This window comes from Emys orbicularis, chromosome 25 (genome assembly GCF_028017835.1).
Source record: "Emys orbicularis isolate rEmyOrb1 chromosome 25, rEmyOrb1.hap1, whole genome shotgun sequence".
Taxonomy (NCBI): domain Eukaryota; kingdom Metazoa; phylum Chordata; order Testudines; family Emydidae; genus Emys; species Emys orbicularis.
In genome coordinates, this window is record NC_088707.1 from 858105 (window position 1) to 995291 (window position 137187).

The 137187-nt window shown below is 54.8% G+C and overlaps 8 protein-coding genes across 13 annotated transcripts; 2 read left to right on the plus strand and 6 right to left on the minus strand.

Moving 5' to 3' along the window:
- The first annotated feature begins 8902 nt into the window (after window positions 1-8902).
- On the plus strand, window positions 8903-29965 carry VAT1 (vesicle amine transport 1). The gene is made up of 6 exons (XM_065422727.1): window positions 8903-9256; window positions 21323-21530; window positions 22032-22202; window positions 22322-22411; window positions 23532-23773; window positions 29864-29965. Exons 1-6 carry the CDS (start codon window positions 8903-8905, stop codon window positions 29963-29965), a joined length of 1167 nt encoding a protein of 388 aa, XP_065278799.1.
- A 19753-nt stretch (window positions 29966-49718) lies between these two features.
- IFI35 (interferon induced protein 35) lies at window positions 49719-57626 on the minus strand. Of its 3 annotated transcripts, none has more exons than XM_065422600.1 (10): window positions 57566-57626; window positions 56730-56761; window positions 56042-56137; window positions 55662-55820; window positions 54647-54760; window positions 53879-54023; window positions 53367-53488; window positions 51820-52009; window positions 51408-51514; window positions 49719-50044 (listed from the first exon to the last, which is right to left on the minus strand). In XM_065422600.1, the coding sequence occupies exons 2-10, from the start codon at window positions 56745-56747 to the stop codon at window positions 49853-49855; spliced, it is 1143 nt and encodes a 380-aa protein (XP_065278672.1). In that variant the 5' UTR covers window positions 56748-56761; window positions 57566-57626; the 3' UTR covers window positions 49719-49852. The 3 variants fall into 3 exon arrangements, with proteins under 3 accessions (XP_065278672.1, XP_065278671.1, XP_065278673.1); XM_065422599.1 differs by having other exon boundaries at window positions 57536-57614; XM_065422601.1 differs by lacking the exon at window positions 55662-55820 and having other exon boundaries at window positions 57536-57613.
- A 1330-nt stretch (window positions 57627-58956) lies between these two features.
- Window positions 58957-63466, minus strand: RPL27 (ribosomal protein L27). The gene is made up of 5 exons (XM_065422572.1): window positions 63400-63466; window positions 63062-63144; window positions 61536-61705; window positions 60610-60720; window positions 58957-59047 (listed from the first exon to the last, which is right to left on the minus strand). Exons 2-5 carry the CDS (start codon window positions 63140-63142, stop codon window positions 58999-59001), a joined length of 411 nt encoding a protein of 136 aa, XP_065278644.1. The 5' UTR covers window positions 63143-63144; window positions 63400-63466; the 3' UTR covers window positions 58957-58998.
- A 1131-nt stretch (window positions 63467-64597) lies between these two features.
- On the minus strand, window positions 64598-73225 carry RUNDC1 (RUN domain containing 1). Its single transcript, XM_065422618.1, has 5 exons — window positions 72902-73225; window positions 69862-70020; window positions 69372-69570; window positions 68918-69031; window positions 64598-67958 (listed from the first exon to the last, which is right to left on the minus strand). The coding sequence occupies exons 1-5, from the start codon at window positions 73223-73225 to the stop codon at window positions 67093-67095; spliced, it is 1662 nt and encodes a 553-aa protein (XP_065278690.1). The 3' UTR covers window positions 64598-67092.
- Window positions 73226-77242: 4017 nt separating this feature from the next.
- Window positions 77243-90732, plus strand: LOC135894670 (alanyl-tRNA editing protein Aarsd1-like). The gene is made up of 17 exons (XM_065422808.1): window positions 77243-77250; window positions 79211-79327; window positions 79491-79557; window positions 80230-80328; window positions 81052-81141; window positions 82624-82677; window positions 85290-85415; window positions 85512-85671; window positions 86278-86335; window positions 86741-86897; window positions 87030-87146; window positions 87790-87920; window positions 88105-88171; window positions 88415-88506; window positions 89235-89289; window positions 89840-89934; window positions 90502-90732. Exons 1-17 carry the CDS (start codon window positions 77243-77245, stop codon window positions 90635-90637), a joined length of 1629 nt encoding a protein of 542 aa, XP_065278880.1. The 3' UTR covers window positions 90638-90732.
- A 6547-nt stretch (window positions 90733-97279) lies between these two features.
- On the minus strand, window positions 97280-101676 carry LOC135894543 (glucose-6-phosphatase catalytic subunit 1-like). Of its 2 annotated transcripts, XM_065422658.1 has the most exons (6): window positions 101459-101676; window positions 100549-100658; window positions 100349-100454; window positions 99716-99883; window positions 98599-98714; window positions 97280-97791 (listed from the first exon to the last, which is right to left on the minus strand). In XM_065422658.1, exons 1-6 carry the CDS (start codon window positions 101674-101676, stop codon window positions 97280-97282), a joined length of 1230 nt encoding a protein of 409 aa, XP_065278730.1. The 2 variants fall into 2 exon arrangements, with proteins under 2 accessions (XP_065278730.1, XP_065278731.1); XM_065422659.1 differs by lacking the exon at window positions 99716-99883.
- Window positions 101677-104532: 2856 nt separating this feature from the next.
- Window positions 104533-110920, minus strand: LOC135894552 (glucose-6-phosphatase catalytic subunit 1-like). 3 transcript variants are annotated; one of them, XM_065422670.1, is made up of 5 exons: window positions 110691-110920; window positions 108214-108323; window positions 106891-106969; window positions 106264-106379; window positions 104533-105044 (listed from the first exon to the last, which is right to left on the minus strand). In XM_065422670.1, exons 1-5 carry the CDS (start codon window positions 110918-110920, stop codon window positions 104533-104535), a joined length of 1047 nt encoding a protein of 348 aa, XP_065278742.1. The 3 variants fall into 3 exon arrangements, with proteins under 3 accessions (XP_065278742.1, XP_065278741.1, XP_065278739.1); XM_065422669.1 differs by having other exon boundaries at window positions 106867-106969; XM_065422667.1 differs by having other exon boundaries at window positions 106864-106969.
- Window positions 110921-119270: 8350 nt separating this feature from the next.
- Window positions 119271-127042, minus strand: LOC135894544 (glucose-6-phosphatase catalytic subunit 1-like). Its single transcript, XM_065422660.1, has 5 exons — window positions 126813-127042; window positions 125741-125850; window positions 122065-122170; window positions 121144-121259; window positions 119271-119782 (listed from the first exon to the last, which is right to left on the minus strand). The coding sequence occupies exons 1-5, from the start codon at window positions 127040-127042 to the stop codon at window positions 119271-119273; spliced, it is 1074 nt and encodes a 357-aa protein (XP_065278732.1).
- Between the last annotated feature and the right edge of the window lie 10145 nt (window positions 127043-137187).

Here is a 137187-nt window from a genome sequence, read left to right on the forward strand (position 1 = left end):
GGGGTTTGTATGGGAATTATATAGTGGAGTTGCAGATTTTTTTCAGTGTCTTGTCACTATAAAGAGTGAATTGCCATTCACTAAACATCAGTTAGCGTCAGACAATTGCCTCTATTGTCTGTGTGATCAAAACAACTGGCAGGAAAACTACAGCGCTGAATGGCAGCTCTCTCTGAATGGTTGTGTCAGATGTGCTCCGTGTGCTGTTGCATATGTCAGAAATAAATGTCATTGACTGTGATACACGTACAGACGTAATCCAGTAGCTTTAGTGTTCCCATCGTGTACGACACAGAACAGACGTCACCGAATGTCTGCTTCTCCGCTCCTCCCAGCCCCGCGCCGGAGAAAGGGAGTGCAGCATTAGGAAGGATTCATTCTCTCTCATTCCCTACAACTTCCGATAAGTAAATGGGGGCTGCACTGGCTCTAGACCAGCAACGCCAAAAGTCTGCAGCCTTGAGGGAACCATATGGACGCACAGCACACCAGGTGCCCAGGCCTGCCAGCCCGGAATTTGCTGTAACACTGCTCCCAACCCTGACATTTATTGTCTCTCCCATGAACGCTGGACAGAGAGGGAGGGGGCCTGGCAGCCCCCTCTTGTGGCTGCTGCACAGAGAGGGTAACAGCCTACGCCAGGGGGGCTGGAACAATTTATACAGTGGTGGGGGCTGAGAGCCGTTGAACCAAACTGTAAATCCTGTATGTGATGGAAACCACTTCAAGCCAGGGGGTGCAGCAGGCTCCCTTCCCCCCCCCCTCCTCCCCCTACGTGGCTGCCAGCTAATGGTGTTACTCCTTTGGCTCAAGTGGTGGAGGTCTGCACGTTAGTGAAGGCCCCAGTGACATCTGTGTTCCCCAGCAATGAAAAGCGACGGTTGCTCTCCCTCAGCTCGAGCAGAAAGTGGCTTTGGGTTGATATCTCAGGCTGCCAAGGCTGCGTTTGGCCTGTGAGCTGCATGTTGAGATCCTAGCCCTAGTGTTCCCTCCCTCCCTCCCGCATCGTTTACTCGCACACTAAATGGGCCCTGAACAAGCTGCCCCCTTTGGTGACCATCTGCCCCACCCAGCATGGCCAACTTGGTTCTGCCAGGCCAGGCAACACCAGGCCTCAGAGGAGCCCAACCCCACGCAACCCCACCTCCTGCACATGGGATAACTGGGGTTTCTGTCATGCACGAAGCAGAGGGGAGGATCCAAGTCTTTCTTGGCAGGACATCTCCTCTCATGTGACTCTGGCCCATCTGCAGCCCTGTGTGAGCGATCACCCGGCCATGACCTGCAGCTCCTGAATTAGCTCCCCCCAACTCTGGCCATTTACAGGCTCCCCAGTGGCTGATGCTGGCCAGGGATGGCAGGTGTTTTGCTACTCCAGGGAACTGGGAATTCTTCCAGAACTGGTTTTAATTCCACTCAGGCCCAGAGGGAAACTCTGCCTCTCCCCCAGTCAGCACAGAGATTGTCCAGGCCTCAGACCAGGCCACGCCAGAAGGTTCGGAGACAGGAATGAGTATTGGGCATGAGAAATGCGGTGTGAGGGGAATGGCGGAATCCCCCCCAAAAAACGTCAGGACAAAGACGCTGGTCAGGACTCCTCCAGCCCCGGACTTGGGGAAGGTGCAGCAGGGTTGTGCCGTGGTCCCCCCACCCAGATCCTGCCTCTATACGTGTAAGGAGAGTCCCTCAGAGTCAGACCCAGTGCTGGGTCCGTGACGAGAACTACCGCCTGCTGGCCTCTGCCCCTCCAGGTGAAGGGAATGGGAAACTCGGGCACCTGCCGCTGTGACAGGCTGCTCCAGAGCTCACCAAATCCCTGGCCTGCCCTCCGTGCCCCCATCAGAACAGCCACCCTCCTTCCCTCCCACAAACACCCAGGGCCAGGCCCTGCGCTCAGGCCTGAGGAGCGTCCAGTTCTGCCACCCTGTCTGCGTGAATGAGAATGACTGAGATGGGTTTGTGGTGTGACAGGAGGGGTGTGAGAGAGCTAGAGAGGGACAGGAGGATGGGACTGTCTGTCTCTCTCTTTACGTAACACCCATCATTGTGGCGCTGAGGTGCTGATGGTCTGTGCATGTGGCATCTTTAAGCTCGGCAGGTGCTGCAGGCGGCACGCTCTCCTGGAGGCCTGCACTGGAGGGGTCCCCACAGGCCACAGTCAGTCCGGCCGCAGCCGCTGACCCACTGTGCGTTTTTCTTATAATCAAACAAAACGTCCTCTGTAGGGACATGGCTGCTCTTCACCGCACTGGCGGAGCAGAGACAGGGTTGGAGGGAGCCTGGAGAGAAGATAGCCCTGCACCGGACACGAGGGCTCCAATCAGGCCCCAGCATAAGACGTCTGCACCTGGGAATCGCTCACTGGCTGCTCCGGGTCGCAGCGAAGTGAGAAGTGGGAGCAGGATGATGGAGGGGGTGGGGGCTGGAGGATACAATGACCCCCCAGGGCTCACCAGCTGCTGGGGAAGGGGCACTGCGGCAGCTCTGATACCTGGGAGCTGTGTCAGGAATCCCTGCAGGGTAACATAGCCTCAAAACCTCCATGAGGCCGGAAAGGACGTGGGTGCAGCACGTGGCCAAGCAGCGACTGAACTGTAATCCAGGGATATGGAGCTAAGAAAGGGTCCCTCCCTGGAAGCTCTTTGCTCCCCTAGGAGCCCTCTTGGGTCTGACCTGGGCCGGAGTCTGGCCTTCCTCCCGCTGCCCTTAGCTCTCCCCTTTGCCAATGCCTCAGTTTCTCCTCCTGGCATCTACAAAGCTCTCCCTGATGTTCCAGCAGCCGGCAGCCAGCTCTGCGGCAGCGGGAGCACAGTGCAGTGGGGGGGTGTTTGGGGAGAAGGTGGAGGGAGCTGTTACCTCACAGACTCGTGACCTGAATGGGCTGTGGAGACTGGCAAAGCACATTGGTGAGGGAGGGGGGAGTCTGCCCCTGGGCTGAGGCTGCACAAGGCTGTGGGAGAAGCGCAGAGATGGGCCCAGGGGCAGCTCGGCTCCTCTGCACCCTCCCAGCTCCCAGACCTGTTGGTTTAATTAAACCCCTCGGCTGGGGCCCACCTCAAGAATTCCTCGTGCCTGGGTGGGGAGCGGAGACCTGCCGCCGGCTGAGTTTCCTCAGGACCCCTCCTGTTTCTCAGAAGGCCAGGAACCCCGGGGAACCAGATGGCACCAGCTCCTTGCCCCCTCTGCAAGGCGGGGGTGCTCTGGCAGGGGCACTGGTGAAGCAGAGGCTGCCCCACGCTTTTCCTTATCCTCTCGCTTGCTCAATGCTCTTTGTTCCGGTGTCCTTGAGAGCAAGGAAGAGGGATTGTTAAAGCTCTGCGTGAAAATAAACGGAGCTGAACCAACGAGCCAGGCGTTGGCTCTGCCTGTGCTGCAGGCACGTCCCTCTCCCTCCTCCAGGCTCTGGACCAGCAGCTGGAGGATATTCAAAACCAGGGGGGTCAGGCTCAGTTCTACTGAGACAGCTTCACAACAACGTCACACAGGGTCTGTGCGACTCTGCTTGTAAACCACAGTAACTGCAAAGGAAATGAATAGCTAGGGCTGGTCCAGCGGCTGAACTGCATCCTCCTCCAACGTGTAAAACAGGGTGGAGAAGAGAAAACTGTCTCCACCAAGAAAACTGTTTTCTCTGGCGAATGCGTCCAGTGACTCACCAGCTACACTATCACATCTCCAGTGATAAGCGGCCAACCAATCCTCTGCTGAGAAATCAGAGATCTTGCTAACTCAGAGCATTCCAGAAGGAGAGAGTCAGGCCAGGACATACAGAGCCGATACCTCCCAAGCTCGACTCTCCACAACTGCAAAGGCAGGGGTTCCTCTCTCTCTCTCTCACACACACACACTTCTGCAGAGGGTTCGAATCCCCAGAAATGTCCCCATTAAATTGATGGAGTTAAGAATCCAGCAAGGAAAAAACACAAATCCAAAGAACCTGGAAGGCGAGACGTATCGAGCAAATGTTATTGAACATAACTGGATAAAGGAGGGTCGATGTAGCAACCGTAAAGGCCAGTGGGGAGATTCAAGGAGCAAAAGAAGTCTGTCTGATCTAATCTCTCTGCCACACCATAGGACCCCAATCACCCTACACGTCTCCTCTCTAGCTAGGGGGATTTTCCAAAGCAGCGATGGGAGTTTTACACCCAAGCCCCAGAGACTTTCACCCTTGTTTCCTTTGAAAATCTCCCCCTAATCTTAGGTAATAGGTTCTCTGAATAGACCCATTTTTCCCCAGCTGTGTGACCCACTGCTGCCCACCTGGCTCCCATTCCGTTTGCACCCGCATGGATCCTTCCTCCCAACAAGGAGTAATTCTTTGGGACACTTGGGGGAAACACACGTTGAACTCTAGCAGACTAGGAGAGTTCCTAGGAAGAACAGTGGGAAACAGGAGAGAGATTTTGCTTTAACGCTCCCTTCCTAAACCAACACATCCAATACGCAGCAGCCCAGCCCCCCTGTACTTCTTGGGCCAGAACATTGGCGCTGGGGCCAGCAGAGGCAGTAGGGACTGATGCAGCGTCCCAGGAACTGCTCAGTGTTCTGTAGTACTAGCAGCCTTGGGACCCCTCCTCTCCTGTTCTTAGCGCAAGCACGTAAATGCCCCTTAAATGTGCCACACAGCAGAACCTCTGAGCTGTCTCCTGCACAGACCCTTTGCAGTGCTGGCTGCTTTCCTGCCTTTGTCTTCCACTTCCTTCACGATCCCACTGCCCACCCCCTCCCCCATAGCTCCTGTGGCTTTCTGAACAATCCTGCATGGTGCCAAGTGACTCCTCGAAGGTCCTGAGCACCCTCAGCCCCTACTGAAGTCAATGGGAGTCGAGGGCACTGAGCCCCTTGCAAAACAAGGCCATGTTCATGCAAAGCTCCCACTGAACCCAAGCTGCAAACTTCCCAGGCCTTGGGATCTGAGGCTGTGGTCACATACATGCTGTCTGCTGAAGCAGGGTGAGACCCAGTCAATGTTTTATACAGACCACCTTCAGCAAGTGCTCTGAGAGCAACTCTTTCAAACTGGGGGGATGCATTCCCTGCAACATGTAACCCAGCATGCAATCCCAGCATGCCCCTCCTCGGAGCAGTCGCCAGCCACAGGCATCGAGAACTAGGACAGGATTTTCCTACTCCCCACTGGCCATTCCCCTTTTGCTCAAAGCAACAAACATATAAATGTAACCGCTTTGAATGTAACATTTATCATTCAGAAACCAGTGTCGCTGAGACAAAGAGGTTCGCAAGGTTCAAGGAGGGATTGGCGTATCCAGAGTTGGAGCAGCTAATGGTAACAAAATGAGTATTGGAAGGGAAGGGAGAAAACCCCTCATGTGTCAAAGTTGAAACCAATCTCTAACTATTGGGCATTAGAATGAGATCTTCATGGGGGCAGATTATCTCCCATCTGCCTACTGAGGGGTTTCTTGCATCTTCCTCTGAAGCCGGCCACAGCTGGAGAAAACAGCATGGGCTAGATGGACCATGGGTCTGATCCCGTCCAGCCATTCCTGTGGTCCTGTGAACAAGAGGGATGTGTTATGTTCTGGTTTTCATTAAACCACTTGCTTTACTCTCTGGCGGACGGCTCAGCCCTGCACACTCTCCTGGGCTCTCTGACGCGTTCTCTCCACGCACAACCCCATTGTAATTCAAATGAAGTCTGTGTAGTTACACCAGGGATGAATTTGTCCTGCTGAGTTATTGCCGGTGCAAGAGAGAGAGCTGCACACTCCCTTGTCTCTTTAAAAGGTTTGTAAATGATCTTAAAATTCCCTGCTTCATCACTGTCTGGAGCTTTCGAAACACACAAAGCTGCAGCTCAGGGAATTCTCTGGATTTTGCTGAGTTGTCTCTTTCTCTCTCCTGTTTCAAAAGACAAAACTAAAAACTAATACAGAGAAATTACTAAGGAACATTTACAGGAAGGCAGCATCGCTGGAGCAAGGGACATGCACTGGTCATATGTCACATCCCCATTTGTCTGGAGCTGAGAGAATGTGTACTATGGATGTTTCTTCTGAACTGCCCCGCAGGAATAAATATTCTGCATTTCCTATTCTTTCTTTTCCATTGTGGTTTCCTTTCCCCACAGGAATTGGGATGATGGCAATATGCACCTAGGGGCTTTGCAAAGGACTATGTGTATCTTGGATATAGTTTTAGATTTGGTGCAAGCTAATACGCTTTCTGAGAGCTGGAGTTTGTATCTTCTTCTCAGTGCCCCTACTCCACTCTCACGGACACGACTCCCTCCCAGAGCTGGAGCTAGAACCCAGGAATCCTAACTCCCCACAACAGCACCCCCCGTCCCAGAGCTGGGAATAGAACCCAGGAGTCTATTCTATGCTATATAAACTCTTATACTACCCTTATTACCATAGTATCTGAAGCCCAGATCCACAAAGGTGTTTAGGCTCTTAACTCTTGACGTTCGGAACCTAAATACCTTTGTGGATCTAGGCCCGAGCACCTTCCAGTTGTGTATTAAGCATTGTGACTAACATTGTCACATGTGGGTCATTCTCTCCCCAGTGAAGTGTTTTGCTTTGGTTGGTTTTGTTTGGAAGTTTGTTTGTTTTTCCAAATGTACCTGCTGTTCTTCATTTATATTGGAGATGGCAGGTGTGGAAGGTGGTGACGTGAGGTTTGTGATGGCTCTTAGTTCCTGGGGGAGTTCATTCCACAGTCTCAGACAGGCCCAGACGAGCACACAGATGAGCTTTACCCTTTGTTGTTCGTTTGTTTGTTTGTGAATGCAACAGCTTTATTGGAATAAGGTGCAGTGAAATTTGTATTCAGATGTAGAAAGTTCCATTGTGCCTGGGGATTGGAGTTGTTGACTACCATCTTCATCATAGAGCTGTAGGGTCTTTTGGATATCCCGGGACCAGGCCATGGAGCTCCTGGAAGGACCGAGACCTTGCACTTGACTTGCTGCTCTATGAAAAGCCAGCACAGGAAGCAGAGGAGGAGGTGTGATGTGTTCACAGGAGCCAGCATTGCTGAAGGGACACAGTGCCGTGTTCTGTACTATATGGAGTTTCCTTGGCGCTGAAGACATCATGTCTAGGTATAGTACACTGCTGTAGTCCCAATGGGAGGTGATAAAGGCATGACTAACTGAGGCCAGGTCATTGTTTGCCAGGACGGGACAGCGTCTCCTAGCCAACCAGAGACAGTAGAGAGCAGTACTGATGGATGCTGCAATATGAGAGCTTAGGCAGCACAGGATTAAAACTAACATAAGGAAGCACTTCTTCACACAACACACAGTCAACCTGTGGAACTTGCTGCCAGGGAGGTTGTGAAGGCCAAAAGTATAACTGGGTTCAGAAAAGCTAAGATTAGCCAAGATGGTCAGGGATGATTGAAACCCCATGATCCAGGTGTCTCTAAACCTCTGACTGCAAGCCTGGATGACAGGGGTGGATCATGTGATAATTTCCCTGTTTGGTTAATTCCCTCTGAAGCATCTGGCACTGGCCTCTGTTGAAAGACAGGATACAAGTCTCTGTGAACCATTGGTTTGACCCAGTCTGGCTGTTCTTATGTTAATCAGGAATCTACAAGTCTCCTCAACGTGGGGGGGAGGGATAGCTCAGTGGTTTGAGCGTTGGCCTGCTAAACCCAGGGTTGTAAATTCAATCCTTGAGGGGGCCATTTGGGGATTTAGTTGGGGATTGATCCTGCTTTGAGCAGGGGATTGGACTAGATGATCTCCTGAGGTCCCTTCCAACCCTAATAATCTATGATTCTATGAACTATGGTCTGAATCAACCATTTGTGGGTGTGAACCTTCAACCAAATGAGACTGCACCATGGCTGCAAACTCCTCAAAATACTTTCCTCTGCCAACCAGCATCATCTCTGTCTTGCTTGGGTTTAGCTTCAACCTGCTGTCCTTCATCATCCATGAGCTGATCTCATCTGAGCACTGGGCACCATGGGCACGCACGTGTGGGGAAGAGGTGTCCTCCATCAGCAAGTTCATCTGACCAGTGGGTCTATGGTCGACATTGAACAGAACTAGAGAGACAATTTATCCTTGTGGTACCCAATAAATATGGGGTGTAATGGCAGAGATGCATTCCCCTGGGCCCCCTGCCACCTCTCTGACGTGGGACAGCACTATCTCAAGGTGGACAGTGATGAATGTTGCTGGAGAGGCCCAGGAGGACCAGAATGGATGTCTCCCCACCATCCCTTGAAAGCTGATTAACACCAGTGTTGCTAAAGTTGTTTCTGTCCCATGATTTGGTCTGAATCCAGATTATTTGAACTAGAGCATCTCTTTTAGAAAACCATCCAATGGTTTGATGTAACATTTGCAGGGATGGGGAATGCAGCAGGACCCTGGCTACTGTTTCATCCTTAAAGACTTTCACTGTTCAAATTTGCATTTTATGAGACCACCTTGTTACTGGCCTTTGGCTACCGTCTCTGGGAGCTTGGGTTTGACACTGGGGTCCTTACTTGTGGGTTAAGTTCTGACTCCCCGTCCTCTAACCCGCTAGACCCCACTCCACTCCCAGTGTGGGGAAGAGAACCCAGGAGTCCTGGCTCCAGCCCCTGCCTCTCTGCGTGAGACGCCGCGCCCGGCGGAGGGAGCTGCTGGCTCCGCTCCGTGCGCCGCCTTCCACGTTTTCCCTCATTCCAGCCACGCCCCGGACTCCGGCTCCGGGTTTCCCGCAGACCCGAGCTCAGCCCAGCTGTTCGCAGCTGTCCAGTCGCCGCTGCCCGGTGTCCTGCGCCCGCCCGCCCCGTCCGCTGCCCCCGGGCCCCGCCGCTCCGAGCTCGCCCCGTCCGCCGCCCCCGGGCCCCGCCGCTCCGAGCTCGCCCCGCACCCCGATCGCTCCGAGCCCGCCCCGCACCCCGGCCCAGCCCCCACCCGAGCCCGGCCATGTCCGGGGAAGAGGCAGCGGCGGCCCCGGCCCCGGCCCCCGCCGAGCAGGCGCCCCCGGCGGAGCAGCAGGCGGCGGGCGGCGGGGACGCGCCCCCGGCGGAGTCCCAGTACCGGGCCCTGGTGCTCTCGGGCTTCGGCGGCTACGAGAAGGTGAAGGTGCAGGTGCGGCGGGGCGAGCCCAGCCCGCGGCCCGGGGAGCTCGCCGTGCGGGTCCGAGCCTGCGGCCTCAACTTCGCCGACCTGCTGGCCCGGCAGGGGCTGTACGAGCGACTGCCGCCGCCGCCCGTCTCCCCCGGCATGGAGTGCGCGGGCACCGTGCTGGCGCTGGGCGAGGGGGTCACCGGCCGCCAGGTGAGATGGGGGCCGGGGGCGGGGCAGGCGAGCCCGGGGCCGTGGGGGCTTGGGGGGCGGGGGAGACGAGCCCGAGGGTGTGGGGGGCGGGGCAGGCGAGTCCGGGGCCAAGAAAGGGGGAGGCGAGCCTGGGGCCGGGGGTGTGAGGGGCGGGGCAGGCGAGCCCGGGGCCAAGAAAGGGGGAGGCGAGCCTGGGGGTGTGGGAGGCGAGTCCGGGCGTGGGGGTGTGGGAGGCGGGGCAGGCGAGCCTGGGGCCAGGAACGGGGGAGGCGAGCCCGGGGCCGGGGGTGTGAGGGGTGGGGCAGGCGAGCCGGGGGCGGGGGAGGCGAGCCCAGGGCTGGTGGCCGCCTGATGGTCTCGGGGCGCTCCGCCCTTCCCGCTCCCAGGCGGGGGCGGCAGCCGGGCCGTGCCCTCCGAGGCCGGGAAACAATGGGGGCTGCGGTGCGCATGCGGCCGGGGGGCTCGGGAGCGGCCGCCCCGGCTCGTCCCGGGCCCGCCGCTGGGTTCCGCCCGCGTCTGCAGCGAGGGGCGGCTGGTGTTAGGGGCCGCTGCCACCGTCCATGTGGGGCTGGGGGTGTTTGGGGCAATTGCCCCCTTGCTTTGGGGCTCTGTATGGGGGAATTGTGGGCACCCCCACTTTGTGGCATGTCAGGATCCATCTAAATGTCTGCAGACAGCTCAGGTGCTGGATCTAGGGGATGGGGGGGCTGCGGCAGGCACCCCTGGCTTGAAGTGGTGTCCAGTATATCCAGGGTTTACAGTTTGGTTCAGTGGTTCTCAACCCCCCCCCCCCCCCCTTGGAGGACAGTGGGACAAGGGAGATGCTGATAAATCAGCTAATAACCCCATAGCCTGGGTGAGGGGGGCACTTCCTAGCCAGGTGCCTTCAGAAAGTGAGGTCCCTTGATTGTGTGATGCAACATAGGGATAAAACAAGTCCTGGCAGTTCTGTCACCAGGTAAAACTGCATCCTTTCAGGCCCCTGATACTGGCCATAAAAGTAATGCCCTTTAACCCTTGAACACTGTGTAGTAGCCCTGTCGTAGCCTCTCCTCGTGCATGTGGTCACATTAACTAGCGGAAGCTAGACCTGTCTGTGATTGTACAATATCTGTTCCCTGAGCTGAATAAAGAAACATGGTTGTCGTTCAGCACAAGGCAGGAAAACAGGTCTCTGGTCTGTGCACAACATATAGTGGGAGGATAATCTTGTGAAGGGCAACAAAAATTACTATGGAACAGAACAGCTTGCATATGAGGAGAGAGTAAATAGACGGGGACTGTTCAGCTTGGAAGAGAGACGACTGAGGAGGGATATGGGTGAGGTCTATAAAATCATGACTGGTGGAGAAAGTGATTAGGGAAGTGTTATTTACCCCTTCGCATATCACAAGAACCAGGGGGCACCCAATGAAATTAATAGGCAGCAGTTTTAAGACATAAGAAAGTATTTCTTCGTGCAACGCACAGTCAACCTGTGGAACTCATTGCTAAGGGATATTGTGAAAGTCAAAAGTATATCTGAGTTCAAAAAAGAACTAGTTAAGTTCACAAAGGATAGATCCAACAATGGCGGTTAGTCAAGATGGTGAGAGACACATCCATGTGCTCCGGGTGTCCCTAAGGCTCTGACTGCTAGAACCTGGGACTGGACGGTAGGAAATGGGTCTCTTAATAAATTGCCCTGTTCTGTTCATTCTTTCTGAAGCATCTGGCACTGGCCAATGTCAGAAGACAGGATATTGGGCTAGGTGGACCATTGGTCTGACCCGGTCTGGCCATTCTTATGTTCTTCTATATTACACTGTCCCAGTATTACTTTTCTCAGCAGGTGTTAGGCAAAGATGGTTTCTCTTTATCGTCACTGTTACAAAAAGAAAAAACTGTTCCCAGCCAGCCTCTATTACCTGTGCTGGACTGAATGTCTGTGACTGCTTCTCTACAAATATAAAGTGTATCCGCTCACTCAGGGTGGGGCAGTTCCCATGAAGCTGGATTTAAATTAAACTGCTTTGAGGTCTCATTTTGTAGAAATCGGTTTAGTGAATTGCTATTTAAATTGCAAAGAATTTCAATCTCATTAGGAGTTGTAAATCCAGCACTTGGCATATGTGCTGAGACATCACACTTTCATGCGACAAAATTGTCTTCAAAATAAAAGCTGTATACTCTGATTTGGGAGCTTCCATTAAAAGCATATTTATGTGCTATTAAATGCAGCATATGTGCAACAAAGGCAGTCTATGGAGATGATCATATTAACACATCAATCTTGGAGGCTAGTTTCTCTATGTCATTGTCTTTATGGGCAGAGCTCACTGATGAATGTTACTTAAGAGCTCTTCAATAGTAGAACAAAGATTTTGTGTTAATTAGCTTTTTCTAAATATATGTGATCCTTGTATTGAATGGTTGCCTGCTCCACTCCCACTGTAACTAGCACATTGAGGATGAGTCACTAGAGATGGTTGGCTGCTATAATAACACAGGTGTGCTATAGAGGTGACTTGTTCAGGTGCAGGCGTGAAGCTTTCAAATTAGGGTTGGCAGAACTGTTGATTACAAATTGGTTGTTTTTTATTTTGACTGGGATGTTTTGTCTCAACACTCTGTAGCTGCCGTCAGGTGCACCGTTCTACAATAAGGAGGACGTTATCTTGAATGAATGATGTTTCAGAACTGGATGTGCTGCAGGGGACAATATATCTGCCTCTTTCTGATAATTATGAGATGTATAATAAACAGCTGTGCAGTTTGACGATGCATCTAATACGGCTTAATCCAGGGAAAAGGAGAAGCGCCTTAGCTAAGCTGTTTGAGCATTAGAATACTTGGCAGTACTGTAATGATCTCCACCACAGATCTTCATCTGCTTTTAAGCTACCTAAATGAGTCTTTTGCTGGGAAAATGCAGATGTCTCTCAGACCACATTTTATGGGTTCTTTCCTCATTTCTGGGTCTTTAAGTTTTAGTGCAGGTGATTACAGTGCAGATTAGTCATCTGCTTGTTGTCCTGCTCTCATTTTGAGGAATTAAGCTGCTATATTGTATTCCTTTCCTCCCTGCCCTCAAGAGTTTACAATCTAGACAGACCAAGGTTGGGACTGTTGTACAACGTGTTTGTACAGTCCTTAGCATGAAGGGACCCTGATTTCTGGAGCCTCTAAGCACTACTGCAATAAAAATAGCTTACTATTAACGTACTAGATCCGCTCTGGAACAATATACAGTATATATTTCATTTAAAGATCAGTTTGGTGTTTTTTAAAACACTTCCACCCCTCGCCAACTAATAGCAGGTTTATTTAATAGATTGCTGTTCTCATAGTTTCTCCCAAAGAGTTTAAATGGATGTTAATCTGTCTGGCAGATGACCTGAGTGTGCTATAACGTATTAGTCCTGAGTTCTGGGAGTCTCGTCTCACTTTAACTAAATGGAGAACATTTCCAAGATGGTCTTGAAATTCTCCACTGGTTATAGGACCCTAGAATTACCACCATTCCTGTGGCTGACACCCATCCAGAAGTAGTACTGGGGGGAGGGATAGCTCAGTGGTTTGAGCATTGGCCTGCTAAACCCAGGGTTGTGAGTTCAATCCTTGAGGGGGCCACTTGGGGATCTGGGGCAAAATCAGTATTTGGTCCTGCTAGTGAAGGCAGGGGGCTGGACTCGATGACCTTTCAAGGTCCCTTCCAGTTCTAGGAGATGGGATATCTCCATTAATTATTATTATTAATTATTTTATTATTATTTTTAGTTAGTACCCTCCTGGCTTTCTTCCTAGCATGTACTGCTGTGCAACCACTAGCGTAGGGCGTGTGAAACATGTTGCTCATACCCACTTGCTGATGAAAGGCTCTCAGCAGAGCAGATTGCAGTAGCAGAACGCATCTGTTTGACATCAGCAGTTTGTGGAATGAGTAAAATTTAAAATAAACAAAAGTGTCCCGGTTTAGTAAACTTGAGGCTGGCTGCGTGACTGTTTTGAACAGGGGTCATTCTTGCTGTCCCCAGGAATGGAGGGAACACGCGGTGATCCCATAGTGAGCTGTAGGCAGTGTGCTCAACCCTCGTGTGTGTGCATGATGTATGTGGAAAATGCTTGTGCGTGATGTAGAAGGGTTCATGTAAAAGGTGAAGGATGCAGAGCATCAATAACACTTTTTTCCTGACACTGCTGCCAAATAAATACAGGATTTCCTGCCAGCAAAGGAAGATTGTGTTTTCTTTTAGCATGAAAGATGCATGGCTCAGGAGTAGTGGAGGCTTCAGGGATAAGCAGTTCCAGTGATGCTGATTTTTACATTGTCTCCAGAACCAGTTTCAGGCATCCACCAGCATGTTGGGGGGAGGCTATTTATTGGCAGGAAGAAATGTCTAGCTATAACTTAATTTAAAAGGAGAATCTTCTTGGGAGTCTGGCAAGTATGAGATCAGCTGCTGAGGCCCTTTGTCTAAGGGTGACATGGCTGTTGGCCTGCATAGACGGGACATCACAGGAAAAAAATAACTCTGTGCATTGGCTGCTACCCGAACCAGTTTCCAAGATCTGAAATTCTGTAAGAGCTAGATGAGGGCAGTTTTGCAGGGCAGACAGCCTTTGAGAGATGGGAGATTATGGAGTTCTTATTTCTGTTTTTTTTTATGAGGTTTTGCATGAGCAAAATTGCGTGTTCACTGGAGTTAGCGAGAACCCCCGTGATGCTCTCCCCCACCACCCCAGGCCTGGAGCCTGCGTGCTGTTTCTGAACACAGCTAAAACACAATTTGTAACCGGTTTCAGCGTGGAAGGAGATTGCTACAACCATTGCAAATGCTGACGAGGCCTCAAGGGCATTAGCAGGTTAGCTGCGGTGAGGTCTTGCTGAGGCTAATGCAGCATGATTCTGGCGTTACTCTCTAGATCACGGTTATCTTTGGAAGTTTCGTAGGACTGAAACGCCCTCTTTGTTCTGTTTCTCTCGTTAAAGCTTTGGTAGGTCATTGACAGGCGTGCCAAGTTTTTTCCCTTCACCTGTTATCATTGGGCTAACAGAGTCATGACCGTTTCAGCCGCGTCTAGGGAATGTATTCCCAAAGCCTCAAACAAACCTTGATTATTAAATATGATTCCGTTACACTCTCCCCTCCCCCCAGCGAAAACATTTCAGTTTGCTCAAGTGTAAATGCCAAACCCACACAGCTATGAGCCTTTCCGCTGCCTCGGCTGTGCCTCTCTGCTGTCCAATATGCTGCTATCTGGTTTTGCTGGCCCCCCTCCCGACACACTATGAACAGATGCTCCCTGTCTGGGGGGATGAGAGCAGCTCACTGGAGAGGCTTTGGGTTTGGTGCATCTGGAAGCAAAACTAAATGTGAAAGATGAATAGATTTACACCCACACTGAAATGGGTGCAAGTAAACACCTGTGGTTGGCCCATGTTAGCTGACACTGCGAGGGAGGAGGGTCCCAAAGCCTGGGCCTACACTGCAGTTTTATAGCTCCACAGATCAGCTGACACAGGCCAGCCATGGGTGGTGAACTGCAGTGTAGACACATCTTGTCTTGTGTCACAGTGCTCTTAAAGTGACGAGAGGTCCAAGGTGGGGGAGGTAACATCTTTTATTGGATCAACTTCTGTTGGTGAGAGACGCGCTTTCTAGCTTACACAGAGGTCCAGTAAGCTCGGCATGAGGTGAGAGGACTGCGTTGTCCTCTGTACTTCCTGACTATAGAGCAAAGTGAAATCTGAGGGTCTCCTTAGGTGTCTGGCAGGACAGACTTAAGCTCTTAGATTATCCCAGGCACTTGGGTTTACTGAGTGGCAGCTGAATGTAATGGCTGCACAGTTTGAGAATTCGGTCCATCGAGTTGCCATGTGTAATATATGGAGCTATACTTATCTCATAGAGCTGGAAGGGACCCTGCAAGGTCATCGAGTCCAGCCCCCTGCCTTCACTAGCAGGACCAAGTACTGATTTTTGCCCCAGATCCCTAAGTGGCCCCCTCAAGGATTGAGCTCACAAACCTGGGTTTAGCAGGCCAATGCTCAAACCACTGAGCTATCCCTCCCCCCACACGTGCATACCCGTAAGCCACCTTTGAAGAACGTCAGATTCTTGTATCGGCAGGGGCGGCTCCAGGCACCAGCGCACCAAGCGCGTGCCTGGGGCGGCAAGCCGCGGGGGGCGGCCTGCCGGTCGCCATGAGGGCAGCATTCAGGCAGCCTTCGGCGGCATGCCTGCGGGAAGTCCGCCGGTCCCGCAGCTTCGGCGGCAATTTGGCAGCAGGGGCGCCGAAGGCGCAGGATCGGCGGACCTCCCCCAGGCATGCCGCCGAATCCGCGTTACCAGCGGACCTCCCGCAGGCATGCCACCGAAGGCTGCCTGACTGCTGTGCTTGGGGCGGCAAAATACATAGAGCCACCCCTGTGTATCGGATAGAAGTGTACGTAGTTTGTGGAGATTTGGTTGGTTCATACAGTGGTTATTCCACATGTCTGCCCACCCCCCTTCCAGTGCCATCAGAGAGTAGAGCTGATTCTATTGATATCCTTCAGCCTTGATGTAAACTCCATTTTGATGTTGAGTTCACCTGCAGCCCCGTTGTTTTCTGCTGTGATTCCCTCGGGATTTGCAGGGTCAGGCCATTTAACAAACTGTCCTGGAAACTGCTCTTATGTTGAAATATTTCTTATCATTATCTGAGATTTCTTTTAAGAGCAGAAGCTTAAAGCAAAGGCCTGTACGATGGAAGGAAATCTCTTCTACACGGGCTTCCCTGCTGACATCCTAGCAGGGAGGTTTTGGTGCAACTGTTGGACTCTGTGGCGAAATCACTTCCAAAAGAGGAGAAATATACGGAAATTGCCTTCGTGACTTATCAGCTGACTCGTATAACAAACGTCACATGCCTCTTTTAGTGCAGAGTTCAGAGGGGCTCAGTTACTTCCCCAAAATCCTTCTTCAGAAAACATCTGAGGCATCAAGAATCTAGAACTGCTCATTGCACATGCTGTTCAAATATAAAAAGTCTGGTAAAAAATGCAATGCTCTCTTAGTCTCTCCCTCCCTGGACTGATGCTCCTAGAGCAGTGGTTCTTAACCTGAGGTGCAAGATGCCCTTTCTGGGGGTGCGAGACATGCCAGATTTTTTTAGAAGGTAAATCGTTGAAAACACAAATTAAGCACAGGCACGTAAGTACAACTACTTTGTTTCATCAAACCTATGTATTTATTAACATTATACATTTTTTAACGATTACTGTAATATACAAACAAAAATATATCTAGGTTTAAAGAACTGATCTACTTCAACGATTTTTGATAAGGGGTGCGAGAACATATTTTGAGAACCAAAGGGGTGCAGGCTGCAGTAAAGGTTAAGAACCACTGTCCTAGAGTATCCCCTTCACAGCCTCATTTGGGACTCCGATAGCAGCCAGCATTTGGGATGGTTTTGGGGTTCTGGTGATTGGTAACTCCACATTCCCAAAGTGTATTATTGTGTCACAGCTAGAGCAGCTGCTTGAGCAGTTAGTATTGGCACTCCATAAATAACACCCTGAAGCACATCTCGGAGCTCCAAGCCTTTGCCAGGTAATACTGACACCATGCCAGTTTTCTGCACCTCGTTCTGTAGTCGAAAGGCACCAGGCATGAATTGTCTGGCACGTTTAACCTTCTCTCAGTCATTCAGAATGAACAGTGATGCAATCAGCGCATGAAGCAGATGACTGTGCTGGACTGAACAGCGCTTTAAAGTTGGGCATGCTGTATCCAAAGACAGATCTTACTAACCCAGTGCAACCATCTGCCTAGGAGTCTCTGTCCACGCACGAACAAATTCAGCCATGAACATAAGAACGGCCAGACTGGGTCAGACCAATGGTCCATCTAGCCCAGTGCCCTGTCTCCCAACAGTGGCCAATGCCAGATGCTTCCAAGGGAATAGAATAGGGCTGCTATTAGTTATCCATCCCCTGTCATCCAGTCCCAGCATCTGGCAATCAGAGGCTTAGGGACACCCAGCATGGGTTGAATCCCTGACCATCTTGGCTAATAGCTAGAGCCCTGCGCAATTACGAAATTTGTATCCACATCCAATCCACGATCCCAAACATGGTCTGTGGATATAAAACAGATATTGATAGGCCTATGCTCCATGAACTTATCTAATTCTTTTTTGAAACCAGTTATAGTTTTGGCCTTCACAACGTCCCTTGGCAACGAGTTCCACAGGTTGACTGTGCGTTGTATGAAGAAGTACTTCCTTTTGTTTGCTTTAAACCTGTTGCCTATTAATTTCATTGGGTGGCCCCTCGTTCTTGTGTTATGTGAAGGGGTAAATAACACTTCCTTATTCACTTTCTCCACAACATTCATGATTTTGTAGACCTCTAGCGCATCCCCCACTTACTCGTCTCTTTTCCAAGCTGAACAGTCCCACTCTTTTTAATCTCTCCTTATATGGAAGCTATTCCACACTCTTAGGCCTGGTCTACACTAACCCCCCAATTTGAACTAAGGTACACGTAGCTGAAGTCGACGTACCTTAGTTCGAACTTACCGCGGTCCAGACGCGGCAGGCAGGTCCCCCCGTCGACTCCGCGTACTCCTCGCGCCGAGCAGGATTACCGGAGTCGACGGGGAGCACTTCTGGGTTCGATTTATCGCGTCCAGACAAGACGCGATAAATCGAACCCAGAAGTTCGATTGCCTGCCGCCGAACCAGCGCGGTAAGTATAGACAAACCCTTAATTATTTTTGTTGCCCTTCTCTGTACTTTTCCCATTTTTAATATCTCTGTTTTGAGATGGGCAACCAGAACTCCATGCAGTATTCAAGGTGTGGGCTTACCATGGATTTATATAGAGGCATGATATTTACTGTCTTATCTGTCCCTTTCCTAATGGTTCCTAACATTCTGTTCGCTTTTTTGACTGCTGCTGCATATTGAGTGGCCGTTTTCAAAGAACGGAGCACAAAGACTCCAAGATCTTCCTTGAGTGGTAACAGCTAATTTAGACCCCATCATTTTATATGTATAGTTGGGATGATGTTTTCCAGTGTGCATTACTTTGCATTTATCCACATTGAATTTCATCTGCCATTTTGTTGCCCAGTCTAGTGAGCTCCCTTTGTAACTCTTCACAGTCTGCTTTGGACTTTACCCTGAGTAATTTAGTATTGTCTGCAAATTTTGCCACCTCACTGTTTACCCCTTTTTCCAGATCATTTATGAACATGTTGACCCATAGGTGACTCATAAATGACGATAGGGGGGAGCACAATTGAAAGGATGGGGGGGCCATGTGACCGCCCCACACGTTGCTTCTGCTGCCCATCCATTGACCCTTTACATGCTTCCCTCCTCGCTGTCCTCTCCCCACTTTGCCCCTTCACCCACCACCATCCCCACTGCTCCTCCATAAACCCCCGGTGGAGCGCGTCCTGCTCCCAGCCCTGTGCGGAGTCCCTGGCGGGAGCACTCGGCTCACCTGCAGCCTGCCCAGCGAGCGCCTTCCTCCCCAGCCGCCTCTGGCCAGGCCAGCACCCCGGGAAAGCCCAAGACTCTCCCACATGGGGTGCTGCCCAGGAGGAACCAAGCCCTGCATGTGCCAAAGCCGCCTGGAGCCCCTGCCGGTGCCAGGTGGACGCTACACTGGCACATAGGCACCGACTTCTGCGTGCGCCGGTGGGTGCTCAACTCCCCTCTGCCCCTGGCCCCGCCCTGACTCCACCCCAGCCCCACTCCCTCCCACCCCCATTCCAACCCCTTCCCCAAATCCCCGCGCCGTCCCTCCCCTCCTGGAGCTTGCTTCAGCTCTTTGGCGGTGGCAGGCGCTGGGAGGTAGGTGGAGGAGCGGGGACGCGGCACGCTCAGGGGAGGAGGTGAGGTAGGGTGGGGCGGGGGAGGCGGAGAGGGGAGCTTGGCTGCCAGTGGGTGCAGAGCACCCACTAATTTTTCCCCGTGGGTGCTCCAGCCCCGGCGCACCCACGGAGTCGGTGCCTACGCACTGGCATGGGGGAGCCGCTCCACCCCTCCGATAAACACTGGAGTAGGGAGGGGAAGCAATTTCTAGCCGAACCTGCAGGGCTCCCCAGCAGCCCCCTGGGCGGGGGCTTAGCTTCCACTTCCCCCGCTGCCCCGGGTCCTGGCCCCAGTGCGCATGGGGCTGCTCCATCCCCTAGGCGCCCACAGTCAGGTCTCCTGGTGCACAATGCCTCTTCCCTCAACAAATCGTGTTCATCAACGTCTGATCATCCTGTTCTTTACTACAGTCTCCACCAGTTTGCCAGGTACTGAAGTCAGGCTGACCGGCCTGTAATTGCCGGGGTCGCCTCTGGAGTCACATTAGTATCTGTACAGAGGCTGATTTAAATGACAGGTTACATACCACAGTTAGTAGTTCTGCAATGTCATCTTTGAGTCCTTCAGAACTCTTGGGAGAATATCATCTGGGCCTAGTGACGTATTACTGTTTAATTTATCAGTTTGTTCTAAACCCACCTCTATTGACACCTCAGGCTGGGACGGTTCCTCAGATTTGTCACCTAAAAAGAATGGTTCATGTGTGGGAATCGCCCTCACATCCTCTACCAGGGGTGGCCAAAGTTCCTGACCCTTCGAGCCGCATACGACAGTCTTCAGAAGTTTGAGAGCCAGGGTGCACCTGCTGGGGCTTGGGGTTTCAGCCCCATGGGAGATGCCTGTTGGGAATTGGGGCTGAAGCCCTGCTCCTGCTGAAGCCCCGAGACCCGCCCCCTCTGCTGAGCAGAAGCCTCTACCCCACCACCCTGCTGCAAGGCAGCGGTCCCGAGCTCCACCTCCAGTCTGGTAGGTGGAGAATGGGGGGAGTGCGAGAGGGCCCCTTGAGCTGCACTTTAATGGTAAAAGAGCCGCATGAGGCTCATGAGCCACAGTTTGGCCACCCCTGACCTATGCAAAGAATTCATTGAGCTTCTCTGCATTGGCTCTGTCTTCCGTGAGTGCTCCTGTACCACCTCAATCCTCCAGTGGCCCCACTGATTGTTTGCAGGCTTCCTGCTTCTCATGTACTTCAAAAAACATTTTGCTGATAGTTTTTGAGTCTTTTGCTAATTGCTCTTCACATTCTTTTTTGGCCTGCCTCATGGGAAAATTCTGTGCTGCTTAGAGCAGTGATGTTGCTGCAATGCCTGCAGGAGTCAGAACTGCCACGTGTATAAACCAGTGCAGGAATCTCTGCAGAAGTGGTAGAACCAGAGTGGAATTTGCAACTGTCTGCAGAGAAATGCATGGTACAGCTTCAGCTACATTGCTGGGCTCTTCCGCACAGTGCCTGTATCCATTTCAACATCCTTAAAATGCTGAATATCCTGTTATTGTTTGAGAGCTAGCAATCAGGCTGGTCCCTGCCCTAGGGAGTTTTACACCAACCACCGTGCCACTAGGAGCCAACAGAAAACCTGAACAGAGTCCATGCGCCAGTCTTCTGAGCTGTCTGGCAAAGTAGAAAGTGCATATTATCTCCACTGGGGTGCTCTTCTGTAATCACAACTATTGGAGCGCTCTTACTTTTGGTTTCATGCTTACGTCACTAGATCGCAAAGTCCCGAGACGTTGCTGCCTTCAAGTGGACAAGGCGCTTGTTAGAGAGGTAACTCTCAAAGGGAAGCAGATGTCACAGAATGGCTCTAAGCCTTGGACTGCTCCTTGGTCCCTGTTTGGGAATTCTCCCCAACCCTCTCCCTGCCTTGCCTCAAGTTTCAGCCCAAGCTTCATGTTCTAAGTGAAACTAAATTCCAGAAGTTTGCTGCTCCCTTTTCCCATCTCGTGTGTCGCACAAAGCCGGACCTCGTGCCAGGGAACCTGGCTAGGGGACGGCAAACACGTATTGAGTCTGTGGAGAAGAGTCTCGGCATTCCCAGCCAGAGACCAGGAGCAGTCCAGGCACTGGACACCTGTGCATTGTGTCTGTAAAGAAACTGGTGCTGTGGGCTAAGTGCAGACTGGGATGCCCAGGATGCTGTGTGCGACCTCCCCACCGACCCAGTGCATGCCACCATTGGCCCTCCCACTCCACTCTCTCTCTGGCCTTAGGTTGGTGATAAGGTGATGGTGCTGGCCAGAGCAGGGCTCTGGCAGGAAGTCGTGACTGTCCCAGCCAATCAGACTTACCTGATGCCTGACGGAATGAGCTTCGAGGAAGCGGCCGCCTTTCTGGTCAACTACATCACGGCGTACATGATCCTCTTTGACTTTGGGAACCTGAGACCCAACCAGAGCGTCCTCATCCACATGGCTGCCGGTAACGTACGCTCCGACGGGGCTCAGCCCATGGGCAGTTGGCTTCAGAACGGCCAGTCCAACTGCTGGGAGGGGAGATGACTTGGATAAAGGGGTGACAAACCTGATATAAAGGCTTAGACAGATCAGCTACACAGGTGCTGGGTTGGCAAAATATCCCACTGTGCTATTGGCGGATTCTGTCCACACCCTGGCCTGTTGGATGCCACACTGTAAAATCAGATGGGTCTGATTGTATTAAAGCCCTGAGCACTGTAGTGAGGTGGCAGATCCCAGGGCCATGTTAGTTAGCCTGAGGCCATCAAGCTCTCTTAGGCTCAAAGCATGAGTTTTTCTGAACCGCAGACACATCCTTCACTCTGAGATTGAGCTATGGTGTGGAGTCGGGGTGTGTGTGTGGGGGGGGGGAGGGGGGGGCGCAGCAGCACATCCAGGGACTGGTTCGTCTCCTATGCCCCTTTCCTGTCCGCTCCTCTAATTCCCCTATTGCCGCCTGTTTCAGGGGGGGTAGGAACGGCCGCCATTCAGCTCTGCAAGACGGTGGAGAACGTCACCATCTTTGGCACTGCCTCTGCCTCCAAGCACGACTCCCTCAGGGAAAGCGGGGTCACTCACCCAATTGACTACAGGAGCATGGATTACGTGGAGGAAGTCCGGAAAATCTCCCCAAAAGGTACTGTGAGCGACTGTGGGGAGGACGGGGTGGGATGGGGCTCCCCTACCCCGCTACAGGTCTGTCCCTCAGGAAATGGAAGGAAACGGCCTGTTACTCTTTGTGCAAACTTTCTCTAGGAGTCGATATTGTTTTGGATCCACTGGGAGGATCGGACACTTCCAAAGCATTCAACCTCCTGAAGCCAATGGGCAAACTCATAACCTATGGTGAGTATGAGGGAATGATGCATCTACTGAACAGCTGATGTGAACAGGCCAGATTCCCTGCAGGGTGGAGTCATGCATTGGGGCGGGGGAGGGTGGCTCTGCATGAGAGCACTCGTCCTGGTTTCCTCCAGCCAGGTTCTGAGGGAGAGCAGCCCACCGTGGCTGGTTACCACATTAGCCTGAGCTCTAGTATCTGCTCTGTCTGGAGTGTCACGTGCATTAGAAAGCCGGATTCCTGCTGGGGGTTTGGTTTGCTCACGTCTCAGTTTGAGAGTTAGGTTCCTGTCCCCTCTCCCTGCCCGAGAGATGCAATTCACCCCACTCCATACGCTGACCTATCACATCTCCCCTGCAAAGAGAGTTGCTTCCCAGTCTGAATACACACACGCAGGGAGAAGTGGGATCTGTGTCCCACACACGGGATCAGTTGCAGTGAGTTGATCCTGGTTCAGGCTGACTTAATGTGTAGCACTCCTAGAAGCTCACTTTTCTTCTGTGGGGTGTGTGGGTGACGCGGTTTGAAGCTACAGAATACTTCTCTCTCCATTCTCCAGCTGCAAAACACTGTGATTCTGTCCCCACAGACAAAGCCCTCACACAGCCCCTGACCGGCTATGCAGGAATCTCAGGCGGACTGCATTCCGTCCCTGCATTGGCCTCCTCACTGTGTGGACTGCAGAGTGTTCTGGCAGGATTAACCATTACAGTGGGCCAGGCTCCGAAACCCTGGCTTGGGTGGATTCGGCCAACACGGCTGGCTGCATTTTAGCCTCAGCAGTGCTCTGCCGTTGTACCAGTCTCACTGGCTTGGCACCTACATCTAGCTGTGTTCGTTCGCTGCCTGTCCTAAGATACGAAACGGTCAGGTTTTGAATACTTACTCTAGCAATGACCCTGCACGTCTACTGGCCAAAAGGGGTCTGTGTTCCGTCACTCAAAGGCGATTTGCCTCTGCCTTTCTTTGGTAGATCCTGGCCCTACCTGACCCTGAGTATGCAGGTGGAGTGAGGACTCCGTGCTCTCTGAGCTGTCTTAGATCTGGTGCACTAGGTGCTCTTCACCAGGCATTATTAGCCTTTTGTGAGCTCTGAGCATGACTGTGGCCTTGACTTCCTCCTAGGGGTGGCCAACCTGCTCACTGGGCAGAAGAAGAACCTGATGGCCATGGCGAAGACATGGTGGAACCAGTTCAGTATCAACGCGCTGCAGCTCCTGCACCTCAACAAAGCCGTGTGCGGCTACCACCTGGGTTACATGGATGAAGAGTTTGAGCTCATTGGGGGTGTTGTGGCCAAGCTGGTTAGCCTGTACAACCAGGGCAAAATCAAACCCAAAATAGACTCCGTATGGCCCTTTGAGCAGGTGAGTCCGAGTCGCGGTGCAGGCTGGCAGCCTCCGTAAGAGAGAACGCTGCTGCTCCTGTTCCTAGCTGGGTTCTGCAGAGTTCCGGGTCGTGTTCTCTGGGATTTGTGGTTGGTTTTGTTTTGCAGTCAAGGTCCCAACCAAGATGGGCTGTGTTGTGCCGTGTACACATTGAGACAGTCCCTGAGCCAGGGAGCTTATAATCTAAATAGACAAGCCAGACAAAGGGCGGGAGAAGGGAATATTATTATTTCCATTTCACAGGCGGGGAACTGGTCCAGAGAGATTAAGTGTCTGGCCTGGGGTCACACTGGGAGCATCAGAGCTGGGAAATGAACCCAGTTCAGTCTCTTGGCCACAAGACCACCACTCTCCCCCCGGCAGTGCGCTCATGCAGAGAAGAGCGGTGCAGCATATACCGGAACTGGCTGGGTACTGGCATCTGAACTACATGGCTGAAGCCTTCAGCACTCTCTGCCCAGTGTCCTTTTGGTTTCCACTGGATTTGGAGCGGCCGGCTCTCTGGGGCAGGAACTGTGTGTACTGTGCCTAGCGCAGTGGGGCCCTTATCCTCGGCTGGGCACTAGCACAATGCAAATAATAATTGCTCTGCCCTGGGAGACCTGGAAGCTAGGCCAGAGGTGAAGGCATCCAGCCCTTTTGCTCCCCAAAAGCTCCGGCTGGTTAAGGAGCATCGTCCCTTTCTCTTGCAGGGAGTCTCCTAGTGCGTTAGCCTCTACTTGCCTCCCCCCCCAGTCCACACTGGAAGGATGGAGACTGGAGCTTGGAGCCTCTCGGATGGGTTTAAATTGGGGCACTGAGGATTACAGGAGACGCTGACTTGTTTAGGGAACTTGTACTCAGCAGGTAAACCAGGGCTGCTGGAACAATCTTTATAGTGAGGGTGCTGAGGGCCATTGAACCAAATTATAAACCCTGCATATGATGGAAACCACTTCAAGCAGCACCCCTTGTTCCAGCACCTGGGGTGTAAAGCTGGCTGCTGTTCACAGGATGAATCAATCTCCTCTGCCAGGCAGAGAGCTGCCAGCAGGAACTCCGCTTGGATTGCTAGTGTCAGAGCCAGGTGTGGCTGTGAGTGATAATGGAGCCCTTGGGACACAAGGAGCACAGAGTGCCAAGCGCTAAGTGATATCTCAGCAGAGATCCTGGGGGAATCTGGAGTAAGATACGGGAGGCCTCTAGGGGCTCGGTAATGTGCTCGGTGTCTGCATGACTGATTTGCTGTTGGTCCATGCGTGGTGAGCCTGGAACTGCAGCTCATTGGAGATGTGTGAGAGAGGGAGAATTGGGGGGTGAACGTACACATCAGAGAGCTTAACCCCAAAGTCCCCTTGGGGCCGCGGAATCCCTGGGGTGGGAGCAGGGGAACCCCGCTGCAGCGGTGGACGGCAGAGTCCTGGGGAAGAGGCCAATGTACTGACTTCACTGGACAGCTGTTGGCTCCTACATGCTCCTCACTGGGTTTGGGCTGGCACAGGCTGTGGTTTCTCTCTGGGGGGAGGGTGGGGAGAAGGGGGCGTATCCTGCTGAGTATGTGTCATGCAGATTCCTCGCTCTGAGTGGGAGCACCCATGCTGGTTCTCTTCCCCTTAGCAGAGTAACTCTCTCTCTGTGCCCGGGGCTGCTGTGTTCCTTTTCTTCAGACCTGCTGAAGCAGCCAGCCCGGGTAAAGGAGGAGCTTTGTTCCCAGCCGCGGCAGCGCAGGCTGCCCTGCAGAAAACAAAGGGGGAGCTGGGAGTGGCCGTGGGATGAGTGTGCCCAGGCTTGTATTTACCGTCGGGAGTTGTGGGTGTATTGGATGCTCTTATCCTTGGTGTGGGGAGCGTTGGAGCCGGCTCTGGACCTGCCCCAGTCCCTGGCTGCGCATTGTGGGTGCAGCCTGTGCACTCGAAGGCCCAGCCTGTGTCCCAGATGCGCGGCCAGCAGTTCCCCTGGGCTGTTACTTGCGTAACTTCCTGAGACCTCCCTCGCTTACATTCGCTCCACTTCACCAGCAAATGTGTCCTCCCTCCAGAGAGGGGCTGGTACCTGACACGCTCATTTCAGCGGGAAAGGGGAACACTGAACGTACAAGGAGCAAGAGAATTAAGTCGCTTTCTTCTTTTTTAAATGCCTTTCAGACTGAGAGTTTCAAGGCGTTCCCAAGCTGTGAACGGAGAAAGGGCCAAAGGGCTGAGTTACATTGATTAATTACAGACAGCAGCGCTGCACACTGAGTGTGGGACATGTGCTGTGCCTGTTACACTAGAGACTGCACTGAGTCTCTGCTCAGTAATTAGAGAGGAAACTGTATGTGGGTGGGTGGGTCATTTTGTTGCTTCACCCTCCGATTTTTCTGCTGATTGGAAACTGAGGCAGCAGAACAAAGTGGAGATGCTGCAAAGTGAGACTATGGCTTCCTAAACGGCTGCTACACATTTCTGCATTTGGTGCATCCTTATGTCTAGTCAAATTCTGCTGTAGACTCTGGGCTCTCCACCCTGATCTGTCTCTGAGGTGGGGGGAGTTCTTCCGAAACTAGATCGTTCTACTAAATCCCGCGTGTTGTAATAGATGGATTCAAACCAGTATTGCTAACGAGAGAATTCTCCTGACGCAGACCCTGCCCTGCCCTGCTCAGTCACGTAGCACAGCGATAGTTTGCTAGGACGGCTCTGCAGAGTGGCTTTTAATAGCACGATAGAAAAATTCCAAAACCCAAGTATTGTAAAGGGCCCTAAAAGACCTGAGGATCAGAAAACAATGCCTGGCTGGAGGATGGCGGAGAATTACTGCACTGGTTTCCTGTCCCCATTTGTGACCTAGTCCAGAGTTAAACAATGAATTCTGAGACAAGAGCTGACATCTTTACCGCTTCCCAGCGAGAGACCAGGACCAGGATAGCAGGGGTCCTGTGGGTCGGGATTGAGGGGCATCTGCAGAGCTGGGCATGGGGTGCACACGACTGATAACGAATGGGACTCTGGGTTTGAAGCTGAGCTGGGATGGGGGCACAGTGCCTGCCACAACATGTCTTGGTTTCACAACACAACTGCAAAGACTTTAGAGTCACTCTGACACTGAACTGGAAATCTATCTGCAACTGAAGCAACATTTAAAAAAAAAAATTGACTCCTTTCCAAGCCTGGGACAAGTGCTGTGGTGCTGTTAAAAGTCCTTTCATCAAGTCTGCCTTCAAAGGAGATGCATAAGGTCTCTGGAATGTAGTCGAATGACCACTTGGCTGCTGACTCTCCCTAAGCTCCTTGTGTCAGCCCAGAGCAGGGGATTGTCTGGCTAAACTGGAGTCACATGGTGTTTTCTCTGGAGATACTGGTGGCTCTGTTAATCCTATTGCCCATTGTGCTTTTCCGAGATTGTCAGCTTCTGGCATACAGGTCTGTCTCCTCTTACGCTGGGGTTACGTACCGCAGTCAGCGCCGAAAGCGAAAATCGCGTATAGTCAAAATTACATTGAGTGTAATGGCGGGCGGAATCGCCCACACTACAGAAACAGTATTTAAATTGTTATTTTTCTCTTTTGGGGGTTTTGTTTTTGTTTTTGCCGACCGCGTAAAGCTGAAATCGCACATGTTCAATGCGCCTAAGATGCAACAGACCTGTACACTAGAATTGCATAATCCTCCTCTACCTTGAGGAGGTGTGGAGCAGTAAAGGAGGGAGCTGGAGGGAGCTGTGCGCCCCTCCAGCAGAATGGGCCAGAATCTACACTGGGAGACAGGCAGCCGGGAGTGGCTTTCCTACCCGAAAGCTGCTGGCCAATAGCATCGTGGGGGCCAGGGGTTAAGTCTCAGGAGTTTTCTGGACTCTACCAAGCAGCTTCTGGAGCCTGCCGATACAGCTCTGATTTCTGTCTAAGCACATCAGGCTGCCCGAGCTCAGAGGGGCCCAGAAAATCTGTGCTTCTCCGAGCGTAACTGTCCAGGCTGCCTCAGAGGTGTTGGGCAGAGGCCAACCGAGTCATCTCAGCTGTCAGTGAATGGACAGTAATGCCTGGAGGTGTGTTAGCCCTTCAGGCCCAGCCAGGGGCAGAACTCCTCCAGTGGGGAGCAGAGCTGGGTGACTTACTCCCCTTCACCCAGAAAGAACAGCTGCTTCTGAGGTCTCTACAGCAGAAGCCAAAAGAGAGGGGGGGAGTTTCCTGTAAAGGGTCTCAAGTAACCTAGGCCCAAACTACAGAGGTGCAAAGGGCTTAAAGAAGAGAGATGGGACTCTGTCTCCCGTAGCCGAGTCTCACCAAAGGGCCAGCGTAGTGCTCGCTACACTGGAGCAGCCAGTCTCCGGGGTGTGGTGACTGGGATTTGGCAGGGGCCTCGCTGGAGGAAGGAGCAGATTTCTCTTTCCGATGCTAATTTGTAGCCCTTTTGCTGCCAGCAAAGCATGTGCATTAGCTCGTAGCCGCTGGTGTCAGATTGGCTTCTGGCCCCAAGCACTGATTGGAGCAGTACATGCTTCAGGCCTGTGCCTGGTCTCACTGAAGCATTCAGGTTGAGCTCCGTAGATGGAGACACCACGCCACAGAGCGGAGGCAGGGCTGGGTTGTTTACCCAATTTAGAACCCAGCATGGTGGCCCTGAACATGCACCAGTAGCATTTTCCTGTCAAGTCCTGGGACTTCCCCAGCCTGCCCTGACTCGACAGCAGGTGAGGGAGACGTTTGCCCAACCGAAGTGCCTGCTAGATGTTAAGACCGTGCTGCCGGCTTTGTGTTGGGAAGTGCTGTGGAGTGGGCCCTTCTTTGAGGGCAGTTCTGTGAGGTCTGGGGACGCAGCTGGGAGACCCTTCCAGAGCCGGAGAGACACTCAGGTGCTTACCAGGTAGTTAGTTACCTGGTAAAACATCTTAATCGCCCTCCCCTGCTCTTGACTCTGACCCAGACCCTGGAGCGTCTCTTTGGAGGAACTGGCCTCGGTTGTTAATGGAGAAAGGAGAGAATTCCAAAAGACAAACTGGAGTAAGTCTAAGGAGCGCTGGCCATTTCCAGCCAGCACAGTGACCAATCTGGCTGTTCAGACCCTGCTCTCCCTTTCTCCCCATTCACCTGCAGTCTGTTTAAATTAACTCTGGCAGGAGGCGTGTGCTGCCTGGGCATCATTGTGCTGATCTCCTCCTGCCGGAAAGAGCAGCTCCTAATGGGACTCTGATTGCATTACCAGCCAACAGCTTCTGCTCTGCCTGCATTGATCTGGGCATGCACTTTGTAATGAGCTGGCACGTCCCAGTGGGTTTGTGCATGAGGGAGCACTGTGCTCCAGCCAGACGCAGGCGAACACGAGCGTCTCGTCAGCATGTCTGCTTGGCATGGTGACGAGGACAGAGCCTTCCAGGGAGCTGAAGGCGAACTGCCTCTTCTGGGCTTTCCAAACTGACTAGAGCTGGAACAGTCCGAGCCTGATGCTCTGGGAGCCTTCACCATAGGGCGGCTGGACTCGGCAGTACTGCCGGTTACTCCAGCTGGGGCTCAAAGCAGCAGGATCCTTGTGGCTAGCATGAGATGTCCCTGCAAGGTGTGCCGATGGCCCTGTCCGCTCTCCTCTCCAGACATGGCTCACCCCTGACACAGCGTGGCTGGCGCTGGGGGCTAGAATGTGCTGTACGTTTTTAGCAGATCTCCCCGCTGATTTCAGACTGATGGTACTGTATGGCCTTTGCCCACTGCCTGTGGCAGCTAAATGCTTTTCTCCCTTCCTGACACCAGGCTGTCTCTCAGTAGCTGTTTTGGCAGTTTGTTTGTGTCGCAAGAAGCCCTAGCGGTGCCAGTGTAACCGATTGGACCTATTCCTCCTTCCTCCCGGCTCTCTGTTCAGTGGGACGCCCTGGAGTGCACTGCCCGTGTGCTCTGAGCGCGCTCTCCCCTGCTGAGGCAGGATGGGACAGCTGCCCAGAATTACCCAGCATTCTCTGTTGTGCGGGAGCTGTGACTGCACAGTGATTGCTGACCCGTGGTTATGCGGTAGATGAAAACGTTACTGTGCGGACACCACTGAGCTGGCGTCTCCTCCCGAGCAGTACAGCGAGGCAGGTGTGGTGTGGATCTCTTCTCATGGGACTTTTCTTTCTTTCTAGGTGGCAGATGCCATGAGGCAGATGCAAGAGAAGAAGAATGTTGGGAAAGTCATCCTAGTTCCTGAACTGCCGAAGGAAGAACCCAAAAAAGAGGAAAACTAAAACAAGGAGACCTGTCTGCAGGTTGTGAATTTGTGGTTTAACCCCTAACCCTTTTGGGACCTGGGAATGGACGGCTCAGTCCCTGCCATCATCCCCATTAAGGGAATGATACATTTTTAAAGCCAGTTCTAGGACTGTGAGCACCTTGGGTTGTGAATCATATGCACCTGCCATAGCCAGCCTCTCCCAGGTGTGACTGTGTAACCTTAAACGTGCTGCCTCCAATCTTAGCCCTGCTTTTCTCACCTGGTTGTTATATTTCCTTTCCCAAATTCCAAATCAAGTTCTTTTTCTCTGGCAACGCCTCTCTGGCCTCCGAGCAGTCAGTGACTAATGGCTGCGTAGTATGTTGCTGCAAAGTGTAAACGCAAATTGTTATAGCAACCATTGACTGTCTCCATAGAAACTGAGCCCTTTTCGCAGTCTTAAGATGCACGTTCAACAGACGGATGTGCCAAGCCAGAGATGCTTGTCAATGAAATTGCTGTAGGAAAATAACATCAGACCTTGCTTTATTCTAGTGCTGGCTATTTCTTTGCCATTATTCCTGCTGTCACGACACTTCCCTTCCTCCTCCCCCTCCTCTTCCCCACACCCCCAGTCCTAGGCCTTTAATGCCAATCAGCTGGCAAAAGGGCAGTTTTTCTAAGCCCAGCTTAGGAGCTTAGATGCTGGTCACACTGTAGCTTTTGACTTTGCTGTTCCTTCTCTGTGCACTGCATGTAACCTGAGGAGCACTTAGGTTGGTGCTATATGAATACTAAAGAGAAATTTCAATTCAACAATTTGCTCTCGTCCATTTTCTGCTCCCAAACCGTTAGGGAAAAGTCTAAACCAATTCTGTGGTCAAAGCTGGGTCTGGAGACCGAAAGGACTCGGCTGTGTCTCTGAAATGACTGACCCGTGTGTGTTGGCTCTATGTGCTTTGTTAACGTTGGGCTCTGAATGTCCGTCAGGCTAAACTTCACCCTCGTGTTTGTTACCAAGGGCTGCAAATGTGAAAACGTGTCTGCAAGACTGGGACAAAACCAGCCTCGTGCTCGGCCTTTGCTTCTGCGGTTGTGTGTGCTGGGAAGGGGACGCTGCAGCTCTAGAAGTGAGCAGGCCCAGTAAAGTCGGCGCTGGCATCCACCCCCCGGAGAGCCAGCGTGTGGTTCTGAGTGAGATCAAACGTCTGGGCTCAGACCCGTCGAACCCGCTGGTGTGAGGCTTTTGCCTGGTTAGATCCTGGCTTTTGTTTGGCACTTTCCACTCCAGTTTTAATTGGCTTTTCAGATTCTCCACTAGTCCCAGGCTGGTCCCTATGGCTAGCTAGCGCCGAAGGGGGGCTTGCAGCTTGTCTGCTCGAATCGTGAAGTGCCAGTGTTTTCAGGATACTTCCTAGTGCTGCTGAGATGCTGGGAACTGCCCAGGGGGCTCCTCTCCCCAGGAAGAAAACTGGGCTTGCCCATGCCAGGCATGCGATACAGCTGTGGGTGGGAACCTGAACGATTCAGTCTGTGAGCATCTAAACTTGTCCTTGTCTAATGTTCTGACTGGTGCTGCCCCTTCCAGCTGTGCTCGGTCTCCTGCTGCAGTCCCAGGACTTGGCGCTTTGTTGCTATTTGCACTTGCTCTAGCAGTCCAGGTTTGGTCCTGCTGGGGGTGGATGGTGCAGTAGCTCAGGTTTTGTTTGTATTTTGGATCTGGTAACTGAAGGGACCAAGCCCCCACCCCACCCCACCCCCTTTTTGTAAAGTGCCATAGCAGAAGCAAAATGCTGCTCTTAAATAAGAGCAAACATGGATCTCCTGGGCTGTGAACATCCCCTCCTGCTGGGTCCCTCCCCGCATTAAAAAAAACCCTGGTCCAGCATCAGCACGAGAATTTTATTGTGCAAGGAAAAAGGAAGGCGACAGCCTCCATTAGCTGCCCCCGCCCCAGGAGGTGTAAGTGGTGCTTCACTAAGGCTTGGGCTACACTAGCAACTAACGTCGGTGTAACTACGTCGCTCAGCTGTGCAGTTTTACCGACCTAGCTCCCGGTGTCGACAAGGCTGTGTCGACGGGAGGGCGTCTCCCAGCGACACGGCCACCGCCTCTCGGGGGGCGCGGTACGTACACCAACAGGAACAGCCTCCTCTTGGCACAGGCAGCTTCTTCACTGACGCGCTACAGTGGTGCAGCTGCATTATCTCCTCAGTGCAACCTGGGTTTCAGTTCCTGCTCTCTCACCCTGTCGGGCTGCATTAGGCCTGGAATCTGGAGGATTCACTTCAGGTATAAAATGGTGCCCCCCGTTTAGGCCTTCAGAAAGGGAACCACGATTGGGTTCAGACCCTCTTCTGTCTTCGTTCCTTCCATTCGTGACACGGGGGTTGACTCCCCAGATGTGATGCAGCAGAACTCACAAGCACAACTTTTTTCTAACCTTTTTCTAAATACAAACTCTCCCTGCTGGGTTTTTCCCCTCTCAGAACCGCTCCTGCCCAGTGAATTAGCTTTGATTTTCCATTGTTTCATGCCGTTTCACCGCAGGTTCGAAAAAGCAGTTCAGACACTTGTTTGCTATAAAAGGAAAAGCCCAAGACCTGCTCTTGTCCAAATTTTGGCTTCACCTTGAGACAGGAGGAGTCTGGCCAAACTGCACCGCAAAGCTTCAGGTTCTCTAGAGTCTTTGAAAGGGGGAAAATGATCGCCCTTTCCTTGGCTCTACTCCGCCAGCTGAGAGCACCTGGTGCCTTACTCCGGATGGCCTTATCCTGGGCACCATCGCACGGCTTCTGTAGTCTAGTCCCCCTTTTGATACAGTGTGAAGGAAGCAAATGGGAATATCTTGTATCTTCCTGTAGGACAACTCTGACGTATGCTGCATTGCAACGCACCATAGAAAACAGTATCTCAGTGCCTTTTCTAGACCGCTTGTAAGACTAGCAAGTCACTGAAGCCTTTGCCATACTGGCCTCTTAAAATACTGCCAAAAATCTAGTGTGCTGCAAAAGAGATATGGCATGTGATACACAAGCGACCTAGCCCTGCTTGCCCTCCGCCTCGATATACTCCTCGTACACGTGTGTTTTATGGACTCTCCAGACTGATCCCTGGAAGCTCCTGCTCCAGAGCGTACCGCAAGGCAATGCCTCGCCCAAGTTGGCTGTATTTGGATGTGACCAAAGGTGATGTCAGCCTGCCCGTGTATGTCAGTATCTCTAGGCTTGTCCTCTTGCAAAGCTTTGCTGGTAGTGGCCTCTCCTGGGGCTGAGGACATTGAGGGTTTGTCACCATTGCAGAGTCTCTCTGGAATTTCTTTTCGCTTCGTTTGCGATGTGTAGCTGATAGTGAATTTTCTACCTATAAACTTCTGATGCCCTTTTCAGTCTGACTTCTGAATCCTTCCGAGCAGTTAGGTAGTTGTGATAGCGATTAGCACTGACTCTGCACCATGGTAGCTACGTTTTCTACGGAAGATTAAGTGTAACCTTGCGCTTTACTGCCTCAGACTAATGCTCTGTTCTAGATTTTATAGTAGCCTTTATTTACCCTGGCGTTTTATGGGCCAGTAAGTATTAAATCTACTGATTGTCAGTCTTAATACAACTTTATTACCAGTGTCTCAAACAACTTGTTAAACAGCAGGTTGTTCTAGCAAGGACCAAAGCACAATGTCATTCCACTCCAGAAGGTGTCTGATTAGAGGGAAACATGCTGAACAGTTGAGGGCACAACTAGTGTCATCCAGGGAACAGAGTGCGCCACGTTGCCTCTTAAATTGTGTATCGTTCCAAAATAACTGAAGTGCAGCTTAATGTTCATTTTGCTAATTGATCATTTTGACTCAAATCTTGTGCCATGGGGGCAAAATGGCTGAAGGGCAAAAGTTTGTGTTGTGATGCTATGAGCACTAGCTAAAGGTTTCTGTTTTCCCTGCACTCTCTCCTGCTGCAGTTTGCAGGGCGTTCTGCCTTCGGTATGTTCGTGTAGATTGCGAAATCCAGTGGTACCTGTCTAAGTGTGACCTGAGTATCATTGCTGTATCTGTAACCAAAACTGCCAGTCCAGGAAGGGGCCCTTAAACACAACTGTACGTACTTTGCCATCCCCAGGCGGCTTTAGAACTAAAAAGCTTGTTTAGTTTAATAAGAAATGCATTAGTTACAAATGTTTCTTGCACCTGGGAGATGGGAGTGGAAAGGAGCTCAGCTTGCACAAACATAAGCCCTGTTGAGATCCGTAGCTACACCAAGACAGTATTTGAGAGATGAGGAAAGGTCCTACAGACACCAGGGAATGGAGTTTAGCTGCATGTTTAGTTACAAACCAGCTGTGTGAAGTAGAGTTGAGTGACCAGTGATGGGCAAAAAGTGTTGTGGGCATCAGACTTTAACCAATGCAGGAATCTGACCCATCTGCAGCTGCTGTCAGAGGTGTAAAACCACTCCTGTTGCCAAATGAAGTCTTTGATGCCCAAAGCACTGGTGATGGCAAAGGGTGATGGGCATGTAGCGTATGAGCACGGTGTGAGAATGTGTTACTCTTGGAGCCTCTTACGACACATGGCAGTGTCTGTGCCGTCCAGTTGATTTGCGGAGATGTGATCCGAGTGGCTGTTGTCCTACAGCACGGCGTTTTTAAAAATAATTATATTCCGCTTTGTGCGTGTAACCAAGTTGAACAGAAAGCGATTGTGCCAATGCTGTTTACATGACTACAACGTGTAATGCTCTTCTGCCTAACGTTACCGTATGCCTTATGTGTTTCAAATGTTAATTAAAAGCATAACAAAACCCTCGCTGGCATGTTTCTCTGCTTGTGACGACGTTGGGGTTAAGCATAAAGCAAAGGTTCATGGGTTTGTCAGCGGCCCAGCAATCCATCTGTGGTTCCCTTTGTCAGACCCGGGCAGGTCCCTGTCCCATCCATCTCGTGCTCGTTCGTGTGACCGAAGAAATCTGAGAACAATAAATGCTCGCCAGTCTGTCAATAATTCAGATCAGTACCATTGGGAGGGGAGCCAAGGCGGGAAGGTTCAAGACCTACCCTACGTGTTTCAAATAGCCACTGGGTCATGCATGCAGTGGGGGTTAGTGGATTTAGCAGCAGTGCGGCTAGCTGAAAGGTGAATGGGATAACCCCGCACCATGAGCAGGGCGAGCTCTTGTCAGGCCCTGCGGTGACCCGCACAGCAGAACCTGGATGGGTACAATTGTCACCCCTTGTTAAAAGAAACTTCTCGTGGGAGCATAAATCGATGTTAGAGAAACACGTAAAACTACTGGGCTGCTTCTCTGCTGGCATGAATGCTAAGCAGCCCCGGAAGCATGCTCTAGGCAGGCTTGAGCCTCTCTCCCCCACCCCCACCCCGACTTTCAAACCCACCCTCCCACTTCCCTTTTGTGGGGCTGAGGATAAAGCAGGCGCCTCCCCTCCTCTGGAAGAATGTGCTGGGTCTGAAAGAGGAGCCGGCTGAAGAGGATCTTGGTGCCTGACTAAATATTCGTAAGGACGCTTTTCACCCCCAACTCTTCACCTTAGAGCTCTTAACTATTGGTCCAAGCTTCGTCACAGTGCGGTAACGAGCGAGCGAGAACGAGGGTGCTTGTCTCTGATGTGACAGGCTCTCTCCCCTCCCAGCTGCCACCCCACTGCAGCAGCAGGGAGCTGTTCTCTGACACCGGTTCCAGGGCTAGGTTATAGGCTGTAGTGCTCGGGCCCAATCATGCTTGTCACTTTCCCAGCGGGCTCAAGAACTGAATGGCGTGTGGAGTCCCCTCTTGGCCCAATGGCAGCCTCTCCGCTTCAGAGGGGAGGCTTGTTGGCCAGGGGTGTGGGGAGCTGGTGCTGTGGCTAAAAGGAGACCTTCACCCCAAGCTCTGGCCACGGGCGCACTCCTATCACTGAAATTACAGGGAGCAGATTTTGCATGTGGCTTTTGAGCAGCAGCACTGGATGCCTGCTGTGACATGTAACAAGGATCTCAGCTGCTTTGTAAGGGTTCAGGTCAGCCCTGCCCGCCTTGGTATCAGCACCAAGTGTTTAGTTGGAGCCTTAAATGCACCATCACATTCTCATAAAATGCTACTCGAGAAAGCCCAGCCGTGGCAGAGGGGCTGCAGACGCTTCAATCTGCAATGGCCCTTCTGCTCTGGAAGCAGCAGCCGCTGCTATGCGGCCTAGAGCCGGTTGTTGCTACACTGCCTGTGCCCACAATGGGGGGCATTTTGAGGCTCCCAGCGCAAGACATGGCCAAGCACCACCGAACAGGGTGGGGAATGAGACTTGTTTATTTGGAATTCTCCACCAACTACATGGAATGCAAAGTAACAGTGACTGTGTAACGCCGTGCTCCCTTGAGCACTGCAGGTTTGGGCTCTGGTCCCACAGGGCTAGGGGGGCACTAGAAGCAGAAAGGTTATTGATGCTCCTCCAGAGAGCTCCCTGCCCTCCCTGGAACAGGTGCTGGGGACGGGACGGGAGCTCCGGACTGTCTGTCCAAGGAATGAAATGCTCAGGTTAACAAGTGCCATTACCGAAGCACTGAACACTAAAAAGACGAGCAGCTCCCAGCCTCCCAAAGGCAGAACTGGGATGTCCCAGGTTGACCCTTCCTGCAACCAGACATGTGCCTCCACTGGAGACTAGCATCGGGCTGGAAGCTGGTGATGGCTCAGCCTGTAATGCTCGACGTTCACTGATGCCGAAACAAGCTGTGCTAGGAGCTGCGGCTGGTTAACAAGCTAAATCCAAGTGGGAGCTGGAGCTGGCGGCAGCTTTTACTTCCACTCAGCAAGAGCGAGGGCGGGTGCTGGTGAGACGCTGCCGCTGGACAGCTCGGTTCTCAGTGCATTTTACACTCGGCACAGGAATTCCTGGCTAGCAAAGGGCGCAGTGGAGGTGAAGCCCAAGCAGTGAAAAACCGGCACTGTCCTGAGCGGCTCAGTACTGTGAACGTGGCTTGTGCCAGCTGGGCTGAGCCTGGCTGGGACTGGAGGACGGCAGAGAGGGAGCGGCTTTTGGCAGCTCAGCACTGGAAGTTTCACTCGATGCCCAAGTTTCTCAGCAGAGCCCTGACCTCGCGGAGGTACTGGGAATCCGGGTAGCCGTTCCTGCCAGGGGAGAGGAAGAGGCGTGAGGCAGCGGCCCCGCTGGTAACGCTCAGAGCACGTTCCAAACACTACCCCTCCCAACGACCGCGGGAAGTGGGGGGCATCTTTCCCTATTCCCCCCCACACCCCATTTCCCAGATGGGGAGGGAGCCAGTGGACCTTCTCAGAGCTTGGCCACCCCACGCTCCCAGCCCCAGAGCAAGAGGCAGCCTAGGTCTGGCGCAGGAATTGCTCTTCGCTAGTGTCTCACTGGGTCCTGCCTTGCAGAGGTGGAAAACAGGCGGTGGGGATGGAGTAGCAAGAAACATTTAAAATGGCGTTTGGATGCTGCTCTTGCTCATTCATTTCTTATCCGACAAAGCGGCTGCTGCAGCCCCGCCAGCCAGGGTAAGAGGGGCTCTGACCTCCCGAGCCAGGGCACGGAAGCAGCTGGGGGGCTCAGACGATTCCTGGGCATGGTGCTGTGTTGCACCACTGGTGGGCTCGCTCCAAGGCTGGCTGCAGCGTTGGGTTGCTGTGCTCTGGCAGGTGCCTGCACGCCAAGCGTGGATCCAGCACAGCACCCAGGCATCTAGGGCCAGGCCCTGTTCCTCTCCCTCCTAGGCCAAGAGCTACCAGGCCAATGGCAGCCTGGGCCCCAGACCCCGTTCAAACACCAGCACCGCTCCATACCTGGCCTTGCCCTTGTCGAAAGAGGTTTTGTGGGGGATGAGGTGCCACATCACTCTCTCCTCCCCGTCACAGGATTGGATCTGGAAGGTCAGGCCCTGCTCAAACGCTTTCTGCAGCAGCTGAGACGTCGTCTTCCCCTCTCTGTTGTCAGGCAGGAAGGCCTGGAAGCGGCCACCCTTGTACGGTCTCCCGGGTCGGGGGTCTCCAGCCTTTAAATGGTGGTGTGGAGGAGGGGAGAAGGAAGAAAGTCGTAAAATCAGCCCTGAGCAGGAGTTTGTGCTACTGGGACGGGGCTGCTCTCCGGTTTGCCTGTTGGGAGGCGAGGCGGGTTTCGTCGCCTGCCATGGTAACGCTCCCCTGGCTGTGAAGACAGGGTCAGTTTGTGGGACCCAGCCCTTGCCCTGCCCAAGGAGCGAGCCGGGAGTGCTGCTGGCTAGTTAGCAGGAAGATGGCAACGAGAGGAGGAGGCTGCTGGTAGGAGCCGTTTGTGGCGTTTCCTACCTTGGGTCACGCTCACAACCCCCCTTCTCAGCACTTCTACACAAAAACCCGACTCCGCTGTGGCTCCCTTCTTGGTCACTTCTCTCTGCAGTACCTCAGCCCTGGGGTGCATTGGGGGAGGAGACTGCTCTGGGCTATTGCTGGGTTGGAAGGGAACGTGGGAAAAGGCTGTTCCACCTACTGCTGGTAACTCTCACCACTGGCCTGGGCTTAAAATAATAAATAATGAAGGTGAGTGACTGGGGAAAAGCCATTGCCAGGGAGCAGGCTGCAGACCTGGCACCTGCTGGAAGCCAGAGCCCCCTTCAGCCAGAGATGAACGGTGTATCCACCTCATTCAACTCCCCTCTGCTGCTGTGCCCGCAACAAGTGCGACAACCTCAGAACGGCCAGGCTGGGTCAGACCAATGGTCCATCTAGCCCAGTATCCCTGTCCCTGACAGTGACCGGTGCCAGGTTCCCCAGAGGGAACGACGACATCATTGAGTGATCCATCCCATCGCCCAGTCCCAGCTTCTGGCAGTGAGAGGGTTAGGGACACCTAGAGCATGGGGTTGCGTACCTGCCCATCTTGGCTAATAGCCATTGATGGACCTGTCCTCAGTGAACTTATCTCATTCTTTTTTGAACCCGGTTATAGTTTTGACCTTCACAACATCCTCTGGCAATGAGTTCCACAGGTTGACTGTGTGCTGTGTAAAGAAAGTACTTCCTTATGTTTCTTTTAAACCCATTGCCTAGTAAGTTTATTGGGTGACCCCTGGTTCTTGTGTTATGTGAAGGGGAAAATAACACTTTTTCTCCACACCAGTCATGATTTTATGGCTCGCTATCGTATCCCCCCGAGTTGTCTCTTTTCCAAGCTGAACAGTATTAATCTTTTTAATTTCTCCTCATATAGAAGCTGTTCCACAGACTTCATCATTTTTGTTGCCCTTCTCTGTGCCTTTTCCAATTCTAATAGATCTGTTCAGAGATTTGGCAGCCAGATCTGCACGCAGTATTCAAGGTGTGGGCGTACCATGGATTTATATAGTTGCATTATGATATTTACTGTCTTATTATCTATCCCTTTCCTAATGGTTCCCAACACGCTATTAGCTTTTTTGACTGCCGCTGCAGTCATTGAGCAGATGTTCTCAGAGACGCATTATCTATGATGACTCTAAGATCTCTTTCTTAGTGGTAACAGCAAATTTAGACCGCATCATTTTGTAAGTATAGCTGGGATTATGTTTTCCAATGTGCATTACTTTGCACTTATCAACACTGAATTTCACCTGCCAGTTCGTTGCCCAGTCAGCCAGTTTAGTGAGATCCCTTTGTAACTCTTGGCAGGCAGCTTTGAACTTAACTATCTTGAGTAATTTTATATCCTCTGCAAACTTTGGCACCTTCCTGTTTACCTGCTTTTCCAGCTCATTTATGAATATGTTGAACAGCACTGCTCCCAGTACAGATCCCTGGGGGACCCCACTATTTACCACTGTCCACTGTGAAAACTGGCCATTTGTTCCTCCCCTTTGTTTCCTGTCTTTTAAGCAGTTACCAACCCATGAAAGGACCTTCCCTCTTCTCCCGGGACTTCTTACATTGCTTAAGAGCCTTTGCTGAGGGCCTTTGTGAAAAGCTTTCTGAAAGTCCATGTACACTCTAGCCCCTGGATCCCCCTTGTCCACATGCTTGTTGACCCCTCAGAGAATTCTAACAGATCGGTGAGGCCTGCCATGTTTTCAAATGCCATGTTGATGCTTCCTCAACAAATCGTGTTCATCTGTGTCCTAATTCTGTTCTTTATGGGTGTGCTCTGACTACTGCTCATTCCCAGCTGGCATCCGTGCTCCCCTTCTGCCCGTGTTATCCACCCACCTCTTCTCTTGTGAGCTCTTTGGGACAGGGACTCTGTTCTGTGTGGGCTCTGCCCAGCACAACGGGGCCCTGGCTTCTGACCAGGATGCCTAGGCATTACCCCAAGTCCCATAGCTAGGGGGCTGGGAAGGGCCTGGTGGCAGACTCTGTGTGGCCTGGCTACCTACCTCCTGCACACCGTCAGGGATGTCATAGACGATCTTGAGCGTTGGGTCTCGAAAGTAGCCGGGCAGGCTCTGGGACAAGGTCACGACCTTGAATGTCCCTTTAATAGCCCTGGTGCCCTTGGGGGAGCTGCAGCAGGCTGGGTGCGTGTCTTCTGCTGCAAAACAAGTCCGGCACAGAGCGTGGCCACACTGGGCGCGGCAGGTCGCTGTGCACGAGCTCTGGCACGCATCACACTTCCCAAGCTTGTGCTCATGGGCTTCCTGCCCAGGGCTGGGACCTCTTAGCTCCAGCTCTGAAATCCCAGGCTCCTGTGAGTCCCCATCTCCTGCTGGGAGCAAGTGGCCTTCCTGGCTCACTGGGTCCCCCTGGCCTGGCTTGGGGCCTCGTCCTGCTGCAGCCCTAGCGGGCAGTGCAGTCCCAGAGCTAGAGAGCCAGATGGGCAAGGACTGCGGGGCGCCATCTGCTGCGGGGGGCCTCGGGCTTCCCCCTGCCTCACTGGGGCCTCCTCGGTTCTTGTCTCTTGCGAACTGGAATCTGTCAGGCAGGACCCGCTTTATCCTGGCGGTCTCGGGCTCTCCAGCTGGCCTCTCCCCCTTCTGCGGCTCCTGGGGGTCCCTTGGGCTGAGGCTCTGCCGGCCTGCCAAGCTGGCATCAAGGAGGCCACTGCCACTCACGTCCTGTGAGTCACTGTGGTAACTTGGGTCCTCCTGCCCCACCGCCTGCTGGTAGCTGCTGGTTTTCGTGGCATTCCACCCGGGCCCATACAGTCTCATGGTGTCGGCACCATTCAGCTGGGGGGCGCTCTCCGAAAGGTCCGACAGGCCGGCTGTGCTGCTAACCTCCAGCTGCTGCAGACCCTCCCGGCTATGGCGATATTCTGCAGTCAGCGCTGGGTCCTGGGTTTTCACCTGCTGCGTGGGGCTTGGATATTCCTCGGCCGGAGATCCCTCCAGCCCCGGAGCCGGGGAAGAAAGCGTCAGAGCACTTCGCCTCCTGGCAGAGAATCTCTGGAAGGCCTCATTGACTCTCAGCAGTGTTTCCTTGGGGCACGTGAGATGCAGTTTGTACCTGTCTTTGCTGACTCTGACCTGGGCAGAGCATCCTTTCAAGAGGCTGCACAGCTCATTCAAGGCCTCGTCGCTGGGCCCCTCCACGTCGAGTTCGGAGTAGCTCAGGCTCTGGAATACGAGAGCAGGACACACCGTCTGGCACAGAGCCTCCATCTTCCACCTCGCTTGGAGGAGCTTTGTCCTGTCCTCAGCTGCGAGCGTCAGCACGGTGCAGCCTTTGCCGCTGCGCTCTGCGAGCAGGACGCCTCCCTCCCTGCACAGCCCGTCGATAGCAGAGCCATGAATCTCTTTCAGATAAGCCCACTGCACAGGATCCATGCTGATCTCCTCGCTGACCCCGTGGGCCCCGCTGGCTGCCCTGCTGGGGTCTCTGGGCGTGTCGCTTGCCTTAGACTTTGGAATGGAGAAACTATTGGAGCGTCTCAGCGGGGTGCTAGACTCGGGCGGTTTGGAATCTAGAGCTGAACAGGTCCCTGTGGTATCGAAAAGGCTCAAGGATTTGAAGGTACTAGACACGCTGCTAATGGGCTGAGACTTTACGGGACCGGGGCTTTTCCAGCTCCCGAGACTCTGCAAAGTGCTGCTTTCTTTGCCTCCAGCAAACAGAGACAGCGTCTTGGGTCTCAAGAGCAGGGGGGCACCCTTCCTTCGGTCCCAATCCTTCAGCTCCCTCTGCTGAACCTCTGCCGCTGGCCCAGTGATGGCCGCAGAGACGGGCAGGTGGTGCTGACCGCTCGGTGGTGCTGGATCGCTCTGGACCGGGGCGCCAGCTTCCTTTAACCAGCTGCCAGAAAGCTGCATCTGCTCCATGAACAGGGAGCTGCGATGCAGCGAGGGCCAGGCACTGGAAAGAGACGCGTCCTGCTTTAGGAAGCTGAAGTTGGCGGCTAGCTTGTGTTCACCTTTAAACTCAAACTTGCCAGGACTCGGTCTTGGGGGTGAAGGATCCACCGTGGGTTCAGGCTTGCCCAGTCTGGCATCCCCTCCATGAAGGGCGGCTGTGTAGGTGGCCAGGGAGGCGTCGGACATCCTGAGGCCGGCTGTGGCTGTTCTCCCGGTGCTTTGATCTTGGATGTATTGTTTGGCCTGGGAGACATCGACCAGATTCCCGATGAGATAGAGATGCCGCTCATCTTCGTGACAAAGGAGCAGGGGGCACAGCTTCTGCAGGTCCCCTAGCAAGGCCCTCTGAGACCTCATGTCACTGCTCAGCTCCCCCTTGCTGATCTTCTCCTTGCGCAGACTGGCTTCCAGCCGCTGATAGAGGCGCAGCAGCGCCAGGCGGGCTTGCACCACGGAGCTGATGTTTCCCGTGTTCTTGGAGGAGGCCTGGAGGTAGAGAATGGCGATGCCGTCGCTGCTGACGTCCACCACGTCGACTTGGTGCTGCTGCAGCACCCGCTGGTACTTGTCGCTGCAGAACTTCTGCATGTACAGGTAGATATCCGCGTCCATCACCAGGGAGAAGTCCTCCAGCTGCTCCACAGCTTCTCCGTCCACAGGGTCCCTGTGCAACGGGGGCTCAGACGCCTCCTCGTGCACCTGACCCGGACTCGGCTGCTTCTCCACCCTGGGCTCTGGCAAGGGGGAGCGGGGCCTCTGCTGGGAAGCCAACATCCCTGTGACTGTGGCTGGGTGGCTGACTCCCTCCGGGGGGGCCTCTCCAGCTTGCTGGCTCCTCAGCAGCTCCTTGCTGAAGGCCTGCAGCTCCGTGAACGGCCCCTTGACCGTGCACAGCGTCTCCTTAGGGTCGAAGCTGAACTGCACGGCGCCGTAACGTTTGCGCAGGCTTCTCAGGAGCGTTTTGCCATCCAGGAGCCTTCCGTAGTCGATGATCATAGAAACGCGCACGAAGATCTGGAGGGACAGGACCAGAGGAGTCAGAGGGCAGCGACTGACGGCAAACAGCCCCGCTGCAGGAAGGAGATGACCCCCCGGCAGGCCCCGCTCCACCACCCCGGCATCATCAGGACAACGGCAGCTGCACACACTATCTCACCACGGCTCCCAGGGTCACTTCAAGGCCAAGTGCCAAGCGCCCCCACCTTCCCTTCCACCCTGTGTTTGCTCTCCCCAAGGGCAGGCAGGCAAACAAACCCGCTGTAGCTTCGTGCTGCAACCGCTGCCCATGGAGACGGAGAGGGCGTGCCCAGGCAGGAGGGCATGGAGACAGGCAGATGCAGGCTGTAGGGCCGGGCAGCGATTAATGTGGGAGGGCCGTGCGGCCAGGCCTGACAGAGCCAGCAGCCTGGAGCAGAACTTTCCCCTCCACACTTGGCACACAGGGCTTGGTGCACAGAGTGTTGCCTGCTGGGAGCAGGGAGTGGAGCCGAGTGAGACTTTAATACAGCTACAGCATCTCCCATGTGTGCAGAGAGCTCTGCAACCGGCCCAGGGATCCCCACTTCCTGTTTCTATTACTCTAAGGCCCTTGCGCATGGAGCCAGGATCTCAGCCGCTTCCCACTCCCTCTGCTCGGGCTGCAGTGTCCCTAGCAGGCCTTAGGCTGCCTGTCTCTGACATCATACGTAGTTGCCATGGAGATGATTGTGATGTCACAGACAGCAGGCTCTGACTGCTGAGCTTCTGTTTTCACAGAATACAACACCAAAGCCCAGAGCCGGCAGCTGGCCACTGAAATCAGAGGAAGGGCAGAATTACCTCAAGGTCTCTGACACCAGCGCGTCCCCTAAATGCCCCCGAGGAAAATCGCCTGCTTTCCTGCCTCATGACGTGGCAGAGAAATTAACAGATGTCCCTGCTTGGCCATGTGTGAGCAGATAGCTGGGCCACAGACACAGACACACACCTTTCCCTCTGCGCTTGGCCAGGTACAAATGCAGACTGACCAACTGTCAAATTGAGCCCTGCCTCGGGCGCGTTATCAGCAAAGACCCTTTTAAATCCTCATTTGAATACAAATCAAACGAGTTTGCTTTAACTCTAATTAAGATTAACAGGATTAGCGGAGTCCCCTTCCTCCGTATCTACGGCAGGTGCAAAGCCTGTTCCGGGCGCCGGCGGGGGCTCTGGGAGGAGCGTACACAGCTGGTGGGGGCCCTGCCTGCCTGATCCCGCTCGTTACCTCGTCAGCGCTCAGCTCAGCCGCGTGCGCTGTCACTGTCAGCGGGTATGTCTTTCCACCGACCAACAAAACGTGGTTCTCCACCTCCAGGACCCTCCGAGCCACTAAACCGAGCAAAGCAATAGATACCGGTCAGCCGTCTGCACCCTGCCCTGGGCTGTGCCGCTGGGCTCCCCAGCCAGACATGCCCAGAGCGGGATCCTTATTCCTCCCTCTCTCCCACCGCTTTCTTGGGGCATCCCCCTGTTGGAGGCTGGGGAAGGACAGGACACTGGGAATTCCACCAGTTACCCTCCAGGATGGGGGGCCCAATGCCGCAGGAGGTGCCCTGGCCCCTGTGCGGAGCTTCTTGGGCTGCCCCCGTGACCCCAGGACACGACTTAGCCTGCCAAGTGCTGCCTGGCACAAGCCCCCTGCATTACCTCCCGCTTCCTCAAAGGTGACGAGGGCGCAGGCGGGGGAGCCAGCGACGAGCGTGATGTCTGCGATTTCTCCACCGCCGTTGCGGGCGCGCAGGAAGTGGATGGTGAGCTTGTCGGCGACTCTCTCTGGGGGGATGTCTGTTGGGATCCCCCCCACGCGCACCGTGCGCCCAGCCATGCTGCCGGACCCTCCTGCAGGGAAGGAGCGCAGACGTGAGCCAACGAGCAAAGCTCCCAGCCCACCCGCCAGGGCTCACGGGCTGCCCCCTCCGCTCTGGAGCTTGGGCTCTGGGCTCGCAGGCAGGAGACCTGGGTTCTATTCTGGTGCGTGTGCCCTGCCTAGCAAATATTTAAAGCCATACTCCTCACTGTGGGTAGGTCACCTTCCCTCGCTGTGACTCAGTTTCTTCATCTGTACAAGGAATTGCCGCCTGAGGGCTTGTGCAGCTGAATTCAGGAGCATTTGCAAAGCACGTTTGGATCTACAGCTAAAGCCTGTTGTTATCCAGGGGAAACCTGGGCAGCCCTAGCACAGCTAGAGCGAAGCCCGTCCCTTCACCGCATGGCACTCACTGGGAGCAGACCCCACTGGGAATCAGGAGGAAACCACCATCCCCCCGTCACTGGAGCACAGCTCCGCGTGGCCTTATATCTCCCCCCCGCCTGTGCCGGACAACAGCCTCTGCCCAAGGCACTTGCTGAAGACGGTGGGTCAGACAGGGGAGCTCTCATGCCCGGAGAAAGGATGTTCCTCCCCAGCCCCTGTCCTCACCCAAGGCCCCATTTGCCCCAAGGGAAACTGAGGTCTCCGTTGGATTTGTATCTCAGCAGCTCTTTTCTCCAGGGAGCCTGAATGTTCCAGCCTGTTTTTGCTGGCTTCGAAGCTCCTGCCAAGGTGGCTAAACCTCCACCAACCCCTTGCAAAGGGGTGTCATTGACACTCTCTTGCAGCGAACAATAGAATGGCCAACCGCTGCAGGCCCCAAACGGCGCCCTCTAATTCCCCAGCTGCATGAGGTTGGCATCTGGCATCAGGGCCCAGCTTTCTGCGGCCAAATGAATAAGGCAGCCTCGGGGGCCCTGGACCCATGAATACACATCAGTGTCACTCTTTGGAAAGGCACCGTGGGGAGGACAATGCTCAGTCTCTGCTAAGGGCTCTAGGGTCTGTGGCCAGGTATCTCTTCTCTGCTCATCTGCAAGCAGAGGGGCTGAGCTCTTGGATTATTCATGAGCTGCCACTTAACATGCAAAGATGCAGCTGAACACTCTATAAATATTTATTAGGCCTCCACGACGGGGACCCTCTGGTGCAAATTCTCATTAAGCCGGGAGGAGCAGACTGAGAGGTGTATAGTGGGAGCCAGAGGCAAGAGGCTAAGACAGCCTCTGCTGGGGGGAAGGACAGCACCCACAACACTCTTCAGGGTGCAGGGCAGGCCCCCACTCACCACCCCCCCCAGACCAACAGCCCAGGCATGAGCTGGTAAAGGGATCAGCCTGCGTTTCTGCTGCCCTCCCCCTCTACTGCTGAAGCCAGGAGCGATCCGAGGCTTGAGGAAAAGCCCCATTAGCCCCTGCCCCTCTAGGCTGGGCCAGGCCCCGACAGAATGCGCCCCGCTCAGTGGTTTGCCGCAGAGCTGTGGGTGACTGAGCTGTTACCATACCAGCTGTGTTAGAGCCAGGATCTCTATATGGTTCTTATACAGCAGCTATCCCTGCAGTCCCCAGTGGGAAATGGGCGTAGGGTCCCCCACCTGCCCCCAGCAGTTCAGGTGTCCACATCACCAGCTGCTCCTGCACCCCCGGGTCCTATGTCACTGGCTCAGCCTGAGCACGCAGCTCCAGGGGGCGCATCAGTCGATCAATAACAAGACCGGGAAGGTTTAATATTTAAACAAGCTGTTGAATTTTTCAGCACGAAAGGTAGCAGCAGCAGGGCCCCCGGGAGCTGCGCGGTGTTGCTAACAGCTGCCTCTCTGGGCTTTTGAGGCTCTCCACAGAACAGCAGCAGCGAAAGAAGAGAGAAGCGATTGCGCTGCAGGAGGCAATGGCAGCAGCAAACTGCAACTCGGGCCTTGGCCTCCATGGCCCCTGTCCCTGCAGGGACGCCCCAAGGGGCGCAGGGGGGATGGACACTGTGTTAACAATGCAGCCCTGGGGCGAGCAGGGTGGCCTCATTCGGCTCTCGCGTTCTGGGAGCTGCCGGCCTGACAGGGGCATGGACTGAAAGTGCTGCCCTGAAAGAGAAGTGTAGAGAAATGGCACCAGCTTGTGCATCAGCTCCCCCCCCCCCGCCAGCCCCTGGGCAGTGTCCAGCGAGCGGCCGACTCTGGCCCCTGGTTGTGCAATTGGAGCCAGGGACCCCAGGGGCTCCCCACAGGCACCAGGACCCAGCCACATGGCGCCGAGGGCCAGATGCCAGCCCCAGTAACTTGGTCCCCCTGTGCTGCCTGGGAGCCAGCGGGGTGCAGGGTGGGAGCCAGTCGGGTGCAGAGCGGGTGCCGGGTGGGCACCAGGTGCGTGCAGGGCGGGTGCCAGGCTCTGCTCCAGGGCCGGCCGGCCCCCTTTGCTGACTCCCCCGGTCCTGGCAGCGAGGGGGGCTGGAGGCGGGGGGCTGGCGAAGGGCAGGGCCAGGCCCCCGGCCTGCCTGGCGCAGGGGGCACCGAGTGAGCACGTGGGGCGGGGGCCAGCGAGGGCTGAGGCCCCCGGACCCCCCAGACCAGATCCGCGCCCCCCAAGCGCCCAGCCCCGCCCCGGGTGATGCCGGGGGCGGGGGCCGCACCTTGGGCACAGGAACAAGTGTTGGGGGGGGGGGCGGAAACCCGGTCTCTGCTGTTGGTTATTGGTGCTCCGAGCGGGGGGGGGGCAGCAACCCAAGTTCCAGCCCCCCCCCCCCCCCCCGGGACGGTGCCCACAGCGTGGGGGGCAGGGCCGGGCCAGTAACTCCCCCCACCCATTGCGCACGAGGGCCCGGCCCGGGGGGGCGGGGCTGTGTGTGCCCCTGGGGGGGCCCTGCCCATTGGGGGGGGGGGACGCGCGGCCCCTTCCCGCCCTCCCGCGCCCGGTACCTGCGGGCTCCGCTCCCGGCTCCGGCCCAGCCGCCGCGGCGGGAAACGAAAGTGAAAGTCCGCGAGGAGCCGCCCCCCCCCCCCCCCCCCGCGGGAGCCGCCCCGCCCCTACAGCCCCCCCCCCCCCCTCGCGGCCTCTGGGGGGCGTCCCCCAAAGCACCTAACGCCACCACCCCTAGAGCCCCCCAGGGTCAGCTAGAGCCCACCATAGCCTCTGACCGCCCCTACGCCCCCCCCCCGTGTCCCCCCTCCACTGGAGCCCCCATAGCCCCTGTCACCCCCCCCCATCCACCTCCCACCGGCCTCCGATAGCCCCAGCCCCCCCCCCCAGCACCCTATAGCCCTCTGCCCCCCATAGCTCCTGCCCTCCACACCCCTATGGCCCCATCCCCCCCCAATCTCTATCTCATGCCCTAAGTATGAGGAGTCCGGTGGCACCTTAAAGACTCACAGGTTTATTTGGGCCTAAGCTTTCGTGGGTGAAGACACAGCTGAAGAAGTGGGGTTTTTAACCTACGAAAGCTTAGGCCCAAATAAAGCTGTGAGTCTTTAAGGTGCCACTGGACTCCTCCTTGTTTTTGCCCTAAACTAGGGTGACCAGATGTCCACATATTATAGGAACAGTCCCGATTTTGGGGTCTTTTTCTTATATGGGCTCCTATTACCCCCCACCCACTTTTCACATTTGCTGTCTGGTCACCCTACCCTAAACACACCCACTGGCGCCCTCACCCCCCATAGCGTCTGCCCCACCGCACTGACGCCCCCCTCCTCCGCACGGGGCCCCTATACCGTCCAATGCCACCCACACGGACATCCGGGCATGACATCCAATGAGCTTTGAACACCGATGGAGCCGCAGGCAGCACCCCGACACCCCCCCCCACACACACACACGCTAGGCCCTTGCTTGGGCATCCTGACACGGCCGCACAGCTCACGCTGGCAGTGCAACATCTCTGCCCCCCACCCCCGAAACCTCTGAGCTAGTGCCCCACAGCAAACCCTGTCCCTGCCCCGCTCTGAGCACAGCACCCTAGGGAGCCCCCCCACCCCAACACAACCTAGCAAGGGGAAGCACCTCGGGCTCAGTCTGCAGCCTGCTCCCTAGCATGTGGGAATGAGGAGCCCAGCAGAGAGACCCCCCACACACACACAAGAAGGGTTTGCTCAGCCCCATGAGACTAGTCATGTTGGGGTCTGTCTGTCCTGCTGGGTATGCAACCCCCCCCCCCCGCCCCCAGGAACCTCTGCCTGCATGGCCCATCCCACGGACAAGGACCTGATGCCACACCCGCCAGGGCCCCCTGCCCAGCCCGCTAATGCAGCCGTGCTCCCAGCAGAGCCGTGGGGCTGATGCACAGTGACAGCACGGCTGGGCGTCACACGCCCCTGCCACCCCAGCGGGGGCAGAAATTCGGGGGGGGGGATCCCTGAATAACGCTCCTTTGAGACCACATCACCATGTAAACATCAGGGTTCGGCTAAACGCCGACTCCCCCAGGCTCCAAACTCATTTGTTAACCCTGCACCCAGCGGGCCCCACACCCTGCTGGAAAGAGGTGCCCGAGCGGGGCCTAAATGCTATTGGGTGTGGTGGGCAGAGACCCACGGCTCGTTTCACTCCATTCCATGCCCGTGTCCCCCATGCCGGGTGTTGTCGCCAGCCAGGGCTTCGTGGAGAGCACCCAGGGCCTGCCCGCTGCGCTGAGCGAAAACAGGACGCTCCGAAATGGGGTTTTCTCGCCCCATGGCTCTCACACGATCCTTCTCTCCCTGCTCGTGCCCAGCTCCACAACACCGTAGATCCACACTCGGCCCTGGGAATACTTTAATTCCAATCAGAGTCTGATTAATCTATACAGTACTACACGGAGCACGCGTGGGCTCAGGCCCAGTCCCTGGACACCGACTGTCTTGTGTTCGGGTTAATGTCCATGGAGGAGCTTCAGTCCGTGTCCTCCTCAAAAACAGCAAGTGCCTGCCCCCACACTGGCACGTATCCCAGGGCATCCACCTCGCCGCCGCCTCGGCTGGGCTTCTGGAAGTGAATCTCCAGGGCGTCCCTCATGGACTCCTCGTCCAAAATGTCCGGGATCCCCGACAGGAGCACGGTCTTGGCACAGACGGACGGACGGACCTAGGGGGAGAGAGCAGAGGCGTGACCCTGCAGAGCGCGCTGCCTCCTGCTGGCACAGCCAGGTGTTGGCTGAGCTACGGGGAGAGCAGCCAGGGGAGAAGAGGGTCTGCTGCTGGGGAGCTCAACGGATGGAATTAAACACCACAGAGACCCCCCTCTCGCCCCCAGGAGTCAGAGCAGGGTGTGACACACGTCCTGACCACAAACCCTGCCTGCTGCTCGCCGGGCAAGCTCCAGCGCCTTGATTAACTCTGCACAGAGCCTCCTGCAGCAGCCGCCTGCTTCCCTAGGGGCAGGGTCCCTGCAGAGCGGCTAGTCTGACCCAGCAGCAGGGAGTGCTGGGAATGCAGAGCAGGGGTTCCCGCTCCCCCATGTTGTTCTTATCTGTATTTCCACAGGGCCTAGGAGCTCAGTCATGGGCCAGGCCCCACTGTGCTCTGTGCTGTGCAGACACAGAACAAGAGACAGCCCCTGCCCCCCAGAGCTGTCTGCCTCTGTCCCTCTCACGCTCTTGGCCATAACCCTTTCAGCTGGCCATGTGCCTTCAGCCTCCAGGGCGAGTGAGCGCTGGAGCATGCAGAGGGTGGGGGTGGGGCACATAGGCTTGTGCAAAGTGCACGTAGGGTGGACAATGGGCACTGGGCTCACGCCCAGGGTGGGGGTGGTGCTAGGGTCAGGAGTGGCGGTGTCAGCATTTGCTGGGACTTGTGTAGACGAGAGGGGTGTTAGAATCAGTGCACACTGGGGGGGAGGGCACGGTCAGTGTACGCTGGGGCTGGTGCGGAGGGGGAGGGGTATCAGGATCAGTGCACGCTGGGGGGGTGTGAGGGGAGGGGTGTCAGGGTCAGTGCACGCTGGGGGTGTGTGGTCAGTGCACACTGGGGTCGTGTGAGGGGAGGGGTGTCAGGGTCAGTGCATGCTGGGGTCACGTGAGGGGAGGGGTGTCAGGGTCAGTGCACGCTGGGGGTGTGTGGTCAGTGCACACTGGGGTCGTGTGAGGGGAGGGGTGTCAGGGTCAGTGCATGCTGGGGTCACGTGAGGGGAGGGGTGTCAGGGTCAGTGCACGCTGGGGGTGTGTGGTCAGTGCACACTGGGGTCGTGTGAGGGGAGGGGTGTCAGGGTCAGTGCACGCTGGGGGGGGGGTGGTCAGTGCACACTGGGGTCATGTGAGGGGAGGGGTGTCAGGGTCACTGCAGTCAATGTATGCTGAGGCTTGGGGTGCCAGTGTATGCTGGGGCTGGAGGGGAGGGGTATCAGGATCAGTGCACGCTGGGGGGGTGCGGTCAGTGCACACTGGGGCTCGCACCTGGCCGGGGGTGGCACCAGCGCACGCTGGAAGCGTGCTGCGGCTTGCAACCCCTACCTGAAGGTCTGTGATCTGTCCACTCATGTAAGGCGTCACTTTGAGCTCGTAGGTCTGCTTCCCAATGGGGACTTGGATGCGTCCTTTCTTCACTAGCTGCTCCGCCACTGCCGAGTAAGAGAGAAGCCCTGACCTCCTGCTCCCACCCGCAGGCTGAGCCTTTCCACCAGCGCCAGGGGGTGCGAAAGTGGCCGCTCAGGCACCAGCACTGGCGCCTGCAGCATCTGCCCGAGCACACACCAGGAATCCTGTGCCAAGCGCACCCAACCCAGTGCAGCCTCTGGGAAACGGGAGCCATCCGTCTCCTCCCACTCCAGCCCCCCTCACCGCTCAGTCTGCTGCAGGGAGCTGTCCCCACCCTGGAATGAGAGCTCCAGGGCCGCCCCCGGCTCTCGGCGTCTCCCCCACGTACCTCCATCGTGCACAAAGGTCAGCACCACGTGCCCGGAATCACTCAGGAGCTCCCGCTGCTCCACCTCACCACCCCCATTCTTCTCCTTGCTGAAGAACAGCTCCAGCTTGTCCAGCAGCTGCTCCTCAGAGAGATCCAGGCTGGGGAGGCTGGACAGCAGGATGCACCTGTCACTCAGCTTCAGCTCGATCTGCGGGGCAGGTACCAGGCCGTCACGGCTCCAGCCTGGGGGGGGGGGGGGAAAGAGGGGCGGGGGGCTGCCGGGGACATGGCAGGAGGCAGGCACCCGGGAGCTTCATGCCCCCAGCCTCCAATGGGGGGAGCTTTGTGCTGGAACTGAGCACCGCCCCGGCTACCTTGAGAACAGGCAGCGGCACACGGCCCTGCAGGATGTGGGGAGGCTCCCCGCCCCTGCCGGGCACAGCCCAGCCCCCCAGCGTGCGAGAGGCCCCCCGCCCCTGCCGGGCACAGCCCAGCCCCCCAGCGTGCGAGAGGCCCCCCGCCCCTGCCGGGCACAGCCCAGCCCCCCAGCGTGCGAGAGGCCCCCCGCCCCTGCCGGGCACAGCCCAGCCCCCCAGCGTGCGAGAGGCTCCCCGCCCCTGCCGGGCACAGCCCAGCCCCCCAGCGTGCGAGAGGCTCCCCGCCCCTGCCGGGCACAGCCCAGCCCCCCAGCGTGCGAGAGGCCCCCCGCCCCTGCCGGGCACAGCCCAGCCCCCCAGCGTGCGAGAGGCCCCCCGCCCCTGCCGGGCACAGCCCAGCCCCCCAGCGTGCGAGAGGCTCCCCGCCCCTGCCGGGCACAGCCCAGCCCCCCAGCGTGCGAGAGACCCCCCGCCCCTGCCGGGCACAGCCCAGCCCCCCAGCGTGCGAGAGGCCCCCCGCCCCTGCCGGGCACAGCCCAGCCCCCCAGCGTGCGAGAGGCCCCCCGCCCCTGCCGGGCACAGCCCAGCCCCCCAGCGTGCGAGAGGCCCCCCGCCCCTGCCGGGCACAGCCCAGCCCCCCAGCGTGCGAGAGGCCCCCCGCCCCTGCCGGGCACAGCCCAGCCCCCCAGCGTGCGAGAGGCCCCCCGCCCCTGCCGGGCACAGCCCAGCCCCCCAGCGTGCGAGAGGCCCCCCGCCCCTGCCGGGCACAGCCCAGCCCCCCAGCGTGCGAGAGGCCCCCCGCCCCTGCCGGGCACAGCCCAGCCCCCCAGCGTGCGAGAGGCTCCCCGCCCCTGCCGGGCACAGCCCAGCCCCCCAGCGTGCGAGAGGCCCCCCGCCCCTGCCGGGCACAGCCCAGCCCCCCAGCGTGCGAGAGGCCCCCCGCCCCTGCCGGGCACAGCCCAGCCCCCCAGCGTGCGAGAGGCTCCCCGCCCCTGCCGGGCACAGCCCAGCCCCCCAGCGTGCGAGAGGCTCCCTGCCCCTGCCGGGCACAGCCCAGCCCCCCAGCGTGCAAGAGGCTGCCGAAGTTCCTCAGGGGAGGCAAAATCCCCTGGCGCTGACAGTGGGCCAAGGAGGCTGAGAGGCCCCTGCAAGGAATGCGTCACAGACTCCCTGGCAGCTGGGCCTCACCTCCAGGGCTGAGGGCAGCAGCAGCTCCACCGGCTCTGCCTGCACTCGCACCCGGCCCTCGCACGCTGCACTCTCATCCAGCTTCACCTCGTGCCACTTCATCTCTAGGATCCTCTGGGCAACTGCAAACAGGGAGAAACCACTCAGGCCTGGGGAGCGCCAAGCAGGGGCTCTGGGGCGGGATGGGCCAGGGCCAGGGCCAGGCCAGGCAGGGAATCCCCCCACCGGAGGGCTGGGCCGTGGGGCTCAGCCTCCGCACAGGATGGCTCTGCAGTGCGGCGGTGGGAGACAGAGTCTGGCAAAGCAAAGGGCAGCAGGGCTCCAAGCCACAGCAGCACAAAGGGCCCTTGGCAAGGGGAATGCTGGGGCCTCACGCCCCAGCCAGTCACCTCTGAGGGAGGGACCCTAGGTGGGTGCCAGGCTGCACGTCTTAGCCAGTGTGTGTGGAGCTGGACATCCTCCCGAGGCTAGGCACTGACCAGAGGCAAGCTGGCCTGCAGCAACAGACCTACCCTCCGGCTCCTCGAAGGTGAGGAGGGCAGAGCCCCCAGATAGTGCACGCTGGATCCGAGGGGCGACCACCAGTGCGTTCACGTCCTCGGCCTCTGTCACGTGTCCCTTAAACAACATCTTTCTGTCCGGCAGGGAGGGCGGCGCCTGGGGAAAGCCCGCCGGGCAGCGTGAGGGAGTGCTGTGCCCAGGGAGGGGAGGGAGAAGATGGCTGGGGCCCATCCCCGCCAGCCCCACACGGTATCACTCCTGCCGCCAGGGCACCCCGGGCCAGGGCCCTGTCAGACCTCCCAGGCTAAGCAGGGTCAGTATTGGGTGCTCTCCCCCCAAGGCAGCGCCGACCCCAGTGCCGGGGGGCGCTGTGCTGCTGGAGGCATTTTCTCCGCTGAGATGTAAAAGCAAGGCCCTGAGCCCATGTGTTCGTCTCTTCTCACAAGAGCCAGACTCCGGCTCGGGGGACTCGGCGGCTCAGCAGAGCCACTAGCAGGCTGTTGTACCCTCCCCACCGAGTAGGGTGACCAGATAGCAAGTGTGAAAAATCGGGACGGGGGTAATAAGCACCTATATAAGAAAAAGCCCCAAATATCGGGATTGTCCCTATAAAATCAGGACCTCTGGTCACCCTACCTCCGAGCAGCAGAACGGGAGTCGAGCTCACTCACTGCAACCTGCCGTCTGAACTGATCAGCCCCAGGCAGGCCCACGGGCCCCTCAGTGACAATCACCAGATGTGTGGGGCGGGCTGGAGGCCCTGCTGAGAACTTCCTTACCTTCGCTTGCGCCTCCCAGGCCACTCTCCTCTCCTCCAGCTCCTCCAGCTCCTTTTCCAGCTCCTGCTTTTCCTGAAGCAACTTGCCCCTTTCCTCCTTGGCCAGACAAAGCTCCTTCAGGAAGGAAGGAAAAACTAATCAGAGAGGGGGGGCAGGGAAGCTCTGCCACTGGACGCCCCATGATTCCAGCCCTGCGCATCCCTCACTCAGCCCTGCGCGTCCCTCACACCCACCTGCAGCCCCTGCTACCCCAGCCGTGCGCGTCCCTCACTCAGCTCTGCTACTGCCTCACACCCACCCGCAGCCCCTGCTACCCCAGCCCTGTGCATCCCCCACCCAGCTCTGCTATTCCCTCACCCACCCGCAGCCCCTGCTACCCCAGCCCTGCGCATCCCCCACCCAGCTCTGCTATTCCCTCACACCCACCCGCAGCCCCTGCTACCCCAGCCCTGCGCATCCCCCATCCAGCTCTGCTATTCCCTCACACCCACCCGCAGCCCCTGCCCCCCAGCCCTGCGCGTCCCTCACACCCACCCGCAGCCCCCTGCTACCCCAGCCGTGCGCATCCCCCACCCAGCTCTGCTATTCCCTCACACCCACCCGCAGCCCCTGCTACCCCAGCCCTGCGCATCCCCCCACCCAGCTCTGCTATTCCCTCACACCCACCCGCAGCCCCTGCCACCCCAGCCCTGCACATCCCTCACACCCACCCGCAGCCCCTGCTACCCCAGCCCTGCGCATCCCCCACCCAGCTCTGCTATTCCCTCACACCCACCCGCAGCCCCTGCCCCCCAGCCCTGCGCGTCCCTCACACCCACCCGCAGCCCCTGCTACCCCAGCCCTGCGCGTCCCTCACACCCACCCGCAGCCCCTGCCACCCCAGCCCTAGGACTTCGCTGAGCAGAGGTGGCCAGTTGTGCCAGACTGTGCTGTGGTTCTGTGATATGTTCACTAGACTCAGACTAAATGCATCAGGGGAGGGTGGGGTGCAAGGGGCCTATTCCTAGAAACCAGCCTGGTAGGAGGGCTCCAGCTCCCTGCTCAGAGACTTCTCTCTCTCCAGTTTCCCACGGAGGAGTTCAGCTTCTCTCTGGAATCCTTGTGTCCTCTGCTCAGCGGCTTTCTTCGCCATCCCCAGCTCTAGCCGGTCTTGTTCCAGCGCCTGACAGCGTTCCTGGGAGAGGCACCGAAAGGAACGTCAGGCTCCCCGGGGCTGCTCTGCAAGGCTACACCCAGGCACTATCAGCCCAGAATCGTCTCGGGCTGGACCTCTATTAACCGCACACTGCGGAGGGAACTGCAGCTGGTAGGCGCATTCGGAGCCCCTGCCCCATCCCGCCATCGGCTCACGTGGAAAGCAGCTGCCCAACCTGCAGTGCCTGGGCAGGGACCCACCTTGTATTTCTCAATCTCCTGCTGCAGGCGTTCGGGTGTCATCTCGGGGGAGCTGTTCTCCAGTGTGAGCTCATCAGGTAGACGGACAAAAGACTCCTAAAAGCCAAGAGAGGTGAGTGACCCCAGAGCCCACACGCTGTATCACGGGGCAGCCCGTGCCATGGGCTATGCCAGTCACCATCTGCACATGAGCTCTCTAGCTCCACCACCACAGGGGTCAGAATTCAATGTGGGTGGAGCCAGAGGGGTGGGGGTGGAGCCAGAATCCGCATGGGGGTGGGGAAGAAACTTTCCTGCTGGACTCAGGCTGTTCCTTTGCCCGGTGTGGTCTCCAGCTCCCGCGCTCAGGGCTCATCTAGACGCAAAGCGCTGCAGCTGGGCTGCTGTAGCACTTCAGTGAAGATGCTGCCCACGTGGACGGGAGTGGTAATGCACCTCAGAGAGGCGGCCAGTCGACGGGAGAGCGCTGTCTACACCAGGGTTAGGTCGGGTGAGCTGCGTCACTCGGGGGGTTGGATTTTTCACACCCCTGAGCGACGGAGTTATACAACCCTAATTTCCTAGTGAAGACCAGGCCTCAAACAAACAACCTCCTGGCGCCCTCCCGGGAAACGTTATTCTCAGGTTAATTTCCACTTTGTCTTTCAAAAGCCCAGGACAGGGACTGACTCGCCTGGTGCCCAGTTACCTCTTCTGAATCTGTCATTGTGTCACTCACACCTGGGGAGAGAAAGCACCAAAGTGTCAGAATCTGGCACCAAAATCAACCCCCCCCTCCCCGAATCTCCCCCAGCAGCATCATGCTGAGCATTGGCTCTACAGTGATGGGGCGCGTCACGCAGGGGAGACCCAAGCATACACCGATCTCCTGGACCTGGGCCTTCCTGACTCGCCCATCACTGGAGCGTGGAGCATTTCTCCAGGCTCAGGGGGGTGAGGAGGCTTGGGGTGACAGATGAGCGCTCACCCCATGTTCACCGCAGGTCACTCTGATCTGATTGTGCCCCCCCCCTTCAGGACTGGCCCTGCCCTTCACCTGCAGGTGCCCAGAAACCCCAGGGAGCGACAGGAGAGACAGTCTAAAGGGAGGATTGGCTCCCAAATGTCAGGCTGGGACCAGTTCCCAGATGGGGGGCAAATGGGCCCTGTTCCCGTGGGGCTGGTGCCGGGTCCCCAGGACTGCAACACCCCAGGGTGGGAGGGAATCCCTGGAACGGAGCACAAAGGGGCTCCCCTGGTCACCCCAAACAGGGACTTGGGGAGGCAGCGCCCCTGGGGCACTTGGGCTGGAAACAATGAGAGAGGGGCTCCGCCGTACCCCAAGGAGGGGGCACAGAGCCCCCCCCTTCCCGAGTGGGGAGAACGCTGGGAGACCCTGTAAAAAGGGGGTGGACTGTACAACCCCCTAACATCCTAGCGGACCCAGGGCATGCAATGGGCCCCCCCGCACAGGGACCGGCCCCCCAGCACCCCGGGGGCTCAGAGCAGGCGCACCCCCCATGCGGAATTTGCAGCCACTCTCACCGCCCCAGCCTCTAGCAGCGGCGCTGGCGCTTCCTGCCTGACTCCGGCCCCTTTCACTTTCGTTTCCCGGCCGGCCCGTGCCCCGCCCAGCCCCATAGACCCGCCTGCGAGCAGCCCAGCCCCGCGGCCTCGGCCAGAGGCAGAGCCCGGCTCCCCTGGCGGCCCCAGCCCGGCCGGTTCCCCAGGGCAAGGAGACCCCCAGCCCCAGCCGGGAGCGCACCAGGGCCGGTCTGCACGGGAACAAGGCACGGACTCCGCAGCGAACGCGTCCACACAGGGGTAAAGCTGATTTAATCAGTGCTCTCCCCCCCCCCCCCCCCTTGCAAACAAGGCCCAAGTGACGGACACCCCGGGAAGTTCATTTCGGGCTTGGGCCCAGACGCTGCCCTCAGCAAGGAACAGGGTAACTGCACCAGCGGACTGATGGATGGTGTCATTTAGCCAGCATCTGTATGCAGGCCCGTACTGACTGAGTGCCATCAGTCACACTGACACCTTTGGGGGAGGGGGGGGAAGAAGAGAGAAAGAGGGCATTTAAAGAAACTAGGACAAGGGAAAGCTTTGTGATTCAGGGAGCGAAGAGAATTTCTCTCACCGAAATGATCCTCCCTTCCCAGCAGTGGGATCCTGGCAAGTCTAACCTCATGCCGTGTATAGTGACCCTGAGTCCCTAGGGGGAGACCAGAGGCTGATTTGTCTCTAACTCTTCAGTTCCTGATCTGCACTTTCCCGAAGGCCCCTCTAATAAGTCATCAGCCAGGTGCTCATGAAACCTTTTTGACAAAGCAATGTCACAATTTTTGCACAATAAACCCTCTAAATTACCTCTCCCTGCTGCTGAGCTCACCTCACCTTCATTTCGCTTCTGCTCCCAAAGGCCAATGATGCAGTTGGAGACTATTTGAATCAGACAAAGTTGCCACTTGCCACATAAAGACCAATACTTGGCAAAGGCAACTGGAAAAAATGACACCGACCCCCCCACCCCCCCACACACACCCTGAACGTATCACTCCCATTTCTTAGCCAAAGAACCAAAGCCAGCTGGAATAGCAGGACCCCGAATCATTTCCCTCCCCATGAGTGACCTTAATTCACATTCAGAGCATTTTAGACTACCCTGCCTCCATTGCTGGAAAGGTGGAGCAGCTTTGTCATCTGCTCTCAACACTGGGTGGGGAAGACATCAGATACGGAGCCGACTCGTAGGGCAGTTCTCCAAAGCCATCTCGGTTAGTATTTAATTCCATTTAACGCTCCATGAATCCCTTCCTGGCTGGCTTGGACGGTAATTACCCCTGCAAGTCACCTCATCGAAGCACAGAGCAAGTGATGTTGACACTGCAAAGCCAGATGCTTCGCACCAGGGAACATTTTACAGGGCAACAAAATGGTTTTGAATACACATTTATTGACGCAGCCATGTTACAAGTTTAGAATCGCAGCTTCTGGAAGAACCACTTATTCTTGCCAGTCTTGTATCTGAAAGAAAGGCACAATCCACACGTTAGGGAATGCTTGGCACCAGTGTCCCGAACGAGCCTCAGCCCAAGCTTCAGGCCCACTGAAGCTCACATCTGCCCAGCCGGAGTTGGGTTCTGGAGCAGCCACTACGTCCCTTCCCCAATCCTTTGGGGGAGGAAACTCACGTGGGACTCTTGGCCGGAGAGCACCATGGAAGCAGTGAGTTCAGCTCCTTGTGAAGAGGGAGCCACCTCACTGCTATGCAGTGACTCCTTTGGCCACATCAGAAGCACTACAGGAAGCTGGGGCGAGCCTGCTAGTAGGCATGACAGGCCTTTGGAAGGAGGAAAGCAAAGGAAAAATGCCACCCCCTGCACCAAATCCTGGGCCAGTGCCTCACCTGGAGGGGAATAACCCCAGAACGTAAAACAGCATCTGCCTGGACAGAACTAGCTTCTCGGGCTGTTTGGTTAAGTGCAACATGGAGATTTGTGCCCCAAACCAAGTTAAATGAGGCCTTCAATTTCCTCTTTAACCCTTTATAGTCAGCAAGACGACTGGGGACAAGGGCAGCAACTCTTGGCAGTTGCAGGACTGACAGTTCCCACTAGGTATTTCACAACTTCAAGGTCAACCATGCCATCTGCACAGCCCCAAGCCAGAACAGATACAGCCGCATAAGCCTGCTGCTAACACAGGAGCCAAGGCGGTGAGGATGGCTGTGGAAGCCAATAGTCCCTCTGCAGGCAGGCCCAAGGAAAGATGCTTGCCTCTTGCTGAGGGGGATGCTAGTCGTAATTCCTTCCTTTGAAGGGGAGGCTCTGAAATAGGCCACTGAGAAGGCAAATCAATCAGCCTCAAGCACTGATTGCTAAGCTGGAGTCATGCACGTAGGGAAGGGAATCCAGTGACATGCACTTAACAGGTAACTAAGGAACAGGATGTCAGGAGACCAAAATTAGGAGAAAGCCCCTTTAAGGTCCTAGCTGCTCCTACTCCTCCCCTTCCCCCCCCCCCCCCCAAGGTTGCTCCCTGCAGTATGTTCACAGGTTCTTGTGCAAGTGCAGGATTAAATCTTGTTAACATAACACATTGCTTTGCAAGAATCCTGCCCCCACCACTAGCATGCAACCTCCTTGGGGGTGGAAGAGTGCACACTGAAGGACAGGAAGTGAAAAACTATACGTATCCAGCTGAAAAGGTAGGAGAACTTTATGTGAAGGAGGGAAGTATGTAAATATTAACTTAGGATGAGGCCTGGTGTTAAAATCCTTTGCATTAACTGTAAATTAACATCCTCAGGCAGCCAGACCCTCAGTTACTGTCACTGCAGGGCCAGCACAGCCCCGTTCAGGAGCATGCTAGGACATCAGTGCTATATGAACCCGGTGTTTCTTGGGGTCTCCCAGCCAACAGCTGTCAGGCTGGACACACTTCACTTGAGAGCGAGAACAAGCTGGGGGACTGGGTTGCAGGTTTCAATGACTCAGAAACTAAAGTATAAACGGATTCCTACAGTTCAATAAAGGAGTGAAAAATGTAACAAGCAGCTGGGGGAGGGAGAAAAGTTTCCAACTCACCTTTCCTCAAATTTCACCTTGGCTTCGCGCCTTGCCTTGCGTTTCAGTGCAGGGTCCCTGAACACATCTTTATTGACAACGGTTTTGTCCAGAGGAATATCAACGGAATACCTGAGAGAGGGGGAACAGCAGGCTTTGAAACACCCACATGCCAGGATGCTAGATAGCTAGCCTGAGTCTGGCTGGACAGTGCACTTCTCCTGCCAGCCCACAGAATGGTGGCAGTTAAAACATACCTAAAAGACAGACTCAGGCCAGCACCCCTAATGACCCGGGAGTCCTCAAGCACTCTGAGCCAGTAGATGGTGTGAGAGGTGCCAAGCAGCCTTGCTTTCCCCTCACCATGCACTCAGCAGCACACAACACTAGAAGTGGGGAAGGGAAGGCCAGTGACAGTATCATGAAATGCTGGTTCGGCTACAATCCCCAATACTCAGTTCTTTTTATTGCACTGTCCATCAGTAGATCTCAAAGCCCCTTACCAAGAAGATCCATATCGTTATTACAAATCCTCTTCAGAGCTTACAGGAAGAAGGCTGTGTCTCCAGCCAAAGGAAAAAAAAAAATGAAAGGCCTAAATAATGGCCAATGCCACAAGAGATGCATTTGTGGACAATCGAATTTGTCCACCGACCTCTCCCACAGCGAGAGTGTCAGCCTGAATCCCGATGATAAAGGGATGGGGGGAGATCATGAATGTCCGACCCCAACTTCTGACTCCTCCAAGATAATTATCACTGGCCACCCAAGTAAGCATCCTGCAAATCTATTCATTGAGCTGCATAAGGACATAACTGAGGAAATCTCAGAGAAGCAGGTTTCTAGGCTTTACCAAAGAGAAAATCTGCTTTTGCCATGTTGAAGGAAACTAAAAGTAGTTTACTAGTTCTATTAGCAGCACTTCAGTGAGCCCCGAGCCTGCTCACCTGGTGGGCATTAGATGGTTGTAGTTATAAACCTTCACAAAAGATTTGATCTTGGACCTCTTCGCTATCTTCTTTTTGCCCATTGCAGCAGTTACCTTCCGTGGGTACCGATCGATACCAGCCACCAGGGCGTGGCTATACGGTCGGTCTGAGGTGCCATCATCAATGTTCTGAAACACACAGGAGACCTATTAGCAACGCACAGAAACCTGGATTCTGGGAGGTCACCAGAGATTCTTCTACCTTTTGAAGAGAAAAACTGCTATAGCCTAATGAATTTAAGGCATTGGAGAGATAGCCAAATGGCAGGGTGCACAGAACCCAAAAGAAAATCCTCTGCTACGTAAGCGGATCTAAAGCCCGCATGCCCCAAAAAGCAGCACTAAGGGAAGCCCCCAGAATGCTCACGCTGTATTAGAGACGTCTCTTCTGCAGGTGTGCAACTCCCATGAATAACCACAGGCTATACACAACAACCTCAAACTATCTAGCTCTAGGAGTTAACGTTAACGTTTCTAGGCACCTCCGTTCTCAGCCCGACAAGCAGCATATGGATGACAGGTTTCCAGATGCTCCTAGGTAACACAGAGAAAGCAGATGTCTAAGTACCTTACGTGCTTATTCAGCCTGTCACTGTAAGATCTGAGCGCCTCACAATCTTTAATGTATTTATCCTCACAATCCCCCTGTGAGGTAGCAGTGCTATTCTACCCATTTACAGGTGAGAAACTGAGGCACAGAGGTTATCCCTGCACGGCTCCTGGTGGGTTGGATTCCCAGCATAGGTAGACAGACGCATGCTCGCTCTGCTCAAGTGAGTGCGCTGAAAGGAACAGTGTGGATATAGCTGCATAGGCTGGGGCTCAGGCGGCTAACGTGAGCCTGTTTACCCCTGCCGGGAATCACACCACCAGCTGCACCCAGAGGGATTAAGTGACTTGTCCAAGGTCCAAAAGCAAGTCTGCGACACAGCAGCAAATCGGCCCTGGGTCTCCCAAATCCTAGATTAGTGCCTAACCACTAGACAATGCTTCACATCCTGGCACAGCATGAATGTCTGTGCACTGGCCCCCTGTGACCCACTCAACAAACCTTAACCAACCCACACAAATCTCACTGAACACACACAGGAACTAATGCGGATTTAAACCACACGAGCCCTCACGGGGATTAAGGGACAACTAAGATTAGAACCCATAAATCCCCAATCTCACGTTCAGAACAGGCCTCTGGCTAGACCGCGACGGCACAGACAACTGCGGAGACTGGTGAGAGCCTAGGGCTCCAAGCGTGACCCATGTTTACATGGCACCAAAGGGATGGGAGCGAATCATTCGTGAACCCCCAGATCTGTAGGCGGTGCCTTCCCTCGCACATCCCAGGCGAAGCCCACCATGCGGGCCAGCGCTCGCACCCAGACGGGTTGGGGCAGGGGGCCACCACTGCCCAATGCAACTCCCTGGCTCTTGCAGGCCGGGTCCTCGGAGCTTTGGGCCCGGGGTTAAGGCCCTCGAGAGGGGACTTACCTTCACGATGACCGCCTTGCGCCCCGAGTAGCGCCCCGCCAGGACGAGCACCACCTTCCCGGGCTTCATGAACTTCCCCATCGCTGCCAGGAGACAACACGCGTTAGAAGCCAGGCAGCCGCCCAGGAACCCCAGGATGGGCCCCGGCCTGCCCCGCGCCCCAGGGGGCTGCTAGCGCGCTGCCCCCGCCGGGGCCCACCAGCCCCGGGCACCGGCCCCGAGGGTCCCGGCAGGAACAGCGCCCCCCCTGCGCCCGCCCCCCGCGCCAAGCGCCCCCCGCCGGGCCCCGCCGCCCCGCGGATGGCGGCCGATACTATCCCTCTCCCCCCAGGACTCACCGAGGCTCCGGCTGCGATGGCGCCCAAACCGGAAAAGGAAGGAGCTACCGCTTCGCCGACCTTTCACCCCGCGATTCCGGTCACCTGACTTCCGCTTCCTCCCGCACAGGGCGACGGCGCACGCGCGGGACGGGGGCGGAAGGGCCGAAGCAGCCCAACGCCCCCTCCCTTGGCGGCCGTTGGCCGGGGCGGGCCTGGCCCTAGGAGAGCGCGAGCTCAGCGCTCCTCCCCAGAGCGGCGGGGAGCGTGCGCGGTGCAGATGATACAGCGCCGAGCACGGCGCGGCCTGGCTCCCTGGCTGGAGAGGGTAGCCCCGCAACCCCCCCGTGCACATTTCAGTGCGTTTAAAGGGGTGCGCGGCGCTACAGCTGCCCCCAGCCCCTTGGCCACTGGTTGGAGCCTTACACTCAAAATCTCCTTTTTGAAGGCGTTTGTCTTCCCCCTGCGGTAGTGTAAACCCCCCCATTACCGGGAACCAAACCAGGGGCCCTGACAGACCAACATTTCACGTGCAGGTCCCTGCCCCTCACCTACACAAAATGGAAAAGTAGTATTTTCCCCACTCCACGTTTTTTCTGTTTGTCAGCAGAGGCATTACTCCAGCCAGCCATCCAAATTTTAAAATTGACAATCCTTTCAAATCCAGCCCTCAAGGCTAAGGTAGCCTCTTCCTTGCCCTCCACAGCACATATGGGAAATGGGTGCACTTGATCTTCCAGAAATTTGTTTTTTCCTATTAAGACATCATCTGACCCTGTTGGTGCCCATTTGTGTCCTTGCTGACTCCAGTTTTTAGTTACCAATGATCTAACCCAGGGGTCGGCAACGTTTGGCACGCGGCTCGCCAGGGTAAGCACGAGAAGCCGCGGCCAGCACATCGCTCGCCCGCGCCGCTTCCCGCCACCCCCATTGGCCTGGGACGGCAAACCGCAGCCAGTGGGGGCCGGGATCGGCCGAACCTGCCGCGTCAGCAGGTAAATAAACTGGCCCGGCCCGCCAGGGTGATTACCCTGGCGAGCCGCGTGCCAAACGTTGCCGACCCCTGATCTAACCTATTCTGTTCTGTTCCTAACTAATGGTGCAGCATACAAGCTATAAAGGTAATGGCTGTAGGTATGAACTGAAGATTCAAAGTCTAGAAGAAGGAGAGGGTGCGTTAACAGTTTATCTATTAATGTACAAGTAGGTAATTCAACATACACAAACCACCATGACTTTTATTATCAGCAGTAGATATTGTACTCTCCACAACACAAATACATTCATCCTATTGCACATATGCACAGACCTAAAAACAGAACAAAATCAACATCAGAAATGAAATAAAGCAGATATCTGAACAACTAGGGTACAACACAAACTTCTCCAGCATAGCACTGTAAACACAAAAGGGAGTTAAGAATTAGAAAAACCTGAAGACAAGATGCTTTGTGGAACCATTTGGGGCCCCAGAAAAGCCTTTCCAGCAATCAGACACTTCAACTGTCAACTTATTTGTAACTGCCACAGATTTGACAAAAACATGCAGATTTCAGACAAAAAATAGCCAAACTAGAATGGGGAATGTTCCATGGAAATGATTCTTGAATTAAATCTTGCCTCTCCAGCTAATCTTAATGTGGTTGGTCATTGGTAATTCTACAATTTGCTGTCCAGGAAGACAAGAAGTTTATCTGGATAAATCAGCTTGGAATTTTTCACCCTTAGACAAGCCTCTGAAAATACATAAACAGTTTCCTATCTGAAGGGTACAACATGAAAACAGTTTCCACATATGTAAGAGTCACTGCTGCTGGTTTTCATTATATTTCAGTAAACTATTTCTGCATTAAAAACATGTGGAGGAATGTGTTACTAACCACTAATTCTTCATCAAAAAAACTAACACCCTCCTTACAGTGTTCTATAAATTTCACTCTGCTCCAAACACACAAATAATTTTAGGAATGCAGTTAATGGGTGAGGGGGGGTCGGTGGGGGCGACACAGATTCTGGTCTCTCTGAAGTTAGTGGCAGCTTTGTCACTGACTTCAGTGAGAGCAGATGGGCCCCAGTGCTCAATGTCCAAAATCTGTGGTGTCAGTCTATGAAATTCTAGATGTTTTCCCAAAGAATAGCTTCAATGCTTTTTAGACAGAAATAAGATGAAACCAACAACCCTACTGCACCAAACTGTGCGTGCAACTGAGAGGAACGGGCGGTAAGGGAACATTCCTTTTCAAGCTTCAAAGGGAGCTACTATGAACAGTGGGGAAACTGGGAACAAAAAAAAACCTACCATGACAGCCCCATTTCTAGCTACTAAATGTACAATTAGAGTGGTCACTCCCAACCCATCCCCCATGTGCCTGAGACTAGGATGTTGCTGTTTTGCCAGGAAGCTGAAGGGAACAGGACGCCAGACTGAGGCACTACTGTTTCCAATATAAATCCATTACCTGCCACTCAGGGCATCACTGATGCACGTACAAAGGAGACCACTCTCCTCAGCTCTATTCCAGTCAAACCCTCAGTTCTCTTTTGATGCCAGAAGTGATTTTTCTCATGCAGCCTAAATGCCATGTGGATTACTACTTCAACAGCGCTGACTGATTTGACAGCAGATCTACCTGTAACCAGTGCAGGAAGCTTTGCCCTCGGACCAGCAGAAAATGCTCAATTACACAATAATCAAATACACTCGATGTAGAAAATTGCTGGCCAAGAGATACTGACCACAGAAGTGCTTTTAGGAATTACATGAGAATATTAGACATCTGTAACTACTACAATGTATTTTCTACAAGGAGCCATATGAGCAACTGTTCTTGCAGCACAGGGGCTAATAATTAACTCAAGTTAAACACAGTAACTGGAAAAGGGAATATTTGTTTACAGTTGTTAAACCAATGCATCTGCAATAAAACCCTGGCCTGATAGTGTTCAGGGCTTTGACCAAGACTCCACCAGGGAGCTGAGAGTCTTACACAATGCACCTGAATGCTCAATCCAGTCACCTGTCACCACATAGTCCAAAGAATCTGTCAATGTCTGGATCTCTGCGGCCACTAATCCTTCAAGATGCAAACCAATAGGCACCTATAGCTCAGAGCAGAAACTGTTCCCAGCCTCCTGTACATTCAAAATCTACATAAACGTGGGAGAGGGGATGTCTGACTCCGCCACTGGGCATGTTACATCAAGCCTAAGCAGCAGAAGTAAGATATATCTGTCAAAAAGCCTCACACAGCTCTGTGTGAAACAGCAAAATGCCACAAGTGACATCTTTTAGACTAAAAATCCTGGGGGGCTGACCATGCAGCCACAGCATAGGAACCGCTTCCACTGAACTCCACAGGAGCTGCTCCAATGCATTGGCTGTAAAACCAGGCCCTTTTTATTGCATTTCAGACAGTGGTTCACTCCTAATGCATGTGACAGAGGCAAGGCACCAACAGATGGGGTGCAGCAGCTCTGTTGTTAGCTGCATTAGCATAGGCCTGGGTGAGGTAGCGCACAACCCAAACATCTGCAGCATTTCCTCACAGGCAGTCTTGTAAGGGAGGCTTCCAGTGTCAAGACACTAACCTGCTACCCTAATAGCCAAAATCAGCTTCAAAGGGGACAAGTTTGGTCATAAACAATGCTCCTCCTCTAAGCTAGTAAGTTAATACATTCCTTCTGGGGAAAGGGGGCTGATCTGGAAAGGACACATCAAAAAGCATCTCTGATGTTTTTCAGCTGCCGGACAGCCAGGTCAACAGGAAGGTTGAACTTTAAGTTGCTCAGGCGGCTGAGAATGTTGAGTGCACTCTCAAAGCCTGTGTTGGCCATGTAGCTCCAGGGCTGATAGTGAGACTGTATCAGAGCCCCAGATTTGCAGATCAGATTCACCCAGGAGACCAGACGCTGTTCATTTAATGCCATGCACACCAGGGCTTTCAGTTCAGAGTCTGCACTGCGCTTGAATGGATCATGCTCTGTGAGGACAGTGTGAATAGCCGTCAACAGGCTCTGCTTGGGGGTAACAGTGATGCCCCCCGTCACGGGAAGGGCAAAAGACTGGGAGAGCTTGCGCGCTGGGGACTCCACGAAGGCGCGGCCGTTCTTGGTGTTGTAATACTTCACAAAGAGTTCCCAGGGGTGCATGGTCTGTGGCGACGAGGTAAATGCAGGAATCAGGCATGCAATGGGTGCCAACACCAAGCTCATCCCTTGAGAAGAGGCATAGAGCCCATGAGCCATCAGGTCTCGTATAGCAACGGTCAGCTCCTTCCGCACAGCCAAAGTCAGCTCATCTCTCGCTCCTAAGGAGACATCCTGCATGCTGGAGTAGCTGAGCACATGATCCTGGTGCTGGTGCTTCAGAGCCAGCTGCCTCACTTGGTCTACAGACAGTTCCAGTTTCTTAATTAAGGGAGAATAGTCCTTATTGGCCTGGTCCTTCTGCCAGAGGGTGCGGGGGATCTGACCAGTAGCACAGCCAAACTGACTGACAGCGAATATCTGCAGCACAGCAAGCATGCGACGCATAAGGTGCAGGCCTGTTTCTCGCATCTTTCTGGCATCCTCTGGGTTCACTGGTTGGTTAGGGAAAAGGAGAAATGCTGTCATTAGAGAATCAGATTTATCTCTGCTTGTTCCTATATACAGGGAGCTCATCAGCCACTCTACTAGGGGATGCTTTTGCTCTGGTGCTGCTGGCTGGGTGACTCATGCTGCTTTGCTCAAGAGAGAGTGGCAGCTTCTCAGCACTCCTGCAAACTGGAAAATGGGACATCAAATAGTCATGTGTCCCATTCTCAAACTGCCTTATCCACCTCAAATCACAGAGAATGAATCCGACAATGGATGCTATTTTAGCAGGCACAAGTGACCAAAGCAGAATTTCAAGATTTCTAGTGAGGGGAGAGGGTGTTTCAGACACAGATTTGTGGATATCCCAGTATCAGAAGGATAATTACAGGGTGCCAGTTGCTGATGTGCAAGGAACTAGTTGTCTCAGGGAATAAACCGGCCTGCTCATTCCAGAACCTGGGACCAAATCAAGCGCTTAAGTGGGTGGTCTCATTGTAATCGATAAGGCACAATAGAGCCACCAGCCATGATTTCTGCTGATGAAGAGTCCAGGACAAGAACAGCTGGAGTGGTGCAGGCCAAGACTGAGCTGCTTTGGTAAAGCTACAGCATGTCAGGAAAGACTGCACAGGACCTTGCTTGCATGATGTCTGCTGCTAGAGAATGATCAGAAGCCTCTCATTGTTGTGAGCTCCAAGTTAAAGAGCGATCCTATCCCTCAGTGATGTGTTGGTGCACATTCACTGTACAATCACACTGGCCAACAGGGAAAGGTAAGAGTTCAAACATGAGGTTTCTGGCTTATTGTCTGGATCAATGAAAGGGTAAGGGAAACCACCACTTGCAGGGGAAAAGCAACACTGAATTTAGGAAGTGATGGGACACCAGTTCCTGCAGGATGGAAGCCAGCTGGCCAACAAAAGGAGAAGCAGCAAGAGCCAAACACATGTAAATTGCCCACCTCTGTTATTCCCAGGAGGCAGCCTGGCATTTGGTTTGTAGGGGCCACTTCCATGCTTTCTGCCTGAACATTCACAATGTCCATCCTCCACCTGGCCGGGACTTCCAACTTCATCTAGAATGAGAAATCCACAATGACAACAGTTTGTTATTTTGCATCCCTACATCAGCTGGAAGATTGAGGCTACACATTGCAGACTGTAGGTCAGTATTGCCTCATATTCCTCTACACATGGGTGACCATCCTGCCTCTCAGCATCACACCCATCAGTGTCCCAGGTTCTCCACACACTATCACCTCGCCACAGAGAGGTCTGTGCTACTCTATGCCCAGATTCTGCCCCATTGAGGTCTGCATCCTTCCTCTCACTAATTCAAGCCATGCTATACCCAAGATGCCTCTGCTGCACCAATGAGCAGCTCTCCTGATTGTCTAAGCAAAACCCAGCACTGACCCTGAATGAAGTTGATGAACATCTCCAGGTCCCGTATTTGCGTCTTCAGCTGTTCCACCAACTGCTCCTTCACCCTTGCAGGATTGACAATCTGGGCAACAGCCACATCCACCTGCTGCCGCAGCTCCTCTGGGGACAGCGATGCAATGTCCTCATTCAGGTTCATATCCAGCTTCTTTATTAACTCCTCTATAATCACCTGCAGAACATTACACATAATGAGTGGCATGATCTCATGTGGCCCTCCCACCTGCGGAGCCAGAATGCTGCTTTCACTTACCCACTAATTATTTTGGGGTGAAGCCAGTCCGGACTTTATTATATCCACTAACAGTAAATTGTAGCAGTCCCTATGGATTATATTCATGGATGCAGACTTATGATGTTGTATTACAGCTGCCTGAATCAGCACTGGCCACACGCTAGTGTTCTGAGAGAGGCACTAGCTGGTGTTAAGAAAGGGCACTGGCAGAGGATCCGTAGGCCTTACCCGCTGTCTTTCCATGACCATGGACTGGGGCAGAGAATCATAGCTGCCCTCTTGGTAAGCGAAGGTCTCCAAGTCGTCTAGCTGCGTTTTGAGCTGCATGATTAGCTCTCGCTGCTTCTCCTTCCGGGCCTCGATTCGCTCCTGATTCTCCCGCTCACCCTGAAACGAGTTTATTGGAAAAGAAATTGAACACCCCACTCGTAGCCAAGGCCCTGGAGATAGGATTGTTACGCCAGGGATGTTTGGAAGTTAACCTTACAGCCCATGCCAATAGCGAGTTCTGGGCACCCTCACTGACAAAGGCTGCAGGCTTTCAATGAGAAGAAATTCCAGCCCAGTCACCACTATACAAAAGAAGCATTTCTGCAGGCATCTTGCACCCCCTACTCTAGTCTCACTAGTTAGAAACTTCAGCAAGTAGAGAATTTTGTTGTAAGCAGCCAGATGATGATCATGTCTCATAGCAACTTCTGGAGTTCGTACACATCTCAGAGTGAAGCGGCAACCTGACACCATGCCCTAAATAACAGAGAAGAGTCACGGCTCTGTGCACTTGTATACATTAACATTGTACAAAATCCTTATTTAGCTCTCTCATGGTAAGTGCTGGGCTCCAAAAAGACAAGAGGTCTGGGCATTGCTTTTGGATACAGCTGCATTAGGTGTGCATGTGCTTTGCCAACCACAGAAGGCTACCCCAGTTTCAGCCCCCAGATCTTTCCTAGAACATATTACAATCACAAACTGCATGGCACTTTATCTTGGTATAACCTGAAGGGGATTTCAGGAATAGGTTTTCGGGATAACGCACTCAAATTGTACATAAGTGAAACAAATGCAACCCATTATTTCTCAATCAAAAGGTAGATTTATATTGAAAGTGGCACTTACCAAGGCCTCCAGGTATTAAGCATGGGAATAAAAAGCAGAAATATTCAATTACATTCTAAATTAGATTTGGGTTTGGGTTTTTTCCCCCCCAAATAAAGTAGCTGAAATTTTATTTATTTAAATAAAACCTCATTATCTCACAGACATTTGGGATCCTTCTGAATTATACACAAAGCCAATTAAGTACCAAGACCACAAACCCCATCTCTGCTCCTGCATGAAAATCAAGGGTAATAAATGTCCCAAGCAAGTGTTAGAACTGCCCTGACTTCAATCTAGACTTTGCAAGCAGTACTAATGCCTACAGGCAGAATGAGAGAGAGAAAGAGAGTTCAGCCAAGAGTCTGAATTCATTCTGCTCACTGTCCTCACCACTGCTGGCACAGGGCAGTAAACAAGCAAGGTTAAACTGGAGCGTTTGAAAACTGCAGATGGGCAGGAAATTGCCACTGGACATAGGTTTGGTGTACGAGACTGGAGTGGGACTGAAAGCCTTGTAACAGTATCTTATTCAAAACTGATTAATTGCAAAGTAGCAGAATGACCAATGAGGGTACAGATGAAGCTTCTGTGAGTAGCTCGAAGTCCCTGCCCTGCTGGTTTTGGTGATGTAATAGCTACTAAGCAGGTTTTAGTAACATTAAAAAAAAGGAAATGGCAATCATCCAGATTTCCCATGTGCAAAAAGGCAGCAACATTCCCAATTAACCTCCCTGTCCCTCTCATCCTCTTCTCCAGCGTGAGCTGGCCCCTTGCACAGGGCTTCCCCATGAGCTGGTCGCAAGGGCACTGGCTAGGCCCAGCACCCTGATGCAGCCCCAGGCATAATTTGCTATGACACTCCTTGTTCATTGTGCTTGAGGAAAAGGTGGAGAGGGGTGTGGAACTGTAAGTACAATTTATGTGTACAGATGCAAGATCAAATGAGGAAGGTCAACTTCCCCTGTTCTGATGTTTGTGGAAAGGGAACTGTAATGCAGAAGGCTAACATGCAGGTTACAGTAAGGTATTAATACGGTGTAGAAACCAAACATTATCAGTGATCTAAGCTAATGAATCACACTGGAGAAATTCACAAGGATGCTGTATCCTCACTGTCTTGTACTGCTCCTGGGAAATGCTAGCAGGCCAGGCAGAATCATATATCCTACAAAGAAGTGCAGTATCACTTCAGCTTCCTTCACATGGCTATTGCTGGACACACTTGTACCTCCTCATTTTAACTGGGCATTTCATGGCTGAGGTTCAAAAGTGAACTTTCATATTAAGCAGCTGTGCACACTGTGAAACAACCAAGTTTAAGAAAACTCTGCAGCTGAGTCTAACTATGGTTGCACCTAAGTTAAACAGTACTTTATAGCCCAAGGACAGACTAGTCCAGAGCATGGGCATTAACAATCTAGCCCCATGCACATAGGTTGGATTAAACCATTTTATAAAGTCAGTTCTGGATTTTGGGTCTTTTGACCTTGAATCAGTTCCCTGTTCAGAAAATCATGTACTGCAAGCAGTGTCATTCCACTTCTGTAGGGTGTGACAATGGTGTACCTAGCAGCCATGACTCATGAGAATAACACGCTCAATAAAGCAGAGCGTGAAAGCTAGAAGCACTAGGAAGCGTGACAGAAAACAGTGATTCTGAATTTTATTGAATTCTCCCCTGTATCTTTCTCCTCTGAGAAGGGCCATCGGTATCACTCCTTCTGCGGGGATCTGTGCTACAAAGGCACAGTTACAGCTATGCCCCTGTAGCATATGGAAAAAGTGTGTGTCACTGTAGTAAATCCACCCCCTCGAGAGGCAGTCGCTGTTCTAATCTAAAGAACTCCAGTCACCTGGAGGTACACGTCTGTCTGAACCTCTGTTCAGAGAGAAATCGCAAAGGCCTAACTGAGGGAGGTTAGAGGAAAGAGCCATTTCGGGTGACTTTATGCCTGTGGTTGGTGGTGTGTGTGCAGCCCGTCAGACACACCCCCCCGCAGTTGGTGGGGGTTTCACACACCAGCTGGGGAGGGAAACACGAAAGCCTGACTGTAAATTGACCGGGGGGGCAGGGCTGAACTCCTGCTCGGTCCCTGCCCAGCTGTCACCCCAGGGCGCAGCGAGCCCCTGGGCCGACCCCCGCCCCAGCCCGCCCGGCCGCACTCACCGGGGCCTCCCCGAGCCCGTCCCCCAGCGCGGCCGGGCAGCCGCGGAAGGCGAAGTCCTCGAGGTCGCGCAGGAGCCGCTGCTGCTCGGCGGGCCCGGCCCGCGCCACCTGGCGGAGCCGGAACTGCACCTGGGCGAAGTGCGAGACCAGCGCCAGTAGGGCCCCGTGCAGGCGGCGGCGCTCGGCGCGGAGCCGCGGCAGCGAGCGGGGCGAGCCCGGCCCCGACCCGCACGGGTCCCCGGCCTCCCCCTCGTCCGCCTCCGCCACCGCCCCCACCGGGGCCCAGCGCTCCCCGGGGCCCAGCGCCCCGCCCTCCGCCTCCATGGGCCCGGCGCCGCCGCTAGCGGGGCCGCTCCTCAGCCTCGCCCGCCGCCATCTTCCCGGAAGCGGCGCCGCTTAGCCCCGCCCCCTGGGGGGACCGGCGGCGGCGCTTCCGGGAAACGGGGCGGGGCTTGGAATATTTGCGTGTGGGCGGGGTTTATGCGTATCTGGGCGGGGCTCGTGGTGTGGGCGGGGCTTCCCTCAAGTTACTGCTGGAAAAACCCTGTAGGTCAAATGTACCCCTGGCCCCGCCCCCTACCCCTGGGCCAATCCCCTGTGCGCCCCCCCTCCGAGCCCACCCCTTCCCCTCCCCCCAGAGCCCATCCCCACCCCCCACTTGCCCGGTTGGCTCTGCCCCTCCCCCATCCAGCTCGTTCTTGCCTGGGTAGCCACTGGGGACTGACCTCAGGTTTCTGTTGGGAAGGTCAGACAGCATCTGGGGCCTACGAACGGATTGATGGGTAACAATGGGGGTGGGGAGAGTGGGTGCTATTCAGATCATGCTGCCTGATGAGTTTCACCCCAGAGGTAGCTGCAGTTCTGTGCCACGGAAGTGGGTCCTTGTGCTTTGGTTTGTAAAGTCCTTTGAGATGAACAGGGCCGGCTCCAGCATTTCTGCCGCCCCAAGCAAAAAAAAAAAAAAAAAGCCGCGATCGCGATCGGCGGCGGCAATTGAAAAAAAAAAAAAAAGCCAGGCTCGGCGGCGGCAGTTCAGCGGCAGGTCCTTCGCTCCTAAAGGGAGTGAGGGACCTGCCGCCCCCGAATTGCCGCAGGTGCTGCCCCTCTCCCTTGGCCGCCCCAAGCACCTGCTTGTTGAGCTGGTGCCTGGAGCCGGCCCTGGAGATGAAAGATGTTTATTGTTATCACACACGGGCTGAGCCCATTGCACGTATCAGGGGCTCCATTCATTCCGCTCCACAAGCTCCACGTGTGTCTATGTCCCAGCCCCCCCATTGCAGGGACTCCTTGCAACCCCCACTATATTACCTCCCCTTGCCAGGGTCTCTGTGTCCCTCCGTTCCCCCCTCTGTCATATGCCAGGAGCTCTGTGTGTCCCCCATGTCCCCCTACCCTACACCACCATCCCCCATTCTGCTCCCCCATGCCGGGGCTCTTTGTGCCCTTGATTCTGCCCTCTGCCCCTCTTTACCCCTCACCTAGTTTCCCCATTCTACCCCTACCAGGGGGGTTGTGTTGTCTCCCTTGTACCCCTCCCCTCAGGCCAGGGGCTTTGTTGGCCCCCTCCTGCTCCCCTGTCCTCCCTTAGAAGGGCCTGGGGAGCACTGCAAAAGCAGCGTGCTCAGCTTCTAAGCGTGAGACACTTAGGTCACTCTGTAGCATCGACAATTGTCCGGCTTGCAGGGAATAAATTTGCTATTGTAACCGGTGTTGTTATGGAGAACAATCAAAATAATCCTTAGTGCTCACATCACACTTAACAATCAGTAACTAACGGGTAAAAAATGGAACCTACAGAATCAAGCCATCAGCAATGAAAAATACCCCAGCTGGAGAGTGGAGCACAGAGCCTTTCAGTCATCGGAGATTCATTAAAGGAAACTTCCACATAATCATTTTGTTTTCTGTAATAGGCTCGCATGTATCAGTGGTAAATCATCTTTTATTTACTTCTGCAGTTGAAAGCAGGAGGGTGACAGGACTGTGTGAGACAAATACAATTCCTGCTGCCCATGAGCCACTGTGCCTTCATTACAGGTGGAATTAATGAGAACTTCAGGTTAAAGGACTAAAGCAGGACTCAAGCAGAGAATTTTCACTTTAAAGTTCAGCCTCATTAAGACACAGATCGCAGCCAGCTGTCTTTTTGGAAATGGCAATGGGAGATTTTGCTGCAAGAGTTTTTCTTGAGTAAAGCTTTATGGAAGCAGCAATCCTGCTCCCCCTGGTAATTTTAATTGATATGGTAATGGATGGGGATGTCCCAGTGGGAGTCCATGTCCCAGATGATGAAGGAGAAAACCATAATTTAGATCTGCAAGTTCGCCCCTTTGCATATTGTTCTCAGACTTGTGATTGTAGAAACACAATGAGAGGATAAATGTTCTAGCCAGAAGGAAGCTGAGTGGTGCATGTTCTGCTTATGAACAATAGACACATTAGATTGTATCAGGCATTTCTACGGGGCTTTTAATCTCCACCACAATTTACCGACACAACCCTATTCACCCTCACAGTCGGTGAGACAGGCAGACAGGCACAGAGAGGTGAAGGTTACATAGCGAGACAATGGAACAGCCAGAAATTGAACCTCTGGGCAATTTTCTCAAATTTAGCTGCCTAAAATGTAGGGCCTAAATCCGTATTGTGGGACCCGAATAAGTGGTCTGATTTTCAGAGGTGCTGAGCACCATAGCTCCCCTTGACTCCAGCTTTAGGAGGGCTGGGTCAGAGCCACTCAGCTAAAGAGCACACAGACTGACAGCCCAGGCCTGGCTGCTGCTCTGAATATCAACATGGACAAAGCCAAGTTAGCAGAGGGACCGTATGCAAGGCATGGGAGGGGAGTGGGTGTTTTCCCCATGGCTCTTGGTACTGACACCACACATCTTATTTACCTAAAGAGAATTACCAATCCTGTGGGTCCTATCAGGGCCCAGATTCCCCGTATAGGATGCAACAGGTAAGGTGGTTTGGGACAACATAATATTGGGGGCAGCAAACCATCAGTGACCATTTATCTGGGTGACGCCGCTGGACTGGTAGGGGATGGACACTGGCTAGTCCATCAAGGGCAGCACAAGCCCTAGTGCCACCTCTGGCCCCCATCCTTGGCATTAGGGCTCAGGATTGGGGGAACGAAGTCACTACGTCCCGAGAGCATTGCTCTCTCCAGTCTAGCATCCTGGGTCTGAGCTTTCAGAGGAAGCCACTACTCACAAAGCCCCAGAACTGTAATTCCCCTGCCCTCCAGGAGGAGATTGGTCTGGAGCTGGATTCTTTCCTCCTGTTACCTGCACTCTTGTGTATCTGGATCTTGCCTGTTCAGGTGCAGGTTCATGTATCACAACTAGTCAGTCCCTTATGCCCTCAGTTCTCTCTCCAGGGTAAGTGAGCCAGGACCCACATATTCCAATCTAAGCCAAGGGGGAGAGGGGCTGGCATAAAGCGCTGGGGCCATACCAGTGATCTGCATCTCTGCTGTTTGTTTTCCCACTGCCAACTGTGCTTAATCCAGCTGCAGCAGTGGGCAACAGAGAGCAAAGTGGGGGCTCCCAGGCCCTTTGGGGCTCCTCCTGTCCCAGTACCCTGTACACAGGGCAGGGGTTAGCTATAGTCAATAGAGAGGAGCATCCCACCTTGCCTGTGGCCACACGGCTGCTCTCACCTCTGCACAAGAGAGGTTGCTCCCTCCCAGCTGCCGGGTTCTTGCACCCCTGACCAGGTGGTGCTGGGCTCAGAGCCCCCTTGGCACATGCAGACTGGGCGTAATCACCCCCAATGCTGTATGAATCAGGGTGGAGGTACCATGCTCCCTTGGCTTGGTGGGGAGGAGACAGGAGGGGCTGTGGACCAGCTGTGGTGGCAGCTCCAGCACCAATGGCTCCTACACCCCGCCCCCCCAAGCTGCCCCACGGGAGTCATTTCTGGAACTTGCCCTTCTACAGCCTCTGTCATCCACAACCCCTCGGGATAGAGGCCGTTATCCCCACGACAGAAGGGGAAACTGAGGCACGGCATGGGGAAAGTGATTTGGCCAAGGTCAGAGCAAGCCCGTGGCACCGTCAAGAAATGAACCCAGGAGTCCTAGCCCCTAGTCCCCAGATACCCCCTCCCCCAGCGGGACTAGAACCCAGGAGTCCTGAGCCCCATATCAGCCTGTCACGGCGCAGGGTGTCGCTGGGGGGCTCGGTGGCGCCGGGCTGGGAAGGAGCCGGGTCCCCGCGGGGCTCGGGCCGGGCGCAGCGTGTCCCTGACGGGCGCTGACAGCTGAAGCGGCCCGAGCTCCGCCCGCAGCCCGAAATAGCGGCGGCCGGCACCGCCTCCAGAGCGAGCCCGGCCATGGCGAGGTGAGTGGGGCGGACGGCAGGGGCGGCGGAACGCGGCCCCCGGGACCCCACTCGGGTCACTGCCCCCCCCGGCCGGCAGCCCCCACTCGGGTCACACACACCCCGGCTGGGACGCGACCCCTGGAGCTCCCACTTGGTCACCACCCGCCCCCACTCGGGTCACTGCCTCCCCCGGCTGGGACGCGACCCCCGGGACCCCACTCGGGTCACTGTCCCCCCCGGCTGGGACGCGACCCCTGGAGCTCCCACTCAGGTCACACACACACACCTGGCCACTATCCATCACTTGGGTCACTGGGACCCCCACTAGAGATACAATCTCCCATTTGGGTCACTGCCTCCCCCTTCCTCCCCCCCACTGGGACACAACCCCTGGACCACCCACTCGGGTCACCCCCCCCCACCCACCAGCCCCCACTCGGGTCACTGGGACACTCACACCCTCAGCTGGGACTTTTCCTGTCTGACTGGAACCTGGAAACAGTCCCACCTATTCCAGCCCTAGGAACTCGCTAGGAGACACCCCAGCTGGCCCGGGGCCCCTCCATGCCCCACCACACAGGGGGAAAGGCGGCTCTCTGTCACTCTGCCCTGGGGGACAGGCTTGGGCTAGCGCTCTCCAAATAGATGTGTAGACAACTCTTTACGTTGCGACTGGAGGCTGGAGGAGCTCAGGCTCTGAAGCCTCCAGAGGGGGGTGAGCTTCAGGACCCAAGTGCAACCTCAAAGCCTGTCTATTCAGCCATTTTGAGAGCACTAGCCAACCTGCTCGCCCACGTCTGTGGGCCTGGGCTGGGAGGCTGGTTGCTGCTGCTGTGCAGTCAGACCCTGGGTGGCCCCGGGCCAGCGGGATGTACCGGGCTCCTGTAACATGACTCCACGGTGAATTCTGGGCCCTGCTAGGCCTGTCTTGTCTCCTGCCCTTGCCCTGCTGAGAGGCTGAGGCAAATGCCATGGGAAAATGGGAATTTGCTCACCCAAGCCTCAGCCCAGGCTGTTTACAGGCCCTGCAGCCTTCGGCTCTTGCAGACGGCAACCGCCTGTGGGGCAAAGAAGAGAGGTGGCTATAAAGCAGGGGTCTGCTCAGGTGAAGGAGACCACATGGCAGTGGGGCGACCCCCGGAATCTGTCCCCAGAATAGCAAAGTCTCCCTAGGGGCTGGACTTCACTGGCAGTTAGAGACGCTGAAGGAATTTGTTCTGAGTCGGTGCGAATCTCTGTTACCTGGTGCCAGCCAGCAGGGCCCAGTGAAACGTGGAGGGATGCTCAGCAGTGCAGTCAGCGTGCTCTGATTTATTTCAGACGCCGCTCATTAAGTATTAAACAAATCCTGCTCCCCAGACCCTGCAGCTCCTCTTTCCCCACTGCCCAGATCCCATGGTGCAGTGGCAGGGGCTCTCTGGGGATCTGTCTGGCAGGCAGGGATGACTTTTCAGATCTAGGTCTGCCTGGGCACTTTCCGAGGTGAGGGCAGCGGTCTTGGGGGTTGTGACTGCGCTCCAGTGAGCGATTGTGCTTAGTGAGGGCTGTCCCTTGCCTTGCACATGCAGGCTTCACTCCCAAAAGCCTTGTGTCTCTGGGAGGTCCCTCTCTGAGCACATGCTGCTGCGGGATTCTCTGTCGCTGAGGTGCTGAGAGAGGCCAGTTCCCGGGACGCTGCCAAGATAAAATGATGCTTTTTGGAAGTGTAGCAACAAGTCTGCTGAATCTGCAGCCAGCTTCTTGTCTGCCTGGCGCCTGCCCCCTTTCCCTGGGTCTCGCCCTCTCCCTGTTCCTACATGCCAATCGTCTGGCCCAGACAGGTGTAACAAGGGTAGCTTAACGCTGCTCTGATAACTCCACACAATGCCTTACACACAACCTGCTGCTGTGGGGAGCCAGGAGACGAAAGGTGGCACAGGAACGCCACTCTCACTCTGCTCCCTGGAATTCATCCCTTCTGAACGGTTTCTTGTTTGCCAAGGCAACCTGCAAAAACGCTGTGGTACGACCGCCCCTGGTACGTCTTCCTGGAGTTCTGCGTGGAGGACAGCACAGACGTTAAAGTCGACATTGAAGACCATCTGGTGGTGTTCAGGTGAGCTTCCAGCCCCACTACAGGCCCTGGTAACTGGCACTCAGTGGCATGGCCCTGAACCGGGAGCTGTACAGGGCAGGGCCAGCAGGAAGGATCCTCTTAGAGATCGTCACGGAGGAGGTCCAAGCCCAGTTCTGAGCTAACTGAGTTTGTGTTTTGGCAGCTGTAAAAATGCAGACGGCATGGAGATGTACAACGAGATCAACCTGTACGCCAGGGTGAACTCCAAAGTGAGCAGCCACCCCGTGCGGTGAGGCATGCGAGCCCAACTCCTACAGGCCTCGATGTCTCCAAAGGGACCGTGAGCTTATGACAACCCGTGGAAGGGCTTGGGGGGCGGGGGAGAGATTTGCCTCCACACTGGCCAAGGCCATCCTGGCCTATCACGTCATGTGATCTCATTGCTCACCAGGAGCATGACCCCGGACACCCACCGTCCCCAGAGGTTGGGAGACCTGGCTGGGCACCCAAGGGATGCGATTAGGTGGCATCTCTTGGTGCTGCTATGCCATCAGCCCTACCCAGCCCTTCCCATCAGCCCCCAACGGTGCTTTGTTTTGGGTTGTGGCCATCACTGCCTGCACCCAGGGGACTTTGCCCAGCTAAATGAATCAGAGACGCCCAGCAGGCCCGGCTGCATGGAGAAGATGGTTCAAGGCCGTCACAGGTATCCCCAGGAAAGCCCCCGCTTCTCCTGCATTCTCCTCTTACAACCAGCTCTCCCATGCCCAGATTTGCACCTCGATTCCTGCAGGCTGAGTCTTGGTCTCCAGGGACTTTCTCATGTGTCTCAGAGCTTGGGAAGGGGTTCATTTTAATTCTGGGCATCTTGGCTTATTGAGAGGGAGAGAGGTGCCCAGAAGCCATGTCAGGCAAGGTGTCTTTGTTCTGTCCCTTGGCAGGACTCGCAGCAGAAGCGCTCTGACCGCTCCATCACCTGCTTCATAAGGAAGTGGAAGGAGAAGGTGGCATGGCCGCGCCTCACCAAGGAGAACATCAAGGTAAACACAGGGCCTGAGCAGCCAGGGCCCCTTCCTTTGGAGTTGTCTTTTCCCAGTGAAAAGCTCAGAGTTTCTCCCACCTGTGGGTGCCATGCTATGCAGTGTGGGCACTGCCAGGGGCTGGCACAGCACTGTCTGCTGCTCACTCTGGCATTGCCCTGGTTAGTGCTGGTGAAAGGTGCCAGGTAAGCAGCTCCCAGAGACTGAAATCCTCTGGCTATAGAGCAGGTACCACGGACACCAGCCCAGCACCACTCACTGCACCTGGCTCAGCTCCGATGGGCGAGACCCCTGGGGGGGGTGCAGCTTGGACTCCTAAGCGCCTTGGGACAGGGACCTTCTCTCTGTTCTGTGTGCAACGTCCTGCACAGTGGAGCTCTGAACCATGAGCACCACCACAATTCAGTTCATGACAACAGAGCCCCATACTGGACTGCTAACAAGGGGCTGCTGAATAGCCATCAGCTGGTAATGACTGCTGGGCATTACTGATCTGGGCCAAATCTCCATAAGTGCCTTGCAGCGAAAGGCCATAGATCCTCGAACTCAGGCTGGGGTGGAACCAGTACTCTAAAGGTGGAAGGCCTCATAACCCCCGCCCCTGCTGGTGTTGTCCATATCCCATCCCCAGCCAGTCCCCCCGTCCCCCAAAGGCATCAGACTTGCTGCATTCAGCGCTGCGCTGCCATCTGTTGTGATGCTGTTTCTCCTGCTTGCTCATAGCCAGTCTGGCTGTTTGTGGACTTTGATAACTGGCGAGACTGGGAAGGGGATGAGGAGGCAGAAATGGCCATGACTGGGCAGTATGCAGAGGTAAGTCTTAGGTTACTGCATTTCTATTTGGGTCTGAGCAGTGAGATAGCTGCATCACAAGATCCCAAGCAGTGACTTGAGGCCCCATGCAGAGCCCACTGGGGCCGAGACCTTCAGGGCGAAGGTGCTGTAGGGGGCCTTTCTCAGTTATCCCTGTTTCGTGTTACTCAATGCAAAGTTCTTGGGTCAGGAGGAAAGTCTGAGCATTAGCTCAGTAAAGTGTCCATTATCCAGTACAGGCAAGTGCTGCTGCACTTTGTAAAACCTATTGTGAGACCTACTTAATATGATGAAATGACTGTCCCTAAAACCAATTCATCTCCACCAGGCACTGCCTGGGTAATGTCCCAGCTTGCCTTAAAAACTCACTGTTGACTCCAGACTGAATAGCGAGAGCAGCGGTTCTCAACCCACGTCCCGATTAGCACACTGCTGTGGCCCAGCTGTGTGCTAAAGGCCGCCGGCCCACCCTGTGCGGGCCAGGCTGCACACCATGGCGGGGGTCCAGGGCTGCTGGCTGGCCCTCTGCCCAGGGCTCCACCCCTGGCCCCACTCTGTGGAGGGGTCTCTGGGTGGGAGGAATTGGGCATAAGGGTCTGTGGGGGCACACTGTGGTTCTCAACCTGCGGCCCAGGTAACACATTGTGGGCCACATATGCAGCCCACAATGATAAATAGGTTGAGACCCACTGGGGAAGAGAAATTTCAGCTGTGGCTGTTGGCGTGTGGCTCAGTATCTCCACCAACTGGCTAGGAGCAGAAATGCACCATGGCTTTGGCCAAACTGGAGAGGTGAGGTATGGACAATAGCAGGCCATGGATCTTAATGCACTGCCAGGGAGGAGTAAGAGCCATATTGGGAGAACTATTGAGTAGAAACCCTGCTATTTCGGTCTCGCTAGGTACTTATCTGGCCCCCGTGAGTATCTGAGCACCTCCTAGTCAATGCATTTAGCCTCACAGTACCTCTGAGAGACAGGGAAGCATCAACCCCATGGTACAGAGGGGGAACAGGCCCTGAGGGAAGGGACTTGTCCAAGGTCACACAGGGAGTCTGACTGAGCCAGGGACTGAGCCTTGGTCTTTTGCATCCCACTCTAGTGCCCCGTCCACCTGATCAACGATCCTACCCCATGATATCAGGGGGCCTGTCTTACATAGAGCCCCATTGTGGGAGCTGCCTTCAACAGGAGTGAGGAGGCCCCAAGACGGCCACGGGCACTGGGCTAAAATCCAGTGGAAACCTTGGGGTACAACCTGCAGCCAAAGTCACTTCCACCTGGGCAAGGTTTGGATGAACCAGCTGAGCCAAGCATGCACAGCACACGTGCTTCTCCCTCTCCTCACTGTGGGTCTGTGTCACAAGGGGAGCTGGGATCCCTGGGGTGGAAGGCGCTGCCTGGGACGAGAAGACACTCCAGCCCCACCACTTTTGTTGTGGGTTCCTTTCTTTATTCCCATGACTGTCTGTTTCCCGTCCAGCTCCTGCAGAAGATCACTGTTAAAGGCACACCCCCTGCAATGGACGACCTTGATGTAAGTACAGTTGGTCACTGCCTTGCTGAGACAGTAAGTTCTGGGGGTTTTTACATAGCCAGGCTCTTTGCCTCTGGCTCTCCCAGTTCCCAAGCCTGGCTCCCAGCTGCTCCATCTCTGCCAGCCAATGGGGAACCTCGTCTCAGCACGGACTAAAGCCAAACTTCTTCCAGGCCAACGGTTCTCTGAACTTCCACTATGCTAAGCGGCCTGTGTTCTGGGTGTGGAGACCTGCTCTGTGCAATTGTGGGAACACCTCCCAGCATAACGGTCATTGCCCTGTTCATTGAAAAATACATCTAAGAACACAGGAGGAGCAGGAAGGGAACCAGCAAGGAATCCTGCCTGCTGCTATCCTGGGGTGCAGAGGAACAAATGGTGCATCTAATTCAGTATCAAACCTCCTGCACAACTAGAACAGATGACTGGCCTGTCTAGTGTGGTCTCCGGCCTGTGCCAGTAGCCAATCCCTGAAGCTGAAAACCCTCATTATGCTCACCAAGGCAGGGTTCTTTCCAGACCCTGTGGCCATTAGCTTATGCCCAGCAGCATGTGGTCGAGGCTGGTTTTTCAGGGTTTCCTTCCACACTCTAGGCCCAACACACATTTCAGGGTCCTGGAAAAACTGGAAGTCTTGAGCATTTCTAACTTGCCTGGGTCCCAGGGTGTCTGGTACCATGGACTGTCCTTGTTTCACTCCATTCTATGGTCACATGTAGCATTAAGGGAAACACTCCGTGTCCTTTCTCGCCTCACTGTCCGACTTTCCGTCTCTTTTCCAGGATGACATTTGAAAGCACAGACCCTGGTGGTAAGAACTCCCCTGAAGCACTATCTGGCTGCAACTGAGCCTCCCTGTTACCTGATGGGAGATGTGCATCCTGACCTGCTGACAGTGACCAGGATTAGCGCCCTCTGGGATCTGAAAGGACTTAAGGGGAGGCTGGCGGGGATGAGAGCGCTGCATGCAGCCCTTATTCTCTGCCCTTCCAATTGTCTTCCTGGCCCAGGAGAGCTGGGTGCAGCTCTGGCATTCACTGGATCACCTGAGAGTGACATAGCTGCCCGCCTTCCCACTATTCCCTGTGGTACCTATTCTCTCCTGGGGGCCTGACCCTCCCCCTGCTCTCATCCTGTCCCCTTCTCTCCCCTTGAGGCCTGACTCCCTGCTCTGCCCCCACCCAGGGGCGCATTTTCTGACTGCCCTGTTTTTCCCCACAGAGACATGACAGCAGCTGCTGAGATGAAGTGAGTTGGGGAGGGAGGTAGCAGTGTAAGTGCCACTGTGGTTCAAATGCGCCAGGGATTCGCCTGCTTCAGACTTTGGCTCCGAATTCCACAATCACGGACCCGAGAGCTGGAAAAGCCCTGCTGGGCCCGTTTTGCCCGCCCCTGAAGTCAGACCCAGCGTGAGACTGTTTCCTGTTGCATCGGGCAGTCTAGTTTCAAACATGCCAAGCCCTGGAACTGCCGCCACTTCCATTAGGAGACAGCCAGACACCGGGTTCCTGTGTCTCATTTCACCCCGTTATTGCCACTTATACTGCCACGAACCAGCCCGAGTCACTTCTCTCCTCCCCTGGCACCGCCTCTGGCTCTGTGCTGATGGTACTCAGCCACGCCGCCCAGATTTAGCCGTCTTCCCTGCTCGGCACCTGCCGCTTGTTCCTCTTGCTGCCGACACCCTTCTCCACTCGTCCGTCTCTCCCAGGCGTTGGGGGGTCGGGGGGGGGAGAGAAAGCCTGTTAATAAAGGATAAACCTGCCACGCTGGCTGTTCCTGTGCTTGGGTTTTCCTGCCACACTGGGGTCTGGTTTTCCAAGTGCCATTGGTGCCCGAGATGTTACCCCGCCCAGGACAGAGGGCAGCCGGGGCCCTCGCCTCTGGGGGCGGCTACGGGCCTGGCGCTTGCAGGGTCCAGGGGAGACGCTGAGACACCCCCGCCCACAGGACAGCTCCCCAGGCCAGGCTGCTGCCCCGGGGTGGGGCAGGTTCATCCCGCCCAGGTGTGGGGGGGCTCGCCGACCCCCACAAACCAGACCCATAGGACGGGCCGTGGGTCCCGGGGGACACGTGGGTCACAGGGGGACACCCGTGGGTCCCGCGGGGGTGAGCTCCAGTGGAAAGCCCATGGACCCTGGCGGGGGAGGAGGGTGTAGACAGGCCCATGGCGTCATCCCCCCGCCCCCTCGCGCCGTCTGTCCCCGGCCGCGTTCGCCGGTCGTGTGTCCCCTCCCGCTCGCCGTCTCCGCCCGCAGCTCGCGTTCGCCGGTCGTGTGTCCCCTCCCGCTCGCCGTCTCCGCCCGCAGCTCGCGTTCGCCGGCCGTGTGTCCCCTCCCGCTCGCCGTCTCCGCCCGCAGCTCGCGTTCGCCGGCCGTGTGTGTGTCCTCTCCCTCTCGCCGTCCCCTTCCGCCAGCTGTCTGTCCCCTCGCGGCGCCGGCTGCCGTGATGGTGTTCCAGTGCCAGCGGGACAGCTGGGCCCGGCAGGTGCGGGAGCCGCGGGGCGGGGGCGGGGCGGGGTCGGGGGCGCGCGGTGCTGCGGAGCCCTTGCGCGGGGCTCCCACGCGTGACACGCGCGTGCCGGGCCCCGCGTGACGCCCCCCGTTTTGCAGTTCACCACCAGGGTCGCGTCGTGCCGCCCCGCGGAGCTGCCGGCCGAGGGCGGCGCGAAGGAGCCGCTGCGGGGCTTCCACGTGGTGCTGGAGGACACGATTCTCTTCCCCGAGGGCGGGGGCCAGGTACGGGCTCGTGGGGGTGGGGCCGGTCCGGTCCGGTCCGGCACCGGGGGGGGCCCAGCTGCTGACCGGCGGCTGACCGGACGCTCCTCCCTGCAGCCCGACGACCGGGGACTCATCGAGGACATCCCCGTGCTCCGCGTGACCCGGCAGGGCCCGGCTGCTGTCCACTTCGTGCAGACGCCGCTGGAGCCGGGCCGCGAGGTGCTGCTGACGGTGGACTGGGACAGGCGGTTTGACCACATGCAGCAGCACTCAGGTGACCCGCTTTGGCCCCCAGAGAATATGGTTCCTAGGGGTGCCAACTTTATACTCCCACCAAACCAAACACCCCTGCCCCGCCCCGCCCCCACTCACTCCATCCCCCCTACCTCTGTCGCTCGCTCTCCCCATCCTCACTCACTTGGCTGGCTCAGGGGGTTGGGGTGCGGGAGGGGGTGAGGGCTCCTGGGTGGGGCTGGAGATGAGGGGTTTGGGGTGCAGGAGGGGGCTCCAGGCCGGGATTGAGGAGTTTGGAGGGGGATCAGGGATATCAGTGACTCCTTCTGTAGGTGATGTGGCTAGTGACCACTTAGTTTTCTTTATTAGGAGGGGCTGATTTGCTGGGTTCTCTGAGGCATTTCTGGAACTCTTGAGAAGGTAGGTGCTATCCTTGCAGGTGCTGTTGTGGGTTATAAACAAATAATTTTAGAAGACTTGGAGCAGAGAGATGCTGTCTGATTTGAACTCCTCTCAACAGGCAGTCACATTCTTTCGTTCACAGGGATGGCTGGGGGAGTCGTTCTGTGTGTGTGCATGCGTGCGTGCCTAGCACTAGTAAAAATAAACTAAAACCTCACAGCCATTGCTTGAACTTCTCTTCCAGGGCAGCATCTCATCACTGCCCTTGCAGATCTGATGTTTGGATTCAAAACAACTTCATGGTGAGCAGGAAAAGTGTTCCTTTTAACTCTGTCCTTAAACCTTGTTTGGCTTGTGCCACAATGCTGGGTCCTGAGGGATGAATGTAGATAAATGCATGGAGTGTGGCATGCAGAGACATTCCACTCGGCTGCAGAAGGCATGGGAGAAGTGACTGCACTGGAGAGAAGCTGTGTGGAGCATTGCTGTGCCTCTCTGTTCAAGCACACATCTGGTGCGATGTAAACAATATACACAGAGAGAGAGAGAGAGAGAGTGAGCGAGCGCGTGCACACATGTGCTTTGCTCCAGTAACAGAATTCCAAGGTGCTTCCTCCTGCACCATGCCCAGTGTTGCACAGAGGGACTTTTGAGCTTGTGTCCTCTGTTGTATTGGCAGGTGTGTCTGATGTTTGTGGTCCTTGCAGGGAGCTAGGCCATCAGCGCACTGTCATCGAGCTGGACACGCCCTCAGTGACAGCAGAACAGGTGGTGGCCCTAGAGGAGAACGTGAATGAGAAAATCCGGGCCCGTATTCCTGTGGTGGTGAGGGAGCACTCTGAGGACGACCCAGAGATCGAGACGGTGAGTAGCAATGGAGGACGCTGGCAAAATTCATTCCAGAGCCATGTGGGGTAGAGGGGAATATGCCACCCAGTCTCCTTTTAGTCCCAGGGACGTGAGTTGCAATGCTCACCTTTCTGGATCTCTTGCTAGGTGAGAAGCCGCGGTTTGCCAGATAACCACACAGGGCCAGTGCGCATCATAAGCATCGAGGGCATAGACGACAACATGTGCTGCGGGACTCATGTCTCCAACTTAAGTGACCTGCAGGTAAGGGCCGCACAGCTTCAGCGCCTTCAGTGCTCAGGCACCGTCCTGTAGATCAGCTGGTACAGTAGGAGTCCCTGGATCCGCAGGACTTGCAGTCCCTCTGCAGATTGTCCCTGTTGGACAGAGAACCCCAATCACAAGCCAGAGTGAGAGTAGTGGGACACAGCCCTGCACCCTGTGGTTAGCATTGTCCACTCACATCCCCCCACACCACTGCATTAGTGAGGGTTTGCCACCAGTGAACAATCCCCTGTGTTCTTCATGCAGAATTAGATGAAAACTTAATTCCAGAGCTGCCTCTGAGTTTCAATGTCCTTACAGTCAACTTGATAAGACAAATGACCCTTCCCTGCCTGTTGGCATGCCTGGTGCGCTGTGGGGTGGGATATTAGGGTATAGAAGGCTTGTTGACACACCAGGTCCAGGCCCGTTAGACAGCATGGCACATGGCTAATGCATAATGGCACATGGCTAATGAAAGTGTCTCATCTATTTTTTGGCTATATTTGAAGGCTGATTTCAGTGGGTTTAATTCTGATGATAGAAAGTCGACATTCACAATGACACATGGTCTAATGGACCTTTAGCTGTGTGTAACACACCATTGTACCTTTCTGATCAGGGTGTTTGTTTCTCGTTTAAGGTTATTAAGCTCCTTGGCACAGAAAAGGGAAAAAAGAACAAAACCAACTTGGTCTTCCTGGCAGGAAATCGAGTACTGAAGTCTGTCGAGCGAAGTCACAGCACCGAGAAGGCACTAACCTTGCTGCTTAAGTAATGTCCTTTCCCAGTTTCCCCTATCCTTGCTTCTCCTCGCCCAGAGAGGAACAGCATGTGAGCCTAAAGAGGGCATTTCTAGCCCCTGGCTCTGGTGTTATGTTGTCTGCTGCAGCTTCATTGGTGGAGCCCTCTCTGTCCAGCGCCTTGACAGCCCAAACTCTGCCTTGTTTTTTTCCAGAAATGGAGCAGAGGAGCACGTGGAGGCTGTGAAGAGGCTGCAGAATTCTGTGAAACTGCTTCAGAAGGTACGGCTGTGGCCCAGAGGTCACTCCATCGAGGGTCTGAGCTTTGGTAACAGCAACAGTATTCTGAATAATCTTATTTCATGAGAATTAAGTTTTAGAATCTCCCTTGTGTTGACCCTGGAAGCGGTGAAAATTGTGACTCCACCTGTCTCAGGAAACTCCATCCCCGACTCCACTCCACCCCATCCCCATGTTCTCGCACTGACTCCTGGGTCTGCAACATGGGGTTTGCTTTCCTTGCAGAACAACTTGAACTTGCTTAGAGACCTCGCAGTTTTGACAGCACAGAACTTCAAAAGCAATCCGGTCCGAGGCCGAGTGTTTGTGTTACACAGGTAAGGCCCAGATCTGGGGAAGGGGGCTTGGGTGCTGCAACGTCTTACTGGCAGATTCTAAGACCAGAAGGGAGCACTGTGATCATGTAATCTGAATTCCTGTATAACACAAGCTGACAATGTCCCATGGCAGCTGCATCCCTCTGCTGTGCATTCAAGGCTGTTTATAACAGAGGTCCATTCTTTAAGGGAGAACATAAACTAAGGAAACAGAATATTAAACCAACTGCCTGGGCCTGCTGGAAAGGCTCGTAATTAAAGTCTAACATGCTTGTATTTTGGCTGTTGAACTCTGCTGGTTTTAGAGCCGAGCAGTACATTTGTTTGCTTATCCCTCCCTGCTGGTGGTATTGTCAAAAAAATGGAAGCACTCCATTGGTTACAGAGTAAACACTTTAATAATTCATCATTTGTGGGTGGGAAACATAGAAAGGATTTTTCTGTATAAATTGCTAATCGCTGTCCTAATGATGAGAGGCCACAGCCCTGACCCTCGGCACAAAGCACGCTCACCTTGGGTCTGGCTTCCAGTTCCCTGACAGTGGTTGATAAGAAGCTGGTGGGAAATTTGACTCTAAAAATCAACCAAAAGCCAAGCCAGGACAATGTCTGGTCTGTGTGGGGTGTTTGGTTTCCGGCTCCGTCATAGAGTTTAGGCCTTCACCACCAGAGGTATGTCTGGATTCTCTAGGCCGGGGCATCTCTGAAATGCCTTTTACCCTTTACAGGAAAGACGGTGACTCTGAGTTCATGAATATCATCGCCAATGAGATCGGGACAGAGGTGAGCGCTCTCTGGCTTGTCCTCGCCCCTTGTTGGCCCTTTGGCCTCCTTTAAGGCCTACATAGCCTCTGCCCACCCTTGACCAGCCCTCACAATACACTGGCCAGAAAACAAAGGCCTCATTCTCCCCAGGATGTTGCAGCCCAAACTGTTACCACATCGGTGCCCCCAGCTGTGATCTGGAGGGGCCCCGCCTGTCCCAGGGAGGTGTGCCCTTCCTGTTGATCAATGGGCCGATTAGAGCCAAATGTGGGAAAGGTCCTTGTGTTCCAGACACGGGTCTCCCCCCAGCTCATTTAACACAGGGGTCACCAGACACCAGTCACTGCCTCCCAGGACCGTGTGGGGCTTGTGACCTGGACTGAAAGGCTCAGTAGCCCATTTCTGACCCCCCGCCAAGGTAGGTAGTGCCCCAAACAGTCTCCCCTCCAGCAACCTGTTCACAGCAAAGAGGAGGGGTGTTCTTACTCACATATGGGACTCCCAAGTCTCACTGATCGAAGGGGGGGATGCAGAGATGTTCTGCAGCAGGATCCATCTCTCTTCACAGGACACCCTGCTCTTCCTGACCGTGGGAGACGAGAAGGCAGCTGGGCTCTTCCTCCTGGCTGGGCCCAGTGAAGTGGTTGGAAAATTAGGCCCCAGGTAAACTGTTCTGTGACCCCCTGTAGTCCGGCAACCTTCCTGACCAGCTTGGGGACTATCAGCGCTGTCAAGTCAGCCTCCAGCCCTAGTTATTGTCCAAACACCCAGCAAACTCACAAAAGGAAACTAAAACTTCCAGCTGGAGATTTCTACCCAGCTGGGGTGTCACACCTGGAGCATTCCTTCTCCAGGGACTTCCTGCTGCTTCTTCTGCAGTCTGTCAGCTCTCCCCCCCCCCTTCTTGCAGTTCTTTATAGCCAACACCTGTCCTCCCTTTCTCCGCTGGGTCTGATTAGCCAGCTGGGCTGCCTGGCACCAGGCCTTTGGTCCTTAAAGGAGCAGGCTGCCCTGATACACACCTGCTACGCTACAATTATTATTAATGAAGGGAAATTAAGTTCTGGCTGCATTAATCAGATAATTGATTTCACTGGCGTCTGGCTCAATATCTGAGGCAAGGCAGATGGGCCATTTCCCTCCTCTGCCCCCCAGGCACACCCAGTTTGGGGCTGTGTGAGAGAGCACACCCAGCCCTCCTGGTTTCAGCATGTGGATCTGTCCCTTTAGAGTGGCGGAACTGCTGGAAGGCAAAGGAGCCGGGAAACGGGACCGCTTCCAAGGCAAGGCGACCAGGATGAGCAGGCGAGCAGAGGTGCAGGCCCTGCTCCAGGACTTCATTGGCCACCAGACCCTGGAGGAGTAAGGACCAGCCCTCGCCAGAGGATTCCCCCATCTGCTGCTCATTGACCTGGGACGACAGGGTCACTTGCTGACTCCCTCTAGACGAATAAAAGTTGTGTTACGAGAATGATGTGTGCACGCGCAGAGCCCTGACGACCAAGCTCTGACCTCAAACCAGGTCCTGTGGCTCCGGGATATGCCAGGGAGGTTGGGTGGGGAGAGGAGCAGGGAGTGTCAGGTGTATTTGGGCAGGGGGCTGACGCCCTCTGTTTCTCACTGGCCTGGCCATGATGTTGCAAACTTTCCCCAGATAAACGGTACAACTAGCTTCGTTAACTGGACGCTTCCTGGCGCTGACATTCTTGGGCCAGGGCTGGGGACCACACTTCCAGGCAGAGCTCCTTTGCCATCCCTCATGGTCCAGCCTCCAGCAAACCCAGGGAACATTGTGCTGTAAGCCATGATCCTTGGCTTTTGCCTCATTTGCCATTGGTGGCCAGTACCACCCTTGAAAAGCAACAGGCAGTGACTGCAGTGTGAGCGGGTTTATTCCGGGTTACTGTGACCAGTACAAACACCCCTTTACATGTACTTGGGGCAGAATATGGGAAGAGGGAGGTTAATCCCAGTAGGGGCCTGGGCTCTGACAATTGCTAACCGTTACAGAGAAAAACACCGAGGTAGCTCACAGGAGTCCCTAGTCAGGATCCTGTGCGCGCTGCCCTCCAGATGAGAGAGAAGCCTGGAGGAGCCCGAGTGATAGATGTAGGATGTTGCATCATCATTCATGTTGGCCAAGCAGTTTTCACTTTAACCAGGGCAACAGGAAACCTCTGGGGGTGAGGGGGATGCAATGTTATGGCAGGAATCAAAGGTGAGACTGGCTCATGCTGGTCTCTGTCACCCTGCCTCGCAGAGCTGGAACCAGATGGGGAAGTGGATGAAGAAGGCTGATACTGGCAGTCAAGAGGAACCAGTTCTGGAGGAAGCGATCGCCTGGATCCCGGCCTTGTGCCGGACATTCATGCCGGCCTCCATTCGTTGCTGATGTTCTGAAGCCACTGCAGGTGCTGGAGGGTTTAACCTGTTTATGCTGGTGCTGCTGGACTGTGCTGGTTAACGCCCAGCGTGGGGTCCGGCCTGGCTGCACATGCTATCACTGACCTCTGAACTCAGCAGCCACCTCTGCCAACCTGGCGCTGACCCAGTTACAAACCTGACGCAAGTGTTTGTCAAACTGTGGCCTGGCATTACCTTGAAACGATGAAGCAACATCTTGCACCATACAGACAAACAGGGATTGCAGGCACTCGTGCTTCTGCCAGGGTGGTCACTAGCCGCTCGGTGATCCCATGGATTCACAAATGACATGTAACCCTTTGCTCACTTCAGGTACATGTAGTCTAAGGATCTGTTCAGCTGGCAGGCAGATTGGAGAATACCGGCATTTGGAGTGTTAATCTAAGCAACTGGCTGGCAGCTATGTCTTGGAGACATCTCTGCACAGAAGGAGTCTGCGTCCCTCCTGCTGGCCGTGAGTTTCATCTTTATTTATGCGCCTGCAGTGACGCTGTCTCTCCAACAGCAGCCTACATTTCTAATTCCTGGTCACAGCAATGCAGGTAACGTCTCAGCAGAGACCAAATTTCAGCCTGTTGTGAGACATCAGCGCTGCTAGCAAACCAGCCAGGTGGGTTTGTTACGATTCTGAAGGCTGGGATTACTCACTGCATTGCACAGCAGAGGTAGCAAGAATTAGGGCTGGGCCTGGCAGTGAGTGGGATCTGGGTTTCTAACGCACTTAGGAAAATTGCAGCTGGAATCTCATGTCTGAGAGATACCCAACTGCTCCCAGGGGAGTGGTGGGGGCTCACAGCTCTCCAGCATCCCTCGCTTGTGGGCAGGAAATGAGCGGTGCTCCCTCCTGTTCTTGCTGTTCTGTGCACGCTCTACGCACCTTGCTCTGATTAGTGAAAGTTACTGATAACAGGTCAGGAGCCACTCTGAGGCTGTTCACGCATGAGGCTGAATCCTGCGCCAGTTCCGATTTCCTGCACGGATTTGTGTCCCTGTCCCCCCCAGTATGGGTTTTTTGTCCTATGCTTGGTCTGTGGTGATGGGGCTGGAGGGAGGGAGGGTGGTGATGGAAGCCTGAAGCCTTGTGTGAGCATAAAGCTAATGAGAACCAAGATCTATGGGATCTGTCAGCGTGGTCAAATGCCCAGGCTATCTGGCCAAACTGCATGCAGGCGAGCAGCTCCTGGAATGGACGTTCAGCTTTCAAACCCAAATGCCCTAAGTCACCCTCCCCACCTCATACATATCTTGCTGCTGGAACTTCCCCTGCCACTGAACTCATAGCTAATTCCAGGCATCGGCCCTGACTCCTGATCTGAGCCACGGGAGCAGAGATCTTCCCCATGCCAGGGAGCGTGGCCAGAATGGAGTGGTTTCTCCATTCAACATCCCTGTGGTGGGAAGAACACCTCAACTGCCCAACACTGTGGCCTTTAATTTCAAAAGGGGGAACTATACAAAAATGAGGGGGTTAGTTAGACAAAAGTTAAAAGGTACAGTGACTAAAGTGAAATCCCTGCAAGTTGCGTGGGCCCTTTTTAAAGACACCATAATAGAGGCTCAACTTCAATGTATACCCCAAATTTAGAAAAACAGTAAAAGAACTAAAAAAGAGCCACCGTGGCTTAACAACCATGTAAAAGAAGCAGTGAGAGATAAAAAGACTTCCTTTAAAAAGTGGAAGTCAAATCCTAGTGAGGCAAATAGAAAGGAGCACAAACACTGCCAACTTAAGTGCAAGAGTGTAATAAGAAATGCCAAAGAGGAGTTTGAAGAACGGCTAGCCAAAAACTCCAAAGGTAATAACAAAATGTTTTTTAAGTACATCAGAAGCAGGAAGCCTGCTAAACAACCAGTGGGGCCCCTTGACGATGAAAATACAAAAGGAGCGCTTAAAGATGATAAAGTCATTGCGGAGAAACTAAATGGATTCTTTGCTTCAGTCTTCACGGCTGAGGATGTTAGGGAGATTCCCAAACCTGAGCTGGCTTTTGTAGGTGACAAATCTGAGGAACTGTCACAGATTGAAGTATCACTAGAGGAGGTTTTGGAATTAATTGATAAACTCAACATTAACAAGTCACCGGGACCAGATGGCATTCACCCAAGAGTTCTGAAAGAACTCAAATGTGAAGTTGCGGAACTATTAACTAAGGTTTGTAACCTGTCCTTTAAATCGGCTTCGGTACCCAATGACTGGAAGTTAGCTAATGTAACGCCAATATTTAAAAAGGGCTCTAGGGGTGATCCCGGCAATTACAGACCGGTAAGTCTAACGTCGGTACCGGGCAAATTAGTTGAAACAATAGTAAAGAACAAAATTGTCAGACACATAGAAAAACATAAACTCTTGAGCAATAGTCAACATGGTTTCTGTAAAGGGAAATCGTGTCTTACTAATCTATTAGAGTTCTTTGAAGGGGTCAACAAACGTGTGGACAAGGGGGATCCGGTGGACATAGTGTACTTAGATTTCCAGAAAGCCTTTGACAAGGTCCCTCACCAAAGGCTCTTATGTAAATTAAGCTGTCATGGGATAAAAGGGAAGGTCCTTTCATGGATTGAGAACTGGTTAAAGGACAGGGAACAAAGGGTAGGAATTAATGGTAAATTCTCAGAATGGAGAGGGGTAACTAGTGGTGTTCCCCAAGGGTCAGTCCTAGGACCAATCCTATTCAATTTATTCATAAATGATCTGGAGAAAGGGGTAAACAGTGAGGTGGCAAAGTTTGCAGATGATACTAAACTACTCAAGATAGTTAAGACCAAAGCAGATTGTGAAGAACTTCAAAAAGATCTCACAAAACTAAGTGATTGGGCAGCAAAATGGCAAATGAAATTTAATGTGGATAAATGTAAAGTAATGCACATTGGAAAAAATAACCCCAACTATACATACAACATGATGGGGGCTAATTTAGCTACAACGAGTCAGGAAAAAGATCTTGGCGTCATCGTGGATAGTTCTCTAAAGATGTCCACGCAGTGTGCAGAGGCGGTCAAAAAAGCAAACAGGATGTTAGGAATCATTAAAAAGGGAATAGAGAATAAGACTGAGAATATATTATTGCCCTTATATAAATCCATGGTACGCCCACATCTCGAATACTGTGTACAGATGTGGTCTCCTCACCTCAAAAAAGATATTCTAGCACTAGAAAAGGTTCAGAAAAGAGCAACTAAAATGATTAAGGGTTTAGAGAGGGTCCCATATGAGGAAAGATTAAAGAGGCTAGGACTCTTCAGTTTGGAAAAGAGAAGATTAAGGGGGGACATGATAGAGGTATATAAAATCATGAGTGATGTTGAGAAAGTGGATAAGGAAAAGTTATTTACTTATTCCCATAATACAAGAACTAGGGGTCACCAAATGAAATTAATAGGCAGCAGGTTTAAAACAAATAAAAGGAAGTTCTTCTTCACGCAGCGCACAGTCAACTTGTGGAACTCCTTACCTGAGGAGGTTGTGAAGGCTAGGACTATAACAATGTTTAAAAGGGGACTGGATAAATTCATGGTGGCTAAGTCCATAAATGGCTATTAGCCAGGATGGGTAAGAATGGTGTCCCTAGCCTCTGTTCGTCAGAGGATGGAGATGGATGGCAGGAGAAAGATCACTTGATCATTGCCTGTTAGGTTCACTCCCTCTGGGGCACCTGGCATTGGCCACTGTCGGTAGACAGATACTGGGCTAGATGGACCTTTGGTCTGACCCAGTACGGCCTTTCTTATGTTCTTATGTTCTCGCTCTCTCTGGTCAAGGCCCTGCCCCTGCACAGAGCGATCAGTAGGACACCAGGTGTGCTGTATTGGGCGCATGGTAGGAAGCTGGAGACAGATCACCATTGCTCTGGGCCTGAAATGGAAACCTGAGCTCTGCAAGCGGAGAAGCTGAACTTTGGCCTTGTTCATGCTTGGTGTCAGTCACTAGGAGGATGCCTGGAACGGGGAAAGCCGGACCAGGCCGGGGCACACACTGCGACAACCCCCCTACAGCAGGGCTCTGTGTTGGTGCAGCTACGCCAGTGTCAGTGCCCAGCACTGAGCTGCTTCCATCCTCAGCATTCACCTCGACAGAACTCCCTAGTGCAGAGTAGGGGCCTGAGGCTGCTCCTCCCACAGCCATGGCCCTGCTGCTGCCCCTCAGTTCCTGCCTTCTAGAACAGTGGTTCTCAACCTTTCCAGAGCCCTGTACCCCTTCCAGGAGTCTGATTTGTCTGGTGTACCCCAAAGTTCCACCTCACTTAAAAACTACTTGCTTACAAAATCAGACATCAAAATACAAAATTGTCACAGCACACTAGTACTGAACAATGGCTGACTTCCTCATTTTTACCATATAATTATATAATAAATCAAGTGGAATATGAAGAGTGTACTTATATTTCAGTGTATAGCCTATAGAGCAGTATAAATAAGTCATTGTATGAAATGTAAGTGTGTACTGACTTTGCTAGTGCTTGTTATGTAGCCTGTTGTAAAATTAGGCAAATATCTAGATGAGTTGATGTTCCCCCTGGAAGAGCTCTGTGTACCCCCAGGATATGTGTGCCCCTGGTTGAGAACCACTGTTCTAGAATGCTCCCCTCAGCCAGACAGGGACTGGATAACTGCCCTGGTCTGTTCATTCCCCCGCAGCATCTGGCCCCGGCCCCATCAGAGACAGGACACGGGGCTAGATGGACCATCGGTCTGGCCCTTCGTGTGACTCTCTCTTGGAGAGCTCTGGGTCCCTGTATGTCTGGAGGGCCCACAGGGGCAATGAGCAGAGGTTGCCCCATCAGTAAGATGGCCTGAGGGTGGGAAAGGCTGAGTGGAATTTACTAATTTTATTGCCAAAGGCATTTCACAGCTAGCTCCTGTCCCTCGGCCTGGGCCCCATGGGTGCCGCCCAGCTGTAACAGCCTGGTAACGCACAGACACACCCATGTCTACGGCACTCCTTGCAACCTCAGCACAGCTTTCCCGCGCTGGGAGCCCATGGACACGCCATCCCTGCTCTGCTGGGGCCAAGGTGATTGACAGCACTGTTGTTCAGTGTGTCCATAGCCAAACACATTGGCCCAGAGGGGACTGAGCCATAAGATGGGTAGGTGCCGACTGCTCCCCGCTCTGGAGAGCGTTTGGTACGTTGTAGTGTAAGAGGCTGACAAGGTGGCCTAGAGCTGAATTCTGTGTGGGACACCTCCCCCTCAGCTGTGGCTATGCCCTCGGCTGGGACAGCGTTCCTGACCGCCCCGTTATCCACTCACACTCCCTAGAGCAGAGGTTACCATTTGTGCCAGCCTGGGCTGGGCCAGGGGCTGTGGCCGAACGAGGACCCCATTACATTTCACCCTGTGCCAGCACTGAGGTGTGTGATAGTCACTCACTTCCTTTCCCACACAGGAGACAGTGAACTTCCCCTTCCACTTCACGGCACTGAGCCGTGCGTGTGAGCTGATCACGTAACCCAGAGCTGTGAGGTCCGTGGTGCCGGGAGACCTGTTACTGCAGTGGGAAAGGGAAGGGGGAGCCCTGCAGAGCACATTCCCCTGCCCCGAAGAGCAGCCTGGCTTGGCAGCTACGACGCAAGTTTGCAGGTCAGCTACAGGATCTTCTTGTCACCCCTCCTGAGCACCTGGGCAATGCAGTAGGGGATGAGTGCCACCGCACATAGGTGGGCAGCGGCGCTCTTGCAGAAGGACAGGACGTAGAACAGTAGCTCTCTGTCTGTGGGGAGGTCGAAGGAGTCGAAGAGGTGCAGGACGAGGAGCGAGGCCGCGATGCAGCTCAGGCGGAAGGGCAGCTGCTGGCCCATTTTCCCTTTGCAGCTCTCCAGGTACATCTGGGAGTTGAGGGCCAGCCCCAGCCCAAACAGGATGCCCAGGTTCCTGAGGAGGCTGGCGAAGGGGGTGGTTTCAATGTGGACCCACTCCGGCCGGTCACACCACCTCTTGGCTTTCTCCAGGGTCCACAGCAGGTCAACACTGAGAGCCTTCAGCAGCAGGTAGAACCCCAGGGCGAAGCTGAACAGGAAGAGGGTGGTGCCCAGGTACCTCCGGAGACTGGCGTTGTAGATGGAGTGGATGTGGTCAAAAGCTTCTGCTACTACCATCCCTAGGGGCAGAACAGTCTCTGTAGGTACGTCTACACTGCAGTTATTGTAGTGTAGCGTATAGACGTTTGGGCCGGGGCTGGTGCCCACGTTCTAGGATCCTGCGTGGTGCGAGGGTCCCAGAGCTCAGACTGCAGCTGGAGCCCAAACGTCTACACTGCAATTAAACAGCCCCTTAGCCCGAGCCCCACGAACCGGAGTCAGCTGTCCCGGGCCAGCCACAGGTGTCTCACTGTAGTGTGGACGTACCCTCACTGAGCAGCAAACAGGCCTAGCTGCAAAATGTACTGGGTGGGCTCAGTGTAGAAAGGCCTTGGGGAAGGAGCAGGAATCAGCTCCTGGTACCAGGTGCTAGGCACATGTAGTGACAGCCCCAGGTCACCCAAAGTGACTACTAACAACGGGGTGTGCAGAGAACTGGGACCCTCCCTCCCGTGCAATGGGCAGCAGGCGCCTGCTGGTTAGCATGTGACCCTGGCGTGCGCTCGCTCTCTCTCTTTCTAAAGCACCATGCAAAGCAGTGACATCATGTCAGCACTGACTGATGGCATTAGCCATGCAAGGGGAGGCCGAGCCCACTAGGCCATGGGTTTGCTTCTCCACACTGCCGACATGGGTACCTGGGGAAAGACGATCACCAATCCCTGCACTCTGCCATCGTATTTTGAGTACATGGTGCTCCCAGAGGTGAGGAGGTACATCTCCTCCAAGCAGGAGCAAGGCTATCTAGGGCTCAGATCGTCTCTCTGGTCACTGGGCCCTGGAGAGCTGGCGGGTGCTGTGACGGGGGAGGCAGCCTTGACACTCACCTGAGATGACCCCTGCGATCACCTGATGGGGGAAGTGAGCAGCTAGGAAGACTCGGGACAAGCAGACGCAGACCTGCACGGCCCAGAACGCAAGCCACAGGAGGCCGCGGAGGCACCTGCAAAGAGACAGCCAGCCAGGAAGGTCGTGGGCGCACAGGGCAAAAGCACTTTAATAAAGCCACAAGCGGCCTGTGAATGACGGGAGCCTGCGCGCTGGCTGACTGGCTCCTCTCTAGCTAGCACGCAGGAGCAACCGTGCCAGCACAAGTGCCCATCTCGCTAGCTAGACAATGAGACCAAGTCTATGGCCTAAATGTGTCTGCCACGAGGCCCAGACATAGGAGCTGGTACTGGGGTGTGGCAGCACCCCCTGGCTTGAAAGGGTTTCCGTTATATCCAGGGTTTGCAGTTTGGGAAAATGGCTCTCAGCCCCACCACTATACAAACTGTTCCAGCACCCCTGGGCCAGATGTTAGGGCACCCGAACCAGCGAGCGAAGGCCTTTCCCGTGCCTGGTGCCTCCTGCATGCTGCAGCAGCTCGAGCGAAAGGGGCTTTCCCCGGGGCTGGCTGATTGGACCCACGCAGATCTGCTGCCAGCTGAGAGTCACCTCCCCTGTGCTGGGCTTGACTCACATCTCACAGATGCTGATGCCAGTTGCTGGGCAGTAACTAGCTGTGATGCAGCAGTGGGCGCCGCTGATCCGGGTGCAAAAAGCCCCAGGATATTTCCTTTCGCTCCAGCTCTTGGGGGCTTCGCACGTCCCACTTCTCATGTATCTCCCGGTCCCAGACATAACATGGGGCAGGAATTCATGCTGACCGGGAAGGGGGGGCATTTACCCACAATTCCATTAGTCATCCTCCATTTTGCCTTGTCACCCTTGGGACCCTCCTCAGCAGGGTGAAACGATCCCCTCCCCAGGGCTGCAGCAGCAGGTGGAACCGGCTCACTCAGCTCACTCACCCAAACGGATTGTGGGTGGGGGCCGCTGCAGAGCACCCCCCTTGTGGCCTGGGATGGCCCCGCCAGCTCGGCTCCCTCTGGGTTCTCCGTACTGACACCCAGACCCCAGGAGTGAGAGCAAGAGCCCCTGTGGTGGAGCCTGATTTCTTACCTCTCTTCGAAAGCACTAAGCTTTTCTTTATGCCTGTAAGTCCAGCCCTCCTGCCCCCTCAGGCCTCCCACCGCCTCCTGTTCAGAGCTGGGCTGATCCAGGCTAGTTACAGCCTTCAAGCTGCTTCCCCCAGCTGGCCCCTCTGCACTTAGTCCTTTCACCCCTGGGCTGGGAGACGGCAGCAGGCAGGCTCCTCACCTTGCTGGTGTCTCCCCTGTGATGAGGGAGGAGGCAGCACCCTCCTTCCCAGGGCTCCTCCCAGCTGGCTGGGAGAAGGGACCCATCCCATCCTCACTACCAGGCTCTGGTCCTGGGCCCATAAAGAAACAGTAGCCTGGGTTTTCCCCAAGCACTAACTGTTCCTCCAGGACGAACCATCTCCCTTTCTCCCAAGTCCCAACACCTGCTTATGCCCTTCCCTTTGTCCTCCTCTACTCCCAAAGTCCCAGGAACCCTAAAGGGACACACTATGGAGCAGACTGACCCCTATTCCCCTTAAGGGGACAGTCACCCTGTTATAGGTATCAAGTCATGCGCAGTAAAAACCTGTCCCGTTCTGACTAACACAGAGCCAGGCCCAAGCCACGGGCCACGGGCCACGAGAAGGCCCTCAGGCCACAAGGCCCTGCTCACCTGGCTGCACAGGATCTGTGCTGGGTGCCCTGGACGCAGGGCAGCAGGGCAGTCACCATGACGTAGTAGACTCCAGCAGAACCCATGGCGTGGCCTGAGGGGCTTCCTGCGGAGAAGACCCAGTCCCGCTCAGTTAGAAGGGAGAGAAGCCAGGGAGGAAGTTGCAGTGAATCTGAGGGGTGCAATAGCGGGAACCTCACCTGGGCCGGTCTCACAGGTGAGGGGGAACTGCTGGATCACAGGGGTGGAGGCGTTGCCATAGTAACCGGTTTCATGGACCCACCAGTAGGGTCTCTGCCCAAAGAGGATCCTGTAGTGAAAGGAGAAAATGACAATGCCAGTGCGTGGCCTGGGACATGTCACGTACCCTGCAGCGCGGATTCCCGGGGGCGGCGGAGCCCTGGCTGCCCTACGCTGAGGGCTGTCGGGAGGACTCTGTGGGTGCAAAGTGCTGGCTCCATAACTATCATGATTTACTCTTCTTGCCTTTTCAGCTCACTTATTAATTCAGCACCAGCCTCTGCTTTTCGGTGCAGCTCCTGGGCCACAGCAACAGGACCGATAGTTGCAGACGAATCCAGGCTGCGGACAGACAGTGGGGAAGCATCTAGGTCCTATGTGCTGTGAGTAGACAAAGAGCTTCCATGTGTTCCCTGTAGGGGCCCCGCTGTGTGCAGAGAGGGGGACTGCTGCAGAGCTCAGCGTGCCTTTGGCCCAGGAGCTGCTGGAGCGAAGCACAAGGCTGTGGGTTTTGGAAATTGCCCTTCCCAGCTGATAGCCGAATATAATTGCACCAGCAATTTGCATCAGCGCAGCCCTTTACCACAAGAACTCACAGTGCTCTCCCCACATTAATTGAGCTTCACAAAACCTGTGCACCAGTTTACTGAGGGGGAAGCCGAGGATGGAGTGGTAAAGTGACTTGCTCAAAGTCACAGAGCTAGTCAGTGGCAGACTCAGGGACAGAGCCCAACTGTCTTGACTCCCAACCCTGTTCCTCAATCCCAAACCCAGCCTTCCTCTCAGAGAGGCTACATCAGACCCTGGGAGGGGTTGGAAACAACCCCAAACTGCAGCACTCCACAGCTGCTTTTCAGAATCCACACTCACCACTTAAAGACCAGGTTGAGCCAGTCCCCGATCACGGCCACCCAGATCAGCTTGACGCCCACCGCCTCGCAGAGGTGGAACCAGATGGGGAAGAAGATGAAGAATGTGGTTTTAAGGTCAGCAGCGAAGGAGATGAAGAGGAACCAGTCCTGGAAGCCCTGGTAGTTCTCCTGCAGGTACTGCACCACCTGCACCCCAGCACTGTGCAGCAGGTCCATTATGGCTCCTGGTTGTGTCTCTTTGGATCCCGTTGTTTGCACTGACAGCTTTGTGAACTCTGCTGCTTCTTATACCCTGCCAGCCTTAACTCTTTTATGACATATGCAATGATCTTTGATCCTGAGCCACCCCAGCCAAAATCTATTGACAGAGCCAGAAATCTGGAGCAAACTGCCTGTACCATCATCCCCAGGAATCAATATCCCTCATTTCAGAGTTTCCCTCTGGTTACTCCTGGGCGTGTGGGTGTCACTAGGGGAAAGGGCAAAGTTGGGGAGTAAGGCAGAGAATTGCACAAAAGCTACAACGAGCTAATTTGGTGTCACAGTTTTAAAAACAAAGACAGGTTTGGTTGGATGTTAACCTGCCTCTCCAGGAGAATGATGGGCTAGAAAACAGACACCAGTAGGGCATGAATCTGTCCCATTTCTCTGAAATCTGTTACTGATTGTTCAGACTAAATGCATTTTAAGGGTCAAATCCTCAACTGGAATAACTGGGCATAGCTCCATCAACTGCAATGGAGTTACACTGACCACCCTAAAGCTGTAGGTTGGGCTTTGGGTAAAGCAGGTTGTTTTACTTGTATTTATTCATTTGTTTGACAGGTCAAATGCAGATTTCCCACGGTTAGAAATGCAGCTGTGCCCTGCTTTACCCCTTAGACCTTCTCCAGGTCAAGATGCGTCAGCTGGTAGCACTCACACCTCTGGGCTGAGGGAGGTGGCTGAGTTCAAGTCCAGTTTATTGTTGCTGCAAAGGTGAGACCAAACCCTGGTCTCTTACAGTCCCAGTTTGCACAGAAAATGTGCCTCCCACAGAAGGTGTCTACATGAGGCAGAAGATGCATACTGGGCCAACTTCTGATCTCAGTTCTACCAGTGTAAATCTAGTATGACTCCACTGAAGCTATGTGTTTGCTCTGGATTTGCCCGGAGTGTAACTGAGATCACCAGCTGGCTGAAAGTTTATATCCAGGGTTGCTCTGGGAAGTGTGTCATGTAGTGCTAGGATTCCCAGTGAAGGACATGTGTGCACAGAACGTGTGCAGCCCAGTGTCCACTGAGAAAGAAGTGAATGATCCAAGTGTAACTCCGTCCCTGTCTCCCTTCTTTGCTTTTCCCTAGTTGGGAGGCAGCTGATACTGATCTTTGTTGAGCACCCAGAGTATTCCTGGTTGTACAGATGTGTGCTCCATTGAGATGAGGGAACACAACATGCACCAAAAACACAGAAATGTCTTCTCCAGCTGCACTTTTTCTACTAGGGCAGGCCAGATGCTTGTGATCCCAGCTGCGGAAACATTAGGTCCCAGTAGGTGATTTGTGGAAGGATCTGTGTAAAGGCATGAGGCAAAAGAGTACATGTTTGATGGTAAAAAGCCGAGGAAAAAGGAATCTCCCAAACAATGTGATTCTTGAGATATATTTAATCCCCAAAACCGTGTGGGAAATACAGAAACTAACAACCCGGGAAGAGAACCCCCCATCCACGGGGAAAGGAGCCGGTGTAAACAAGCAAGACAGCAACGGCCCATGGCACACTCAGGATTTCCACACCGGTCCCTGCAGTGGTTACCAGCAAACAGGAAAACAGCTCAATAGGTGGCGGTGAGGGGCAGTTTGTGACGCAGCAGGATCAGAGTGGGGGTCAGGGCTGTGCATGCCATCAACTCGTGACACTTTGCTGGAGAAGTAACAGGAGATAACAGAGAAAATAAACATGTTCCCTCCCCTCCCATTCACATCTCACTGTTCCAGTTGTGCAGGGATCTTACCACTTACTGTCTCTTTTCAAACTCTTAGGTCTGAGTAACTCAGGCAAAGAAACCTCAAGCCAGTAACAGATTGAAAAGAAACCATACATTGGTAAGTTCCCTGCTCTGGCAGGAACTTTCATCCCACAAGTGATCAGGGCAGACCTGTGCCCAAGTGAGCAGGAGTTTTGTGATATGACCCTCAGGGTTGGTTATTTCCCAGCAGGTCTGGGATCTCGTGTGTCTGCTGGTGAGGGCAGGGAGACACTCATGAAACCTGGTATCAAGGGCTGCATGAAACAACTGCCAACACCAGCTGAGAGCTCCTAGGAAGCAAGCTACAGCTTGCATCTCACGCAAAATCCAAATGTAAATATCTCACTCCAGGGTTACAGCACAAGCCCAGTGCATGCTGGGATACAGAGAGGGGGTACTAGTTTCAGAAAGGTGACACACACGTTATTTGCACAGGTTGTAAGGCTCAGATTCATCATGGTGTTACTCCAGGTTTACGCTGGTGTAAAAGCCTTGAGAACAAAGCCACAATCCTGGGACACCATGGTGACTGCGAAAGCCAATCGCCCTTCACTCACTGCACACGGCGTTAAGGCTTTGCGTAGGTCTGTGTCACATGTCTCAGCACCTCAGTGAGAGCCCCAGGTTGTACAGTTCCTACAATTCCCTTTTCTTTCTGCTTAGCATATGGCAGAGAGGCATGTGTGCACAGCTGTGTGCATGGGGGTGCAAGGACCATGCCGGGGTCAGGACCACCTTCTACTGCATGAACGGTGCCAAGGGTCAAAACCAAACCACGCTTCTTTTCTCAAACGCCCAGTGTAAAGCAAACCCTCACCTCCAAAAAGCCCTCCGCGCCAGACTGAGTGCAGGTTCACAGGACTCTCGCCTCACCCACCCCCGTCTCTCAGACAATTCTCTGTGTCTTTCAAGGCCATGTAGTTTGTGCAACTGGCACAGAAGAGCCAGCCCGTGCCCCATTCAGTTTGCATTGGCTCTGTGATACAGCACCACAGAGCAGTCACAGGCCTGATGTCAGGGCTAGGAACTAGAGGCAGCCAGTCCCATGCAGCTCTGCTCGCTCTCATAAAAGCTTTTCCTCCTGCCTCCTGATGAGCCGGGCGACGCAGTAGGGGATGAGGCCGGCAGCAGCCACGGGCACGGCCGCGCTCTTGCAGAAGGACAGGACGTAAAACAGCAACTCCACCTTGGTGGGAGGCTTGAAGGAGTCGAAGAGGTGCAGGACGAGGAGCGAGGCCGTGATGCAGCTCAGGCGGAAGGGCAGCTGCTGGCCCATCTTCCCTTTGCAGCTCTCCAGGTACATCTGGGAGTTGAGGGCCAGCCCCAGCCCAAACAGGATGCCCAGGTTCCTGAGGAGGCCGGCGAAGGGGGTGGTGTCAATGTGGACCCACTCCGGCCGGTCACACCACCTCTTGGCTTTCTCCACGGACCACAGCAGGTCAACACCGAGAGCCTTCAGCAGCAGGTAGAACCCCAGGGCGAAGCTGAACAGGAAGAGGGTGATGCCCAGGTACCTCCGGAGACTGGCGTTGTAGATGGAGGGGATGTGCCGGAAAGCTTCAGCCACTGCCATGCCTGATAAGGGAGACAGACATGTCAGCGATGCAGGAAGGAGTCAAGGTACCAAAGCCCAACCCTGTCCTTCACACAACAGACACTATTCCCGCTTTCCCTGCCTGGGCTGCCGTTACCCGCTGACAGCAAGGCTCCGGCCTGTTTGCAAAGTGTGGGGAGAAGAGGCGGTTAAAGGCCTTCCAAGGCACCTGGGAGACAATCGCTGGAGGAACAATTCTGCTGACTCAGCAACGCCCAGGTTCCCATTTCCCCCAGACCGGCTGCGGAGCCGCTGGGCACGATGGGGGCGATGTCAGACGACAGGTCTGGCGTCGAGGGGGGAGCAGCAGCAAGGCCATAAGGAATGAGGCTCCTGTTCCCATGACAATGCCCCAAGCCATAACCATCCTGCCCTTCTCCTTCCCTTTGGCCTATTTCTGCAGGGCCGGACTCCGAGCCCCTCAACCCAAGTGGCGGCCCAGGGGTCACCACAGGGCTCCCAGTGGGGCCCACAGGCCGTGAGCTCTATGGGGCGGGGACTGGCTCTGCTGTTTACGCAGCGCAGCAGGGCTGCGTCTCAGCTGGGGGGTACCACCGCAATGCACATTGATAATAATAACAGCACGAAGCAGAGGGAGATGGACCAAGGACTCCTGGCTGCCCCGTCTCTGTTAGGCTTTGGGGTCGTTAGCTGCTCGGCCAAATTCCAGCAAAAAGCCTGGCACAGGCCTGGGGCCGGGCACATTTTCAGCTGTTTATCTGAAGCCAGATAATTAGAAGCCAACACCCCGTCCCCCCAGCCCCAGCACTGGGCAAGGGAGAAGGGTTCAGAGGGTCCCCTGCTCCCTTTCCGCTGCATCAGCCCCCTCGTCCCTCTGCTGCGCTTGCCCAGTTCCAATCAGACTCTCCCCACCCGGCTCCTCTCTCTGTCGCTCCCTGCCCCTCTCCCGTCCAGCCTGGCAGTGAGTGAACGCAGGCGGGGACAGGGCTGCCCAGCGACGCCAGAGAGCGCTGCCCTTCCATGGCAAAGAACCACTGGCAGGCACTCTGTGGGCTTTAACCCCGCACCTGCTGAGCCAGACTGCAAGCCTGCTGGGCAGCACCCTGTTTTCCCCCCTCTGACAACAGAAGCGCTTGGTTTCTTACAAGGGAATAACATGGAAACGTCCCAGAGCTGCCTCCAGCCCACCCCGCGGTGTGGGGAGCAATCCAGGGAACCGCCCGGGCAGCAGCACCTCACCTGCAACGACGCCCGTGATGACTTGGTGCGGGAAGTGAGCTGCTAGGAAGATCCTGGACAGACTGACAGACACCTGAACCCCCCAGAATGACATCCACAGCGCCCCCCGCAGGCACCTGCAACGAGCAGCGAGAACACAGCAGTCAGTGGGCTGTGGGATTGGTGGGGGGAACGTGATGAACCGTTTACTCAATAAGTAAGATTTGTGGGACATTTCAGGAGGACAGACACAGCAGCAGCGTCTGAGACGGAGACCCCAGACCCCGGCTGCCAGATCTGAACCAGGCCGTCCCAGTGCCTTGCTGCGGGGGGAGACTCAATCCCACGCTGGGGTCTGAACCCACCAGCGGCGCTCCCCATGCAGCTCCAGACTGCACATGCCATGTGCACATTGACACAGCCAGGGGCTGACGGGCACGAGCCCAAACGGGGAGCCGAGCTGGTCTAGCATCAGAGTACGGTCGGCTGCCACGGCCAAGCCAAGAGGAGCCGCACGCATCTGGGATTAGCTGGAGCTCATTCTGCCCAGAGCTAATGCCACTGCCCTGAATTACACCCCTTGGCCCTGCACCCAGCGCGAGGGCAGAGCTGGATCCTTACTGCTGCTGGAAGGGGGATCTCCGGCGCCGACGCAGGGTGCTAAGCAGAGCCGTCACCATCACGTAGTACACCCCAGCTGAGCCCATGGCATGGCCAGAGGGGCTGCCTGTGGAGGAGAATTGGGAGAAGCCTGCAGTGAGCTCAGTGAAGAGAAAACCCCTCCCACTTCGTCTTCTGGCTGCCGGAGAGTTTGAACGCACAGAAGGGAATCATCTCACGGTCTGTTCTAGCCCAGGCCGCCTGCTACAGGCTTCCTGGGCTGATGTTTGATGGGGCCTTTCCCGAGGACTTTAACTATTTAGACATCGTTCCCTTTCACAGTCTCAGCCCCCTGATACCTTGGGTGTCGGCTGCTGCTCCTTTAACTGTCTTTTGTCCATTCCAGGCCAGGCCAGAGAGCCAGAGCGCTTGACTGTATTATAAATCGGATCACAGGTAGGACAGACAGACAGCTGCCGGGAGCGAGAACCCCTGTTCCAGCCCACCCCTGGTGAAAGGTTAGGTGGGAACCAGACCACGTGGGGGGAAGGCAGCCAGAAGGGGACTCTTCTCACAAAAAAACCAGCTTGGTTTTGATCTGTGTGTCACTCTGGCCCCCAAAATCACAAGCTGGGGATTGGAATCCAGTCTGGCCTCTAAGGATGCAGGAAAGGCCTGGAGGCTCAATGCAGAGAGAGGCTGCTGCAGCCCAGGACAGTCCAGAGTCCACCCCGAAGCTGCCAGGCTACAGCTTGAGAGAGGAGTTTTGAGCAAAGGAGGCTGCGGAGGTTGCTAGTGTGCAGACGACCCAGACTTCTCTGCCAGGAGGTTAGCTGGCATAGCGCTCGTCCGGCCCATTTCCCACCCGGGGGCCAGTGCAGCCTTGTTACTGGGCAGCTCCCACCACCTCCCTTGGGAGCATGCTCTGCCCTCGGGGAGGTCTCACCCTTCGAACGGAGACTCAGACGCCTAGGTCAATGAGGCGCACCAGCTGCCCTCAATCCCAGCACTGCATGGAGCCTGTGCGGTGCGGGAACCGACTCAGGCCTCCAAATGGGCATGAATTCAGGGCCTGATTTCTGAGCACCTTAATCCCAGGAGAAATCAGTGGTCACTCAGTAGGACGACTCCTGGGGGCAAAGTGCTACTCAGGACGTGCAGGTGTCCTCAGATGGACCTTTGATTCTACGTTCTTTGGGGCAGAAACCTGCCTCCTCTTGTGGGTGCAGAGCGCCTAGCCCCTTTGGGGTGTTACAGTCATTAACAACCAAAGGCTAATGGTTGCTGTGGGTGCAGTGACTGGTGTCCAGGCTGTGCATTTGTCAGCTTCTCCTGAGTGCCGCATGTGCACTGTGGAGGGGGGTTGCTCACCTGGGCCGGTCTCACAGGTGACAGGGAACTGCTGGATCACAGGGGTGGAGGCGTTGCCGTAGTAGCCGGTCTCACGGACCCACCAGTAGGGTCGCTGCCCAAAGAGAATCCTGTAGTGAAATGCAATGGGTCACATGGTCAAATCAGGCATCATCCACCCCCCTCCTCTTGGCCAGCACAACCGGTTCATTCATAGAGGACGGACTCCACATGGTGCCAAAGTCAGGTCTGGGCTCATTAGCCAGGAAAGAGCGTGAGACCAAGCAGATGTTTTCAGGTTAATCAGAAAGTGTCTGTTCTCAGGGGAAGTGAACTCTGCTCATGGCTCTTGCTCTTTTCCTGGAACCACCCTTTGCCTTCTGACCATTATCTCACTGTGGTCAACACGAAATGCTCTAGAAGTCCCGAGACCTCTAACCAGCCTTTTATCCTCCCTGAACAGCGTGTTTATTTTATTCAGCAATCTCTGACGCTGGGTCAAGGCCAGGCAGGGGTTTCTTTAAGCAAGATGATGGCATTTTGGGGGACAAATATAGCACATCTTGGCTATACTGGAGGACATGAGGCCAGATGGGCAGTGTCTGGTTTAAGCCCCCTGAGATGAGCGCTAGTTGCCCAGAAATACACTGTTGGGCTGCCGTATGATGGCGTGTACTGCCCACCCAAGCCCTGCACAGCCTGGTCCTTGCCATGACCATGACAGGAAAGGAACAGGAGCTTGAACCAGGTGTTTTTAACAGGTTTAAAGTGAATTTCCTGCCGGCAAAAGGTGCTCGATTGACAGCTCTGATCGCTGACAGGCTGCTATTTGCTGATAGTGCAAGCCTCCCCCACAGTCCCCTGCAACTGTGCCTCCGCCCTGACCTGGAGAGACCTGCGTTAGGGGCTGAGAGGTGAGAACAGTCGCCAGGGCCTACTGAGGCCTACTTAACATTTAGGTTGACATAGCTACGTTGCTCAGGGGAGTGAAAAATCCACAGCCCCGGGTGACATAGTGACACCAACTTAAGCTCCTGTGTAGGCGCAGCTAGGTCAAAGGAAGGCTGCGCCCATTGTCCTAGCTACCACTGCTTGGGGAGATGGTGTTTCTACAGCAACAGAAACACCCCTTCCGTCAGTGCAGCCTGTGTCTACGCTATGGGGTCATGCAGGCATCGCTAAGGCCCCTGCTATGGCTGTAGTGTAGACATGGCCTCAAGCCTCGGCCTCTTTACAGTGCCAGTGGTCGTGGTGTCTTTCAAGAGCAGGGTTTAACTGATACCACAAGACAAACATTGCAGAATGACCGCACCCTGCAGCCCGACCCCCAGCAAACCTGCCCTGCCTGAGGAAGAGTCAACAGTGTGCCCTTGTTGCCAAGAAGGCTAACGGCATTTTGGGCTGTATAAATAGGAGCATTGCCAGCAGATCGAGGGACGTGATCGTTCCCCTTTATTCGGCATTGGTGAGGCCTCATCTGGAGTACTGTGTCCAGTTTTGGGCCCCACACTACAAGAAGGATGTGGAAAAACTGGAAAGAGTCCAGCGGAGGGCAACAAAAACGATTAGGGGGCTGGAGCACATGACTATTGAGGAGAGGCTGAGGGAACTAGGGTTATTTAGTCTGCAGAAGAGAAGAATGAGGGGGGATTTGATAGCTGCTTTCAACTACCTGAAAGGGGGGTTCCAAAGAGGATGGATCTAGACTGTTCTCAGTGGTACCAGATGACAGAACAAGGAGTAATGGTCTCAAGTTGCAGTGGGGGTGGTTTAGGTTGGATATTAGGAAAAACTTTTTCACTAGGAGGGTGGTGAAGCACTGGAATGGGTTCCCTAGGGAGGTGGTGGAATCTCCTTCCTTAGAGGTTTTTAAGGTCAGGCTTGACAAAGCCCAGGCTGGGATGATTTCGTTGGGAACTGGTCCTGCTTTGAGCAGGGGGTTGGACTAGATACCTCATGAGGTCCCTTCCAACCCTGATATTCTATGATTCTATGATTCTGAGAGTCTGTGGAGCACGTGAGCTTGCCTCTCTCACCAACAGAAGCTGGACCAATAAAAGTTATTACCTCCCGCACCTTGTCTCGCTGACTGCCAGTGCCTCTATCACTCATTTAATAAATTACAGTAATATTGATGTGCCCAGAGCTACAATAAATCAAACATGGTATGGAGAGGAAATCAGGCAACAGCGCCCTGCTGGCCCATCTGGGCAGTTTCTCTTTCTAGTATTAAATTACATCAGTTTAACTCAAGCGCTCAAGAAGATGCATTTTTACACGGCTTAATTTTAAAAATACACAGACAACCCCTTTAATGCACTTCATTTGTAACACAGGAGCCGTTTAGTATACGATAATAACGTATCTCATGTGAACTTCTGCATGAGGGTGAGTGTATATGAGTGCACGTGTGTATTAACGTGAGTGTGCCCCTCCCTGGCTCTCTTATAGACACATAACCCTGGGCCTTGCCTTGGCAGTGAGGCCCACACACTCACCACTTAAAGACCAGGTTGAGCCAGTCTCCGATCACAGCCACCCAGATCAGCTTGATGCCCACGGCCTCGCAGAGGTGGAACCAGATGGGGAAGAGAATGAAGAAGGTGTTTCTGAGGTCGGCCGCAAAGGAGATGAAGAGGAACCAGCCCTGGGAGCTCTGGTAGTTCTCCTGCAGGTAGTGAGTCATTTGGACTCCAGAGCTGTGTACAAAATCCATTCCTGTCCCCATGGCCGCAGCCCAGGCTGCGGGGAGATTGCTGGGGCTTTGGGACGGAATGCGACGCCTCACTTTTTGGGCTGGCTGGTTATATACTGCTTGGGATGCAGATTACATTTGCTTTTCAAAGATGTCCCCCCAATCAAGACATGTTAGCACCAAAGCTCCTCAGCAAACATTACTTCACAGGAGTTTGACACAATTACCTTCTCCAGGCTTCTGTCTCAGCAATTCACAGTGATCTGCTCAAATCAATCATTAACCCACTAGCACTGGTGGGAAAAATGAGACTTTCTTTTTTGCAGCTTTTGCTGTTTTTCCAGCCGCTGAAAGGCTCCCAGGAAGGGGACTGAAGGGTCAGGAAAGGGATCTTAACTGTGTTTAATACAGTACTAAATTGGGCGGTGTGCTATGACGTGGACCCATCTCTCCTGTGGGACGCAAAGTCCCCTGAGTCTGTGCTGAATGGGTCGCTCTGAAAGACGATGACTACGCTCTTTGTTTTCTCAGGAAAATGATTATAGGCTTTATTAATTATTTGTATTATCAGAGCACCCAGGAACCCTATTTGTGCACCTGGCTCTATTATGCTAGGCTCTGTACGAACACAGACCACAGAGACGGTCCCTGCCCCAGGAGGTTACAATTTATACCTTTTATTTTAGAATACGAGTCAGCTGCCTTGCCGAGAAGCAGCAGGGACAAGTCAGTATTTATCATCAGTTGTTAGACCCCTCACAGAAACCCAGCCAGTTACTCAAAATGACTATGGTGAACTTGGCAGGAGGGTGGGAAGGGGCAGATACCTCACGCCCTCTGGCACGTTGCAGTATTCAGAATATTCCTACATCATGGTTTTGTACTTTGTCAAATGGTATCAGGAATTTAATTGTTTGGTAAAATGAGGAGCTGTTATCTTTGGGTTGAGCCAGGTAGAGTGGGCTCGGACTGTGCAGGCTTCATTAGGATTAGTGACGGTGTTATTATTTTTAAATGGACTTATGTGACAAATGGCCACAGTATCCTATAAATGTTGGAGCCATTCCCTGCGCTGGAGAGTTTACAATTGAAGATAAACAAGGCAAACAAAAGCAAGCCCCAGAACAATAGTTTCTGAAAGGCAGGTTGCAGGAATTTCTGGTGGGCAGAAGGCAGGAGGCATTCTGGGAAGAGGTGGATTTTAAAGGAAGATTTGAAGGACAGGAGGTCACTTGGTGGATAAGAAAAGGGAGCGTGTCTGTGTTCCATACTTCACCCACATATAGCTCTGTCTGTCCACTGTCAGTGTGTCCAGCCCTGTAGCCCCTTGCTAGGCCAGTCCTTGGCTGCCCAATTCTGCTCTGCCAGTGCACCGCAAACCTGACATGGACCCCTCTCCCACTATTGCAGCCTTAAGCCTCTCCTGAGCAGAGACTGGCCACCATGCCAGACTAGCAGGTGGTGTTATGATGTGGACATGTGTCCACCAGGGCTTAGAGTGAGACTCATTCAACTCACTTGCTTTTCTGGGACCTGAAACAGGATTTAAACCCAGGTCTCCAAAACTGCTTTGACTGTACCACTGAACCCATTCTCTTCTGGCTACACCGCTGGCCCCGTGCGTGCACACACCCAGGGGCGGCTCTTTGGTTTTTGCCACCCCAAGCACGGCAGTCAGGCGGCTTTCGGCGGCATGCCTGCGGGAGGTCCGCCAGTGCCACGCCTTCGGTATCCCCGCCGCCGAATTGCCACCGAATCCGCGGGACCGGCAGACCTCCCGCAGGCATGCCACCGAAGGCAGCCTGACTGCCGCCCTCACAGCAACCGGCAGGCCGCCCCCCTGCGGCTTGCCGCCCCAGGCACACGCTTGCTGCGCTGGTGCCTGGAGCCGCCCCTGCACACACCCCACACACCCTTGTGCTTCCTGAACCCCCACCAAAAGGAGTGATGGGACCGTTTTATGAGGCTTGAATCAAGAAAAGAGACAAAGAACCTTTTATGGCACGAGAGCGTGTGTGGAGTTGGAGTGCGGGGCAGGTGGGGGCTGGGCGTGCGCAGTGGAGCGTATGGGGGGTGGGAAGGATCGCTGCACAGCGGAGGCACTAGAAAGGGTGACCAAGGAGGTAGACAGTGTGAGGTTCTTAAATAGTACAAGGGGATGAACTCTGTTCAAACAACAGCTACAGAATCATTCTTCGGCCATCCCCATATCAGCTCCAGGCGGAGAGCAAACCCCATAGGGCTTCCCATCTAGCTTCCTGCCATACATCCTGTAGGACCATGTGTTTCCGTGTGCGCTATCTCCCTTCCTCCGCTCCAGGAAGTCAGTTCAAAGCACAGCACAAAGCAATCACGCACGTCCTCTGCAAGTGCAGCTACCAACAGGGCTGACATTGGCATATGAATGATGTTGATTGTTCCATGCTGGCATTTATGTGTGTCAGCACTGAGTGCTTACTGAGCCCACGGGGGCTTTCCAGACCCTAAAGAGTCAGGAAACCTCCAGCCATCACAAACAGTGAAGCCACATGCGAGCCAGGTTTGCTAAACCCATACTAATTGCTGGGAGGAAAACGTGTGTCTGAGCCAATCTTGTTGTGACTTTTACCCTAACCCTGACACTTCACAAATAACAGTGAAACTTCAAAGCAAGTGGGCACAGCACAAGGCGCAAACACATCTCCCCTATGTTAGTCCTTGATTTCAACACTGGGCTCATTCAGGAGATGCCAGTGACCAGCGAGGGGACAGCAGCTGTGTCTCTCCCTCCCGCGCAGGGGACTGGGCTGCCCCGAGGAGCCCTCCCATGCCATCACTGGACTCACTGTATGTCTCTTCCACTTGATTATTAATAATAATAAAATGCAGCCACAAGCCAATAATGTCCAGGACTCCAGGGGCAGCATATCTGCCAAGTGAGCCTCCAGCTGATTGAGCAACTAGGGCAGACGTGGGCAAACTACGGCCCACGGGCCACATCTGGCCCACGGGACCGTCCTGCCCGGCCCCTAAGCTCCCGGCTGGGGAGCCTAGTCCCCGGCCCCTCCCCCGCTGTCCCCCCTTCCTCACAGCCACGCCGCCACGTGGGCCGCGCTCTGGCCCACCGCTCCCACTGGGCAGCGTGGGGCACGCAGCTGGCTCTGGCCGGGTGTCGCAGCTATGAGCTCCTGCTGCTGGTAAGGGGGCGGGGAGGGGGTTGGGGAGGGGAGCAGGAGGTCCTGGGTGGCAGTCAGGGAGGAGGGGGCAGTTGGATGGGGCAGAGGGTCTGGGGGGGGCAGTCAGGGGATGGGGAACAGGGAGGGTTGGGAGTGGGAGTCCCGGGGGGCTGGGTGGTGTGGATAGGGGTTGGGGCAGTCAGGGGACAGGGAGCAGGGGGGTTCGATAGGGGGCAGGGGTCCTGGGAGGGGGCGGTCAGGGGACAAGGAGCAGTGGGGGTTGGATGGGTTGGGAGTCCTGGGGGCCAGTCAAGGAGGAGGGGGTGGTTGGATGGGGCGGAGGTTCTGGGGGGGCGGTCAGGGGATGGGGAACAGGGAGGGTTGGGAGTGGGAGTCCTGGGGGGCCTGTCAGGGGGCGGGGATGTGGATAGGGATCGGGAGGGTAGTCAGGGGACAGGGAGCATGGGGAGTTGGATAAGGGGGTGGGATCCCGGGGGGCAGTTAGGGGCAGGGGGTCCCAGTAGCCAGAGTGTACACGGGGCGGGGTTCACGCCTGGAGTCCCACACACACGGCACTGGCCTGGCACTTTGCCCCTGAGTCGATGGAGTTTCCTGGAAGCAGCAGCCGGCTGCCAGGACAGATTATTGCTGACAAGAAGCATTTTCTTGGCAAGTGGCAGGAGTTGGGGCTCAGGCTGTGGGCTGGGCCAGGGGCAGAGACAGCGTCGCTCGGTGCTGGCTACGTTGCTGTACATTGGGAAACAAAATCAGAGGCTAATGGTCGTCAGACTGATTAAAAATAAACAGCCAGATCCTGGCTGGTGTAAACTGGCGTAGCGCCACTGCCCGAGCAGAGCCACACCGACGTGCGCTGTCCCTGGGTCTGCCTCTTGGCGAGCGATCGGCCTGGCTATGTTACAGTAACAGGTTATTTGTTAATCAGCTTGTGAGCTCTTTACAGCCGGCACCAGCTTCGCATTCTGCCCATGTTCAGTACCTAGCACAACAGGGTTCTGGTCCATGAGTGGGGTCCCTAGGTGTTATTGCACTACAAATAAACAATAATATGGGTGCCCTCTGCCTTGGCACCCGGCACCAGGGGTCAGGCGGGGAGACCTGGCTGCTGCTTTGAAGTTTTTAAATATATTTGATGTATTAATTTGCTATTTAACACCAACAAGAGGAGAGACGAGAAAACAAATGAGAAAGGTTCCATGGCTCCGGTTCACAAAGCCCATAACCATGTGCTTTGTGCCACACCTGTTCAGGTTAAAGATAGACAGGTACTTAAGTGTTGTCCTGGACTGGGGAGCTTGCCTGAATCAGGGCCTGTATGAACCAGTCCTGATTTGTCCAGCAAAACCTGAAGAAGGGCTCGGGGTAGCTTGAAGCTTGCCTCTCACCAGCAGAAGTTGGCCCAATAAAAGAGATTACCTCCCTCACCTTGTCTCTCTAAAGCCCTTTAAGCACCCCAAGGCAGAGACATCCAAGTAGCTGTCTGTGGTCAGCACAGGTGCTGGCTCCACCCTGGTTTCCAGCTGCTAAATTCCATTAAAAGTTAAAAATACATGCCTTTCCTACTCCCCCTTTCCCATGAAAGCAATCACACTGGCTGCCAGAGAGATGTCATGCACGCAAGGGGAGGTGGCCAATGTGGTTGTGGGGGGAAGGGGAGGTTTTCCACAGGACACACATGCTGTTAAGATGGGAATGTTTCAGAACCCCTGCCCCGAGAATAAACAAAATACATCTGAAAGGATAAAGCAAAACAGAGAGCTAATCCAAACTGGCCTGGTATTTTCAGATGCTGGCATGTCACCTTCAAGCGATAGCTAGAGTCATGCTGCTTGTTTCTGATCAGGAAAGTTCATAAGGAAATAAGCAATCGATCCAAGTCCAGTGGTCTAACAGAGACAGGGGACATTACTTAAGAATCCTTTCCAACGGTGACCTTTATCCCAGGCTCACAAAGCCCCTGCTGAAGCGCAAAGCTTTCAGGAATGACTATTATCTGTATTACAGGCGCCCTGAGAGGCACAGAGCTCGCTGCTGCAAAGTGCTGTGAGAGACAGTCGCTGCCCCAAAGAAGTTACACTCTGAATAGACACGCAGGGAGAAAGAGGGTTAGTATGAGTCCATGCCACAAAGGGGGGTCACAGCCCGAAGCAAGCGGTGAAGTGGCGGGGCCAGGGGCATACGAGCAGTGTCAGAACTGGGAACTGAAGCTAGACCTCCAAGCCCTGGGCCCATGGCTTAACCACGAGCCCATCCTTCTCCTGTTTGCTTTTGGGGGGTGATGGAGACATGCATGGCCAGTGCTACTCATCCCTTCTCATTACAGCTCCTGCTCCTCCCCCAGATCCTTTGGGTTTTTTTAAATGAAAGAGAAGGACCAAGAGAAGGTAAATGGGCTGTGATCGCTGTTTGCCATGTTCTGGTATCAGAAGCAACCGCGGAGTCCTAAGCGTTCTACTCTCTCTGTCAGGAGGAGTGCATCCTTCATAGCCCAGGCCAGCAAGTTAGACAGTTTAATGGCATCACATAAAATGTACTGGATTAAATTCTACTGTCTGTAATAGCTCATTCTCTGCAAAAAGCAAGCCTGTCACACAAGACGTGTCGGAATTAGAGCAAGGAAGGACTGGGGTGGGCATGTGTCCCCTCTGGGGCTGAACGGAGGGGATACCTCATACAGTTTTGGAGCAATAACTGGGACTAATTGGTTTAACTGAGTGATGGTGGCTGCGACACAGGGCTTTAGATGGGTGTAGGCATAAGAACGGGGGCTCTGAGGGCAGTGGGGGAACTCCCTCCCTTGGCGAGAAAGCTCTGAGACAAGCTGACAAACAGAGAAATGCCGCGTTGTGCGTAGACACAAAGTCCACTGTCCTGAGACAGAGAGCTGCTGAGGCCAGGGGGCAGCTTTGGGAGGCTATCGCTGGTGCGTGAATTTGAGTGTTGAGTGCTTGGGGAGCGCTGCATGCCCTGAACCCTACGATGGCAGCCACTGGGATCAGCCCATTTCACACATTCCATGAAAATACATTAACTGCAGATTAAAGGGCTGAACTTTCCTTTTCTAAACGGGATTTATTTTAAATTGAATCACGTTGAACCAGGACTTTTAACAGTCGAGTTAGTGGCTGGGGTGAGCCCAGTTCAGCGCCTTCATCTAGTCAGCAGCACACCCTGCTTAAAGCCCAGGTCTCAGAGGGGGCAGCCAGGGACATGCCAGAAGGCTGGTGCCGAGATGTGTGACACCAAATCTCCCGTCTCCCCCAGGGGCCCCTCAGACAATGTGACCCTGGTGATGAAACCAATCATTCCAGCCCCTATCCTGGGACTGCTTCCCCTTTGTGTTTTAGTTAACTCAGTTACTTAAGGGACAGGTGCTGGGCTGCCAGCCCTGGAGACTGAATCTTACCTCTCCAGCACGCACAGCCCAGCAAGCATCCCCTGCCCACTGCCCTGCAAAGGAGCCCTGACATGCCCAGATGTGCCCATGTCCGCCCCACTCCCAGTCGAGAGGCCCAGCCCCACCCCCAAAGGCAGGCTTGCTGAGCCAGAGAGACCTGAACCAGTGTCGCTGCCCGGAGGTGAGGCTGTTTGACAGCTGAAGTGTCTGTGCCCAGGCACCTGATAATGCTCAGGAGCAGCGTGGGAATATCTCACTTGATCAGACTGAAATAGCAGTTCCACGGGCCTGGGTAACTGTTACCCGCCTTTCCACTGCAGCAGCTGTGCGTCCCTGCCTGTGCTGAGTTGTGCTGACCTGGGCTCAGGACCTGGCCCCTTCCCTTCAGGGGAGAACAAAGACGTCTGTTCCAGCTCTGGGCTGTCAATCACACCAGCTCCACAATGGACCTTGCAGTACCAGGGTAGGGTACAGGACCCACCAAGAGTTTGTGCTTTTCCGGGTTCATTTCCAATCCAGCGCCTACAGAGAAACGGGGCTCACACAGCGATTGATTCTGTACAAACCCCTTCCTGAGTCTGCCTGGCAGACGGGACACTGTGCTCCTGCCAGCCAGGCCCAGTCTGTGAATTCCTTGTTCCTCTTGCTGGTGGGATGGCCAGGTAAGCAGACAGCGAGCTGGTTTAACCAGTGACCAATAAAGCAAAGAGCAAGGTAATAAGTGGGAGTCGCTGACTGTGAGTGATCCCATGGCACTGAGCCTCTGCCCCCTTCCCCCGGACAGTCCTATGCCAGCAGTGTCTAGCAGCATTTGCGGGGAGGGGGATGGCAATAGGGACTTCGTAGGAGGGTCCAGTTATCTTCCTCCATAGTTTTAAAATGCGTCTGGCAGGGGATAGGTGAGCAGCATCCAGAGAGGGGGCTGGATTCCCCCAGGAGCAGGGAAACGTCCCCTGTCAAGCCAAACACCACACATGGGAGAGTCACTCCCCACTCAGCACCCTCACTCCGGGACGACCTATGGCTAAGACGTACAAAGGACTCATGGCGGGTAATGAAATACAGCTCAGGCTTTAATAAAATACCCCACTTATATACAGACACCCCCCCACACACACACATCACTGTTTCACATTAAGGTAATTGCAGGACACTGGGTACTTAGTGGGACACAGAGGCCAGTGAGCCCCAGGGTGCGGGTACGGGCCAGCCTTTCTGCCATGCGCCCTTGCTTTGTCTCCTAACCTAGCTCCCCCACAAACAGCCTCTGCCCTCCATGGGGCGCTGTCTGAGGAATCCTCCAGAGAGCACATGCAGGAGCGAGCATCCTGTGGCCCAGAGAATGCCAATCTCCTTCTCACCCCATAGGGCAAGGGGAGGCAGCAAAGCCAGGCTGTGCCCTCAACAGCGCTGGCACGACCCGCAGGGGAAATGGCCACGCTTTCTGGAGGCTCCTGCCTGCCGCGCGCTGATTCCCAGGCCCTGCTGCCAAGCCATCTGCGGAGCCAGAGCCTGGACTGGCTCCGCGTGTGCCCTGCACATGGGCATGGTCTGTAACATAGGCAGCCGCTGTACGGCACGAGCCAGACAGGAGCACCCCTGGCCAAGCAAGCAGGAGCTGGGCTGGGCTGGGCTCCGGACAGAGTCACTCTCTGCAGACCTAGCAAGGGGAGCGCACTGGAAAGGGCTTGTGCTAAGCCAGTATCTGCTGACTCAGGTTCCAGTTCTGGCACTGGGACCCAGAGACATGGGGGAGCCTCTGCTCCTGGGACATGTCACATGTCGTGTGCATAAATACCCGAGTTCCTTCCTTCTATAAAGCTTTCTTATCCTGTTGGCTCAGGACCTGGGCGACGCAGTAGGGGATGAGGCCGGCAGCAGCCACGGGCACGGCCGCGCTCTTGCAGAAGGACAGGACGTAAAACAGCAACTCCACCTTGGTGGGAGGCTTGAAGGAGTCGAAGAGGTGCAGGACGAGGAGCGAGGCCGCGATGCAGCTCAGGCGGAAGGGCAGCTGCTGGCCCATTTTCCCTTTGCAGCTCTCCAGGTACATCTGGGAGTTGAGGGCCAGCCCCAGCCCAAACAGGATGCCCAGGTTTCTGAGGAGGCCGGCGAAGGGGGTGGTGTCAATGTGGACCCACTCCGGCCGGTCACACCACCTCTTGGCTTTCTCCAGGGTCCACAGCAGGTCAACACCGAGAGCCTTCAGCAGCAGGTAGAACCCCAGGGCGAAGCTGAACAGGAAGAGGGTGGTGCCCAGGTACCTCCGGAGACTGGCGTTGTAGATGGAGGGGATGTGCCGGAAAGCTTCAGCCACTGCCATGCCTGCAGGGAACAGAGCGTGAGAGGAGAAACAACCCGTCAGAGTGAGGAAACTGGTGCGTAGAGATGGAGCCACAAAGGCAGCCACAGGACTCCCAAGACAATCAGGGGCTGGACAGCTGTGGTGGAGCATCACTCCCGAGAGCAGCTGCCCCAAGGGTCTTCACAGCATCATCACAGAGCTGACTAACGAGTCTCTGCACTGCCACCTCCCTGGGAACGATTCAGGTGGCAGTGCCCACTGTGGGCACAGAGAGGCAATCTTAACCCCCCATCCCTCCCTAGGCTAAGATCCCCTCCTCCTAGCGCCAAGCCCTCTGTGCCCACACCTCCAGACAGTGCTGGCTGGCAGTAAAACCTGCCAGTGATTGGAACTAGCCGGCTAATGTTCCATCTGGCTCAGCTGGGTTACTGCATTTCAGAGCCTGGGGAATAAGGGCTTTGCAAAGGCATGTGCCTAGGGCACGCGGTCTGGGACTACAAATGCAATCATACAATCATAGACTTTAAGGTGAGAAGGGACCATTTTGACTGTCTAGTCTGACCTGCACAACGCAGGCCACTGAATCTCACCCACCCACTCCTGTATCAAACCCCTAACCTGTGTCTGAGCTATTGAAGTCCTCAAATCGTGGTTTAAAGACTTCAAGGTGCTGAGAATCCTCCAGCAAGTGACCCGTACCCCACGCTGCAGAGGGGCATTGCAGCGCAGTGCGGCCTAGCCACAGCTTACACCTCAGGGTCTGTCCTGTGATATTTCACTCGATGCAATGCACTGCCCAGGACACAGGCTATATAACTGGAGAGCGTTCAGAGAAGGGTCACGAGAATGAGGAAAGGCTTAGAAAACAGGCCGGATAGAGAGAGACTCAGGGAGCTCGATCTATCTACAGTCGTTTGAAAGAGCAGGTTTAGGGGTGACTTGACCACAGTCTATAAGTACCTACATGGGGAACAAATACTCGATAATAGGCTCAGTCCAGCAGACAAAGGCCTAACATGATCCAATGGCTGGAAGTTGAAGCGAGACAAATGCAGACTGGAAATAAGGCGTACATTTCTAATGGTGGCAGTAATTAACCACGGGAACAATTTGCCCAGGGTCACAGTGGATTCTCCCTCACTGGCAATGTTTAAATCTAGATTGGATGTTTTTCAAGAGACCAGCTCTAGTTCAAAAGGAAGGACTGTGGGGCAGTCCCATGCCCTGTGTTACTCAGGGGATCTGACTCGATGAGCACAACAGTCCCTTCTGGCCGTGGCGTCTATGAACAGCTGGCGGGTGGCCCCTGCGCCCATTGCTCAGAGTGACAGTAACCGTGCGGTTTGTACAGGGAGAGGCGATGGTGCACACGATCACTGACCTGAGATGACCCCTGCGATGACTTGGTGAGGAAAATGGGCAGCAATGAAGACTCGAGACAAACAGACGCAGACCTGGACGGCCCAGAATCCTGCCCACAGCGCTGTCCGCAAGAACCTGCCGCAGAGAGACATTCTGGTTAGACGCAAAGGTCAGCGGAGCACGGCTCTGCCCAAGGCCACGCTGAGGCTTTCCCTCAGGGGAGCAGGGAGGCTGAGAACTCAGACGTCTCTCCCTGCTGGTAGTGGCTGAAGTTCCAGCAGGTGGAGAAGAGGGAGGGTCACGTTATAAAGCCCTGAATGCCAGTCCCAGAATGGAAAGTGGCATTAAACAGCCCCTGTGGGGTGGCTAGAGGTTCAGAACCAGGGATTTGCCTCTGCCATGATCCAGGGAAAGCTTAAACCTCCAGGAGGGGCCCCAAAGCGCTTGGAGCTGGCCTCCCTCTGCTCCCACTGACAGCAACTGCAAAACTCCCATTGATGTCAGTGGGGCAGAGCTCCTCTGATCACCCCACTCCCCTAAACCCGTCGTGGCCTCATCCAAAGACTCCCATCAACTTCAGTGGGCTTTGGATCAGGTTTTAGTCCAGGCCCTTCACTTCCTTCCCAGCCACTGCACCAGGCATTCAGTCTAGGGGAGGCATGAGATGCGATTCTCTTTATCTAGGCGTTAGCTGGCTCAGCTGCCAGTGGGATTTGTGCTCATGCAGTTATTCAACCCCTTCTAAAACCCTGTGTCTGTGTGCGCGTTGGGGTGTATGAGCCTGTAGCGCTGGCGGCCTCCTGCAGCAGTGAATTCCACAGCTCCACTGCACGCTGCATGAAGACTCATTTCCTTTGGTTCAAAATGCACCTCCCTCCGGCCTCAGGGCACACCACTGACCCTGCAGACACAGGAGCGCAACAGTCTGAATGCTGCTTACTGGTCTTTAATCGTCGGCTGCTTCTTCCCCAGAGCAATGGACAGAATGGCTGTCACCATCACATAGTAAACTCCTGCAGAGCCCATCGCATGGCCGGAGGGACTCCCTGGGGGAGAGAAAACACCCGCGTTACACCTTGCCCTGGCCACTAACAGCAACCTCCTACCGGGTGCCTAGAGCGCTGGGATCACCCAGACTAAAGGCCAAGAGGCTGCATCAGCCCAGCCCGGCACAGCTGCCTGCGCAGGTCGCTAGGGAGTTGACGGGGAGGGGCAGGCCCAGAGGGAATCCCCCATGCGAGGCACTGGAGGGGGGTGTCCTTACCAGAACCAGGGGTGTGTAGGCGGGAAAAGGAAGTCGCTCAGCAAGGGGAGGGACCCGCAGCGCTAGCACGAGGCCAGGGGAGCTCTACAAGATTCCTCAGGGTCTGTGGCCCAGCCACTCACAGGCCCAGCTCCCCACAGACACCATAATCGTGATCCTGCCAGAGTACTTGGCACATATGCAGAGAGAGCCTCCCTCTACGTATTAACCCACCCACTGGTCCCCTGCAGAGACCAGCCCAGCACTCCACAGTCGTAGGCCCTGTCTTCATGGCATGCTCAAGCCCGTTTCCCCCCGTCCCCCGGTGCGTGTTCACACACCCACACCCCGCTATCAGCACCGCCCGGCGAGGCAGCCACCGCGCTCTGGGCTAGCGGGCAGACCACCCGGTCCCCGTTATCCACCGTTGCCCAAGGCTACGGAAAGAGCATCAGTGGTAGAGGTGGCATTAGGCTGCAAGGATCCTATGCTCAAGACTACCCGGCTTTCTGCTCTAGCCACAGACCGCTCCCTAGGGAGACGCAGCTCAGCAGGCAGAGGGAATTGACAGTCACATAGCACTGGAGAGACAAGGCAGGGGAGGCAACGGCTTTTATTGGACCAACTTCTGTTGGGGAGAGAGACAAGCTGTCGAGCTACACACAGCTCTTCTTCGGGTCTTCGTCTTCAAAAGGGCTCTGCGTAGCTCGAGACCTTGTCTCTCGCCAACGGACATTGGTGCAATAAAAGGTATTACACACACACATACACACACACACACACACACACACACACACACACACACACACCTTGTCTCTCTAATATCCTGGGACAGACACAGCTACAACACTGCGTACACAGCGCTGGAACAGTCCATCCAGTAGAGCAGTAGTGAACGTGTGTGAGCTCCCGCGCGCGTGTGTACGTGTACACACACACACACACACACACACACACACACACAACAGCTGGCATGAACAAAGCCCCAATGGTTGCAATATACACAGGATGCCTCTGATCTGGGCCTGAGCCTGCACCACGCTGGCTTCCTACTGAGCTTTGCAACAAGCTTCTAATTCCAGCATAGGTCAAGGGTCCCCCTGCAAACAAAATCGGCACAGGTACTGGGCTAGTCCACACTTTTTCTGGAAGGAAAGGCTGCCTCTCTCCTGGGCCGGGCAGACAGCCCTCGTCACGCAGGGGAAGGTATTTGTTCTTAATCTCAGTAGCTGTAGGGTCAGCCCAAAGGTTTCTTCTACAGAGCTAAGTTTAGTCTAAGGCAGGTTTTGCATACGCTGGCTTGTTTCACTCCAGCACCAAGGCGAGATTGGCCCACCCCTAACTGCTGACAGGGCAAAAACTGCACTCCCAAAGTCTCCCTTTCCCCAGCGAACAGGAAATGCTTAAGGACAGCGGCTGCGTCCAATGTTCAAGCTGGTGCTAAACCACTTTGCTCAGTGGCAGCCCTGGGCTCTAGGGCCCCATATTTCCTTTCTTTGAAGGGCTGTCCAAGGGCTTGTCTACACTGTGACACTCAGGGAAATTCATCCAGATTAACTAAACAGGTGAGTTTAAAATGAATTAGTTACACTGCATTAAGCCCCTGTGTGGACACTCTCATTCAGAATGAAAAGTTGCCTGCGTTCAATTTAATTTAATTAATTTTGAAAGTCAATTAAGTTTAAACGCTCATTCAGAATTAGTTTATGTTAATTTACTTCCAAAATTAACTAAATGTAACTGAATTAAGGTGATTTAATTCTGAATGGGAGTGTCCACCCAGGGTTTAATGCAGGTTAACTAATTCAAGTGCTTTGGAGGACAGGATTAGAATGCAAAACGATCTGGAGAAACTGGAGAATTGGTCTGAAGTCAATGAGGTGAAATTCAGTAAAGACGTGTGTGAAGTTCTGCGTTTGGGAAGGAAAAGACAAATGCAAAATGGGGAATAACCCTCTTGGCAGCAATACTGCGGGAAAAGATCAGGGGGTCAGAGTGAGCAGCACTGTGATGCTGTTGTGAAAAAGGCAAATGTAATTCTTGGATGTATTAACAGGAGTGTTGTATGCACAGGATGACCATGCGTCCTGTTTTGGCTGGGACAGTCCCTTTTTAAAGTCCCATCCTGGCCATCCCGGCTTTTTTGGGACTTGATCAATTGGCAAGAGCCAACGGGACAAATGCCCAATTTTGTCAAAAAAGGGAGGTGTGGTGTGGCGGAACATGGGGGGCTGGGTGAGCGGAGATGCCAGCCCCTTGTGGGGGGGAGAGGCAGGGCTCCAGTGGGGGAGCCGGCACGGTTCCAGCGACCAACAACAGTCTCATGGGGGGCAGGGTGGGAGCAGGGCCGCCCAGAGGATTCAGGGGGCCTGGGGCAAAGCAATTTAGGGGACCCCTTCCATAAAAAAAAGTTGCAATACTATAGAATACTATATTCTCGTGGGGGCCCCTGTGGGGCCCGGGGCCTGGGGCAAATTGCCCCACTTGCCCCCCGTCTCTGGGCAGCCCTGGGCGGGAGGCTCGGGCCAGCCCCACGCAGTGTCCCGTTTTCCCTTTGGGAAATATGGTCACCCTACGTATGTAGGACACGGGAGGTAATTGTCCCGCTTTACTTGGCACCAGGAGTTCTCAACAGAAGCACTGGGTCCAGTTTTGGGCACCACACTCCAAGAAAGATGTGAACAAATTGGAGAGACCCCAGAGCAGAGCAACAAAAATGATCAGAGGTTTAGAAAAAGAACTAGAGAAGTTCCTGGAGGACAGGTCCATCAATGGCTAGTAGCCAGGCTGGGCAGGGGTGGTGTCCCTAGCCTCTGTTTGCCAGAAGCTGGGAATGGGCGACAGGGGATGGATCACTTGATGATTCCCTGTTCTGTTGATTCCCTCTGGGTGCCTGGCATTGGCCACTGTCGGAAGACAGGATACTGGGCTAGATGGACCTTTGGTCTGACCCAGAGTGGCCGTTCTGATGTTCTAGAAGACCTGATCTATGAGGAAAAGTTGAAAGAATTGGGCATGTTTAGTGTAGAGAAGAGAAGGCTGAGGGGGGACCTGAAAACAGTTTTCACATACGTAAAAGGACGTAGGCAGAGGACAGTAGTTCTCTGTGTCCCTCGCGGGTGACACAAGAAGTAGGTGGCTTAGTTTGCAGCAAGGGAGATTTGGGGTGGACATTAGAAAAACATGTCTAACCAGGATAGTTAAGCAGTGGAGCAGGTTAGGACATCCCCTGCCCTTCTTGCCAGCGGGTCCCTCCACGCTGATAAATGCCCACCCCCATGCCCTTCTGCTGCAGTGGAAGATGCCTCCCCTCCTTGTGTATAATGTGAAGCATGATTCTGCCAAATTACTCCTCTCTCTAGATGTGTCTCACCTGGGCCGGTCTCACAGGTGAGGGGGAACTGCTGGATCACAGGGGTGGAGGCGTTGCCATAGTAATCGGTCTCCCGGACCCACCAGTAGGGTCGCTGCCCAAAGAGGATCCTGAAATACAAGAATAAAAGTGGCTCTAGTTGCCTTGGGCCCACGAGCAGGAAAGCAAGGACACAGCTCGTCAGCTCTGGCCCAGGGGCTGCAAGAATCGGGGATCCTCAGTTCCAGGCCAGTTGTCTGTAGGCACGACTTCAGTCTGAGCTTGGGGACACAGCTGGCTTCCGCTCTGTGCGTACAGGCACCGGCACATGCTGCATGCTCACCCAGGAGCCAACTCCCCCCTTTCCTTGATGGTGCAGCAGGGCACAGGAGACGTTCAATCTGCTTCTCCCCGGGCGTGAACCAGAGATACAACATGTGCCCTCACGCTGGCTGACCCATCACCCCCCAGCCCAGCCCACCACATGCCCTCCTTGTCTCCAGAGGCAACTCCATCACCACACCCAATCTCACCCTTTCCCCGATGGGTCAGAGCCCCATGGTTACAGCAAGTCTGGAGAAGAGCAATCACCATCAGTGCAGCACCTAGGACCGGATGGATGACACCCAGAGCTGGGGCCAGCTCCCATGCTCACTCACACCCCGGGCTCATGCCCCAGGCATTCTCCCTGCCGCTTTCTGGCATGAGCTATACAAAGATTCACGTGGCTTTAAAAGGGGTTAAGATTTTAGATGGGACTCTGCACCCATCGACCTCAAAGGACTTTTTGTATTACAGAAGGGGAAACTGAGGCTACCTTGCCCATATCACACCGTAGGTCAGCAGCATCTCCGTGTCCCAGGTAAGCCCCGTAGCCCCTGCACCACACAGCCTCTCACAGGAAAATAAAAGCAGTTAAACTTAAGCCCCTACATCTGTGTGCTGCCGAGCTGAAGGAACTTGTCTTTGGAAAGCTCCAACGTGGAGCCACCCTGAACCCGCTTGGTAGGTGCCCACTTCACAGCCAAACAACCCTCGGCAAGCAGGGCGTGTGCAGGGCGAGCAGCAGGAACAGGACCAGAACAGGACTCACCACTTAAAGACCAGGTTGAGCCAGTCCCCGATCACGGCCACCCAGATCAGCTTGACGCCCACGGCCTCGCAGAGGTGGAACCAGATGGGGAAGAGGATGAAGAAGGTGTTTCTGAGGTCAGCAGCGAAGGAGATGAAGAGGAACCAGTCCTGGGAGCCCTGGTAATGCTCCTGCAGGTAGCGAGTCGCCTGGATCCCCATGTCATGCAGGACGTTCATGCCGGCCTCCATTCTCCTTTTCTATCAACACTTCAGTATCAGCTGAGAGTGCTGAGTGATTTCGGTCTCTGATGAGACTGCACTGCTCTGGGGCCGCTCACTGGCTGGCTTTATACCCTGCCAGGCTCCTGTTTGCAGCCTGTAAGTTGCTGGCTCCCACACTGATCTTTGGACCCAAAACACTTTTGTCAAAACCCCCATTGATCAAAGGTGCATCACCGGGGGGGTTGATCCAAACATGTTTAGAGCGATTTACGTAAAAGAGAAAAAGAGGCTGACAAAACAGCATGCTGTTTGCCATCCACTGACCTGAGGGCACCGTTAACCCTTTGCAGCACCATGCTACTGGCTACGGTACAAAAATAGCCTAGGAAAAATCACTCGGGTTTGTTTTAAACTGAACCCAGCCTGTGCTGTGCATAATTCCTGCTGCCTCCTGACTGTCGCTTACAAACCACAATAATACCGTTCATTTTTTAAATTACGAGTGTCAAGAACACTATTTGAACAGAGCCCGAAGGACTGATAGTCATGCGGGTGGCACGAAGCACAGTGCGCTCAGAGATCCAGTGGGGTCACTTTGGCATGTTACTGGAGTGTAGCGGGGTCAAGCAGGCTCTTTGTTGGGCTCCGCACTTTGGAGAGAGGTGTCACCATAGCGTGGGCTTGATTCTCAGCCGGCATTTGTGGGAGCAGGATGAAAGCCGAGAGCTGGGTAAGGATAGATGGGCACCTTTATGGCATTTGCACTACCCTGTAATTTAACTGGGAACTGGGCCAGACTCTGCTTACTGGGCCAGTATCCCCCTAAACTCCAGAAGGACCTGCCAATGGCTCTAGACAGTCAGGCTTCCCCAGTGATTGGCCTGTGGTCGTGCTTTTCTAGAGACACTTTGCTGGGCTTTGTGTGGCCTCAAAGGAACTTCGGCGTCCAGGTACCCTAGACCGCAGACACTCTTGGCTCAGTAAGTCCCTCGCTTCCTGCTTGCCCAGCGCACAACGGAGGAGGAGGAGGACACAGGGCTGCACTCCCACAGGAGGGTGCGCCCTGCGTAGGGCCCGATCCTGCTCCCACTGCAGGCGGTGGTAAAAATCCCATGCGCCGCAGTGGAGTCGCCCTTGCTGACGCCAGCTCTGAATCTGGCCTCACTCTCTAGCTTGCTACATTCAGAGCTGAACTTCCCAGGGTACAAGAGACGCCCAGAGAAAACCAATTCGATTCTACTCCTAATCACAAATCCCATGCCACCAGCTCTGCATCTGCCCTGGGCCCTGGCATCCTGCAAAAGTGCCCGGTCTGCCCCACTTGATACAGCGACAAAGAATATGAGACAGGCAGCCCTTGAAATGGGTCTCAGGCAAAGGTGGAACCTGTTTATACTAGAAAATAAAACCCTGAAGGATCAGTGGGATCTGAAGCAAAGGGAATATACTCAATTCTTGACACCTTTGTCCCTAAGTTTGGCCTCTCCTCCCCTGCAGCCATGCTGCCCCCGCGCTGTCGAGGAAGGGCAGCCCTGCCCGACAGCATTATCAGCACCTCTCCTGATCAGCATGAATTATGGATTTGGTATCTGCCTGGCGTGCCAGCCACCTGGAACCACAATCCATTAGCATGCGGAGGACTCAACCGCGTGGATTCGCTGTCATGTAATGAACAAGAAGAGCCTGCTTTTCTATCTGGTGACGTGGGTCCCTTCTGACTCTCAGGAGCAGAAATCAGAACCTGTGCCAATGCCGGGGCAGCTTGTGCGCTCGCTGAGATTCCCGGCTTTTAACGGCAGCGTGGGACAGGGAGGGGTGGACGAGGCTGCACACAGATGATTGTGTGTGGCTCACACAGGCTGTGGGGCAGGATCCTCTCTTTATCAGGAAGGCAGGGGGGTGGCTGGGCCCCTGGTTCTGGGACGGCAGCCATTAGGGAGGGGCAGAGTCACAGGCAGGAGCCGAGCGATGTAGAGCCTTGAAGCCAAGGGCCCGACCTGATGCACAGAGCAATGGGGAGCTGATGGCCCTTCGAAAGGGGGGTGCTGGGTCAGAGCCAGGAGGGAGGGAAACCATTTCAACAGCAGCATTTCAGCTGGGGGGGCATGAAGAACAGCGCGACGGGGGCTGAGCACTCAAGGCAGGAGATGATTAGGGAGCTGAGCTGTAGTGTGTGTGTGTCCCCAGAGCCCAGGTGCTACTGCAGCACAGAGAGCAATGGGGCTATTGTTAGGGCGGGTCTGGCCCCAGGAGGGGAGGGAGAGATGGCCCCTGGGCTCTGGGTTTCAGGCTGAAGAGGTTCTGGGAAGTAGGGCAGTGGCTCAGTGTTAACCATCCTGGGGTGACTGGCGCCACGGGGACAGTGAGAGCTGGAGGGCTGCAGCCAGGGGACAGGCCCCGGGTGGAAGCAGCTGTCACAGGCATCAGCCCCACTGCACAAGACGCAGCATTGCCCAACATCTCTGCTCTGTGCCTGTAACGCAGAGCTCGCACGGATGCCTCCCGTCCACCTGCCTGCAGGTTCCAGCCGGCTATCGCCGCTGTTGAAACTGTGTGGGGAGATGCTAACCAAACAGCCGTGACGTTAGCTAACCAAACAGCAGGCAGGCAAACTCCTCTGCACCAAAACACGCAGGCGTACGCAAGTAGGGGAAACAGCACGAGGGTTTCATGTTTGCCAGCCAGTGAAACGCAGCCCTTATCTCCGCTCAGTGAGAAAGTTCAGGTCAAGAGCCTTGAACCACGCAGCTGTGAGCAGCTTGTCCCAGGCTGGGGTCACATGCCCAAGAGCTGGGCCCTGCTGATAAACAATGGACACTGTGCGGCTGGACACCCTCTAAACCTCTGAATTCACCATCAGCTAAACCCCACCCACCCTGCTCCCAGCGGCTGGCTGCTTGTGTGAGCTGTGGTACCGGCTCTTGCAATAGTTGGGGCTTTTCTTAAAGCCCCAGCTCCTGGAGTCAGAGGATCATGAGAGAATCTCAGCTTTTGTTAAAATATAATGCAAGGTTCTAGGCCTCCGGGTTACAGAGAAAAGCCGGGAAACGTGATCCCCAAAGGCAAAGTGTCAAAAGGAGTTATTTAAAAAAAAAATCTCATAATTTGTAAGCCAGGCTCATGATTTGGGATCCCCATTCCTCTTCAGGAGCACTAGCCCCAGGGCAGGCTGCCTCCCCGGAGCCAGCTCCACTCCTGCCGCTGTCCTTTCCCACCCCCAGGCCCTTCTCCCCTGTCAAAGTTGCCTTCCTCTATTTATTAGTCCCAGATGCTGCCCTGCCCTCTTCATCAGCTCAACCTGGGATGCACCTGTGCAGGCCGAGGGGAGCTGGGCCCGCTTCAGTTAAAGGGACCGGCCACCCTGTGACAGTCCCCCGGGAACGATGGGCCCTGGGGCTTCTCATGGCCAGCAGCCCCACAGCAGTCAGAATGTGAAACTGACGGCATGAGAGGAGAAGCAGACCCCATCCTCCAGCTGTACCCAGCATCTCCCCCCTTCACTGCAGAGAACAGCTTCTGAGCTCCTTGGGTCTTGACAGTCTCTGTGCGGTGACTGGCGCTGATCCGACTTGGGTCTCAAGCCGCTAGCCCAGCACAAAGCCAAAATAATCAGCAGCATCGTCCTGGCGAGGGGCCTTTGAGGATGCAGATGCTTTGCAGCCTCCTCTTCCTCCGCCCAGGCCCCTCGCTCTCTGGCCCTGCGTTCAGAGCCCAGGCTTGCTGCCTGCCCCTACCGAGGAGCAGAGTTTGAGGGGCATCCTGGCCCTGGGGCCTTGTAAGAGCTGCTCCAAAGGGGAATGAACATGTGCACAGAAACGGGGCTTAGAAAACGACTTTGCTAAACACTCCTGGTCCGGAGTCCCTTGTGCGAGAGCCTTTCTGGACCACGCCAGGGAATCTGGCTTCAGCTTCAAAAATGTCTTTTCTTGGAAACGTCCCAGTAAGAGTTCTGCCCTGGGAAGTTTCCACATGGAAAATAGGAGGGGGAGGGGAGGCCCTGAGAGTCACTGGGCAGCAGCTTCTTCCAGTCTTATTGAAGAGACCTCCCCAGATGTCCTTCCCGGCCAAGCTGCAGGAGGTGGGGGGTGCGGTGGGGTGGGGGCGCTCCTCTCTCCTCCGAGAGATTCTGATCAGAAAACAACCAACTGCTGCCAGGACAAGGGGCTGATGTCCAGAAATGCCTCCTGCTCTCCCCGCAGCCAGTCCCCAAAGCGCCTCTCCCACTCCACCACCACGCTGCCCTGTCCCCATCCCCAGCTGGCACCACCGCACCACCCCAGGCACCAGCTTTGCCCATACACCCCAACCACTGAGCACCCAGCATGGTACCCACCCAGAATGTCTGTCTACTTCCCAGCCCCGAGCCCGGCCTCTAGCTTCCTACCCCTCTCAGACCCACACGGCCTGGCCTGGATCCGTTGGGCACAGCAGGGGGAAGCGAGTGACTAGGGAACCGACCCAGTGACGGACGGGGCCTGGGTTTCATCGACAGAAAATGACCCGTTGGAACTTTTCGTTCTGCTCAAACACCCCCGTGATGGAGAGCGCGCTGTGCACAGGCCTTCCTTCGGCCAGGCCATGGGGCGTGGCTCTGCCCACGTCCCCAAGAGGGGGGGGCAGAGGGCTGCAATGTCTGTACGTGCAGCTGCTCCTCGGTCACGACCAAGCACTGCGAGGGCCAAGGGAGAAAAGCCAGAGACCCTGAAATCCAGCAGGTGCTTCGCCACTGCCAAGTGTAAGGTGTTCAGATTCCCCGCGTGTCCTCCAGCTGCATCCTGCCGGCATGCAGACCCGCTGCATGGATGAGGGCCTCCCTCCAAGAAGCCCCTGCCCAGAGGGGGTCACCAATCACCCTGGGGTCACTCTGATCCCAACACAGCTCCCCCCGCCCCCCAAAGGACCCCTGTCTTCCTGGTGGCTGAGTCCAAGCCCCACACAGACCCGCAGGGCGAAATGCTACATTTCCGGGGTTGGCTGTTCAGAGTGAGGAGCATCGTCTGGCCCCACCCACAGCGCTGGCAACCCCCACGCCCCACCCTGCGGGGCACCCATGGGCAGAGCAGCACCCCGCCTGGGAGGCAATGCCACGCTCTGGCCTAGCCCTGTCCCCCTCAGCAGGTATGGGACAGGCGCCTCCTCCAGAGGAGAGACGGAGTCTGTGCCACGTGGGCCCAGAGCCGACGTCCAGGCCCCACGTCCTGCTGGGAGCTCGAGTGGAGTTTCTCAGCATCGAGGAACATTTGTCCGCGGCTAGGAACAGCTGCAACCCATCCAGCCTCTGAGAGAGCAACGCAACTTCTTGCCAGGGTAACACAAGATTCCTCCTGGCCCTCCAGGGTGCTGTAATATCTGCCAAATCCGGCCTGGTCTTGGTCCAAGTTTCCTTCTGAGATAGCGCTTTGGGCGTGGACTGCCTGGGATTCCTTGTGCTCTATAGATCACCCCTCACAGCCTGCCAGAGCCAAATTCCTCCTTCACACGCCTGCAGAGATCCCCTGGCCTTCCCGTCGCTGGCCTGAGTCGTTTGAGCATTGGCCTGCTAAACCCAGGGTTGTGAGTTCAATCCTTGAGGGGGCCACTTAGGGATCTGGGGCAAAATCAGTACTTGGTTCTGCTAGTGAAGGCAGGGGGCTGGACTCAATGACCTTTCAGGGTCCCTTCCAGTTCTAGGAGATATTTATATCTCCATATATTTATATTTTTAACCTATGGCACGCGTGCCGAAGGCGGCATGCAAGCTGATTTTCAGTGGCACTCACACTGCCCGGGTACTGGCCAACGGTCTGGGGGGCTCTGCCTTTTAATTTAATTTTAAATGAAGCTTTTTAAACATTTTAAAAACCTTATTTACTTTACATACAATAGTTTCGTTTATATATTATAGACTTATAGAAAGAGACCTTCTAAAAACGTTAAAATGTATTACTGGCCTTAAGCTAGAGTGAATAAATGAAGACTCGGCACAGCACTTCTGAAAGGTTGCCGACCCCCGATCTAGCCCCTCTCTCTCCATTGTGGCTGGTTATGTTGTGTGCCCTGCCCAGGAGTCAGAAGCTGTATTGCAGCATGTTATGGGCCTCATCGTCTTTAATGAGACAAGCTGGCTGACAAACGTTGGAGCACTCATCGCAGGCAAACGCTGCCCCTGGGCCACTGACCCCAAACCTCCCGGCATCCAATGAGAAATCATCACAGGGAGAAAATCCCCTGCTCCTCGTCACTACGACTGTTCTCCGGGGGGTTCAAACTCGGCCTTTCACAGGTTCCAGGAGCAGGGGAGCTTTGGGTGAGTCACGTCCCCGAGCGATGCTTCAGTGTCACCCTCTGTGAAGTGGGAGTGACGATAGACCTTCCTTTGCAAGGTGCTCTGAGATCCGACGGACGTGTTCTGGGGCCAGTACCCCCCCGTCTTTCTGAACCGGGGCAGGGCCCGTCCTGCTGGATGTTTCACAGGAGCTGCATTCCCAGTCCCAGTTTTGTTTCCTCTGTCCTGAGCGGATTCTCCAGGCATGAGAGATCCTGGAGGGGCAGCGGCAGCACAAGTTTCTTCTCCCCGTCCGCTCCTCGCTCCACCAACCGGCCTCATCCTTGACCTGGGGCAAGACAGGCCCCGTGGCCGGTTCAACCTGTCGCCTCTCTGCTGAGGCTGCCACTGGTACGCGTGGTTTTACTGGTGTGGACGCCTCTCCAGTAGGAACTGGGCTGAGACCCTTCCACTCAGTTCACACAGGCCCAGCATACACTAGGCCATGGGTGGAGGGGGTGCACTCTAGGGGGTGAGGGCAGAGCAGGATCTGGAGAAGTTTTGCCTGGGTTAGCTCTGTGCTCCCAGCTGCTGGGAGCTCCTCTCTCCTTGCGCCTAAGGAAACTGGTCTTGGCTCAATGGTATTGCAAGTCTGGCCCATGCCCCCGAGGCAGGAAAGGACACAGAGTAGGAATCAGCCCAGGGCGCTGGGGAAGGAGCAGGGGTTTTCATGCTTTGTTTTACCATCTGAGGATTGAACGTGAAGTTCCAGCTGCCCCAGGCTCTTCTCTGCGTGCTGGGCACCATGGCTGGGACGCAGCCCAGACCTGAACTCCACAGCCTCTGGGCTGCTGGGGGGGGGAGATGGGGCTTCCCCTAACATGCAGAAGGGAGTCAGGAGAGGCCACAGGATGGGGACCACTCTTCAGGTAAGCACAGCAACAGGAAGGAAGGGGGAATATGTGTGGCCATGTTTGATGCACCTTAACTTCTGCAAGTTGGGACTTGCAGGGCCCTACGTGAGGAAGCTTGCAGCACCTCTGTGTGTAGCACTGGAGAAAGAGGAGACGTGTCCCCGTCTGTAGACTCCTTTGGTGTGGGATGGACGTGCATCGGGGTGAGATTGATTTCATCAGTACTAAACTACCATTGGTGGGTGAGCGCTGCCTTTTCCCAGCTCTGAGCATCTCCAGTGATGCCGGTTCCTCAGCTGCTGGCTCCATCCTCTCGCAGCTCTACAGTGTTTATAGGCCGCTGCGCAGGGCTCGTGGGCCAAGGAGCGATGGCTGCAGGAGGCTGTGAAGCAGCCTTCGGGCGGCGGATGCAGAGCCCTTGACGTAGGCCAGGAAAGCAGGACTAACCTTCAGTCTATTTATAAAGCACCCACAGTTCCCAATCCATGGCATCTGAAACAATAATAAACAAGGAGAAAAAAACCAACCACATGAGAACCGCCAGCTCCTCTTGCTCCAGAGAGTTTCAATACGTAACAAGTTATGACAAAACCTCACTGCAGCCCCAGTGCCTCTCGCCAACCTTTGATCCACTAACCACAACAGCCAGATCGCTGGCTTTGGGACAGCGTGTTCCCTGAGATTCCCAGGGCTCTGGTTAGCGTCCAATCACACAATCAGCGATGTGGGCTCTGGGAAACGCTCCCAGCTTCTGCACTTGCTGCAACATCCCCTCCGTCAGAGAGCCTGTCCGTGTCCTCTGGGCAAATATTTAATCTAAAGTGCTCCCGGCCAGCCAGGAACTTTGGGGGGACTAAGTGCTGGGGAGCGAGGAGCTAGTCTTGGCTGGCAGCAGTTAGCGCGGTGCCCTCCCAGCCTTCACCTGCATCAGCACAGCGAGCAGAGTCCAGGCAGGCCAATCCGGTCCACACATTGGGCAGACGGTGATGGATTTCTGAGAACTTGGCCTCCCCAGGGACTGGCTCGCCATGTGCGGAAGGCAGGGAACATTCAGAGAATAGCATCCCATTTATGGCTGTCACTGACCCCTCCATACCTCTGCTTTCCCAGCTCATGGGGCCTGATTCTGCTTTCGCCTGCTCTGGCATAAATCCAGAGGGACTTGCACCATCACAGATGGTGTGAAGATCGTGGAAGCATGAGAGACAAGGCCCATGAACATGAAGGTCAGAATGGACCATTGTGCCACGCTAGCCCCACCCAGGGACCCTTGCAGTAGAGGCAACTATACTTCCCTCCCGTGGGACATGACTGAGCCCAGTAACCTGTGGTCCAACCAGAGCACAGCTGTTAGAGCAACCCCCTCTTGCGCTAAAGACTCCCAGGGGCTCGTGAGTTCAGTACTTCCCCTGGCAACAGGACCTCAGGGACGAGGATGGGGGCAGGAGGGAGAGCGCGAGGCTCAACGCACTGATGTTTGTAAAGCCCGTTGAGATTCTCAGAGGCCAGAGATGGGGCAAAGGATGCTGCTGCTAATGCCCCCCACCTGTGAGCGATGTACAACAGCCGAACCACAGACACAGGAGATGGAAAAGCCATAACCAGCTAGTCCACCACCTACCCTGGGGTCGGAGGCAGGATCGTTCCCTCCTGTGCAGGGAGGAGCCGAACAGCAAGGACTTTTCTAACACGTCTCCTCCACTCCCCGGCAGGTATTTTCCGCACCTTCCGTTTGCCGTATTCTGGGCAGCTACTCTGGCCTACTCTCATCTCCTGGGCATCGGCCCTTACGTGGGAACCAATTCCTGGACTGTCCTCCCGGATAATCTCTGCAGACCCACTGTCAGCTGGCACAGCGCCGGGAGGAAGTGGCGTCTCTCCCAGCCAGTCGGGAGTCTGCAAAGTAAACTGCTTTCCATATGGCTTTCCGTCTGTTCTTCTATTAAAAGAGGAACCATCCTAATACATTGAGGTTTCTGGGGAGCCCTCAGACAGGGCATTGACTGGGGATAGACTCTTGCCACTGAAATGCAGCCACCTCTGGGATGGGACGTAGGAGCAAGCAGCATGACACCGTCCTGAGCCTAGAGCTGGGGGAGACCCAGGTAACGTCACCGAGGGGCACTTTGGCCAGGAGAACTGACCTGACCTTGCTGCTCCTGGGGAAAGGGAATCCTGCCTGGGCCGTCAGGGCTTTGGGGTTGAAGTAGCCCCCAGGAGAGAGAAGGAGTCGATACTAGAGCAGGAAGGAGCAGCCCTTGTGGTAAAGCAAAGAGCACAGAACCCTGCATGTGTCCCTGAGCGAGCACAAAGGAGCCTGAGAGAGGGGCCCATCACTGCGGGCCCCGTGCGCCAGGCCTGGCCCAGGCAGGGATCCCCTGAATGCAGCAGCCATAAAATCTCTCAGCCAAGAGCAGGGAGCTCCCCGGGCTCGTTTTTATAGAAAGCCTCCAGCTCTGATCCCACAAAACCCACCTCACAAACGATGCTGTCAGCCCAGGGACAGGGACATCATGGCCTCCAGCAGCTGGAGACGCTCTGCGGCTCAATGGGCTCTGATACTGGCTCTGTTCTTGTTCAGCCCACAGCACCATACACCCTCCTACCAATCCTGACCTTCGACATCTGTGATCAGATCCCTTCCTGCCCTGGGCACCAAACTGCCCCGATCCAGCCCCTGGGTTCCATGGCATACACTCACACGGCCACTGTGCTGCACACACATACCGGTGCTCCACCGGCCCTTCACACCAGCCCCCCAGAGTCCAGTGCTGCCGTTTGACAGATGGGGAAAGCATCGCAGCTCCTTATGCAGACCACCAGGTCTCAGGCCAGGCCTGCTGCCCCAGCGAATGTCCCAGCCCCTGAGAGGTCAAGGCAGGTACTGCATGAGGCAGACTCCCCTGCTTCTCCCATGGGACTGCCCAACCTAAGGCGCATGTGCGGTTTGACCAACGTCTCGAAAGCAAGGCCAAGCCCTGACCTTGGTAAAGTGTCTGTGCCTTGGGGCAGAC

Coding starts and splice junctions, on each gene's coding strand:
- VAT1 (XM_065422727.1), top strand. CDS start 8,903: ATGTCCGGGGAAGAGGCAGCGGCGGCCCCGGCCCCGGCCCCCGCCGAG. Junction 9,257..21,322: donor AGGGGGTCACCGGCCGCCAG/GTGAGATGGGGG, acceptor CTCTGGCCTTAG/GTTGGTGATAAGGTGATGGT. Junction 22,203..22,321: donor CCGGAAAATCTCCCCAAAAG/GTACTGTGAGCG, acceptor AACTTTCTCTAG/GAGTCGATATTGTTTTGGAT.
- IFI35 (XM_065422599.1), bottom strand. Junction 55,821..56,041: donor AGGAGATTGAGAAATACAAG/GTGGGTCCCTGC, acceptor TGCCTCTCCCAG/GAACGCTGTCAGGCGCTGGA. Junction 50,045..51,407: donor GACAGATCACAGACCTTCAG/GTAGGGGTTGCA, acceptor CTCTCCCCCTAG/GTCCGTCCGTCCGTCTGTGC.
- RPL27 (XM_065422572.1), bottom strand. CDS start 63,142: ATGGGGAAGTTCATGAAGCCCGGGAAGGTGGTGCTCGTCCTGGCGGGG. Junction 60,721..61,535: donor AACCATCTAATGCCCACCAG/GTGAGCAGGCTC, acceptor CCCCTCTCTCAG/GTATTCCGTTGATATTCCTC. Junction 59,048..60,609: donor AAGGTGAAATTTGAGGAAAG/GTGAGTTGGAAA, acceptor CCTTTCTTTCAG/ATACAAGACTGGCAAGAATA.
- RUNDC1 (XM_065422618.1), bottom strand. CDS start 73,225: ATGGAGGCGGAGGGCGGGGCGCTGGGCCCCGGGGAGCGCTGGGCCCCG. Junction 69,571..69,861: donor TGGTCATGGAAAGACAGCGG/GTAAGGCCTACG, acceptor AATGTTCTGCAG/GTGATTATAGAGGAGTTAAT. Junction 67,959..68,917: donor GCCTCCTGGGAATAACAGAG/GTGGGCAATTTA, acceptor CTAACCAACCAG/TGAACCCAGAGGATGCCAGA.
- LOC135894670 (XM_065422808.1), top strand. Junction 79,328..79,490: donor GACCATCTGGTGGTGTTCAG/GTGAGCTTCCAG, acceptor GTGTTTTGGCAG/CTGTAAAAATGCAGACGGCA. Junction 87,147..87,789: donor CCAACTTAAGTGACCTGCAG/GTAAGGGCCGCA, acceptor TTCTCGTTTAAG/GTTATTAAGCTCCTTGGCAC.
- LOC135894543 (XM_065422658.1), bottom strand. CDS start 101,676: ATGGACCTGCTGCACAGTGCTGGGGTGCAGGTGGTGCAGTACCTGCAG. Junction 100,455..100,548: donor CACCTGTGAGACCGGCCCAG/GTGAGGTTCCCG, acceptor TCTTCTCCGCAG/GAAGCCCCTCAGGCCACGCC. Junction 98,715..99,715: donor CTTAGTGCTTTCGAAGAGAG/GTAAGAAATCAG, acceptor GTCTCTTTGCAG/GTGCCTCCGCGGCCTCCTGT.
- LOC135894552 (XM_065422667.1), bottom strand. CDS start 110,920: ATGGGGACAGGAATGGATTTTGTACACAGCTCTGGAGTCCAAATGACT. Junction 108,324..110,690: donor CTCAACCTGGTCTTTAAGTG/GTGAGTGTGTGG, acceptor ATTTCACTACAG/GATTCTCTTTGGGCAGCGAC. Junction 106,970..108,213: donor CACCTGTGAGACCGGCCCAG/GTGAGCAACCCC, acceptor TCTCCTCCACAG/GCAGCCCCTCTGGCCATGCC.
- LOC135894544 (XM_065422660.1), bottom strand. CDS start 127,042: ATGGAGGCCGGCATGAACGTCCTGCATGACATGGGGATCCAGGCGACT. Junction 125,851..126,812: donor CTCAACCTGGTCTTTAAGTG/GTGAGTCCTGTT, acceptor CTTGTATTTCAG/GATCCTCTTTGGGCAGCGAC. Junction 119,783..121,143: donor CATCGCAGGGGTCATCTCAG/GTCAGTGATCGT, acceptor TGTTCCCTGCAG/GCATGGCAGTGGCTGAAGCT.